At 42.0% G+C, this 123,115-nt stretch overlaps 1 protein-coding gene across 1 annotated transcript; it reads right to left on the reverse strand.

Annotated features, from left to right (window-relative positions):
* Positions 1-9,347: 9,347 nt before the first annotated feature.
* Positions 9,348-111,382, reverse strand: arih2 (ariadne homolog 2 (Drosophila)). The gene is made up of 15 exons (XM_063068217.1): positions 111,220-111,382; positions 96,511-96,858; positions 79,798-79,865; positions 75,082-75,145; positions 74,834-74,981; positions 68,192-68,313; positions 41,554-41,663; positions 29,756-29,873; positions 26,577-26,627; positions 26,461-26,482; positions 23,400-23,551; positions 22,531-22,674; positions 17,609-17,677; positions 13,789-13,872; positions 9,348-12,912 (listed from the first exon to the last, which is right to left on the reverse strand). Exons 2-15 carry the CDS (start codon positions 96,748-96,750, stop codon positions 12,835-12,837), a joined length of 1,470 nt encoding a protein of 489 aa, XP_062924287.1. The 5' UTR covers positions 96,751-96,858; positions 111,220-111,382; the 3' UTR covers positions 9,348-12,834.
* Positions 111,383-123,115: the final 11,733 nt, after the last annotated feature.

Consider the following 123,115-nt stretch of genomic DNA (forward strand, 5'->3'; position numbering starts at 1 on the left):
TTAACCTCCTCAGGGAGCAGAGGTGTGGGTAAGCTCTCTTGACCATAAGGTCTACGTGGTTGGACCAGGACAGGCGCCGAGTGATGCTCACTCTGAGGAACTTGGAGCTCTCAATCCTCTGAACCTCAACACTGTTGCTGTGGACAGAAGCTTATGCGTCGATCCCCTTTCTGAATTCAGTGACCAGCTCTTTTGTTTTACTGACATCACACTACATCACCGCAAACCCACAATCAGAAAGTACTTCTTTGCCTGAAAAGCATCCGGAATATGTATTCTGGACCTGGAACAACAAATCGTGCTTGTACTGCAGCTTCAGCACCACCAATGGGCGAGCCGATCCACAGCCGGTTCTGGATGGGCCGTAGGGGCCACTGTCACCTGGTGGCTAATCGAATCAACACACATCAAAGTTGCTGGTGAACGCAGCAGGCCAGGCAGCATCTCTAGGAAGAGGTACAGTCGACGTTTCAGGCCGAGACCCTTCGTCAGGACTAACTGAAGGAAGAGTGAGTAAGGGATTTGAAAGTGGGAAGGGGAGGGGGAGATCCAAAATGATAGGAGAAGACAGGAGGGGGAGGGATGGAGCCAAGAGCTGGACAGTTGATTGGCAAAAGGGATATGAGAGGGTCATGGGACAGGAGGCCCAGGGAGAAGGAAAAGGGGGAGGGGGGGGAAAACCCAGAGGATGGGCAAGGGGTATAGTCAGCGGGAGAAAAAGGAGAGAGAGAGAAAGAATGTGTGCATATAAATAAATAACGGATGGGGTACAAGGGGGAGGTGGGGCATTAGTGGAAGTTAGAGAAGTCAATGTTCATGCCATCAGGTTGGAGGCTACCCAGACGGAATATAAGGTGTTATTCCTCCAACCTGAGTGTGGCTTCATCTTTACAGTAGAGGAGGCCGTGGATAGACATATCAGAATGGGACTGGGATCTGGAATTAAAATTAATCGAATAAACGTCACAGCAAAATTTTTAACTCTCACTGAACGATACTTGACAACAGCTGATGGAATCCAGCCCAGAGTGTTAACTGGGAACCCAAACACCCAAATTTAATTTGAGCATTTTACAGAGAACTGAGGATGTAGCTCATCTATACAGTACCAGCATCTGTAGTCCCGTGTCTCCAAGCAGATAAGGATGTTCTGGGAACTGACATCCAGTGAAAGGAACAAATTTAAGGATTTAGCAGATTAAAGATACACATACCCATATGGGTAAGGACTAGAATTACAGCATTATAACGAGCAATAAAGAACTCAGTGATATCTGAAAGGGTTGTGAAGAAATTTATAAAGTTCAGGTTTAATTTTCATTCAACCATGCACATGAATATTGTCAAATAAAACAGCATTCCTCTGGGACCAAGGTGTAAAACATAGTACATACAGTCACACGCAGTGCAAATACAGTATGGTGGAAAAATCTTAGGGACATATATATATAACTAGGGTGCCCAAGACTTTTGCATAGTACAGTATTTGTCAATGTGGAGTGCAGAGCAAGTTTGTAAATCTGACAGGAGCAAAAGATGTTGGGAATGACGAGGGTGGAGTGCCGCGGGAGGGGTATGAGATAGGCGGCAGAGGAGTTCCAGGGGCAGGAGTGGTGTGCATTCAGACACACTCATCTCCAAGACACCAGGCAAGGTCACTTGATTCCAAACTATTGGTTTACTGATCATTACAGAATGCCTCTCTGGTGCCTCCCAATCCCTCCCCTCTCCCTTCCTCTTGTCCCAGCCATGATTCCCCTCTCCCTGCCTCCTTCCAATTCTCAATCCACAACAGAGACTCGTCTCAGAATCAGGTTTATCATCACTTACACATGTCATGAAATTGGTTTTGTGCAGCAGTACAGTTACTACAGTACCATAGGCACCCTAGCTATATATATTTGTGCATAAGACTTTTGCACAGTACTGTAGTTATGATCTGGCACATACAGTCACAAAATAATATTAGCACATGTCTCTGAGTGGCAGGGCCTGAAGATTGATGGACATGGAATATTGTCCTTGAGTCACATTTCTACAAGAACAAGTATATAGCAGTTTCTCATCTCATGCTGGGTCAGCCACAGGTGAAGACAATCCAGCTTGCCTTCCAGGGAACGAGGCTGGAAAGCAGCACTGACAGTGGAGCCATCCCCCAATCCAGCATGGATTCCAGTGTGCCCACCATGCCTCGGTTTTCTCCTGCACCGCCTCCGACACCTCCTCTCCTGGCTGGTTGTAACAGGCGATGCCACAACATGAGGCTCTGGTTCATGCAACGATGAGACCACACAGCTCTTCCGCTGTTGGTCCTGCCAATAAACTAATGAACTGGAATTGCAGTATTTGGTGTTACCAATGTCCATGTCTTGCAATCACAAGAAAAAGATTTCCCATAGATGCTACCTCACCCGCCGAGTTCCTCCAGCATTGTGTGTGTGTGTGTGTGTGTGTGTGTGTGTTACTCTGGATTTCTGCATCTGCAGCCTTAGCAGCTCCATCAGGGGTACAACCCTCCACACCAACAAGTACATTTGCCAGAAGCAGCGCCTCAAGAAGGACCTTAACCATCTGGGATATGACCCCGTCTCATTACTACCATCAGGGAGGAGGTACAGGAGCCCAAAGACCCACACTCAATAAGTCAGGAATTGGTTCTTCCCCTCAGCCATAAGATTTCTGAACGGTCCATGAACACTATCTCACTCTTGATTTGTTGAATATAATTTTTATGTCTTCCACAAAACGACAAACCTCGAATCATAACATCACTGTATAATAAACCCAGTCTATGTACAGAAGGATCTTGGGGTAGATGTCCATACCTTCCTGAAAATGACAAGGCAAATGAATAGGGTGCTAAAGAAGAGTGGCATGCTTGCCTTCATTGGCCAGGCTTCCAGGGTAAAGGTCAAATGATCATGTTGCAGATGCAGACCATATTTGGAGTTCCGGTTGCCCCCATTACAGGAAGGCTGCAGAGTCTTTGGAGAAGGTGCAGAGGATGCTCACCAAGACATTGCCTGGATTGCAGAGTATTAGCTACCAGGAGCCGGGCAATTTATTTTTATTATTATTTAGATATAACGGCACAAAACACACCCTTCTGGCCCACTGTGTCGCGTTACCCAGCAACCTACTGATTTAATCCTAGCCTAATCACAGGACAATTTACAATGACCAATTAACCCACTAACCGGTCCGTCTTTTGACTGTGGGAGGAAACCGGAGAACCTGGGGAGAAAACCCACGTGCACATGAAGAGTGTACAAACTTGCTTACTGAGGACGTCACAATTGAATTCTGAACTCCGACGCCCCAAGCTGTAATAATGTCATGCTACCTTGGTGTTCCATAAATTGGCAATCTTGGATTGTTTCCTCTGGACCTGCAGAGGCTGCGGGAAGGCCTGACAGAAGTACATCAAATTATTAGAGTCATAATCTGTGCTGCTCTAAATTCTAAATAAAAACTGAACAGCAACCACACAAAAGTAACAAAGAATAGATGGTATGAGCAGCAGAAACAGGCCATTCAAAACAGCACGTGGGCAGTATTATAACCATATAACAGTTACAGCACGGAAACAGGCCATCTCGGCCCTTCTAGTCTACGCCGAACTCCTACTCTCACCTAGTCCCACCGACCTGCACTCAGTCCATAACCCTCCATTCCTTTCCTGTCCATATATCTATCCAATTTAACTTTAAATGACAACATCGAACCTACTGCAACCACTTCTGCCGGAAGCTCGTTCCACACAGCCACCACTCTGAGTAAAGAAGTTCCCCCTCATGTTACCCCTAAACTTTTGCCCTTTAACTCTCAAATCATGTCCTCTTGTTTGAATCTCCCCTATTCTCAATGGAAAAAGCCTATCCACGTCAACTCTATCTATCCCTCTCATAATTTTAAATACCTCTATCAAGTCTCCCCTCAACCTTCTACATTCCAAAGAATAAAGACCCAACTTGTTCAACCTTTCTCTGTAACTTGGGTGATGAAACCCAGGTAATATTCTAGTACTCCTTCTCAGTACTCTGTCTATTTTGTTGACATTTTTCCTATAATTTGGTGACTAAAACCAAATTATGCACAATTTTGTGTATTGTGCTCCATTTAAACCCATTTCCCATCCTCCCTTTGTAAGCATCAGGTTTGCCTGACCTCTCTGATACTATTGACCTCAACCATCCTGTGACATGGTCAGATCCATAAAATATTGGCCCTTCCAACCCTTTACCTTTCCCACCCACTTGGCTTCACCAATCACCTTCTAGCTATCCTCCTTTCTTCCCACCCCACCTCTTGCAACCTTTTTTTATTCTAGCGTTCTCCCCCCCCCGTCCTTTCCAGTCCAGAGGGTCTTGCCCAAAACGTCAACTGTTTAATCATTTCCGTAGACGCTGCCTGACCTGCTGAGTTACTCCAGCATTTTGTGTTTTGTTTGAATTTCCAGCAACTGCAGAATTTATTGTGTTTGAGGTCAGATCCATTTTCTATCTGTGACCTGGATCAAAAAAGCTTTCCTTCTGAATTCTCAGTATGTTTTCAACCTTTGTCAGTGGACACAGTCTTACTCTTCACTACCACTTGGGTATTCAACTCAAATTTGCACCGGACCATTCAAAATCTGGTATCAAATTAAATTCGATGAAGATAAAATCATGACTGAAGGGTATCCAGTCAGATTTCACATCAGGTTGGAGTAACTAAAAGTCTTCCCACCAAATTTAACTCTGAACACAAGGGAACAATGCATACAAAATGCCGATGGAACTCAGCAAGTCAGGCAGCATTTAGTTAACGTTTTGTGTCAAGACCCTTCATCAGGATTTATGATAAAGGGTCCCATCAGACTGATTTGCCAACCGTTTATTGTCCACCATAGATGGTGCCTGACCTTCTGAGTTCTTCCAGCATTTTGTGTGTCTTGCTCTAGCTTTACAGCATCTGCAGAATCTCTTGAGCTTAGAGTACAAGGGGGCACTTTTTAAAATAATTTTAATGAGAAATGGGTCATTCTGGTTAACCCTACTTCTTGGTGCTGTTAGGGCGTCGCCTTGATTTATAAATGAAATCAAGATTTCGCTTACAGGGTCAATTGACGCTTAGGGGATTTAAGGTTAAGTGGGGAAGAGCACAACAGCACCACCTGTTGTTCGGTGAAGGAACTTAAAATGTACAGAACCAGCTTCAGACGTTGGGCACTGCAATAGCTGCAGATCAGAAAGGAAAGGGAAGGTCGTGAGTAAACAGTCATCTTACCGACCAGCAGAAAAGGATTAAAGGAATGTGTGGCCTGATCACACTTCTGCAACTTGATATCAGAACAACGTGCAGACAGAGCATCTCGCAACGCCTGGCAATGACCATCTCTAACAAAAAAATAATCTAACCACCTCCCCTTGATTACCAATTGTATTATCTTTGTCAAACAATGGCTGGAAGCACAAAAGGATAAGCCTCTGATTACACGAGTAAATCAGAGAAGCTGGATATTTAACGGCAAGTGTTCCAACCAGCACTTAGTGTCTCTGTGTAATAACTGTAAAGCACAAATTAAGCAGATGATTGAATAATTTCCTACTCTGAAAATGCTAATCCTAATTCCTGGAAAGAGAGGGCTGTCCTTCACAAGTGGCAAAATAAATTACTTTTTCGAACACGAGAGATTCTGCAGATGCTGGAAATCCAGAGTAACACATACAAAATGACTCGGCAGGTCAGGCAGCATCTATGGAAGTAAATAAACAGTTGACGTATCGATCAAGACCCCTCATCAGGACTCTTACCTTTTGGAATCTAGGAGAATATGAAATGATCTTCCTGCTGCTGTTTTGTGGCTTCTTGTGCTTTGTGTTGTTCTATCAACTATTGTGGCGACAGACGCCGGCTGCCCCCAGCACATCTGTGTGTGTTGGTTGTTAATGCAAACAATGTATTCCACTGTATGTTTCGATGTACACGTAATAAATAAATCTGAATTTTAATTTTAATCTCAATCTTTCTCATCTCATGCCTATCTTTCACTGGATCTCTCTTCGTGACAATAATAAACTAGGTCCAACTCTAACCTTTACACTCTACTACAAAGGAAGCACATTTAATGAGAAACTGTCAGTCATAGAACACTGCAGCACTGAAACAAGCCCTTTCCAGTCCGTGCCAAACTATTATTCTGCCCAGTTCCTTCGATCTGCGCCGGACCATCGTCCTCCACACCCCTCCCATCCATGTACTTATCCAAACTTCTCTTAAATGTTGCAATCCACCACTTCCGCTGGCAGCTTGCTTCACCCTCTGGGTGAAGTTCCCGCTTAACTATTTCAACTTCAGCCCTTAACCGGCTGTAAAATCCCCATTTCTACTCTCGCCTTAGACTCTTAGATAGGCACTTGAATGCAAGAAAAAATTGGAGGATTACTAGCTATGTAGGAGGGAAGGTTTATATTGGTCGGCACATCCTGAGCTAAAGGTCCTGTACTATATTGTACTGCTTTACATTATATGAAAGTATTACACATCCTCTACCAACCTTCAAAACTATTTTCAAATCTTTAATCTCACAGGGAACCACTTTAATATCTGATCCAAAAGACAAAACCTTTACCCCACAGTTGCACAAGCCTAGAGGATGCAGGGAAGACTCACGAATATGTTACAACTGGGGGAATTGTGTAATAAGGGAAGATCAGAAGGACTGGAACTGTTTTCCCATGGGCGAAGAGGACTGAGGGGTGACTTACACAAGTTTATAAAATTTTGTGGGGCCTGGTTAAAGTGAATGACTTACTATTTTTGCCCAGGGTAGGGAAATCAAAAATTAAAGGGATTAGGTTTAAAGTGAGAAGGGAAAGATTCAAAGGGACCTGAAGGGCAAGATTTCCCATGGAAAGGCAGTGGGTGCATGGAATGAACTGCACGAGGAAGCGGTAGAGCCGGTAAAATTACAATGTTTAGAAAACATTGCCACAGGTTCATAGGCAGAAAAGGTTTAGACAGGCATGGGCCAAATGTAGGCAAATGACACGACCTCAGGTAGGCACCAGAGTCAACCTCTGGTGAAAAGGAAGAGCTGAAGGCCTTGGTTCCATGCTGGGTCAGCCTGGAGTTTGTGCTCATGTCACCGGTATGGAACACGAACCCCCAAACCACATAGAAATATACCATACACTGCACATCTGAATCGTGGACGGTTCGTCCTTAACTAAATGGTGTATGTCCCTTCAACCATCATATTGTAACGGAAATCCATCCAGAGTACTATAATGCCTCAAATTCATCATCGCTGCCCCAGCATAATTTAACGTATTTTTCCTCTGAAGTGTCTCTATCGTCTTATGTAGTTTTAAGTTTGTTAAGTTCCCCAGAAAGTATCTAAAAGTGTTTACAGCAAGTTTATGCTCACAAAAATTAAAACGACACTTCACAAAGTTGTAACATGCATCAGTGTTCAGACTATGCTATGTGCTTGTGATGTTGCTCCAAGTTCATCATTGTACCTCTGCATACATGACTTGTGCTTGTGACAATAGACTCAACTTTGAAGACACTGAAGAGCTGGTCAAAAATGTACTGCACTTAAGAGTGCCAAGTTTTTGTTAACTCGCTCTTGTCTTTCAGGATAGAACTTGTAAACCGTCTTACATCCTTCATAAATCTAATAATCTTGAACAATCTGTGCTCGTCTAATTCTGTCTCATTGCTCGTCCGTTACTTCACCACTGGTATCTTCACGCTTTGAGCTCCAGAATCCGCTGCAAAAGCATCACTAGCTATAGCTCTCTCAGATGCTCGTTAAAATCTGCTTCTTGTACTTTTACAGTAATATTCCAATTGCTTTTGTTTAAATGAAGGAGGTCCTGAGTTAATTTGAAATATTTTGGTATTTAAATACACGTGTTGAAGGTCAGATCTCTAACATATTGTATACGTAAGTACACCGGGATTTTGAAACTGGCCTGATGATGACTTTAAGACTGGCAAAACGTAATGAACGGGTGCAAGAGACTTTCGTATAATGTCCACTTGAACAATGAAGTTCAACCCTGATCTCAGATGTCTATACTGTACCCGAGAACCCGGAGAAAGCCTTACAGGCGGTAGCAGAACTGAACCCGAGTCACTCGCACTGTAACAGTGAAACTAACCATTATGGTAGTCACCCTTTATCCCTCTTTTTGGGAAAATTTATAAAACCATTTCCTCTTTTATCCTCAATGGTGTAACTGTTAATGCAGAGGAGTTCTGAGTATTTCAAGCTGTAAAGGCGTTAATAATGATATAGAAGAGGGCTACTTTAGAATAAGGAACTTGGCTTACAAGAAATTAGGAAAGTTCTTGTTGTCTTTACATTCGGTACAGTAATAGGCATTCTCCATGAGCAGGTGGATTTCCTCCTGCATCCAAAGACATGCAGGTAGGTTAATTGGCCACATTAAGTGTAAGAGAGTGGAAGACTCTTGGCGGGGGGGGGGGGGAGTGGAGAATAAAACGGGATTGATGTAGGATTAGCCAGTGCCTTTTTCCCAGGAAAGAAGTCTAATACAAGATTGCATAATTTTAAGATGATTGGATGAAAGTACAACAGGGGATGTCAGAGGAAGGTTTAGTGGTGGGTATCTGGAACACAATGCCAGAGGGGGTGGAGACCCTGCTCGTGGATTGTTTGCCCCACTTTCAGAGAGGAGGCTACAAAGCACCTACACCAGGACCACCAGACTCAAAAGTTACTTTCCCCAAGCAGTAAGGCTGATCAATACCTCCACCCACTAACCTACCCCTCCACTTCCCAACCACCACTTTATCATTTCCCATCAGTCACCTTATACTTCTGTGCTTAGCACCATTTCATGGACACTAATCAATCTACGTATACAAGTTATCTTAGATACCCATAACTACTATAGACCAGATACCCATATGTGCTGCCTAACCTGCTGAGTTCCTCCAGAAGCGTGGGTAGGGAGGGTGTGCATGAGAGTGTGCATGTTTTCATGCAATTAACTGTCCATGGATAAGCCCCTGAAAGTAGCTCCAATATTAATCAACATTATATTCCCCAACAGCAACACTGTAATCCTGAACTTACCTGATAGGTCATATGTCGTCACACAAAATATTTTGTGGATGCTAACAGTAGTTGAAAAGTGAAATGGATCAGCTCATGCTACATCACTGTGACCACTCCAATGACTTTTTGTCCAACAGACTTGGTGACAAGTCAAGCTCTTAAAGAAATGTCACCATTAAAATATGGTTTTATTAAGATTCTTGAAAACATTTCTGCAGCAAACCTTTTGCATCAATCTGTTAATTCTGAAGCCCGTCACCCTGATCAATGCCAGTGTAAACTCCCTAAATCTCATTTCACTGCTGTATTACTAGATTACTTGGAAATGACTAATCTGTATTTGTTGGAAATAACAGAGGTTGCATGTACTCTATTCACACAAGAGATTATCAGACTCAGTGGATCTTTAGGAGCAGTGAGATACTTGCTCCATCATCAAATCATCTCAACAGGTGAAGACAGCTGAGACCATTGTTCTTGAGGTTCATCCCTGAAATTTCCAGATACAGAACTTCCACTTACAGATGAGGAAGGTATATGATTCCTACAGGTTAGCTCTGCCACAAGGATGACATCACTTTATAGGGAGAGGCAACGAGGTTTCTCCAGACTGGGCAAAAAAAAGGGCAAGTTGCAGTGGGGACAAGAAGTGGTAGAAATACAGTTTCTACATCACTCCGAAGTCACAAATTGAGAATTCCCCAACACCTCCAGAAATCCAACATTATTCAGAAGGATGGAGAGTAAAAAGTAACACAACCTGACCAAAGGTACAGGGGAAAGGACAATCAGATTAAACTGCTAGCAGAGGCACCACAGGCTAATTGGACTTCATCTGTATTATATGCCCAGTGTACACTGCTGAGAGTTTGATTTTGAGTGATTGTTAACGGTGGTTCAGTAACCATGACAGTGAAAGGGTGATGACTATCTGAAAACTTCTGGAAAATTGGTTACAATTTCAACTTGAAGTAGAGTGATGGGCATTTTGATTTTACATTGGTTTTTGTTTTGGCAACACATGGAAGAACTACAATTATTAGCCAGCGGACCACTAAATCTAATGCTTCAGACACAAGGTCAGAGGTCTCAATAACTGCTCAGATTTGCAGATTAGTCAGCATTGAGACGCCCAAACACCTTCTGTTGAAATGGCAACCTCTCAAAAGCCAAGGACGGGTTACACTTCAGGAAACTGCGTCAATTCAAATGATGGAGAAAATAAAATTCAAACAGATGCAGAAAGTGCTTCAGGGATTCTACGGTGGAAATAAAAGGACAGGCTGTTACAGGCAGGATACAAGAATGTTGCCAGGACTTGAGGACCCGAGTCAACCTAGGGAACGATTAAATATGTTAGAACTTTATTCCCTTGAGCGTAGAATGAGGGAAGATTTGATAAAGGTAAACAAAATTATGAGTATAAAAAGGGTAAAAGTAAACAGTCTTTATACACTGAGGTTAGGCGAGACTAGAACCAGAGGTCATGGGTTACTGGTGAAAGGTGAAATGTTTAAGGGGGTCATGAAGGGGATCTTCTTCACTCAGAGGGTGGTGGGTCTGTGGAATGAGCTTTCAGTGGAAGAGGAGGATGCCGGTTCGATTTCAACTTTTAGAGGATTTTGGATAGGTACATGGATGAGAGGGGTATGGAGGGCTATGGTCCAGGTGCAGGTTGATGACACTAGCCAGATTATTAAGTTGGTACCAACTAAATGGGCCGAAGGGTCTGTTTCTCTGCTGTAGTGTTCTATAACTCTATGACTCTAATACTGTGAGATGAGACTTTCTGATGGCAATCAAAACTTCCAGTCCCCCAGGCAGAGGGATCCAATTGAAACATTTCCCCAATTCCAGCAAACAGCCCAAATTCAAAATGGAAACAGGAAGCAAAAGGGTTAAGAGTTAATCTACATTGCTGTGAGATTTATTCAACGTTATCCATGTGATTCAGCTCACATTGGGATAAGAGGGCAGCAGCTACAAGGTAATAATTCAATCAAGTGGTTTCAGTAACACTGCAAACCTTGAGCATGCATAGTAACAAGCTCAAAATTAAATTAGTTGTTGAAATCTTCCAACTAGTTATGCTGCAGAATAGAAAAAAAACACATTTTTATTGCTTGCAAAGAGTTCCTTGCCATTGGAGAAAACCAGAAACTGGATCTCAAGGGACAGAAATTTCAAAACTCTTGTCTTGAGAGGAAGAAAAATTAAATCAAACAGAGTGGTCAACATTGCCGCCACATCCTGCATCAGCTGATCCGCAGTTATGGTGACGCATGCCAGTGAGACAGGTGGCTAGATCACTGATACCAGGTGTCATCTAAATTCAGAGCACGGCCACTGGTCAGCAGAAGACAAACAGTCGAAAAGAATCAAATTCACCCAGAGCTCAGTTCGCGCTGCACTCAGGAAGGTGGCACTCGACTGGGAAAAGGGTCAGCAAGGTTTCAGACAATGGCAAGCCTGTAGAATTAAATAGTCTTTTATACCAGTAACAAGGATACAGTGGTTCTATTGCTGCACAAAGCACAAATAGTTGAAAACATTACAGCAGTTACACAACCTCTCAGCTGCATCGTCAGAGGGGAGGAGAAAGAAGAAAGATTCACGTCATAAATAGTTCCCCTACTCACCAATGCTAAGCGAAACAAAAATTAATTTTTCACTCTTCTAATATGGATCAGAATGCTGAACGCACTCGAGGTAGTGTGACAAATATGAAATGTATAAAAACATACTTATTATATATCCTGGTAACCCACATACACAACCAGGACCCATTTTACCAAGAGTAAGTACATCACTAAACCGTTACAAGAAGTGTGTCTAGGGAAAAAAGCTCAAAACACTTTTTTTTCCTCTTTTTAAAAAAGGGTATAAACTATTTTAAAAATTGTTGATGCTGATCTGGTAACAAGGTTGTAACAAACTGCTGTGCATGGTAAGGTGTGGGGTGGGGAGCGAGTTGGGTATTTCATGAAGTTCATGAATATTCAAGAGCATCGTTACCAGTACGAGTCATCAGCTGTTCTGCTCAAAATAGAGATAACAACAACAAACTTATTCAATTGTCCCGTTCCCTTTCCACCTTGGGGAGAATGCAGGGGGTATTTTTTACTTGCTCTCCAGCAGGTATTAGGAAGTTCACTACATGTCACAAAGACAGGCCACTTCCTTCATCTACATATAAATTAATGTTGACATTATTCCCCCTCAAATCAAACAGAAAGAAGATTGTTCCCAGCCAAAGCAGGCAACTAACATTAAAGCAAGATACCAGAAAACCAAATAATTCCCAAACAACTCCTCTTTAAGCAGTTTTCAATTCCCAGCCGTCGCTTAAGCAGCGTGCGTTGGTGCCAGTGTGCACGATATAATTAGGTTGTGCCACAGATGTCCCAAATATTCTTGTTCTAGTGAAAACTTACATTAAAAGTCTGTGGGGTGTTGAGGCTTCTGCAATCCTTCCAGTCTCTGTGAAAGTGTTTGTAAAAGCCAAGACTTCTTAAAATGTTAACACATTCTTCTTTTTTAAAAAAAAAGAAATACATCTTTTTTTCCTCTAAAAAAAAAGTCTAACACTATTATAACTCATGAATGGAAACACCCATGAGTGTTTCTGACTATTCCAACAAACAAAAGAAAACCAAAGGATGTCAGATGATAAAAGAAACAAGGAACTAAAGCCAGTATTTCTTCATCTTCCCCAGCCAAGGTCTCATTCGAAGTGTCACCATGTCCAAAGGACTCCTTTAGTCTGAGGTGTCATGAAAATCTTTAAGCAGTGTCCTACGCCTCTGTTCTGCTATATGCATTTGATTCTCTAGATCCTGAAATACAAATGAGATTAATCTTAATATATGCTCCTACACCTCCAGTAGATAAATGACATCAAAACAAATTTACACAGAATCTTTCTTTAGAAAAAAAATACAAAATATATCTGTAACTTATACTGAAGTACAGTGAGCTTTAGCACCAGCTAAAGAGCCCATTGAGAGCCATATCCATGGAGAATAGAAGGCGTGGAACAAGAGTGATTTAATTTTTAAGTATTTGTTTTGATTCTACTGTTGGATTTTCTTATCACTGCAAATTCAAACAGCAAGATTAAGTAGCTAAAACTTGGACACATGTAAAATGTGGTTTACAGGTAATTAAGTAAACAGATAAAGTTAATTAACTCAATTTACTAACAATTGACTAAGAACTTTTGATGCCTGTGGTTATACACTTATTGGCCATTTCATTACGTACACCTGCTTATTAATGCAAATATCTAATCAGCCAATCATGTGGCAGCAATTCAATGCATAAAAGCATGCAGACATGGTCAAGAGGTTCAGTTGTTGCTCAGACCAAACATCAGAATGGGGAAGAAATGTGATCTATTTGACTTTGGCCATGGAAAACTGCTGATCTCCTGGGATTTTCAAGCACAACAGTTTACAGAGAATGGTACAAAATACAAAACACATCCGGTGAGCAGCAGTTCTGTGAGTGAAAACACCTTGTTAATGACAGAAGTCAGAGGAGAATGGTTAGACTGGTTCAAGCTGACAGGAAGGCAACGGTAACTCAAATAACGACACATTACAACAGCAGTGTGCAAAACTGCAGCTCTGAATGCGTTGTCAGTACGCTTGTGAGTGCATAATGATGAGGGGATGGGTATAAACAGCAATCCATCCCAATATACTGCTTACCCCTCGGTCATAACTGTCTGCTCGCTCCACCTTCCATGACAGATTCTCAATCTCTGCCTCCAGCTGTGCTTGCTGGTATTCAAACTGGAAGAGATAATTTTCAAGTCAGTAAAACTGCGAGACCAGTGTTGTTCTGACCTGCAGAGAATCAATAATTTACTGTGCAGGAGATGGCTTGGCCTTGGCAGCTATGCAAGAACCTGCCAAAGGTTCTTTTATAATTATTACATGGGCAGCAACCCGCACCTGAAACACTGATAAAGAAAACTTAGGAACTCTGCCAATACTTTTGGCTCCCTGGCTTTGGCACATCCATCAAGAATATTTTTCATTCTAGTCTACAAGAGCCTTCCACCTTAATAGCACTTATTACATCAACTCTTGGCCTTTTCTGTTCCAATAAAAAGAACTTTTCCAATCTCTCGTGTAAACCTAGTCCCGTAAGTAAACCTCTTCAGTATCTTTATTAAGGGCTTTACAGCCTCAGACATGACCAAGAATAGGAAGAAGGCATGGGCAACTGTTCCGAAACTCAACTCAGACAATTGACCCCCACAGAGAATTGCTGCCGTAACACCCAATCAGATTGCCCACCAACTAATACTAAATGATCAACCAAATAACAAGAAACAGAGGCAAAAGAAAAAGCAACATCAGGAGATGAGTCACCTCTCTCAAATGGGAATAACAACTTAAACACGAGGAAGTCTGCAGATGCTGGAATTTCAAGCAACACACACAAAAAATGCTGGTGAATGCAGCAGGCCAGGCAGCATCTATGGGAAGAGGTGCAGTCAATGTTTCAGGCTGAGACCCTTTGTCAGGACTAACTGAAAGAAGAGATAGTAACAGATTTGAAAGTGGGAGGGGGAGGGGGAGATCCAAAATGATAGAAGACAGGATCATTTCGGATCTCCCCCTCCCACTTTCAAATCTCTTACTATCTCTTCTTTCAGTTAGTCCTGACGAAGCGTCTCGGCCCGAAATGTCGACTGTACCTCTTCCTATAGATGCTGCCTGGCCTGCTGTGTTCACCAGCACTTTTTGTGGGAATAACAACTTCCCATCTCTCACGCTAGAAGAATTAAAGGATGAAGTATCACAGCTAAAATCCAACAAAGCTGCTGGCATAGATAGGATTCTTAATGAATTCCTTAAACATCTTGGACCTAAAGCACTCCACTGGCTTCTGTCCCTTTTTAACTGTTGCCTCAGATCATTAAAAATACCTAAAAAGTGGAGGGGCCAAAGTTGTTGTTCTCCTAAAACCCAATAAAGACTCCAACATTCCTAAAAACTACAGACTGGTTTCGTTACTCTGCACCCTCTATAAACTCTACGAGAGACTCATACTGAAAAGAATATCCCCCTTAGTCGAAGACCTTCTAACACCAGACCAAGCCGGGTTCAGGCCAGGCTGCCTTTGCTGCGGTCAACTCCTGAACTTAACCCAGTATATCGAGGATGGCTTTGAAATGCGACAAATTACAGGGGCAGTATTTGTTGACTTAACAGCAGCATACGACACTGTGAATCACAGAGGCCTTCTACTGAAATTATCTAAAATGATAAAGAACAAAACCACAGTCAAAGTAATAAGAAGCCTCCTAGAAAATCGCAGATTTTATGTAGAAATGAATGGAATTAAGAGTAGATGGCATCCACAAAAGAACAGACTACCACAGGGATCAGTACTGGCACCTCTACTATTTAATGTTTACACAAACGACCAACCAACCTTTCCTAACACACTCAGGTTTATTTATACAGATGACCTATGCATAGCAACACAAGCCAGCTCCTTCCGAGAAGCTGAAGTACGACTTACAGCAGTCCTTGAAGCAATGAAGCAGTATTATGAAAAATGGTCCCTGAACCCAAATCCATCAAAAACTCAGACACACATAAAAGTTGCTGGTGAATGCAGCAGGCCAGGCAGCATCTATAGGAAGAGGTACAGTTGACGTTTCGGGCCGAGACCCTTCATCAGGATGAACTGAAAGAAGAGCTAGTAAGAGATTTGAAAGTGGGGGGGAGGGGGAGATCCAAAATGACAGGAGGGGGAGGGATGGAACAAAGTCCTCCCACTTTCAAATCTCTTACTATCTCTTCTTTCAGTTAGTCCTGACGAAGGGTCTCGGCCCGAAACGTCGACTGTACCTCTTCCTACAGATGTTGCCTGGCCTGCTGCGTTCATCAGCAACTTTATGTGTGTTGCTTGAAATTCCAGCATCTGCAGATTTCCTCGTGTTTGTGTTTTTAAAAACTCAGGTGTGTGTATTCCACCTGAGGAATCGAGAAGCAGCTCGAAAACTCAAGATCTTCTGATGTGGGAAGGAGCTCAAGCACCATCCGACTCCAATTTACCTGGGCGTGACACTGGATAGAATGCTCTCATTTGCCACCCACATCCAAAAACTCGGAGGGAAAGTTGGCTCTCACAATTCTCTCTTGAAAAAATTAGCAGACACGAAATGGGGAGCTAATGCTCACGCACTTAGATCAACTGCCCTCACACTCTGCTATGCACCTGCAGAATACTGTGCACCTGTGTGGGGCAGATCAGCCCACGCGAAGAAAATAGACCAGTTGCTTAACGAAGCCTGCCAAATAATCACAGGCACACTGCACCCCACATCCGCTAGCATAATTTACAGATTTGCAGGCTCCCCCAGAGATCTGAAGACACACTACAACAAAAATTGAAGAAAGGTAAACAGAACTCGGATCCACAGCACCCACTACATCATCATATGCCAGTTTCCAACCGCCTAAAATCGAGGAAAAGCTTTGCTACAGTGGAGGAACTACCGCACAGAGCATCCCCACAAACATACAGGATTGACCTCTGGCAACAAACAGAAGCCAGAACCCCACCAAACAATACAGTGCAAGACCCCACAGAAACGTTGCCAGATGGGGCACTGCTTGACAGACGGAAGTGATGCACTCTCAACAGAGCGAGAGCAGGAGTTTGTAGGACGGGAGATAATATGGTGAAGTGGGATTTAAAGACCAGCGAATCCTGTGAGTGTGACAAAAGGGTGCAGAACACTGAACACGTTCTGCGCAACTGCCCACTCTCACCTGACTTAGCTGACACTGACCTGCTCAATGTCAACCAAATAACACTAGAGTAGCTGGCTGTCTGGTGTGACAAGCTATGAATGAATGAAAGCCTCTGATCCCCAAATTTCCTCTGCACTAACAGTTACGCCATTGAGGATAAAAGAGGATACAGTACTACAAATTTCCGAAAAGGAAACAATGGGGGGGTGCGGGCATGTGGAGGTAGTGAGAAAAAGGCCAGCACAGTATCATAATGGTTAGCAAGTCTGGCTCAATTCCACTGCCACCTGTAAGAAGCTTGTGTGCTCTCCCCATTTCTGTGTGTTTTTTTTCCCGGGTGCTCCAGTTTCCTCACACATTCCAAAGACATACACGAGTAGGTTAACTAGTCACATGGGTGTAGTTGGGCAATGCAGCTCATTAGGCTGGAAGAACCTGTTACAGTGTTGTATCTCTAAATAAATAAAATAAAGTCTGATGAGCACAAGGCCTATTAGAGAGGAGGGAAAGACAAGGGCATTTCTGTCTTCTGCATCTCGCATACTGGTCAACAGTAAAGACAGACTTCAATTGGATACAAAAGACGGCATTAAGCCTTTCATTTAATAGAACAATCTCTCACTTTAGAATGGATGTAGTAGGAAGTGGATCGAAAGACAAAATGACTATGCTCCACATCAAGTTACTACATCTTGGCAACAGGGAGTAAAAAACTGCTCCATCAAAATTCCTATATGACCAAAGCTCTTACCAGTTTTTTCCTGGGCCCTGACTCCATATAGTATGCGTATGGATAGGTGTACTGCAAGGTGTACCGACACTTTGGAAAGAGAAAAAAAATGATTAGAAACTTTTGGACGGAATTTCCAGTAACATTTTGCCAAAAACAAGCCATTCTGCCAAACCAATTTGTTTATAGTCCCTTTACAGCCGACTGAAATAATTCATGAGTTGCATGGTACAGTGCACCTGTACTTGTGTTAGTGGCTGACTGAATAAATTTGCTTGAAGCCATGCCTTGAAAGAATCTAACTGGTCAAATTCAATTCCCACCACAACAGAGATGTTGTGCCGATGACGGTTGACTGCAGACAACCCAAATCTTGTGAACGTGCTTGCAAAGACAAAACTGCCATGCAATCTTGAGAGGTCCCAACAATTACATCTCTCTTCCTTAACACACTCCTGCCAAATTCCAAGCCTGATAGCAGGGATGCATACTTTTAGCTGCTTTTCTATGGCATATAGCAAGTTCATCACCCTTGGAAAGGGATTTCCTTTGAGCAACACTTTTAGCCCAGTTAGATAACCTATGTTTCTTCAATCAGATACTGAAGTCATTTGTAATGTTAATATTATCAGCTATTATATTAATTGTTACAATCTTTCCAGTCCTCTCAGAGATAATCAACAGATTTTCCCTTCCTCTCAGAGCTAATCCACAGAATTATTTTTCAGCACTGACAGTGCCGAGGTATTTAAATGAGGCACAAAATAGAACTGGACCCTGATCATAAAGGAGGACCCAAATGCTTTCAATCATGGGCAAACAGAAGTAATTACTGTTGTGTAACATCAGAAAGCACAACTTGACCCACTGTTGCATTAAGTAATAACAGACTATGCTCGAACCTTTATCTTTAAACACAATTCTTAGAAACCAAACCATTCTTTACTTGGATCCTCGCTTCCTTTATCTTTAAATAAACTAACTGACAATGTGGTCATCAAACATACTTTGAAGATTTGGTTACAGTTTAGAAAACATTTTGGTTTATTGAGATTCTCCCTCGAGTCCCATCTTTTCTAATTGTTTTTTTTAAACCATCTTTAATTGACTTACCTTTTAAAGAATGGGATAGATTGGGTATTAAACGATTTCAGGATTTGTTTGATGGAGGGAATCTCTCTTCGTTTGTGCAACTTTCAATGAAATTTAACCTTTCCAATACCCACTTTTTCAATACTTACAGATTAGAGATTTTTTAAGATGTCAATTACATACATTTCCTACAAGTCCAGATAAGAATAGGTACAATTTTTAATCTGAAACCCTATGACAATTTGTTCAATATCTTACATTTACGGTCTGCTGTTGGGACTGAAAAAGGCCTCTTGAGATAAAATTAAAGGAGACTGGGAAAAGGATTTACAGATTTTCATATCTGAAGAGAGCTGGAAGATTATTTTTAAATTGATTAATTCTTCATCATTATGTGCTCGTCATTCTTTATTACAATTCGAAGTGGTACAGAGTTCATATGTCTAAAGACAAGCTCTCTCGTTTCTACGCAGATATTTCCCCTTTCTGTGATAGATGTACTAATGGAGTGGCCACACTAATTCACATGTCCAAGCCTTGAAAAATTTTGGAAAAATGTATTCCAAACTTTTTCTGTACTTTTCAATGTTAGTTTTAAGCCCAATCCTTTGACTGCCTTGTTTGGTATTGTTGAGGATAGTACTACAAAACTGAAGCCATCTAATTTGCGGGTTTTGGCCTTTATGTCTCTTATGGCCAGGAGGGTGACCTTGCTCAAGTGGAAGGAGGACGCCCTGCCCACTCGTGTTCAATGGCTATCTGATGTTATGTTATGCCTTGATCTAGAGAAGATTCGTTATTCGATTTCTGATTCTAAACATGATTTTCTAATGTTATGGGGACCCTTTGAGTTATTTTCATAATCTATGAAGTTATTAAAGTATGGATCTGAGCCATTATTATTATAATATTATATGGTAAGGTATTTCTTTTTTTTTTCTTCTCTTTTTTTTTACCAACCAGCTCATTTTGGTAATGGGGGTAGATTTTTTTTGAAAAAAAAACAATTATTTTATTTTATTTCATTTCATAATTCAATCTTCTTTTCTACATGATTGATTTGGAATATGGGATACTGTGATCATATTACTGTGATTTAAATACAATGTAACTCATATTACTTGTATCCTTATGAATTTTGTATTTATGCAATTTATATATTAATAAAAATATTGAAAGAGGAAACCAAACCAGAGATAACCATTGATTGGAGTTATCCCTTTGAATTTCACTGTTAAGAATACTCCGGAATTCAGAATGATTAATCATTGCCTTTTCTCGAAACAAAAACCTTGAATCCATTTAAATGGCAGTCATGATTTTGTAATAGAATTAATTCTCACATTAGATGGTGTAAAGCTCTTGCCCATTAAAAATTGTACAATCTCCAACCCGCTGATACTGGGGCAACAAGGAATGCCTATGGGGACTGCAAGAAAGACTCTGAACTACACAAAGATCAATTTGATAGTTCAAGTGACCTCACTGTATACTTTCTTTTTCCTGAATTGTGATGAATTCCCAGGCATAATGCATCTTCTTTTTGAACTGCCTTATTTCATACCTTAACTTGGCAACAATCTAACCAAGACATGGCACTCTATGGCATCCATACTCATCAACAAAGTTTGAGGTCATGATTCCACTGCGCATTGTTGTTGGGTCACCAGCATCTTGAAAGCACCAACTTTCTCACTGAGTAGCATATAAGAAACTTAACTATGCATCCACCTGAGATCACAACTTAAGACAATAGTGGTGTGTGCAGCTGGTCAGTCTTGGCAGTGTACTTATCTGTCAGATTACTACTTAAATTTAATAAAATATCCACAAGGAAAATCGCAGCAGCATAACCAAACAGAATTTCAAAATAAGCAACAGAGGTATTAGGACAAGTGACAAAAGCTTGACAGGAGGTAAGATTTTGAGAATCTTAGAAGAGGAGGTAGCTGGAATGGATTGTGGCCACTTTTAACTCTGTGATGATGAAAATCAGGAACTGTAAGAACAAAAGGAGGTTAGACTCTGTAGGGAGGGCAAAAGGCAGGAAATTTAAATTCAATAAATTAAATCTGGATTACAATAATGTAACTGCTACTGTAAATTTCAATTCACTAATATCTGACAGAAAAAAAGCCACTCCTACCCAGTCTGGTGTACAGTGAACTCCCATTACACAGGCTCTTAATTAACCAGCAAGCCACACAGGTAAGGATCAAGGATCAACTTTATTCACCATATACATTTACATGTGTTAGGAAATTTACAGTGGTGTGTTGGTCAGGGTGTGACATGCAAAGAAAAACAATATTCAACATTTATAAATGAAAAAGAATTACCGTCAGAAAAAGAAATAAAGTCAGAGGTTAGAGTATGGATATGGAAGAAAATGTGCATAAATATATAAATAACAGCATATAATTACAATGTAAACAGCATTATAAAAAGTGCTTTAAAGTGTTTAGAGTGTAAAATCAAACTGCTATCACAAAGTATATGAAAAATAACTTTGCACTGATTCTGACTCTGGCACACAAAATTGTACTCTCAAATATTATGACACACCAGAATTGGTGTGTTGCCCTACAGTCTCGTTAAGCTAGAACTGAAGATGTTAAAGCTCTTATCCATCATAGGACAAGCGGACTAATGGTGGTAGAGTGACAGCCAGTCGGTGGGGGAGAAGCTCCAGGAAATAACACTAACTGGAGACCACATCAGGAGAAACGTAGAATAGCAAACTTGTTGGTGATAACCACCTGCTGTCCTTCATTACTGATAAATCTGCATTTCTCCATACTGATCAGCATTTAGAATACAGATTAAGGCACAACAGTGTTACAGAATAGACTGTGGATGGACAACTTCAATGCTGATTTCAAAGTGACTGTGTAACATCATGACATAACACCATGCTCTGCGACTAACACTCACCATCACCACAGTTTCAATACCAAATGTACTGCAACAATTAGCTATAGCTTCTTTGAGAGCACCTCCAAACTAAAAGGACAAGACCACAAGATATAGGAGCAGAATTAGCAGCCCATTGAGTCTATTCCACCATTCCATCACTGCTGATTTATTATCCTTCTTAACCCATTCTCCTGCCTTCTCCCCGTAATCTACGACATCGTTAATAATCAAGAACCTGTCAACCTTCACTTTAAATATACCCAAAGGCTTGGCCTCCACAGCCATCTGTGGTGAAGAATTTCATAGGTTCACCACCCTCTGGCTAAAGAAATTTCTTCTCATCTTCGTTCAAAATGGATGTCCTTCTGTTCTGAAGATGTGCCCTACTGTCCTAGTCTCCACCACTATAAGAAACATCCTCTCCATGTCCACTATATCTAGGTCTTTTAATCTTTGACAGATTTCAATGAGATTCCCCTCGTTTTTTCTAAACTCCAGGAAGTACAGGCCCAGAGTCATCAACCACTCCTCATAAGCTAACCCTTTCATTCCCAGGACCATTCTTGTGACCTCCTCTGGATCTTCTCCATGGCCAGCACATATTTTTTTAAGATAAGGGGCCCAAAGGGGTAGCAAAATTACAGTTATGCTAAGTAGCCCTCTGGATCACAACCACAAGCTAGAAATAAGTCACCTTTCATTCACTGATGTACAGTCAAAGATCAAAACTTGCTAACAGGACAGAGCAAATACATCCATCACACAGATGACAGCAGTTCACCAGTATATTACCAAATCATAGTTCAGTAAGGCAATAGATGCAGCTCTATCAGCAGTGCCCACATCCCGTGGATAAAAGAAACAAAGTATTATCTAGCTTTTTCACGTTCAGTTTATACTCTTTCAATTTCATAATTATTGAACAAGTAACTTACCTTGGCAAGCAACTTTGCAGCATTCTGTAAATACTGCCAATCAATCCACGTTCCCAAATTATTCATAACACGTTCCTGGATTTTTTCTTGAATCCGCTGGTATGTCTGTGCTTCCAGCTGCAGGCTTTTATTGTGGTTTTCCCACTGAAGAAATAGGAAAACAAAGGTAAACCTCTTCATCACTTTTGAAAGCCACATTTGAAAGAGTTGGGTGTACTTTTGGGCCAGGACGCTTATTGGAGCAAGTGGAATCCCACCACAACGATCAAACAATGAAAGAATACCCTTAATCACCAGAAGACAGTAGCACATCCTTTCTTATATAAGGGGCCCAAAACTGCTCCCAATACTCAAGTGAAGTCTGATCAATGCTTTGTAAGGCCTCAGCAATACATTTTTGCTTTTACAAAATATATTCCACTCCACGTGAATCCTGTAAGAGGACTCCCAAGTCCCTTTGCACCTCTGATTTCTAAATTTTCTCCCTGTTCAGAAAATAGTCCACACTTTTATTGCTTCTACCAATGTACATGACCATACATTTCCCAACACTGTAGTCCATCTGCCACTTCTTTGCCCATTCTCCTAATCTGTCTGATTCCTTCAGCAGATTCCATGCTTCCTCAACACTACCTGTCTCTCCACCTATATTGAAGAAGTGAAGAAATTGCATACTACCCCCAGAATTACAATCACAAGTTATGCCTCTTAAAACCTGAAGTGGAATGTGTCTGAATGGAAAAACATGCAAAACAGCCAACACCAAACAGAAAACATGTTGGATCAATGCATCCACTGGGGAGTGCCAGTTTTGGAAAGCTGCTGAAAAGAAAAGGCAATTTTAGACATCTATTCTGAACAGCCCTTACCCTTTCGAAATAGAACAAGTATTTCTTCAAGGCTTCCCTAGCCTGTGCCTGCTGGCTCTGATTCACAATGTCAGGGTTCTCTTTGTACCGACTGCATTCATAATACTCGCTGCCGTGGGTCTTCCAGTCTCCCAGGCACATCCAACAGAAATCTAAGAAAATAAACACAACAATGATGCTTGAGAGAGAAACGTACTGCAGGACTATCGAGGGAAAATCGAGTGAATGGGACTGGCAGGATTGATTGATTTACTTACTTATTTGTTTTTATTGTGAGAAGCAGCAGGGAACAGGCCTTTCCAGTCCAACAAGCCATGCTGCCCAGCAACTCACATATTTAACACCAGCCTAATCATAGGACAGTTTTACAATGACCAATTAACCTACTAACCCACATGTCTTTGGATTTCTATTAGAGATTTTAGAATTCCATAAAGCAAAAGTCTTGACTTGTTAAGTTTCAATAGTACCATGTCAAGATATTGTTCCCAAACTATGTCTCCACAAAGATGTTATTCTGAAGGACACATCTAAAACCAAGCTCTTCCTGGTCCAAATCACTAAGTACACCACCTGTTAACGGATCAGGTGGAACAAAGGAGTCCAGTATTTTAACTAACTTTAGCCAGGAATGTGGATACTATACCAGTGCTCATCCCCTCTGTATTATACATGAAAGGTGAAAAAAAAAAATCAGGTCTACAACACACTACAAATCTTCAACCAGTGAAAATATATGCGCTGTCAAATGTACCCATGTAAAGTTTGTAACTGCACATTTGGAAAGAAAACTCTAGGTGCAAGAGACGGCAGATGCTCGAATCTGAATGATTCGAAATGTCAATGTACATTCTCCTCCCACAGGAAACTCGGCACTGAGTTCCTCCAGCAGTTAGTTTTTTTTTTAAATGTAAGTTACCTAGGTGTGGAACAAGATTCTGAAGCCACATAGCCAATTCCTCCCTCTACATATTACATTTCATCAACAGCAACAGGATCCACCATCCAAGCTATGCTCTCTTCTCACTACTATCATCAGGCAGGAGATATAGGAACCTTACATCCCACACCACCAGATTCAGGAACAGTTATTACCCTACGACCATCAGGCTCTGAACAGGCATGAAAACTTCACACACAACTCTGAACTGAGTCCACAAGCTACAGACTCATTTCAAGAAAATCTACAACTCATGTTCTTCATATTATTTCTTTTATTTCCACAATTTGTCTTCTTTTGCACACAGGTTGTCAGTCTTTGTTATGTATAATTTTTCATAAATTCTATTGTATTTCTATATTTCCTGTAAATGTTTGCAAGAAAATGAACCTTAAGGTAGTATATGGTGACATACTACATATGTACTTTGATAATAAATTTACTTTAACTTTATTACAACATGAGGTACATTACAGATGCTGGAAATCTAGAGTACTGACGAAGGGTCTCAGCCCAAAACAGTGACTGACCATTCATTTCCCTCCACAGATGCTGCCTGATCTGCTGGGTTCCCCCAGCACTTTGGAAGAGGGAACATTGCTTAAGAATCTTAAATGCTTAAATCTTAAGAATGCAATTTGAGAGGGAGAAGCTAAAGTCAAATATATCAGTATTACAGTGGAGTAAAGAGAATTATTGTGTGTAGAGTTTAAAAAACTGCAACAGTAAAAAGGCACTGAAGGGAGTTATATACTGGCCTCCAAACAGTAGCCAGGTGTGGGCTACAAATTACAATGAGAAGACAGAACATGCATGTCAAAGGGGTGATGTTATGATAGCAATGGAGGATTTCAATATGCAATTAAATTGGGAAAATCAGGTTGGTGCTGATTTTGGATCCCAAGAGAAAGAATTTGCAGAATGCCTCCAAGATGCCTTTTTAGAGTGGCTTGTGGTTGAGCCCACTAGAGAATCAACTATTCTGGATTGCGTATTGTGCAATGAACCGGATTTGAAGAGAGAGTTCAAGATAAAGGAATCCTTAGACTATTGTGATCATAATATGATAGAATTCACCCTGTGATTTGAGAGAGAGAAGCTAAGTGAAATGTACCCATATTACAGTGGAGAAAGGGGAATTATAGAGGCAAGAGAGCGGAGCTGGACAAAGTTGATTGGAAAGGGACACTAGTAGGGATGATGGCAAAGTATCAATGGCTGGAGTTTCTAGAAGCAGTTCGGAAGGTGCAGGATACGATACATCCCAAAGGAGAGATATTCTAAAAGCAGGATGACAGGTCTTGGCCCAAAACATCGACTGTTTACTGTTTTCCAAAGATGCTGCCTGGCCTGCTGTGTGTTGCTTTGTATTTCCAGCATCTGCAGATTTTCTCATACTATTGAACTTAGATTGCATCATGAACACTAACGTATAATCCTTTAAAATATCATGCTCAAATACAAGATATTAAGTCACTGCACTAGCATGACAGGGTCTGGGAGTCAACTCAAAGTGCAATATGCCAGCTTGGAATATTAATTCAAAATTTTGAAATTGGAATTTGAAAGCTTGCTTCACTGATATGACCACCATTTTGTAGCAACAAAATCCCAACTGATTCACTCATTTCCATCAGGGAAGGAAACCTGATCTTCTTCCTAGGTCTGGCCCAGATGCAAATCTGAATCCAAACCCAACAATAAGGTTGACCCTCAGCTGGTCTGTCAGTTCAAGGGCCACTAAGGATGCCCAATGTACGTAGGCACTGGGCACTAGATGCAAATTCCAGAAACAAATAAAAAAAAATATGCTGGATGAGATTCCAGAATAAGATTATTTTTTGAATACAGCCATACACCATTTTGCATCCACCAAATCAAGGATTTTTTCCAAAAACAGTAACAATACTCCATTGGCACTAGTCCAGAGAATTCACAATTTCCAAGTCACAATTTCATGTATAGATATCTTAATATTCTGTTTATTTCTCTGTGGCATACAGAGTTAATTTCACACACACGACTACTGCACTTTTCCTTGCAAACTGCCAACAGTAAGTGTGCACTTTTCAAATATATATAATGTAAAATATAATATTATTTGCTTTTATAATGACTCACCATGCTTGCACTTGGAACATTGCTGAAACAAAAAGAAAGAAAAAGTAATAAAACAGTTCATTTTACACACTAGAAAATCAATCAAGCACATTGCATGATGCATCCATCAATCTTACCATGTGATTGCACCCTCCATTTTTCTCAATGCAAATATTGCACTTAGGACACTGTAAAATATTTTAAAAGAAACAGTTAGAAGCAAAGAAAATAGGTTGGTGCATTATAGTTTTATCAAAGCAGGGTTTGGAATTATTGCAAAGTTGCAGTACTTTAATGGCTTAGCATTCCATCTTTTAATAGTGACGATTGAAACTTGACCCTAGAATACCAATGTTCAGATCTACTCTGAAGAAATGATATATTTCAACATTGATTGAGCTAATCAACAACACAGTGTCACTCTAATAATCCAACATGCTGAACTTTGAAATATGTGGACTACTTGATATTACTTCTATTAATGTCCTAACTTACTTTGATTTTATGTTACACAGTATTACAGCTTTCCAGAGAACCCAATTAAGTGTTAGATGGACATGGGAACTAAGACTCTGGTGAATTTCAGAGAGGGTGGAAGAGTCAGATTTCTGAATAGATATCAGAGTTTAACTGTTCTTACATATTTCAACTTACTTCAGATGCACCAATCATTAAAGGAATTCTTGCATTTAAAAATTATTGATCACATCTCTTTTAAATAGTCCCAAAACATTTCACTGTCATTGAACCACCGTTGAAGCTTAGTCACTGTGATAACAGCAGCCAATTGAGTCTCCTGTGGCTGTCTTCTCAAACAAACATATTGTTTTGGATGCTAATGAGGGGTGGTGGGGAGTGGGCATGTGTAGTCTCTCAAGAAAAAAAATGACAGCCACAGATAGATCTATGGCACCATGTGGTACTGCAGGGTACAGCAAAAAGAAAGCTGGCAAAAGTGACAGAGGTCTCAAGTGTTTGTAGCTATAAGCAGAACTCCAGAATGGTGCATGGCCTCTCTGATGTTAGGATCAATGATGTCTCTCAGCAGGCACAGATCATTCTGAAAGGGAAGGATTCGCAGCCAGAGGTCATAGTCCACATTGGCACTAACAACATAGAAAGGAAAGAGATGAGGTCCTGCAAAGAGAATTTAAGGGGCTGGAGAGGAAATAGCACCTCTAAAGTTGTAATTTCAGGATTATTCTCTGTGCCATGTGTGAATGAGGCAGGAAGTAGGAAGAACATATAGTTGAATGCATGGTTAAAGGCGATGGTGCAGAGTTTCAGGTACACGTATCTCCAGGCCCTCTTTGAGGGCAGGTGGGATACTTACAAGGAGGACAAGTTGCACCCAAACTTGAGGGGCATTAGTATCCTTGCAGATTTGCAAGTGCTACTCGGGGCGGGGGGGGGGGGGGCAACCAGAGCAGCAGGTGGAGGGACTGAGGGGAAGACAGGGTTAGGTCAACTAAGACTGCGAGGGAAAAAAGGAGTAGGTGATCCTTGCCACTTTTTTTTTGCTTCTTCTGACTCTTGGACTGACTACAGAGAGCATCTCAAAGGAATGGAGTAATGCCATTAGTGCCTTCTCCACAAAATCTTCCAAATTGACTATAAGAATAAATAAACCAACATCAGTGGTTTCTTCTAGACTAAATTTTGAAACAAGTCCTTCTTTCATTAAGTTCTGCCAGTAATAATGAATGCACAACAACTCTCAGGGGTTGGCATATGACCATCGCATACGTGACTGAAGAAAACAATTACAACAGCTTCAAACTTGATTATGATAACCCCACTGCATTTTACAGCATAAAAGCTTCTACTATTTAGGGGGGAAATAGGAAACCTTATAATATAGTGAGGCACCCTATCAACTGATAATCTGTTAAAATATCCAAAATATTTTTTGGTTGAAGTCCTACTCTTGATTGCCACAGATTGATAAGTATTGTTAAGTATTGCAAATTACTCAGAACCATTCATTCCAGTCCTTGCATAACAGAAAATATGCTGCAAACAATGACAGAACTACAGCCAATCAGGTTCTGAGCAATAACAAAAACAAATAAAAGATTATCCTATGTATGTACTTAAGTTCTGATTTTGAAGTATGAAGATGAAGACAGAAAAAAAGATGCTATGATACTCTATAAATGCAAATACTGGCATTGTCTTTTCTCCCCCCCTGTACATAGGTGATGATAATGAGGTTGCATTTACTGCCTCTCTGAGAGTTCCAAGAAAATAGTGCTTGGTAGTAACCACCTCACAACCAGACCACCTAATGCATTAACATCGAAGTACAAAGTGTAGGATTAGTGTCAGGAATGACTGGATCAGCCTGAAAGGTTCCTTTTCAATGTAAGCCATCAGTTACCAAGACAATATCATTGTTCCTATTTCGAGAAATTATCAGGTTTACTGAATTTGCCACAGCTCTGAAGACAATAACATTGATGTTATGTAATTTTATAACTAATTCAATGGGCTCAATTAATGATCAAGTAAAGGTAAATTAAAATCTTACCAGAGCTGTTTATAAATTTTAAATTGAGCTTTAAAAATATGGAACTAAAAGCAGCTTCATCAGCAAACTAATTACATTGTTTCAAGCATTCTCCAGGGATATTGACATCTTCCTGCTCTCCCCATTTTAATCAATTTTTACAGAAGCAGCATTGGGAGTGTCCTGATCAGCTGCATCACCTTCTGGGATAGGAATTACAGGGAATCTGACTGCAAGACAAGACAAAGGATTGAAAGGACTGCTCAGAGGATCATCTCTTCCACCAAACTGGGCCTTTAGCATTGTGAAGAATCCCTCCCATCCATCCCACAATCTCTTTAACCACCAACCATCAGGCAGGAGGCACCACAGCATTAGGACAAGGTAGGAAACAGCTTCCACTCTGGGCCATGAGACTATTGAACTCATGCAAAAAGCACCAGTAACATTATAATGTTTACTTTTTAACTTGTATTGTAAATGCACCTTATGCTAAAAGTCAATCTTCTGGAATATATTTTATTATTTATTAACTACTTGTAATATCACTTATGTGCTTTGTGTGAGTTATATCTACTGTGTTGTGCACCTTAGTCTGATGGAATGTTGTTCATTTGGCAGTATACATGTTTATTGTCATTCAATTGTATACGTAAACTTTAACCTGAAATGGTTCCAGAAGCCATTCAATGTTCAAGGACACATATCAGGAAAAGCTTTGCCAGCTAAAAGTAAATGAACAAAATAATCTCTGGGACATTAGGCCGGTACATGATCATTATACACAAAAAGTTGCTATCTTCTTACATCTTTTGTATGTGCACTGATGTAATTTGCGGTTTCTGAGTCATCAGCACATTTAGTGAGCCACTTTTTAATAGTGGTGCAGTCGGTGGGAGCATGGTACATCTGGCGACACTTGAAGCTGCAAGATAAGATATGCTGGTTAGAATTCAAATAATGTCACTACTTCCAGACAACAACTCAGATTAAAGTGAATACATTTTATCCTTCAAAGATTCTATTTCAAGTACTAATCAAGCCCATACACTGGACTGAATAGAGATGGAGTGCTTCACTGTTGATGTGGCATGCTGCAGATGCAAGGTGAAGAAGTTAAACAAAGATTCCATTTGCTTACCCCGACGGTTCAAAATCTGAATCAGGTTTATTATCACTGACAGATGTTGCAAAATGTGTTGTTTTGCAGCAGTACAATACATAAGAATTACTATAAATTACAATAGTTTATTTTTAAAAATTAAGTAGTGCAAAAAGAGGGCAATATAGCGAGGCAGCATTCAATGGTTCATGACCTTTCAGAAATTTGATGACAGAGGGGAAGAGGCTGGTCCTAAAATGTTGAATGTGTGTCTTCAGGCTCCTGTACCTCCTCACTGATGGTAGTAATGAGAAGACGCATGTCCTGGATGGTGAGGATCCTTCATGAGGGATGCCACTCTCTTGAGACACTGTCTTCTGAAGATGTCCTTGATGGAGATGGCGGAGTTTACAACCCTCTGCATTTTTTTCTGATCCCATACATTGGAGGCTCCATATCAGGCAGTGATGCAACAAGTCAGATGACGCCAGAGAGTGGCGTCTCACTGTGTGCAGCTCCAATTCAGGTACATGTGTAAGAACATGTTGCACTATTCAAACAAGGGCACAGAATCATGATGTGATTTGTATAATAGTTTTTGGTCAATTCATAACACTGAAATACATCAACATGTTTTTCTCATTCTTGTACGTGGGAAATTGCACTGCCTCAAATAGCTGCCAAGTACACCCACAGTAACTACATTTTAAAAAAAAGCAATTTACTGTACATAGAAAGATTAGATAGATATGATAAACAACTGCGTCAATGCAATGGATTTTTTTGCCCTGAAACATTAACTCTTTCTCTCTACAACTGCTAGCTGATTAAGTGAGCTATTTTTGTCCAAGGAAAATTATGTGGCTATCCATTCTTTTATCATCTTATGCACCTCTGTCAAGTCACTTCTCATCCTCCCTCTCTACAAAGAGAAAAGCCCTAGCTTGCTCAACCTTTCATGATAAGACATGCTCTCTAATGTATGCAGCTTCCTGGTAAATCTCCTCTCTGCATGCTCTCTGAAGCAATGGTCCCCAAACACCGGGCCACAAAGCATGTGCTACCGGGACGTGTGGAAACGATATAATTTGGTGATATGAAACGATACGAGTCAGCTGCACCTTTCCTCATTGCCCGTCACACCCACTGTTGAACTTGAACCCACGCGAGGTCATCAGTCGGTATAACCGACAACTACTCGATGAGTGGAAAACAAACGTCGCTTAAGAGTTTCTTTGGAAGAGGTGGTAGGGGACACTAAAGACCTAACGATGATGATAACGCAGAGACAGCTGAGGCCGAGACTGCAAAACAAAAAGAAAGCTTCCTTCAACAGAAAATACGACGAGTCGTACATAAAATATGGCTTTATTGGGTGACTCATACACTCCAAGCCCCCTGTGTGTGATATGTGGAGACAAGCTGTCTAATGAGGCAATGAAGCCCTCAAAACTGCTTCGGCACCTTGAGTCCAAGCACCCTGCACTTAAAGACAAACCCGCTGAGTTTTTTGAGCAGAAAAAACGTGAGCAAGCAGGACAGAACCAAGTGCTGAGAGCTACCACCTCCACAAATGCTGTGGCTAGCCGCATTGCTAAGGCTAAGAAGCCTTTCCCTGTTGGTGAAGAATTGATTCTGCCTGCTGCCAGGGGATTGTGCCGTGAACTGTTGGGAGAAGCTGCAGCTAACAAGATGGCAAAGGTTTCTTTTTCAGCTACCACAGTTTCAAGGAGAATCAATGCGGCATTCTGGATCACAGTCAAGGCTGAATATCTTGAGATAGCCACGACAGCACTGAAAACGTTGCTTCCATTTCCAACATCATATCTCTGCGAAGTGGGGTTTTCTGCAACGAATTCGACAAAAACTAAATTGCAGGATAGACTGGACATAAGGAACCCCCTTCGAGTATCACTGTCTCCCATCACCCCTTGATGGGACCGTCTTGTTGCAGGGAAACAAGCCCAGGGCTCCCACTGATTCAGCGATATTGGTGTGTTGCAATGATATTATATATTCATACGAGGAAAATATGCGCTGTGTGTTTAATATCCAAACATTACTTAAAATGTTATGATGCTATTGACTTATAAGTGACTTATAATTGACTTATCACCATATTCATGGGAAGAAAATATGCGCTGTGTGTTTAATTTTAAATTTGTTAGATAAACCCTTTTAGAAACGAAATTGAGTGTATTAGCTACTTATATAAGTGACTTATAGTTGACATCACCTATATTCCGGTCGTGATTAACACCACCCCACCCTCCCCCACCACCTCCCCCCACCCCCCCCAAAGCTGGTCCGCAAGAATGTCAATATTAAATCAGTCCATGGTGCAAGAAAGGTTGGGGACCCCTGCTCTAAAGCTTCAACATCCTTCCTATAATGAGACAACCAGAACTGAACACAATAGTCCAAGTGCAGTCTAACCAGAGTTTTACAGAGCTGCAACATTATCTTTAATACTTTTAACTAACATGCACGTAGGCAGCAATTCAACATGTTAGCTGAGCTGCTGAAGAATCACATTGCCAAGGCAGCTAAGTACTTTCTTAACTTCAGGATTATGCCAATCTATAACACATCCTCACCAGTGATTTGCTCCCTACGTCGGTACATGATTAACTCCTGGAGCAAAGTGAATGAGTCATTCTTATCAAATCCACTAATGGAAGTACTATAAAAACACAAGCTTATGGGGGCCTCAAACTGTTTTGTATCCAGAAATCCTAATTGCTAAATGTGTGTGTATGAACATTCAGAGACAGAAGTCCCTCAAGGGAATTAAGCATGCAGAACTCTATAGAAAGGAGACTGAAAAATACCATCTGATGCAATGCAAACTCCTTAACGAACCAGGTTAATATTATGGGTAGCCTAGTGTTCTTGCACATCATAAAACATAGTAATCTACAGCAAATTACAAGCCTTTCGGCTCACAATGTTGTGCCGACCATGTAACCTGCTCTAGAAACTGCCTTGAATTTCCCTACCGCATAGCCCTCTATTTTCCTAAGTTCCATGTACTCTTAAACGATCCTATTGTATTCTGCCTCTACCACCATCGCAAGCAGTACATTCCACATACCCACCACTCTCTAAGTGAACTTACCTCTAACATCCCCCCCGTACCCATTTCCAAGCACCTTAAAACTATGCCTCGTCGTGTTAGCCATTTCAGTCCTGGGAAAAAGCCTCCTGCTAACAAGATTAATGCCTCTCATCATCTTATACACCTCTATCAGGTCACCTCTCATCCTCCGTTGCTCCAAGAAAAGGCCAAATTCATTCAACCTATTCTTATAAGGCATGCTCTCCAATCCAGACAACATCTTTCTAAATCTCCTCTGCACCATCTCTGTGGTATCAGCATCCTTCCCGTAATGAGGTGACCAGAACTGAGCACAGTACTCCAAGTGGATCTAACCAAGGTCTTATACAGCTGTAACATTACCTCACAGTTCTTGAACTCAATCCCACGGTTGATGAATGCCAACACACCATATGCCTTCTTAACAACACTGTCAACCTGCGCAGCAGCTCTGAGAGTCCTATTGACATGGACCCCAAAACCTCACTGATCCTCCACACTGCCAAGAATCTTACCATTAATATTATATTCTGTCTTCAAATTTGACCTACTTCACACTTACCTGGATTGAACTCCATTTGCCACTTCTCAGCCCAGTTCTGCAGCCTATCGAAGTCCCACTGTAACCTCTGACAACCCTCCAGACTATCATCAACACCCCCAGTTTTCATGTCATCAGCAAACTTACTAACTCATCCTTCTACTTCCTCACCCAGGTCATTTATAAAAATCTCAAAATCACCAGTCAGGCAATATGCTGGGAGGAGCACAATGTAACCTTTCCACTCTGGTGTTCCATTCAATAAATTTCTACATGATATTATAAAGTCACAGACACTATTACAGTCCAGGGCAGAGTTCAGAGTTCAATTCTGGCACCGTTCTGTAAGAAGTTTGTACATCCTTCCTGTGAGAACATTGGTTTCCTCCCACAGTCCTTGGCCATACCAGTTAGTAAGTGAAACAGTCATTGTAAATAGTCCTGTGATTAAGTGAAAGTCATTGTAAATAGTCCTGTGATTAAGGTAGGGTTAAATAGGTGGGTTGCAGGGAGGTGTGGACTGTTGGGCGGAAGAGCTTGTTCCGCTCCGCATCTCTAAATAAAACAAAACATAAACTTGAACCCGCATCCACCACTTCTGCTGGTAGTTCATTCCACCCTCCAAGTGCGCCCTCAGGTTCCTCTTAAGTATTTTGCCTTTCATCCTGGACATTTATATTGCATTAAGACTATTAGTTGGGTTTATACTGAAGCTTTGTCCTCCAAAAGGAGTTGGAGCCTCCAGAAAGAGTCAGAAGAAAATAAAGCTGGTGTGATACATCATGGAAACAAGTTCTTCGGTCCATTCAGATTCACACTGACCTTCAACTACCAATGACTAATCCTACAGTAATCCTGTTTTATATTCTCTCCATCTCCTACCCCCACCCTCAAATTCTACCTCTCAACTATTACTCTACCCACCCACGAACCGTTGTGATATGGGAAGAAATTGGAGCGTCAAAGGAAACCTATGGTCGCCAAGAAGAATGTGCACAGACAACCCAAGTCGGGATTCAACCCAGGTCTCTGACCCTATGAGGCCGCAACTCCAGAAGTTCTGTCATTGTGCTTCCCACACTAGCGAAGTCAGCAATTCTTCCACACCTGTCAATTTACACTGACACAGCTTTTAAAGTGCTTTATTATTTATTTATTTATATACAGCACGGAAGAGGCCTTTCCAGCCCTTCAAGCAATCCCTCAATTAAATCCTAGCCAAATCACGGGACAATTTACAATGACCAATTAACCTACAAACCGGTACGTATTTGGACTGTGGAAGGAAACCAGAGCACTTGGAAGAAACCCATGTGGTCACGGGAAGAACTCAGAGGCAGCAACAAGAATTGAACTCAGGTCACCTGTACTGTGAAGCACTGTGCAAACCACTAGGCTACCGTGCTGCTTCACGGTATAGAAACATAGAAAATAGGTGCAGGAGTAGGCCATTCGGCCCTTCGAGCCTGCACCGCCATTTATTATGATCATGGCTGATCATCCAACTCAGAACCCCGCCCCAGCCTTCCCTCCATACCCCGACCCCTGTAGCCACAAGGGCCATATCTAACTCCCTCTTGAACATAGCCAATGAACTGGCCTCAACAGTTTGCTGTGGCAGAGAATTCCACAGATTCACCACTCTCTGTGTGAAGAAGTTTTTCCTAATCTCGGTCCTAAAAGGCTTCCCCTCTATCCTCAAACTGTGACCCCTCGTTCTGGACTTCCCCAACATCGGGAACAATCTTCCTGCATCTAGCCTGTCCAATCCCTTTAGGATCTTATACGTTTCAATCAGATCCCCCCTCAATCTTCTAAATTCCAACGAGTACAAGCCCAGTTCATCCAGTCTTTCTTCATATGAAAGTCCTGCCATCCCAGGAATCAATCTGGTGAACCTTCTTTGTACTCCCTCTATGGCAAAGATGTCTTTCCTCAGATTAGGGGACCAAAACTGCACACAATACTCCAGGTGTGGTCTCACCAAGGCCTTGTACAACTGCAGTAGTACCTCCCTGCTCCTGTACTCAAATCCTCTCGCTATAAATGCCAGCATACCATTCGCCTTTTTCACCGCCTGCTGTACCTGCATGCCCACTTTCAATGACTGGTGTATAATGACACCCAGGTCTCGTTGCACCTCCCCTTTTCCTAATCGGCCACCATTCAGATAATAATCTGTTTTCCTATTTTTGCCACCAAAGTGGATAACTTCACATTTATCCACATTAAATTGCATCTGCCATGAGTTTGCCCACTCACCCAACCTATCCAAGTCACCCTGCATCCTCTTAGCATCCTCCTCACTGCTAACACTGCCGCCCAGCTTCGTGTCATCCGCAAACTTGGAGATGCTGCATTTAATTCCCTCATCCAAGTCATTAATATATATTGTAAACAACTGGGGTCCCAGCACTGAGCCTTGCGGTACCCCACTAGTCACCGCCTGCCATTCTGAAAAGGTCCCGTTTATTCCCACTCTTTGCTTCCTGTCTGCTAACCAATTCTCCACCCACACCAATACCTTACCCCCAATACCATGTGCTTTAAGTTTGCACACTAATCTCCTGTGTGGGACCTTATCAAAAGCCTTTTGAAAATCCAAATATACCACATCCACTGGTTCGCCCCATCCACTCTACTAGTTACATCCTCAAAAAATTCTATGAGATTCGTCAGACATGATTTTCCTTTCACAAATCCATGCTGACTTTGTCCGATCATTTCTCCACTTTCCAAATGTGCTGTTATCACATCCTTGATAACTGACTCCAGCAGTTTCCCCACCACCGACGTTAGGCTAACTGGTCTATAATTCCCCGGTTTCTCTCTCCCTCCTTTTTTAAAAAGTGGGGTTACATTAGCCACCCTCCAATCCTCAGGAACTAGTCCAGAATCTAACGAGTTTTGAAAAATTATCACTAATGCATCCACTATTTCTTGGGCTACTTCCTTAAGCACTCTAGGATGCAGACCATCTGGCCCTGGGGATTTATCTGCCTTCAATCCCTTCAATTTACCTAACACCACTTCCCTACTAACATGTATTTCACTCAGTTCCTCCATCTCACTGGACCCTCTGTCCCTTACTATTTCTGGAAGATTATTTATGTCCTCCTTAGTGAAGACAGAACCAAAGTAATTATTCAATTGGTCTGCCATGTCCTTGCTCCCCATAATCAATTCACCTGTTTCTGTCTGCAGGGGACCTACATTTGTCTTTACCAGTCTTTTCCTTTTTACATATCTATAAAAGCTTTTACAGTCCGTTTTTATGTTCTCTGCCAGTTTTCTCTCATAATCTTTTTTCCCCTTCCTAATTAAGCCCTTTGTCCTCCTCTGCTGAACTCTGAATTTCTCCCAGTCCTCAGGTGAGCCACTTTCTCTGGCTAATTTGTATGTTACTTCTTTGGAATTGATACTATCCCTAATTTCTCTTGTCAGCCACGGGTGCACTACCTTCCTTGATTTATTCTTTTGCCAAACTGGGATGAACAATTGTTGTAGTTCATCCATGCAACCTATAAATGCTTGCCATTGCATATCCACCGTCAATCCTTTAAGTGTCATTTGCCAGTCTATCTTAGCTAATTCACGTCTCATACCTTCAAAGTTCCCCTTCTTTAAGTTCAGAACCTTTGTTTCTGAATTAACTATGTCACTCTCCATATTAATGAAGAATTCCACCATATTATGGTCACTCTTACCCAAGGGGCCTCTCACGACAAGATCGCCAATTAACCCTTCCTCATTGCTCAAAACCCAGTCCAGAATAGCCTGCTCTCCAGTTTGTTCCACAACATGTTGGTTCAAAAAACCATCCCGCATACATTCCAAGAAATCCTCTTCCCTTCCTCAGCACCTTTACCAATTTGGTTCACCCAGTCTACATGTAGATTGAAGTCACCCATTATAACTGCTGTTCCTTTATTGCACACATTTCTAATTTCCTGTTTAATACCATCTCTGACCTCACTACTACTGTTAGGTGGCCTGTACACAACTCCCACCAGCGTCTTCTGCCCCTTGGTGTTACGCAGCTCTACCCATATCGATTCCACATCTTCCCGGCTTATGTCCTTCCTTTCTATTGCATTAATCTCTTCTTTAACCAGCAACGCCACCCCACCTCCCCTTCCTTCATGTCTATCCCTCCTGAATATTGAATATCCCTGAACATTGAGCTCCCATCCCTGGTCACCCTGGAGCCATGTCTCTGTGATCCCAACTATATCATAATCATTAATAACAATCTGCACTTTCAATTCATCCACCTTATTACGAATGCTCCTTGCATTGACACATAAAGCCTTCAGGCGCTCTTTTACAACTCTCTTAGCCCTTGTACAATTATGTTGAAAAGTGGCCCTTTTTAATGCATGCCCTGGATTTGTCGGCCTGCCACTTTTACTTTTCTCCTTTGTACTTTTTGCTTCTATGCTCACTTTATACCCCTCTGTCTCTCTGCACTGGTTCCCATCCCTCTGTTGTGAACTAACCTCCTCACGCCTAGCCTCTTTAATTTGATTCCCACCCCGCAACCATTCTAGTTTAAAGTCACCTCAGTAGCCCCCGCTAATCTCCCCGCCAGGATATTGGTCCCCCTAGGATTCAAGTGTAACCCGTCCTTTTTGTACAGGTCACACCTGCGCCAAAAGAGGTCCCAATGATCCAAAAACTTGAATCCCTGCCCCCTGCTCCAATCCCTCAGCCACGCATTTATCCTCCACCTCATCGCATTCCTACTCTCACTGTCGCGTGGCACAGGCAGTAATCCCAAGATTACTACCTTTGCGGTCCTTTTTCTCAACTCCCTTCCTAGCTCCCTATATTCTCCTTTCAGGACCTCATCCCTTTTCCTACCTATGTCATTGGTACCTATATGTACCACGACCTCTGGCTTCTCACCCTCCCACTTCAGGATATCTTGGACCTCTCATGTTCATACCACTGTCGTTGGGGAATTAAGCTTCCAGACCTCAGCAGAAAGGATACGGAATAGATCAACTGTTGCAATGCAAACTCCTCAAAGAAGCAGGTTAATATCATGGATCCTCTACTGTTCGCACACACCACTCAAGATAAAATAGCTACACAGCAGAAATTTTGCATCATTTTCTGTTCCAACAACCGAGTAGTTAATCATTTAACAACTCCACGGGAGAGAATAATCAGCAGAAATAAACACAATCAGTGCCGACTGCACTAACATGGAAATGCAAGGTAAAATGATACGCTCTTCAAATTCATTTGGATTGCACTGAAATTTTTGCAAGGAAGGAAACCCAAAAGAGAACCCAGAGAGAAGGGGAAACCCAAGAGGTCTATAAACTGACGAAAGTTTTGATAACATTGATACATCGCTTCACTTGTGAGGAGGAGCACAACAAGAAGCCATCAATAAGAGATCCAAAGAGGAATTTGGAATAAACTTCTTAATCTAAAGATCAGAGAAAATGGGGTCTTGTCATCACAGGCAAATAAGGACGGGAGCAAATTGAGGATTATGTTGATGGATATTGATTAGTAAAGACAGCTGGCAGCTCAAGTGAAGCCTGATTGGCCCAAATGATCTGCGTCTTAATCCTGTCTAAACCCCAGTCAACTCTTGTCACACTGACTCAAACCACTGACCTTTGAATAGCTGGCAACAGACAACTGCTCCTTTAACAAAAGGCTCACTCACACGTTACATGTCCGGGATAGGGGGCAGAAATAAAAACTCAAGGAGAAAAGTATTGGCAGCTCAGATCCTCTGAGATTATTTCTCAGAGCGCCGAGACATTTAAGTCGTCAGCTTTTGAAGTCTATTAAGTATTATTACATGTAAACCATACCAGAAAGTTTACTGCATTTTCTCCTTCCCCCTAATTGTGTCAGCAGCCTGACATCTAAATTCTGGCTGATTCTTGGTCCACAAAAGGAACAGAATTTTAAAAAAGGGAGGGGGTACAAACAAACAGAGGCAAAATCCTCTCCATGACTGTCTGGTAGACCGGTGGTGTAGGGGCATCTGCACTGGACTTCAGGGCGAGTGCTCCTAGGTTCAAAACCGGCCGGCTCCTTGCACGCCTTCCAACTATGCTGGGTTGAGTGTCGAGCTCGCAATTGTGTCCTGTGTCTGGCAGACAGACACTTAAAAAAAAACAGAAAGGTTGCCAAACAAGGCACAGGGAGAAACTTCAGTATTTTACCTCTCAAAAACAACAAAATTATTAAGCATGCGATTTGTCAGTCAGCGGCAATCTCATATTTTTGCAGGAGGTCAAATGCAGCCACTTGAGTGGTTACTTTCCTGATGTTGTTGGTGGCATCGAGGTGAGGTGGAAAACAATAACAGGATCTATAGAGGTTTGCAACTGACCTCAGCCAAAGTCTTCCAAGGAGTAAAAGTCTGTGAGGTTCACAAACACAAGGCAGAGCACCCAGTGGAGATTTTGCATTAATAAAGGCATCCATGTGTGAAACTGCCTTGACTTTACAATAAATTATAAAGCATCTCCATTCAAAATTTACTTCACTAATGCATTCAAAGGACTGAGTAATTGAATTATTCAAGCATCAAAATATGAATACAGAGCCATACATATTTTGGACTGTGGGAGGATGATCAAAATTTACAAAGGAATATAGACCAACCTGGGAGGCTAGAGATTAGCAAATGGTATTTAACTCAGACAGGTTTGAGGTGTTGCACTTTAGTAAGTTAAACCAGGGCAGGACTTGCACAGTAGATAGCACGGCCAGGGGAAGGGTTGAAGAACAATAGCATTTCGAGGTACAGGAACATAGCTCCCTGAAGGTGGAGACACAGGTAGACAGGGTGGTGAGGAAAGCATCCAAAAGACTTGCCTTTGTTAGTCAGGGCACCGAGTACAAGAACTGGCATATCATGTTGCAGGTGTACAAAATTTTGGCAAGACTGTACTTTGTAAACTGTGTGCAGCTTTGGTCGCATGGGGATAGGAAGGATGTTAGTAAGCTGAAAATGATGCAGGAAAAATTCACAAAGGCCAAAGGGCATAAACTATAAGACTGAACAGGCTAGGACTTTTTTCTCTGAAGCGAAGGAAACTAAGGACAACCTTATAGAACTATATAAAATAATCATGAGGGGCATAGACAAGGTGAATGCTTACAGTCTTTTTCCCAGGTTCATTCCTTCGTTACGTGCCGTGTCATATGATATGGGCGATCATGTCTTTCCATGACAATGATTTTTCTTGGCAAATTTTCTACAGAAGTGGTTTGCCATTGCCTTCTTCTGGGCAGTGTGTTTACAAGACAGGTGACCCCAGCCATTATCAAAATTCTTCAGAGATTGTCTGCCTGATGTCGTCAGTAGTCACATAACCAAGACTTGAGATATGCACCAGCTGCTCATAAAACCATTCACCACCTGCTCCTGTGGTTTCACATGACCCTGATCAGGGAGGCTATGCAGGTGCTGCACGGTGCCCAAGAGTGACCTGCAGGCTAGCGGAGGGAAGGAAAGTCTTAGACCTCCTTTAGTAAAGACGTATCTCCACCCTGCCACCCATAATCCTTTCCCAGGATAGGAGAACAAAAACTAGGAAAGCATGGGTTTATTGAAAGAGGAGAAAGATTTAACAGGACTCTTAGGAGCAACATTTTTCCCCCACACAGACAGTAGATATATCGAATGAGCAGCCAGCGAGTACAATTACAACATTTAGACAGGTGTACATATACAAGTATCTCAGAGGGATAAAAGCCAAATGCAGGGAGATGGGACTCAAGTAGACAACAGGGTCAGCATGAATGAGTTAGACCGAAAGGCCTGTTTTTCTGCTGTATAACTGACTTCAATAATACTTTTTGACACTTCTACTTCAGTCACTCACCAGAAGACCTCATTACAGCGGCTGCACTGCACACGCCGAGCCTTAGGCTCCTGTACCTGGATCACCATTGGACAGTCAGCACCAGGACAAAGCTGCAGTTGATAATGGCTCTAGTAGAAAAGCAAACAGAATGACAATTAGCAGAGTGAAAGTAGCAGGTCCTTTCAGATTCCAAAAGACTATAAGACATAGGATCAGAATTAAGCCATTTGGCCCATCGAGTCTGCTCTACCATTCCATCATGGGTGATTTCTTATCCCTTTCAACACCATACTAATTGCCTTCTCCCTTTGACACCTTTACTGATCAAGAACCCATCCTTCTTAAATACCTACTTTAGATTTTAAATACCTACTAATAACTTGCATCTTTATTATAAGAAAGAGCCCAAGAGGATTCTTAGGCAATGACTCAATATATCCAGTGACTCTGCTCAGACAAGGATTGGCATAGGTTTATAATTTTTTTTTGATAAACTCAGTCCAAACAAAATCTAACAAAAATTACTGAAAGGGAAAAGGGGAATTTTGCAGAAATGCAGCTTCTCCGTGTATTTTAAAACAGTACAAAAATTCACTTATGGGAATGACTGCACGCACGTTACATAAAAGGAGCCACAAATACTCAAATGGATTTATTGGGGGGTAGAGTTCCTGAAAATATAACTTCTGAAAGTTCAAGTTAAATTAACCATAAGAACAAGTACCTCAAGAAATAGGCACGCTGCAGCCTTCTCAACTCGTCAATAGAGCTGAGAAGCAGTAGTTAAATTTGTTAACTTGCTAAGGATAATTAGATTCAGGACCCCAAACAGTCCTTCCAGGTGCAGCGAAACTTCACCTGTGAGTCTGCTGGGGTCATCTACTGCAGTGGTACCAGGCCGCAAAGCATATGCTACCAGACCGCGAGGAAACGATATGATTTGGCGATATGAAACGATATGAGTCAGCTGCACCTTTCCTCATTCCGTCACACACTGTTGAACTTCAACATAGGGTTGCCAACCGTCCCGTATTAGCCGGGACATCCCGTATATTGGGCTAAATTGGTTTGTCCCATATGGGACCGCCCTTGTCCCGTATTTCCCCCGCTAAGGTAGAGCATTCCTATGAAACCTTTCATGCCGAAATGGCGTACAGCGAAGAAGCAATTACCATTAATTTATATGGGAAAAATTTTTGACTGTTCTCAGACCCAAAAAATAACCTACCAAATCATACCAAATAACACACAAAACCTAAAATAATAATAACATATAGTAAAAGCAGGAATGATATGATAAATACACAGCATATGTAAAGTAGAAATAATGTATGTACAGTGTAGTTTCACTTAACAGAATCGGGAAGATGAAGCCAAAATGGATTTGTAGAAAAAAAAATCAGCACATACATGCACGCGCACGTCATGTATTCGCACACAGGTGCCCGTGCAAGGCTTCATGGTCATGGTAGTCTTTCTTGGGGTAAACATAAGTGTCCTTTATTTGACTGCTACTTTTGCCCCTTATTTGGGAGTGAGAAAGTTGGCAACCCCACTTGACCACCACCCCCCTCCAACCCCGTCGGCCAGTCCACAAAAATATTGTCAATATTAAACCGGTCCATGGTGCAAAAAAAGGTTGGGGACCCCTGATCTACTGTATCCAGTGCTCCCGATGTGGCCTCCTGTATATCGGTGAGACAACATCCAATTGAATCAATAAAAAGCTACACACGACTGACAAACAACCAATGTGCAAAAGACAAAATTGTGCAATACAAAGAAAGCAATAAATAAATCAGCAAATAGATAATAGTGAGAACATGAGTTGCAGACTCCCTGAAAGCAAGTTCACAGGTTGTGGAATCACTTTAGTGTTGTGGTGAGTTATCTACAACGATTAAGAGCCTGATGACTAAAGAGTAATAACTGTTCCTGAACCTGGTGGCATGGGACCCAAGGCTCCTGGACCTCCTTCCCCATGTTAGCAGTGAGAAGAGAGCATGGCCTAGATGATGTAGGTCCTTGATGACACCTTCTGTAGCAGCACTCCTTGTTGATGTACTCAATCATGGAGAGGGCTTTTCCTGCGATGGACCAAGCTGTATCCACTACTTTTTGCAGGTTATACCTGTTCTTAGACATTAGTGTTTCCATAACAGGCTATGCTGCAATGAATAATTATATGCAATCTTTGGGCTTACAGCTACTAATCTACTTTTTCCTCACAGTTTCTGATGACCAATGAGGTGATTAGACAACAACTTTTAACTACCTCTTATACATAAGACTGATTTTTAACTATAACAGGTTAAAGTGGGGAGGAGTTAATGTTATACTAAATTTCTAGAAGAGTCTAAATTACCATATTAACCTTAATTGTTTTAAGTTGGCTTGAATTGTGTTAACTTGCATCTCCTGTGTTGCTATTATCACTTCAGCATTGCTGCTGAACCCTCAATTTTGACCCTCAGTTTTACTTTCCTCTAATGGACCTCCATCAAAAAGTTCATTAAACCTGTCACCAACATTGAACGATGACATTCAGGTCATGGATAGCAACCGTGCACCATCTTCGCTGGCTTTTATTGAATCCACAGACTCAGCTCATTGATTTCAAAATGGGTATCCTGATCTCCTTAATCTTAGTGCACCCTAACTCTGCAGCCCTTTAGAGAAAGTATATCAAGCAGTAGAAAAGAAAGAAGATTTTGCTTTGTTGAGCCATTAAGTGTTGTTAATATAGTGTTTTTGTAAATTCCCAACATAAATTCCAATGGGTTTTTGATTTCTTGTGATCGCAAGACCCTGTTGGACATTACCACTGTATTTTGCTGATATTTTATATGTACTTGTTATTTTGTATATGCAAGGACTGGGTCACAAATCACAGTGTCACCAGGGGGGGGGGGGCATCGGGGCTGGCGCACTCCACCAGGGGCAGTGTGGAGCAGCATCCATCAGGCTGAAGTCAATGCTGGGCACCCACCCACCCAGTGTTCACTTGGCAGGAGACAGGCTCTATTGTGGTAGACTGAAGATTTCAACGGGTTGGGGGGTCTGGACTATAAATGCTGACATTCTGCTTTGTCGTATTTTACTGATATTCTATATTTGGTTGTTGTCTTCTATGTGTAACGATTGGGGCTCAAGCTGCAGCGTCGCCAGGTGGGGGGGGATGTTGGTGCTGGTACACTCCACCGTATGGCACGGCATCTTAGCTGGGGTCAGTGCTGCCCCCCCCCCAAAAGGAGGAGACATCAGAGGTGGTGTACCACGGTGGGCATCCATGCTGGGTTGGGGGCTGGCTGCTCCTGTCAGTGCTGCCTTCCAGTGTTCACTTGGTAGAAGACAAATTGAATTGAGTTTGGCTGTGGCTGCACTCGTGCAAGATGAGGAACTGCTGCTCGGTCTTGCAGAAAATGTGGCTCCAGGACAATATTCCACGTACCATCAATTTACAAGTCGTGACACTCAGGGACTTGGGCTATGCTGTATTTTTTTGTGAGTGTTATGTTTTACTGCTGTTGTAATTATGTATGCTACATGCACCTTGTACTGTGACTGTTGGTATTGTTTTGTGCCTTGGAGGAACACCATTTTGTTTGGCTTATTTAAGGGTATTGATGTATGGCTGAATGACAATTAAACTTGAACTAGTTCCTTGGCTTGCCTTCATCTTGCAATGATGCACTCAAAATCAGATGATTGCTGCTGCTGAGTACTAGTGTTACCACTCGAGTTGAGTACGGTGTTCTCTCAAGGCAGGGGTTCCCAACCTTTTTTATTCCATGGACTCTAAGCATTAACCAAGGGGTCCGTGGATCCCAGGCTGGGACCCCTGCCGTGAGGGGTTATTCCCTTAAAAGAGAACACCTGTGCGTGACTTTGTTTAGTGTGGGGAGGATGATGACGACGCATGGAGAGCCACCACATGGTCCTTGACAGATTGGGGTCAGTATCCAGTGATATTGAATGCAAGGTGACTGGGGACCCATCACTGCTGCAGCCTTCCTCGGCCTTCACTGTCATTGTGATGTGTCGTCATCTTCCACCAGCTCCACTATTGAGGTCTTGGTTGGATTGCTCTTTGTCTGGAACATCCATTGACCTTACCGCTAATGGTAAGCCTACCAGGAGCTAAGTTCTAGACAGTATCACTCTCAGGTTTGAGTATTTAAAATGAAATATCCATCGGAATGTGTAGTTGGAGAGTGGCAGCATCATGCTTCTCCCAAGTCAGGGTTAACTCACAGAAAGGAACATTTTTCTGCATCTGTTTCACACTAACTGTGACTGGATGTCATTGGTACATAGTGAAATAATGATGCAGCAAAGAAATCTCTGAAGGAGACAATAACCATGGCTCTCTACACCTCCAACCACCCTCCCAACCAAAAACTCCTCCACCAAGCGCAGCAGGAACCTTACAATGCTTTGTTGTTTGAAATTTATTTTGCTTTCATTGTCGTAAGCATGTTGACATTCCAACAGGATGAACTGTTAAAACGCTGCAAGACTCAGTTGGACCATCTGTTTAAAGATTTGCACAGAATGGAACTCTCTGGGAATTTTTAAATAATCCTACCACTTCAGACATTTGCACTTCTTACACTGTTACTGCAGTCTGTCTTTCACTCTGAACTTCAGTACCAATCACAATGCCCAGCATATGGTTCACCTTGTTCCTTGGTCATATCACCTTCACTTGATCTCCTAATTTGATTCAGTGAAAATGTACAGTGAAGTCCAGGTGAGGCTCTTATGAAGTCTTCTTTCAAGTTAATTGCTGCGGTGGCTTGAAAAATACTGGGGACTGAAGCCAGTGGACAAAGTAGTAGTTCAAGATGAAAGTTCACCACATTGCAGAAGTGAGCACATGACACACTCACTTTGAACATGATTTATAAAAAATGTAATAGTGTTGGTGTCCTCAATGGATAAATGCAAATCTGCATAGGAATGATACAACAGGAAGACTCCCCAATAGATGTAATTATTACTTGAATGCAGATAGGACAGCAGCCATTTTTTAAAATGATTATTTCATATTGGAGGATTCAGAAATTGCCTTGCCAGTTAGTATTCTTCACTGTGTTGGCCTTGTCTACTCATGTGCAAAACTATACACTATACAACAAAGTGGCCACTTTATTACATACACCTGCTTGTTAATGCAACTATCTAATCAATGCATAAAAGCATGTAGGCATAGTCAAGAGGTTCAATTGTTGTTCAGACCAAACAAACATTGGAATGGGGAAGAAATATATTCTAAGTGACTCGGACTGTGAAATGATTGTTGGCGCCAGATGGGATGGTTTGAGTATCTCAGAAACTGCTGATCTCTTGGGATTCTCACACTTAAGTCTCTAGAGTTTGCCGAGGATGGTGCGACAAACAAACAACATCCAGTGAGCGGCAGTTCTGTGGGCAAAAACGTCTTGTTAATGAGAGAAGTTAGACCAGACTGGCTCAAGCTAACAGGAAGGCAGCAGTATCTCAAACAAACACATATTACATCAGTGGTGTGCAGAGGAGCATCTCGAAATGCACAACATATCGTACCTTGAAGTGGATGGGTTACAGCAGAGGAAGATCGCACCAGGTTCTACTACAGTACCTAATAGAGGTCACTGAGTGTATACTCTTTGAAGCATAAGTTGTGACTCAATGGCAACATTCTTGCCTCCCAAAAGGTTGAGGTCCAGACTCAGAATTGAGGCCTTTGAGCATATGATATTATTGTAAAAGCATGAGAATTTGGCATTTTAATATCAAGTTTATTGTCATTTCAATCACGTACATGTACACCACCAAACGAAACAATGTTCCTCCAGACTAAGGTGCCAACACGGTGCATAAAACTCACACAACACAAAGTAATATTACCACAAATAAATTAACAAATATGGTGCATTTATGACACAAGTTAAAAAGCAAACAGTACCCCATGCTTCTGCTACTTCATAAATGGTGAGACCTGGATGGTGGCTGGGAGTTCAGTAGCCTGCAGGAAGAAGCCATTTCTCATCCTAACTGTCCTAATAGCCGCGGTATGTTGGGTAAAATCAAAGTAAAGGATCAAGATCCTTCTTATGTGTATGAAAACAATTCCTTGCCATGATTTGAACAGAAAAAGGTTGATGAACTGGCCTGGTACTTGAGGGATAAATAATTTTCAGGATGCTAGGAACAATGTTTTGGCCATCTTTGAAATAGACCCTTGATATCTTTTATGTTCGTTCTGGAGGACAAAGTGATGATTTGGTTTCTCACCCAAAGGATAACGTTTCTATCTGTATAATACTCTGGACAGCGTTGACCTGGATACTGCGCTCTACAGGAAGACTTTGGCCCACAGCCACTGGATTCACAGAAACTAACCACACCATAGCTAACCAAGTACTAGTTCATTTTAAGCAGTGTATTTGTAATAGTTATTACAACATAGAAGGGTGCAATTTACCACATTGGGTTCATGCCAGTTCTCAACAAAACATTATTATTAATCCCAATTCCCTGAAATCCTGCAACGTGTTCTCACACGCTCAATAGATTTCGTACTTCTTTTGCTGCAAAGTAATTTACACTAGGCAATTGCCCTACTAGCTTATCTTTGAAATGTAAGAATATACTAGCACACCCAGAGAAAAGCCACGCAATCCTGAGGTCTGGGTTGAACCCATGTCGCAAAGTTTGAGACAGCAACATTAAATGCTATATCAACACGCCACTCTGAATTCTTTGTAGAGCATGTTTTTACATATTTGTTCAAGAGATGTGGCTTTCACAGTCAGGGCTAGGGGTTAATTGCCTACTAATAATGCTCTTGAGAAGATGGTGCTGAGCTGCTGTTGTCCTTGAAGTGTGTGTACACCCACAAGTTGTTATGGGGAGATCCAGGATTTTGACCTAGCTGCAGCTCCTAACAAACCGCGTTAGGGAACTGGAGCAGGAGCTGGATGACCTGTGGATCATTCAGGAGAATGAGGAGATTATAGGTAGTAGCTACGGGGAGGTAGTTACGCCAAAGGAGCAGAGGACAGGAAATTGGGTCACTGTCAGGCGAGAGAAGGGGAAAGGCCGGGCAGAGCAGGGTTCCCGTGGCCATTCCCCTCAACAACAAGTATACCGCATTGGATACTGTTGGGGGGAATGACTTACCTGGGACTAGCTGCAGTAGCCGGATCTCTGGCACTGGGTCTGGCTCTGCAGTGCAGAAGGGAGGGGGGAAAAGAGGAGAGCGGTAGTGATAGGGGACTCGATAGTTAGAGGTGCAGATAGGAGGTTCTGTGGTCGTGACAGAGAATCCAGTATGGTTTGTTGCCTCCCAGGTGCCAGGGTCAAGGATGTCTCTGATCGATTGCATGACATTCTGAAGTGGGAGGGTGATCAGCCAGATGTCGTGGTGCACATCGGTACCAATGACATAGCAAGGAAGAGTGAAGAGGTCCTGGAGAGTGAGTACAGAGAGCTTGGTAGGAAGTTGAAAAGCAGGACCTCGAGGGTGGTAATCTCAGGATTGCTACCTGTGCTACGTGCCAGTGAGGGTAGGAATAGGATGCTCTGGAGGATGAACAAGTGGCTGAGGAACTGGTGTAGGGAGCAGGGTTTCAGATTCCAGGATAATTGGGACCTCTTCTGGGGCAAGTGGGACCTGTACAAGAGAGACGGGTTACACTTGAACTACAGGGGGACCAATATCCTTTCAGGGAGGTTTGTTAATGCTATTGGGGGGGCTTTAAACTAGATTTGCAGGGGGATGGGAACCACAGTACCAGAGCTGACAGTGTGGCTGGGGTGAAAATAAATGATGTTAAAAGTTCAAGCAAATCCACTAATAGAAAGGTTGTGAGTGGTGGTAAAAATCTTCTGAGGTGTATATATTTCAATGCTAGGAGTATTGCGGGGAAAGCGGATGAGTTGAGGGCGTGGATTGACACGTGGAATTATGACGTTGTAGCAATTAGTGAAACTTGGCTACAGGAGGGGCAGGACTGGCAGCTTAATATTCCAGGGTTCCAATATTTCAGATGTGATCGAGGCAGAGGAATGAAAGGTCGGGGAGTGGCATTGCTTGTTAGGGAAAATATTACAGCAGTGCTCAGGCAGGACAGATTAGAGGGCTTATCTACTGAGTCCTTGTGGGTGGAGCTGAGAAACAGGAAAGGTATGGCCACATTAGTGGGATTGTATTACAGACCACCCAATAGTCAAAGAGAATTGGAAGTGCAAAGCTGCAGAGAGATAGCAGATAACTGCAGGAAACAAAGTTGTGATGGTAGGGGATTTTAATTTTCCATATATTGATTGGGTCTCCCATACTGTGGGGGGTCCAGATGGTTTAGAGTTTGTAAAATGTGTTCAAGAAAGTTTTCTAAATCAATATATAGAGGGACCAACTAGAGGGGATGCAATATTGGATCTCCTGTTAGGAAACAAGTTAGGACAAGTGACAGAAGTCTGTGTAGGGGAGCACTTTGGTTCCAGTGATCATAACACCATTAGTTTCAACTTGATCATGGACAAGGATAGATCTGGTCCTAGGGTTGAGGTTCTTAACTGGAAGAAGGCCAAATTTGAAGAAATGAGAAAGGATCTAAAAAGCGTGGATTGGGACAGGTTGTTCTCTGGCATGGATGTGATCAGTAGGTGGGAAGCCTTCAAAGCAGAAATTTTGAGAGTGCGGAACTTGTATGTTCCTGTCAGGATTAAAGGCAAGGTGAATAGGAATAAGGAACCTTGGTTCTCAAGGGATATTGCAACTCTGATAAAGAAGAAGAGGGAGTTGTATGGCATGTATAGGAAGCAGGGAGTAAATAAGGTGCTTCAGGAGTATAAGAAGTGCAAGAAAATACTTAAGAAAGAAATCAGGAGGGCGAAAAGAAGACATGAGGTTGCCTTGGCAGTCAAAGTGAAGGATAATTCAAAGAGCTTTTACAGGTATATTAAGAGCAAAAGGAGTGTAAGGGATAAAATTGGTCCTCTTGAAGATCAGAGTGGTCGGTTATGTGCGGAACCAAAGGAAATGGGGGAGATCTTAAATAGGTTTTTTGCGTCTGTGTTTACTAAGGAAACTGGCATGAAGTCTATGGAATTAAGGGAAACAAGTAGTGAGACCATGGAAACTGTACAGATCGAAAAGGAGGAGGTCCTTGCTGTCTTGAGGAAAATTAAAGTGGATAAATCCCCGGGACCTGACAGGGTGTTCCCTCGGACCTTGAAGGAGACTAGTGTTGAAATTGCAGGGGCCCTGGCTGAAATATTTAAAATGTCGCTGTCTACAGGTGAGGTGCTGGAGGATTGGAGAGTGGCTCATGTTGTTCCGTTGTTTAAAAAAGGATCGAAAAGTAATCCAGGAAATTATAGGCCAGTAAGTTTTTTCTTTTTAAATCTTTTTTATTGAGTAAGTATACAAAAAAGGTAAGCCATATAAACATTAATACAATGTTAAAGTATAATAAAATTCCAAAAGATAACAATACCAAAAAGAAAATACTACAAACAATGTAATTTAAGCATAAGAAACCAAAATAACATAATAGTATACTAGATTTTATATATATCAATGGAAAAAAAGAAAAAAAAACCCCCAAAAAAACCCACCGTGCAACTAACTAAAAGCAAAGCAAAGCAATGGGCTAACTTGAAACCAAACAGAGTTAAACTTAAAATCACGTCCTCAATCCCGACCTCCATTAAAACAGTGAAAAAAAAACAAGGGTAAATATTACATTAAATGAAAATATCGAATAAAAGGTCCCCAAATCTGTTCAAATTTAAATGAAGAATCATAAAGGTTACTTCTAATTTTCTCCAGATTCAAACATAAAATCGTCTGAGAAAACCAAAAAAAGGTAGTTGGAGCATTAAGCTCTTTCCAATGTTGTAAAATACATCTTTTCGCCATTAAAGTAAGAAATGCAATCATTCTACGGGCTGAAGGGGAAAGATTACTAGAAATTTTAGGTAGTCCAAAGATAGCAGTAATAGGGTGAGGAGAGATATCTATATTTAATACCTTAGAAATAATATTGAAAATATCTCTCCAAAAAGTTTCCAAAGTAGGGCAAGACCAAAACATATGAGTTAAAGAGGCTATCTGCCCCGAACATCTATCACAGAAAGGATTAATATGCGAGTAAAAACGCGCTAACTTATCTTTGGATATATGTGCTCTATGCACCACTTTAAATTGAATTAGGGAATGTTTAGCACAAATAGAGGAAGTATTAACTAATTGTAAAATCTGCCCCCAATCATCCACAGAAATGGTAAGCCCCAATTCCTGTTCCCAATCTACCCTAACTTCCGGTAGCGCTCATGGAGTGAAGTCGCGTTCTTGACTCGCTCCATTACCTCTGAGTTTTTTTTCTCTATGGTCAGCTATACTTTAATTAACCATTAAGGCATCAACTCTTACAATACTTTGAATTAAACTGAATTCTCCGACAACTGGATGGAACTTAGATCTGCTATGTCTAAGAACGAGAAAGACGGCAAGGATGGTAAACCTCCGGTTAAACCGAAAGCTACGGATCTCCCTCCGACTGAATCACCGGTGACTTTGAAAGCGATAGCGGAGTTAATTCAGAGGGAAATTTCAACCTCTGTTAGGGAGATGATTCGTACGGAAATTGCAGGCCCTGTTAAAGACCTGATTCATACGGAAATCTCAACTAATTTCCAGAAAATTGCCGATTTAATTGATAAGATGCAAACATGTATTGCGGAACATCAGTCGGCTATATCTGATCTTCAAAAATTCGCGCAACAAAGTGAGCTTAAGATGGGGAAAATCGAAGAAACAATTAATGTAATGAAGAAGAAACTTGACTTTTTGACTTTTAAAAACTCTGACTTGGAATCTAGAATGCGACGGCAGAATTTACGAATGATTGGCGTGAGGGAAGCCGCTGAAGGTAACAACCCCATGAAATATTTCTCCCAACTTTTAAAAGATGCATTCCCTACTGTATTTCCTGACCAACCACCGCTACTGGATCATGTTCACAGAATCCCATCATACTCGTCTAGGTCAGATAGACCTAGGCATGTTATCTTACGTTTTCATTACTTTCAAGACAAGGAGAGACTGTTTCGATTCGCTCGATCTAAAGGCTTCATTGATTTTTCGGATCTTAAGTTCCGATTCGTGGAAGATTTCAGTAAACCAATCTGGGACCAACGGGTCCGTTATAGATCCGTGATGTCGGAATTCTATAAGAGGGATTTAAGACCAGCGCTGCTGTACCCTGCACGTCTAAGGATTCGCATGTCAGATGGAGCCCTTCGTTTTTTTGATTCTCCATCGGATGCCCAGAGTTATCTGGATCAACTTTCATCTCCAACATCTTAATTGCTTTCTTTTTAATTTTCTCCGTTGATCGGAGGCTGTGAATTGGTTGGTTTTAACTTTTCTGTGCCCTATTTGGGCAGAAAAGTTTACTTTCGATTTCTTAATATGGCTACTAAACTTTCTTTTTAACTGCGTCATTTCTTTCTTTTCCCAGGGGATTCTGGGTGGTTACTTCCCTTTTGTCATCTTACGTATTTCCTGTGCGGCCTTAAATTTTGTAGTTTTTGTTTAAATTTTATTCTGTTTTGCTTTTTATAATCACTTTATGTTAATAATCCTATTTTTTTTGTTGCTGTGTCTATTCATGAGTTTGAGGTTTATTGTGGTTTTTTTTTAATATATATTTTCCGGCTTTTGTTCTGTTCTGTGTGTATTCTAATTGAGCTAACTTTTTTTTTACTTATTTTTTTACTGTTTTACAATTAGCTGATCCTTTTCATATTTATACCTTTTTTTTAGGGAGCGTATACCGGAAGTCATGGGGGTAGTTTTAGCGCTTGCTTCTTTCTGGCGGGTCTGCTTTAGATTTTGCCTTGGGGTCTTGGGCTGGGGGGTGGCGGGAGGGGCTTCACGTTTTAGTTTGTTTTTCTTTGGGCTATATACATTATTGAAGTACTGGTTGCGTCCTTTTCCCCGGTATCTTTTGTATGTTCTGTTTCCTCTCCGGGTTTGTGGGTCGCGCCTATTGTCAATCCTCCTTGTTGTGGGTTGACTTTAGGATTTATGGAGTCTATTATTAATTTTGTCTCCTGGAATACTAATGGTCTTAATCATCCTATTAAAAGAAAAAAAGTTTTTAAAGTGTTCCGGAGACTTAAAGCACAAATTTTATTTTTACAAGAGACCCATGTACGGAGGGGGGACAGACTACGTTTTTTCAAATTCTGGAAGGGGCAAAAATTTCATTCGAACTCCAATGCTAAGATTCGAGGCGTCTCTATTTTTATAGATTCCTCAGTTACTTTTATACAACAGGATATTATCTCTGATCCGAATGGTAGATTTTTATTGGTTAGTGGTTTACTATTTAATAAAAAAGTAGTTTTGGTTAATGTTTATGCTCCTAATATGGATTGTCCGGAATTTTATAAATCATTGTTTGATCAGTTTCCGAATTTGAACGAGTTTTCATTGATTTGGGGCGGAGATCTTAATACCTGTTTATCTCCAGCTTTGGACCGTTCGGCTCCTTTACGGACTTTACCTAATAAATCTGCAAATTTGATTAATTTTTTCCTTTCTGATTCTGGGTCGACGGATATTTGGCGTTTTCTGCATCCTCAGGAAAAAGATTTTTCCTTTTTTTCACATGTTCATCATTCCTATTCAAGAATTGATTATTTTTTTATTGATTCTCGTCTCATTCCTTCAGTGATTAAATGTGATTATGATTCTATAACCATTTCGGATCATGCTCCACTTAAGCTTTCTATTAAAATTATGGCCAATATACCAAACAATAGACAATGGCGTTTTAATTCGCTGTTGCTTCAGGACTCGGACTTTGTTAATTTTATGAATGAACAGATTGAGCTTTTTTTTATAATTAACCATACAGAAGATATTTCGGTTAACACTCTTTGGGACACTTTTAAAGCCTATATTCGGGGTCAGATTATTTCGTATTCCGTTGCTTTGAGGAAGAAACAGAAGCAGGAGGAGATGGCAATTGTGGACAAGATTAAAGAAATTGATAAGAAATATGTTATGGCTCCTTCTGAGGAGCTATACAAACAAAGAACTGAACTTCAAATGGAACACAGTTTACTACTCTCGTCCTCGATTGTAAACCAATTAAAGAAAACAAGAAGTGATTTTTATGTTCACAGTGATAAAATTGGCAAGCTGCTGGCTAATCAATTGAAATCTAATTATGTTAAATCTCAAATCAATCAGATTTATAACCAAAATGATCGATTGATATTGGATCATGTGGGGATTAATCAAACCTTTTGTGATTTTTATTCTTCTTTATATCAATCAGAGTCTCCTCGAGATTCTAAATATATGAATGATTTTTTAGATAAGTTAGACTTTCCTCAGATTTCACAGGATATGTCTTCTTTATTAGATACTTCCATTACAATGGATGAGATTAAGAATGTTATTTTTTCTATGAATCTGGGGAAAGCTCCTGGCCCTGATGGGTTTACCGTTGAATTTTATAAATGTTTTGCTTCTTTATTGATTCCTTGGCTCTATAAGGTTTTTGAGGCTTCTTTGAAACTTGGTAAACTTCCGGAATCTTTTAATAGAGCATCAATTTCTTTAATACTAAAGAAGGATAAAGACCCTGCTCAATGTGCATCTTATAGACCAATATCTTTATTAAATGTTGATTCTAAAGTTTTTTCTAAGTTATTAGCAAATAGACTAGAAAAAGTACTTCCTTCTATTATTTCGGAAGACCAAACGGGTTTTATTAAAGGTCGTTACTCTTTTTATAATATTCGTACATTGTTAAATATCGTTTATACTCCCTTACAAAATGTTCCTGAGTGTGTTATTTCTTTAGATGCCGAGAAAGCTTTTGATAGAGTAGAATGGCCTTATTTATTTAAGGTGCTTGAAATGTTTAATTTTAGCCTGAAATTTATATCCTGGATTAAACTGTTATATCACTCCCCTGTAGCCTCGGTTCGTACTAACTCTTTAAACTCACCTTTTTTTCCTCTCTTTCGTGGTACTCGACAAGGCTGTCCTCTTAGTCCCCTATTATTTGATATTGCATTAGAACCTCTTGCAATTGCTATTCGAGAATCTTCAAATATTATTGGGATAACTCGGGGATTAAAGTCCCATAAATTATCACTCTATGCTGATGATTTACTTTTATATATTTCTAATCCTGAGAGATCTATTCCTGCTGTTTTAGAGTTATTAGCACAATTTGGTCTTGTCTCAGGTTATAAATTAAATCTTAGTAAGAGTGAACTTTTTCCGATTAATAAACATCTTCCCTTATATTATAAATTTCCATTTAAATTGATTAATAATTACCTTTCATATCTTGGGATTAAAATTACTTGTAAACATAAAGATTTATTTAAGACTAACTTTTTACCATTAATAGACCATATTACTCAACTTTCATCTAAATGGTTTCCTTTATATTTAACTTTGATTGGTCGTATTAATGCAGTTAAGATGTTTTTTTTGCCAAAATTTTTATATGTGTTTCAGGCATTACCAATTTTCGTTCCTAAATCTTTTTTTGATAAAGTCGACTCTAAAATTTCTTCATTTATTTGGCAGAATAAGAATCCGAGACTGGGTAAAATACATTTACAGAAAGCTAAGAGAGATGGAGGTTTAGCATTACCTAACTTTAGATTTTATTATTGGGCTATTAATATTCGACATATGAAATTTTGGTTACTTGACCGGGATATACTATCTATTCCTAAATGGGTAGCATTGGAATTACAATCTGTTCAGGGTTATACACTTGGTTCTATTTTAGGTTCATCTCTTCCTTTTGATTCGAAACGCCTTAAGCAGGTCTCTAACCCGATCGTTAAATATGCTTTGCGTATTTGGTTTCAATTCAGAAAATTTTTTGATCTTAATCAATTCGGGTTAGCGATTCCTATTTTAGGTAACATATTTTTTCCTCCCTCTTTTACGGATCGCGCTTTTCAAACTTGGAAGACTAAGGGTATTTTACGGTTTTTGGATTTATTTTTAGATGGTTCCCTTATGTCTTTTGAACAATTATCTAATAAATATAACCTATCAAGAATACATTTTTTTAGATATTTACAAGTTAGAAATTTTCTAAGTACTATACTTCCTTCCTTTCCAATGCTTCCTCCTATATATATTTTAGATTCGATAATTAACCTTAATCCATGTCAGAAAGGTGCATCGGCTATGATTTATAATATTATTATGAAACTCAGGAAAGCTCCATTTGATAAGGCCAGTAAGTTTAACGTCGGTAGTAGGTAAGTTATTAGAGGGAGTACTAAGAGACAGAATCTACAAGCATTTGGATAGACTGGGTCTTATTAGGGAGAGTCAACATGGCTTTGTGCGTGGTAGGTCATGTTTGACCAATCTATTGGAGTTTTTCAAGGAGGTTACCAGGGAAGTGGATGAAGGGAAGGCAGTGGATATTGTCTACATGGACTTCAGTAAAGCCTTTGACAAGGACCCGCATGGGAGGTTAGTTAGGAAAATTCAGTCGCTAGGTATACATGGAGAGGTGGTAAATTGGATTAGACATTGGCTCGATGGAAGAAGCCAGAGAGTGGTGGTAGAGAATTGCTTCTCTGAGTGGAGGCCTGTGACTAGTGGTGTGCCACAGGGATCAGTGCTGGGCCCATTGTTATTTGTCATCTATATCAATGATCTGGATGATAATGTGGTAAATTGGATCAGCAAGTGTGCTGATGATACAAAGATTGGAGGTGTAGTAGACAGTGAGGAAGGTCTTCAGAGCCTGCAGAGGGACTTGGACCAGCTGGAAAAATGGGCTAAAAAATGGCAGATGGAGTTTAATACTGACAAGTGTGAGGTATTGCACGTTGGAAGGACAAACCAACGTAGAACATACAGGGTTAATGATAAGGCACTGAGGAGTGCAGTGGAACAGAGAGATCTGGGAATACAGATACAAAATTCCCTAAAAGTGGCGTCACAGGTAGATAGGATCGTAAAGAGAGCTTTTGGTACATTGGCCTTTATTAATCAAAGTATTGAGTATAAGAGCTGGAATGTTATGATGAGGTTGTATAAGGCATTGGTGAGGCCGAATCTGGAGTATTGTGTTCAGTTTTGGTCACCAAATTACAGGAAGGATATAAATAAGGTTGAAAGAGTGCAAAGAAGGTTTACAAGGATGTTGCCGGGACTTGAGAAACTCAGTTACAGAGAAAGGTTGAATAGGTTGGGACTTTATTCCCTGGAGTGTAGAAGAATGAGGAGAGATTTGATAGAGGTATATAAAATTATGATGGGTATAGATAGAGTGAATGCAAGCAGGTTTTTTCCACTGAGGCAAGGGGAGAAAAATACCAGAGGACATGGGTTTAGGGTGAGGGGGGAAAAGTTTAAAGGGAACATTAGGGGGGGCCTTCTTCACACAGAGTGTGGTGGGAGTATGGAATGAGCTGCCAGATGAGGTGGTAAACGCGGGTTCTTTTTTAACATTTAAGAATAAATTGGACAGATACATGGATGGGAGGTGTATGGAGGGATATGGTCCGTGTGCAGGTCAGTGGGACTAGGCAGAAAATGGTTCAGCACAGCCAAGAAGGGCCAAAAGGCCTGTTTCTGTGCTGTAGTTTCTATGGTTTCTATCAGTAAAGGAATGCTGATATATGTCTGAATCGGAACAGTGTGTCAGTTGGAGGGCAACTTCTAGGTGGTGATGTTCCCCATGCTTTTGCTGTCATTGCTCTTCCAGGTGGTAGCTATCCTTCGTTTGCAAAGTGCTGTGCAAAAAGTGCATGAAGCATTGAGGTTGTTGGTTTTGTATTCCTGCTTTGTTTTGTCAGTATGTGGACCAAAACTATATGAGTATTCCAGGCCTCACCAACACCCTGGATCATTGCAACAAACTTCATGTTTAAGCTCCAATCCCTTTGCAATAAATGCCAATATGTCATTTACCTTCTGAACTGGATTTTAGACCTACCTGCTAGTGTTGTGAGACTTAGATCCCTTAGTACTTCATTCACTTTCAGTCTCTCTCCATTTAGAAAATAATCTGTCTTTTCATTTTTCTTAGTAAAATGGGTGACTTCAAATGATCTTGCACCACATAGCTTCCTATGACTAAAACTTTAAGAACTTGAGCTTTCGTTGTAATATTCAGTATTGATCTACACTAAGTAATTGTGACTAAGATCTAAAATTAACTCTTGCTCAACAAAGGAACAAAGCATCAATTCACAAGAAAATCAAACTCAGCAGGAGCAAGAGAATGGGTTAAAAATGTTTTCATAACTCAGATTGTTTAGATCTCATGCTAGAAAGCTCTGCTATTTCTGATCAACGAGTTCATTTGCAAGGTTCGGTCTCCCAACAGCAGTAGCCAATGTTGAACTTGGAACGTTAACTTATCCTGGTAGAGGGCATCAAGTGCAGCTACAGCAACACACACAAAATGCTGGAGGAACTCAGCTGGTCAGGCAGCATCCATGGAAATGAATGAACAGTTGACATTTCAGGCCAAGATCTTTCTTCAAGCCAGTTCCTATGAGGCCATAAGACCATGTGATATTGGAGCAGAATTAGACCATTCGGCCCATCAAATCTGCTCCACCATTCCATCATGGCTGATTTACTATCACTCTCAACTCCATTCTCCTGCCTATTCTGCACTATGAGGATAGTGGATATAAAAGCCTTTATTCAGCAAAACAAGCAGCATGCATCATATTCAAGACACTCTTGGAAGAAGCCCGCCTGACTCAAAATTTCATGACATTTGATATACTAAAGATCAAAGGTAACAGCAGGATAATTCTATAGTCACAATGTATTTACAATGCTTCCTTTGAATTACTATAAACTTCATACACCTCCATCTTCACACCCACATTCCAGAAACTAAAAATGAATGTTAATTTCCACTGACTCTGGGCTGCATTCATGCATATGCGGTCAAATGGAGTGTTTCTTTGCTTGCAATCAACCCTCAAAATGCAGCTCCAGGAAGACCATTGTTCGGGGCTGTATTTCAAACTCAGTATACATCCACATTCAGGCTAAAGACTGGCTGCTGTTGATAGTAGTACTTATACTGTTGATATTACAACAGTACAATTATCCCTTACTTAAGATTAAGCAAGATTGGGAAAGAGCTTAACATGACCTTGATAACAGAGGATTGGTTGCAAATTTTTAAGTTGGTTAACCTTTGAGTTGTGCCAGTCTCTCTCTAATTCAATTTAAAATTGTACATCGTTACTATTTGACAAAGGCAAGATTGTCTAAAGTATCTCCTAATGTAAATGGTCAGTGTGATAGATGTAAAACTGAGATAGCTACACTGACACATATGTTTTGGTCATGTTCTGTATTGAAACAGTTTTGGAAATCTATGTTCTCTACAATTTCTAAAGCTTTAAAAATTAATTTACAACCTAATAAATTGACAGTTCTGTTCGGTGTAATCTCTCAATATATTCATGGTATTCCTATATCAGACCAACATGTAATTGCATTTGTCACATTATTGGCCAGAAGGGCTATTTTATTGAAATGGAAAGATGCCTCGGCTCCCACCTTGATACAATGGTTCTCTCAGGTGATGTTATGTCTTAGTTTGGAGAAAATCAGAAGTCGAACTTTTGATCCTCCATTTGACTTTGAGAAAAGGTGGGGTTCTTTTGCCCGCTACTATCATTTGATTTGAGTTAATTAAGATGGTCCCCTTCTGATTCTTGTTTAAATGGATTTGGTTGGCAGATTGATGTCTTTCTTTTATGGAAGCTTGTATGGCGTGTAGCTCCAGGGTCGTGCTCCCAATGGTTTTTTTTTCCTTTTTTTTTGTTAGTAGGGGTTCTTTTTTCCTTCTTTCTTTTTTTCCAAGTTTTAACATTTTGTTTTTTCTTATTATTATTGATATTTCCTGCGGAGCATGAAGAAAGCTCACCTCTGTCCCAGGATACTAATGGACTTTTACCGCTGTAACATTGAGAGCATACTCACCAACTGCATCTCAGTGTGGTATGGCAATTGTCCCGTATCGGACTGCAAAGCACTCCAGCGTGTGGTGAAAACTGCCCAGCGGATTATCGGCACCCAATTGCCCACCATTGAGAACATCTACCATAAACGCTGCCTGGGCAGGGTGAAAAGCATTATCAGGGATGCATCTCACCCTAACCATGGACTTTTTACTCTCCTCCCATCTGGCAGGCGCTACAGGAGCCTCCGCTTCCGCACCAGCAGGCACAGGAAGGGCTTCTTCCTTGAGGCTGTGACACTGCTGAACCTCTCATCACAGCGCTAAGCAGTATTGAATCCGTATTGTACTGTCTCAGTACTTTTATATTTGTGTGCTGTAGCACTTTTTTTATTTGCAGTTATTTTGTAAGTAACACTATTCTTTGCATTTCTGGTCAGATGTTAATGCATTTCATTGGCTTTGTATCTGTACTCGGCACAATGACAATAAAGTTAAATAAAATATATTGTTCAGCTTTGTTAATCAGTTATTTGATAATTTAATTCTTATTGTACATATTGACGTGTTGATTTGATTACTTTAATGTATTTTTTGTCGATTTTCAATAATAAAGAAGTTTTTAAAAATGATATTAGTACTTGCTATATACCACAACTCCAGATATGCCCTAATAATCAAGAACATATCAACCTCTACTTCAAATGTACTCAATGACTTGTCCTCCAGAGCCGACTGTGGCAATGAATTCCACTGATTCACCATCCTCTGGCTACAGAAATTCCTCCTCACCTCCACTCTAAATGTCTATTCTGAGACTGTGCCATCAGGTCCTAGAATCCCCCACTATCAGAAACATCCTCTCTATCAAGACCAGTGGTCCCCAAACACTGGGCCGTGAGCATGTGCTACCGGGCCGCGAGGAAACAACATGATTTGGCGATATGAACCAATACGAGTCAGCTGCACCTTTCCTCATTCCCTGTCACGCCCACTGTTGAACTTGAACGTACGCGAGGTCCGCAAGAATATTGTCAATATTAAACCAATCCGCGGTGCGCAAACTGTTGGGGACCCCGATCTAGACTATTCAATATTTGATAGGTTTCAACGAGATAACCCCTCATTCTTACGAACCCCAGCAAGAACAAGCTCAGAGTCATCAAACACTCCTCACATGTTAACCCTTTCGTTTCTAGAATCATTCGTGAACCAACTGCACAAGGACTCTGCACCTCTGATTTTTTTTTTATTTTCTCCCCGTTTAAAAATAATCTTCCATTATTCTTTCTACTAAACTGCATGACCATACACTTTCCTACACTATATTCCATCTGACATTTCTTTTCCCATTCTCCAAATCTGTCCAAGTTCCTCTTCAGACTCCCTGCTTCCTCAATGCTGTCTGCCCCTCCACCTACCTTTGTATCATCTGCAAACTAGGCCACAAACCCATGAATTTTGTCACTGGCATATAACGTGAAAAGATGCAGTCCCAGTGCCAACTCTGGAGAACACCAATAGTCACCAGCAGCCAACCAGAATAGGCCCACTTTATTCCCACTCTTTGCCTCCTGCCAGTCAGCCAATCTTCTATCCATGCTTGTATCTTTCCTGTAATACCATAGGTTTTTACCTTAAGCAGCAGCAGGTACAGCACCTTGTCAAAAGCCTTTGGAAAATCCAAAAATGACATCCACTGACTTCCCTTTGTCTATACTGCTTGTTATTTCAAAGAATTCTAACAAATTTGTCATTGTCATAGAAGAGTACAGCAGAGAAACAGGCCATTCAGACCATCTAGCCTGGGCCAATCCATTTAAACTGCCTACTCCCTTTAAACCTGCAACAGGGCCATAGCCCTCCATATCCCTACCATCCATGTAACTATCTAAACTTCTCTTAAACGTTGAAATCAAGCTTGCATGTACCACCTGTGTTGGTCCACTCTCACAACCCTCTCAGTGAAGAAGTTTCCATTTATGTTTCCATTAAACTTTTCACCTTTCACCCTTAGCCCATGAGCTCTGCTTGTATTGCCATTCAACCTCAGTTAAAAAAACCTGCTTGCATTTACCCCATCTACACCCCTCGATTTTGTATCAAATCTCCTCTCAATCTTCTATGTTCCAAGGAATGAAGTTCTAACCTATTCAATCTTTCCTTGTAACTCAGGTCCTCCAGATCTAGCAACATCCTTGTAAATTTTCTCTGTACTCTTTCAACCTTACTTACATTTTTCCTGTAGGTAGGTGACCAAAACTGCACACAATACTCCAAATTAAGCTTCACCAATGTACAAACACATTTGTATTTTCCAACTTCAACAAAACATCCCACTCCTGTACTCAATACTTTTATTTATGAAGGCCAATGTTCCAGAAACTCTCTTTACAACCCTATCTACCTGTGCCGCCACTTTCAATGGATTATGGACCTGTATTCTCAGATCCCTTCGTTCTACAACACTCCTCAGTGTCCAAGACCTACCCTGGCTGGGACTACCGAAGTGCAACACCTCACATTTACCTTCAGTAAATTCCATCTGCCATTTTTCACCCCATTTTCCAGCTGGTCCAGATCCTGCTGCAAGCTATGATAGCCTTTCTCACAGTTCACTACACCCCCAATTCTTGGTGTTATCTGCAAATTTGCTGATCCAGTGAACAACATTATCCAGATTGTTGACAAACAATGAACCCAGCACTGAACCCTATGGCACTCCACTAGTCACAGGCCTCCTAGAGAGGCAACCATCTACCACCACTCTTGCTTCTCCCACAAAGCCAATGTCTATTCCAATTTACGACCTCATCTTAAATGCCGAGTAACTACACCTTCTTGACCAACCACCCAGCAGGACCTTGGCAACTACCTTATTAAAGTCCTTGAAGACAACATCCACTGCCTTCCCTTCTACTACTTTCCCAGTAACTACCTCGAAAAACTCTAAGATTGGTCAGACACGACTTACCACGCACGATGCCATGCTGACTATCCATGATCAGTCTATCTCTATCCAAATACTTACATATCCAATCCCTTACAATACCTTGCAATATCCAATCCCTTACAATACCTTGCAATATCTTTTGCACTACTCACGTCAGGCTCTCCAGCTGGAAAAGTATCGAGTTTATTTTAGAGCCTTTTTTCAACAGCAAACATTAGCTATCCTTCAATCTTCCAGCACCTCACCTGTTGCTAAGGATGAATTAAATATCTCTGCCAGAGCCCCAGCAATATTTGTATTTATCCACCCTAACTTGCCTCAGGACAGCAAACACCTCCTTCCTCTGTAATCTGTATAGGGTCCATGAAGTTGATGCCACTTTGCCTCAGTTCTACACAAATGCAAAAAAATCAATTTAAGATCTCCCCCACACGAGGAAATCTGCAGATGCTGGAAATTCAAGCAACACACAAAAAATGCTGGTGAACGCAGCAGGTCAGGCAGCATCTATAGGAAGAGGTACAGTCGATGTTTCGGGCCGGGACCCTTTGTCAGGACTAACTGAAAGAAGAGATAGTAAGAGATTTGAAAGTGGGAGGGGGAGGGGGAGATCCGAAATGATAGAAGACAGGAGGGGAGGGGTGAATCTAAGAGCTGGAGAAGGGAAAGGACCATGGGACAGGAAGCCTGGGGAGAAAGAGAAGGGGGGAGGGGAGCCCGGAGGGTGGAGAGCAGGCAAGGAGTTATAGTGAGAGGGAGAGAGAGGAAAAAGGGGGGAGGGAATAAAAAATATATAAAATAAATAAGGGACGGGGTGTGAAGGGGAGGAGGGGCTTTAACGGAAGTTAGAGAAGTCAATATTCATGCCATCAGGTTGGAGGCTACCCAGACGGAATACAAGGTGTTGTTCCTCCAACCTGAGTGTGACTTCATATTGACAGTAGAGGCGGCCCTGGATAGACATATCAGAATGGGAATGGGATGTGAAATTAAAATGTATGGCCACTTTTTTCTCTCTTTTTTCTCCCTCTGTCCCTCTCATTATAACTCCTTCCCTGCTCTCCACCCTCCAGGCTCCCCTCCCCACTTCTCTTTCTCCCCAGGCTTGACGAAGGGTCCCAGCCCGAAACGTCACTTGTACCTCTTCCTATAGATGCTGCCTGACCTGCTGCGTTCACCAGCATTTTTTGTGTGTGTTGCTTAAGATCTCCCTCATCTCTTTTAGCTCCATGCATGGATTACCATTTTAAAATTTCAGAGGACCAATTTTGTCCCTTACACTCCTTTTGCTCTTAATATATCTGTAGAATCCTTTAGGACTCTCCTTCATATCATCTGCTAAGGAATCCTCATGCTCTCTTTTAGCCATTCCCCTCCCCCCCCCCAATGTATTTCTTGTGCTCTCTTGCATTCCTTATACTCCATAAGCACTTCATTCATTCCAACCTGTCTATACTTGTGGTGCACCGCCTTTTCCTCTTAACCACCCTTGAAAACGATGGTTCCCTACACACATTATCTTTATCCTTTATTCTGGCAAGCACATACAAGCTTTGTACTCTCAAAATTTCACTTTTGAAGACCTCCCACTTACCAAGTACACCTTTGCCAGAAAACAGTCTGTCCCAATCCACATTTACCAGATCCTTTCTGATACCATCAAAATTGGCCTTTCTTTAATTTAGAACCACAACCCATGGACTAGACCCACCTTTTTGCAAATTTACTTTGATACTATATGCAGTGTGATCACTAGATGCAAAGTGTTCCCTACACAAACTTTTGTCAACTGCCTTGTCTCACTCCCCAACAGCAGATCAAGTATCGTGTACTCTCTCATTGGGACTTCTACATACGGAAGAAGGAAGCTTACCTGAACACATTTGACAAATTCTATCCCATCTAATCCTTGGTAGTGTCCCAGGCGAGATATCCCCTTAAGGAAATCATGCTGACTTTGGCCTATTTTATCATGTGCCTTCAAGTATCCCAAAACTTCATCTTTTAATTATAGGTGCCAATATCTTCCCAACCACTGAAGTCAGACTAACTTGTCTATAATTTCCTTTCTTCTGCCTCCTTCCCTTCTTAAAGAGTGGAGGGACATTTGCAATTTTTCAGTCCTTCAGAATGATTCCAGAATCTAGTAATTCTTGAAAGATCATTATGAATGCCTCCACAATCTTTTCAGCTGCTTCTTTCAGAACCCTGGAGTGTAGTGCACCTGGTCCAGGCGACATATCTACCTTCAGACCTTTCAGCTTCTGAAGCCCTCTGATACTCTCAAACTTCCGGCATACTGCCAGTGTCTTCCAGAGTGAAGACTGATGCAAGATACTTCAATTCTTCCACCATTTCCTTGTCCCCCATTACTATCTTTTCAGCATCTTTTTGCAACAATCCGATATCCACTCTCGCCTCTCTTTCACTCCTTATATAGCTGAAAATTTTTCTGGACTTCTCTTTTATATTATTGGCTTGCCTTCATAGTTCACCTTTTCTCTCCTTGTGGCTTTTTTAGTTGCCTTCTGCTGGTTTTCAAAATTTTCTCTATTACTGTATATGCCCTCTTTTGCTTCTATGCTGTCTTTGACTTCCCTGTCAACCACAGTTGCCTCATCCTCCTTTAAAATACTTCTTTATCTTTGGAAAGTATACATCCTGCACATTCCGATTTGCCTCAAGAAACTCCAGCTATTGCTGTTTTACCGTCATCCCTGCTAGTGACTCCTTCCAATCAACCTTGGCCAACTCCTCTCTCATCCCTCTATAATTCCCTTTACTTCACTGTAAAATTGATCACAAATTGCAGGATAAATTCGATCATATTATGATCACTGCCTCCTAGGGGTTCCCTTACCTTAAGCTCCCTAATCAAATCCAGTTCATTGCCTTTCCCCTAATGGGCTCAGCCATAATCTGCTCTGAAAAAGCCATCTCATAGACATTCTACAAATTTCTTCCCTGAGATCCAGCACCAATCTGATTTTCTCAATCTACCTGCATATTGAAATTCCCCATGAATATCATAACATTGTCCTTTTTATGTCTTTTTTTAAATCTAATTTATGTCCCACACCCTGGCTACAAGGATTCTACATTTTCCAATCTTATATCATCTCTAAGGATTTGATTTCATTTTTTACCATCAGAGCCACCCTACCTGCCCGTCCTTTCGAGAAAATTTGTATCCTTGGATGTTAAGTTCTCAAGTATGATCTTCTTTCAGCCATGACTCAATGACGCCCACAACATCATTCCTGCCCATATCTAATCACCTACCTTATTGGGAACACTGCATGCATTCAAATATAACACCTTCAGTCCTGTATTTGTCGCCTTCGTGATTTTGCCCCCGTGTATTCTTCAACTCATTTCACTAATTGCAAATTTGCCCCATCATCTGCCTGTCCTTCCTCACAGTAAGCAGTGTGGGAAGTAACCAGTTCTTTATTTCATTGCAGCTCATAACATTTCCAACATTTTTTGTTGAATTATCTTAAATAATTTAAATAGCAAAGTAAATTTAATGTATATTTAATTGTCTCTTGCATTTAGATTACAAATAAGAAAAATGAGCAATCTAGGAAAAATACATGAGCAATAAATTAAGAACAAGTATTGCTGCAATTGTCCACCCAATAGTTAAGATATCTCCAAAGATCAGATCTTGCCACTTTACAGCTCTGCTGTTATCCATGGTGGAACTTAAAAATGTGAGAACAGGCTTCTGCAGTCTGTTCACAGTAGATGGCATTGTTCCATTCTCAATCTACTACTTTCCCAACAACGACACACTTTCCAAAATGATCAATGAGCAATGATCATGAGCCTACATTAATCTTATCACCCACTTTGTTCTGAACCAGGAGCTTCAGAACACAGAACAATACAGCACAGTACAGACTCTCAGCCCACAAGGTTGTATCATCCTATTAACCTACTACATGCTCAATCTGGTCCTTTCTTCCTACATAGCCCTGCATTTTTCTTACATCTGTGTGCATATCTACCAGTCTGTTAAATACCCAAATGTATTTGCCTCTATTTGCCCTTGGTAGAGGGTTCCACACACATAACAGTGTCAAAAAATACCTTCACTCTGACATCCTTCCCTGTACTTTCCTCCAAAGACCTTAAAATAATACCCCCGTCATATTAGCCATTTCCGTCCTGGGAAAAAAGTCTCTGGCTATCTACTCTACCACTATTGATTTCTCTACAATCTCTTATCTTCCATCACTCCAGAGAAAAGTCCAAGCTTGCTCAACCTTTCCTCATTAGACATGCTCTCTAATCCAGGCAGCATCCTGGTAAATCTCCTCTGCATCCTCTCTAAAGCTTCCACATCCTTCCTACAATAAAGTGACCAGTAGTGAACACAATACTCCAAGTAGACCTGAACACAATACTCCAAGTAGACCAGAACTGAACTGTTAGTTACATTTGATATCTATTAAATATAACTTAACATAAATACAAATGCCACAACCAAGAAAACAGTACCATCCTAGCTTCATTATATCCAGTTTATCTGATATTTTATCAGCTGATTAGATCAACAAATCAGAAATGCAGTTACCATCTCCTGTTAATGCTGGTAGAGATCTAACAAGTTCAGCATTTATCATTCAGTCTTTCAAAGCTCAATGACAACCCCACCTGCACACCTTACAAAAATCTCAATAATCAAATCACTCACCTCTACATAATCTCTGAAGAGATAGCGCCTATATTTTTCTCTTAGTTCTTCATTAGAGATCAAAGGAAAAGCAAAGTCTTCAGGCGTTCGAAGCAAGCAGTCTTGTGCCATGCAGGATATGCCTAATGAGAAAAAAGGACTAGCTTCCATCAACTGCTACAATAAATCTGTCAATAGATTAAAGGAGGACTCATTTTCCCCCATAAAATTTTAATAATTTTTGTAAACCAATCTTGCAAATCCCAGACAACTGCATTGCTCTCCACACACTTTGTTCTTTCAAGCAGAACATGATGAGATGAGGTGCATAGCTGCTTTTCCATTAAGAGGCAGGATGCATTGCCTCAATACAAACAGAATGACTTTTATTCACACAAACAAGAGAAAATCTGCAAGTGCTCGAAATCCAAGCAACACACACACACAAACACACACAAAGTGCTGGAGGAACTTGGCAGCTCAGGCAGCATCTACAGAAAATAGTAAATAGTCGGTATTTTGAGCCGAGACCCTTCATGAGGAATCAGATTTACTACCACAGTGTGTCATGAAATTTGATGTTTTGCAGCAGCAGTACAGTGCAAGACATAAAATAGATAATATAATAATGTTATAGTGTGTGTATTTATATACACTGTGTGTGTATATGTGTTGCATGAAAATGTTTGTGAGCCATTTGCAATTACCTGGTTTTCTGCATTAATTATTCATAAAATGTGGTCTGGTCTTCATCTAAATCACAATTATAGACAAACACAATCTTCCTAAACCAGTAACACGCAAACAGTTGTACTTCTTCTCATCAATACTGAGTACACCACTTAAACAATCACAGTCTAGGTTTAAAAAATTATGTGAACCTCTGGGTTAATGCCTTCTGCAAAAGCTATTTGGAGTCAGTGTTCCAATCAATGAGATGAGTTTAGAGGTGTGGGTTCTAGAGGTGCTCTGCACTATAAAAAAGATACACCAAGTCAGGTTACTGACAGAACCTGCTCTTCTCAATATCTGTTTGTGTGTCCCATGCCTCGATTAAAACAACTTTCAGAGGACTTTAGAAGAAGGATTGTAGACATGCACAAAGCTGGAAAAGATTACAAAGGCATTTCTAAAGACCTGAGTGTTCATCAGTCCACAGTATGAGATAATTGTCAACAAATGGAGGAAATTCAGTACTGTTGCTACTCTCTCTAGGAGTGGGCATCCTGCAAAGATCACACCAAGAGCACAACCTGCAATGCTGAAGGAGATGAAAAGGAAGCGAAGGGTAACAGCAAAAGACCTGCATAAAAATTTAGAATTTGCTAAAGTCTTATTCATGTGTCCACGATAAGGAAAACACTAAACAAGAATGGTGTTCATGGATGGACACCACAGAGGAAACCACTGCTCTCCAAAAAAAAAACATTGCTAGCTGGACGTTGCACAATGCTTTTGGGACAGATGAGACAAAAGCATGCATACTGCTATGTTTGGAAGAAAAAGGGCACTGCACATCAACACCAAAACCTCATCCCAACTGTGAAGCACGGTGGAAGGAGAATCATGGTTAGGGGCTGCTTTGCAGCCTCAGGGTCTGGACTGCTTGCAATCACTAAAAGGAACAATGAATTCAGAAGTGTATCAAGACATTTTACAGAAGAATGTCATCCAAAGCTTAATTGAAGTTGGATAATGCAACAAGATAATCATACGAAACACAACAGAATGGTTTAAAAAAAGAAAATTTGTACTTTGGAATGGCCAAATCAGAGCCATTCACCCAATGGAGATGCTGCGGCATGACCTGAAGAGGGCTGTTCATGCAAGATATCCCATAAATATTGATGAATTGAAGCAACACAGACAAAATGCTGGTGGAACGTAGCAGGCCAGGCAGCATCCATAGGAAGAAGCACAGTCAACGTTTCAGGCCAAGACCCTTCGAAGGGAGAAGATCATGGGACAGGAGGCCTAGGGAGAAAGAAAAGGGGAGGGGAGCGCCAGAGGAAGATAGAGAGCAGGCAAGGAGTTATTGCGAGAGGGACAGAGAGGGGAAAAAGGAGGGGAGGACGGACGGGAGGGACGGACGGGAGGGAGGTGGGGCAGTAACGGAAGTTAGAGAAGTCAATGTTCATGCCATCAGGTTGGAGGCTACTCAGAGGAAATATAAGGTGTTGTTCCTCCAACCTGAGTGTGGCTTCATCTCTACAGTAGAGGAGGCCGTGGATAGACATATCAGAATGGGAATGGGATGTGGAATTAAAATGTGTGGCCACTGGGAGATCCTGCTTTCTCTGGCGGACAGGGTGTAGGTGTTCAGCAAAATGATCTCCCAGTCTGCGTCGGGTCTCGCCAATATATAAAAGGCCACATCGGGAGCACCAGACGCAGTATATCACCCCAGTCGACTCACAGGTGAAGTGTCGCCTCACCTGGAAGGACTGTCTGGGGCCCTGAATGGTGGTGAGGGAGGAAGTGTAAGGGCATGTGTAGCACTTGCTCCGCTTACAAGGATAAGTGCCAGGAGGGAGATCAGTGGGAAGGGATGGGGGGGACGAATGGACAAGGGAGTCGCGTAGAGAGCGATCCCTGTGGAAAGCAGAAGGGGGGGGGGAGGGAAAGATGTGCTTGGTGGTGGGATCCCGCTGGAGGTGGCAGAAGTTACGTTGAATTATATGTTGGACCTGGAGGCTGGTGGGGTGGTAGGTGAGGACAAGGGGAACCCTATCCCTGTGGGGTGGCGAGAGGATATGAGGTGAGAGCAGATGTGCATGAAATGGGAGAGATGTGTTTCAGAGCAGAGTTGATGGTGGAGGAAGGGAAGCACCTTCGTTTAAAAAAGGAAAACATCTCCTTCGTCCTGGAATGAAAGGCCTCATCCTGAGAGCAGATGCGGCAGAGACGGAGGAATTGTGAGAAGGGGATGGTATTTTTGCAAGAGACAAGGTGGGAAGAGGAATAGTCCAGATAGCTGTGAGAGTCCATAGGCTTATAGTAGACATCAGTAGATAAGCTGTCTCCAGAAATGGAGACAGAAAGATCAAGAAAGGGGAGGGAGGTGTCGGAAATGGACCAGGTAAATTTGAGGGCAGGGTGAAAGTTGGAGGCAAAGTTAATGAAGTCAACCAGCTCAGCATGCGTGCAAGAAGCAGTGCCAATGCAGTCGTCGATGTAGCGAAGGAAAAGTGGGGGACGGATACCAGTATAGGCTTTGAACATGGACTGTCCACAAAGCCAACAAAAAGGCAGGCATAGCTGGGACCCATATGGGTACCCATGGCTACACCTTTAGTTTGGAGGAAGTGGGAGGAGCTAAAGGAGAAATTATTAAGAGTAAGGACTAATTCTGCTAGACAGAGGAGAGTGGTGGTAGAAGGGAACTGGTTAGGTCTGGAATCCAAAAAGAAACTGACAGCTTTGAGAACTTCCTGGTGGGGGACGGAGGTACATAGGGACTGGATATCCATGGTAAAAATAAGGTGATAGGGGCCAGGGAACTTAAATTCAGTGAAAAAAATCCAGAGTGTGAGAAGTGTCACGAACATAGGTGGGAAGAGATTGAACAAAAGGGGATAAAATAGTGTTGAGGTATGCAGAAATGAGTTCGGTGGGGCAGCAACAAGCTGAGACAATGGGTCTACCTGGACAGGCAGGTTTATGGATCTTGGGTAGGAGGTAGAAACGGGAAGTGCAGGGTGTAGGAACGAAGAGGTTGGTGGCAGTGGATGGGAGATCCCCAGAGCTGATAAGGTTGGTGATGGTGTGGGAGACAATGGCCTGGTGCTCCTTGGTGGGGTCATGATCGAGGGGTAAATAAGAGGAGGTATCAGCGAGTTGTCGCTGTGCCTCGGCAAGGTAGAGGTCAGTACGCCAGACAACAACAGCACCCCCCTTATTGGCGGGTTTAATAGTAAGGTTAGGATTGGTGCGGAGGGAGTGGAGAGCAGAGTGTTTGGAAGGAGTGAGGTTGGAATTGGAACAAGGTGTGGTGAAGTCGAGACGGTTGATGTCCTGTCGGAAGTTAGCAATAAAGAGATCCAGAGCAGGGTGTCCATGAAGAGGAGGAGGGTTGGAGGTGGGAGAAGGGGGCATCGGTGGGAGTGGGAGAGTCCTTGCCGAAGTAGGCTCGAAGACGGAGCCGGCGTAAGGGCTCAGCAACATGGCACACGCGAAACTCGCTGAGGTGTGGGCAAAGGGGGATGAAGGTAAGACCCTTACTGAGGACAGAGCGCTCTGCCTCAGAGAGCTGAAGGTCGGAGGGGATTGTGTGTTGCTTGAATTTCCAGCATCTGCAGATTTCCCCATGTTTGCGTATTGATGAACTGAAGCAGTTTTATATGGAGGAATGGTCTAAAATTCCTCACCATTGTGCAATTCTGATCAGCAGCTACAGGTAACGATGAGTGGAGGTTATTACTGCAAAAGGAGGTTCTATTAGTTATTAAATACAAGGGTTCCTATATGTTTTCCAGTCTCATTAAACAATGGGTTCAATAAAGACATAAAAAGTATAATTGTTTGTGTGTTATTAGTTTAGGCAGATTGTGTTTGTCTATTATTGTGACACACACATTATATATATATATACACACACACACATATACACACACACACACACATATATATACACATATACACATACATATACACATTCACATATACATACATACACACACGGGTACATACATATATAACAATATATAAATAGGCATACACACACTGTAACACTATATTTACATAGTTCTCCAGAGAAAAATATTAAAAATAGAGGTGGTGTGCATGGGTTCATTGTCCATTGAGAAATCTGATGGCAGAGGGAAGCTGTTCGTAAATCACTGAGTTTGTGCCTTCAGGCTCCTGTACCACCTCCCTGATGGTATTAATGAGAAGAGGGCATGTCCTGGGTCCTTAATGATAGATGCCATTTCTCTGAGGCATTGCTTTTTGAAGTTGTCCTCTAACACTACAGAAGACAGTAGTAGAAGCCTTAACAGCATATGCTATCATCAGACCCCATCATGAAGACTCGGGGTTATAGCAAACCCCTTCAAGCCCTCTACTCCTGTCCTTAGCTATGCACCCACTTGAAGGAACCAGGATACTTCAAATTCAGTCACAGCCACTGTTCCGACACCAGCAAAAGCATGGCGATTCCAGCACTACTGGAAGCTGGAGATGGTCTTCTTGCCCATCCACTTAGAGAATAAGTTATACTAGTTACAAACTAGTAATGTATTCTTTACATTTATACTAAACAACAGTGTTATTTTAATCCAACAGTTTATAGGTTTCAGGCACTAAAGGAAGTGCACCCCTGCAAATCATGCAATGGTACTCATCTTATTGCTCCCTTTTTAAGTCATGGGGCAGCACGGTAGCACAGCGCTTAGTGCAATCGCATTACAGAGCCAGGTAGCACTGACTAGGGTTTTATTCCTGCCGCTGTCTGCAAGGAGTGTGTATATTCCCCCTAGAACCCACGGTCCTCCGGGTGCTCCGGTTTCCTCCCACGTTCTGGAGACATACGATTGGGGTTTGTGTGAATGAGGGCATACTATATTAGCACTGGAAGCACAGCACAATCCTCGGAACATGATGGTTGTTCTCACAAAGCAAAGCATCTCATGTTACGTTTAGATGTACATGTGACAAATAAAGCTAACCTTTATCCTCATCATGGCTGACACTTAAGGTGAAGCACCAAGTGAACAACATGTACAAAATCTCCACAGGAATCAGCAGCTACGAGAGAAAAGCCAAGGAATTCACAGAGACTTTTTTTTCTTGCTCACCAATTTCACTGCCACACTCATTGCACAGAATGGGGGTTCTCGTATATCAGTAACAGCCCAAGAGTTACAAACTTCAGGAAATTTGTAGGAAGCATGGAAATAAATAATTCTACAAATAAAACTTAAAATAGATGATCTTTGAGGTCATTCATGTCACTTTGGTGTTGGTGGCAAAGCCAGCATTAACTGCCCATTATCAAGAGACCATCTGGCAGTAATGAGCTTGCTCAACTGCACCCTTAATGGTGTACTTGGATACTCAGAAGGCCTTTCACAAGGTGCCACACACAAGGCTGCTTAACAAGTTAAGAGCTCATGGTATTACAGGAAAGATATTGGCATGGATTGAGCACTGCCTGATTGGCAGGAAGCAAAGACTGGGGATAAAGAGAGCCTTTTCTAGTTGGCTGCCGGTGAACACTTCTTTTCACATTATATGTCAATGATTTGGAATGATAGAATCGATGGCTTTGTGGCCAAGTTTTCCGATGATATGAAGATAGGTTTCAAACAATACCGACAGGAGCCAGTAGTAGGATGACTAAGCCTTTCTAAAGCAAGTCATTATCTCCATTTAACATCTCACACCCAGGAAGTAAAAAACAAATTCAGATACTTAGAGAATCTGAGTTATGAACCAAGTCTTGCCATCATGCTGCCAAAAGGAATGCCTTAACCAGCAGGCTACATAGCAGCAGTCGGATGAAGTTTCCGAAGACATATGGTCCTGCTAAATTTGAAACGGCATTCTGGGCAACAACCCATTTAAACTACAGATAGAAGAATGCTTCCAAGAGATTTGCTGACCAGCATTAGGAAGAATGACCGTCATAGCTCTGTTGAGCAAGCAGATCTAGTCTTAACTTACCGACTCCAATGCCATCTTTGACTAGCACGGTACTGTACTGTTCCCAGCAACTGCGGCAGAACAAATGATGACAGGGCAAGGACAACAAGTTCTCCTTCCGAACATTCTGGAGGCACACGCCACAATGATGGGAAGAATGGCTAAACGTCTGAAAAACAAATTGAATACACAAGCTAAATTGACATAACTGCTTCAATCTGGTTGCTTTCCATATCAAAATATTGTATAGCTATGCTCCAAACACTTACACTTTTTGTTGTTTTTGGCTGAACTCTGGCTTCTACCAGAAGCTGAGTTGGGTTAGATTTATGCCTGAAAAAAATGAAAGAACAATAAAATTCAAATGATGCCTACTTCACACCTGATGTATATAATCTTTAATAGAAGATGGAACCTGGTTATTAAAGCAAACAGCACTGATATAATTGAGAACCAGGATATCAGATCATAAGATATAGGAGCAGAAATAGGCCATTTGACCCATTGCATCTGCTCCATCATTCCATCATGGCTGATCCAACTTTCCTCTCAGCCCCAATCTCTTGCCTTCTCTCTGTTTCCTTTCATGTCCTGACCAAACAATAATCTATCAACCTTTGCCATAAATATACATAAAGACTTGGCCTCCACAGCTGCCTCTGGCAAAGAATTCCAAAGATCCACTACTCTCTGGCAAAAAAAATTCCTATCTCCATTTTAATAGGAAGCCCCTCTATTCGGAGACTATCCCCTCTGGTCTTAGACTCTCCCACCATAAGAAACATCCTCTCTGCAACCACTCAATCAAGGCCTTTCGCCATTTGATAGGTTTCAATGAGGTCATCCTCAATCTTCTGAATACAGGCCCAGAGCCATCAATGCTCTTTATATGACAAGCCATTCAATCCTGAGATCATTTTGTGAACTTCTATTGAACCCCCTCCATTTTCAGCACATATTTTCCAAGATAAGGGGCCCAAAACTGCTCACAATACTCCAAATGAGGCCTCACTCGTGCTTTATAAACACTCTCAACATTGCATTATTGCTTTGATATTCTAGTCCTCTTAAAATGAATGCTAACATTGCATTTGCCTTCCTCAATATAGACTCAACCTGCAAATTAATCTTCAGGGAATCCTTCATAAGGACTCCCAAGTCCTTTTGCACCTCAGTTTTTTTATATTTTCTTTCCATTTAGAAAATAGTCAACCCTTTCATTTCTTCTACCAAAGTGCATGACCATACACTTCACGACACTGTATTCCATCTGCCATTTCTTTGCCCATTCTCTTAATCCAAGTCCCTCTGTAGCTTCTCTATTTCTTCAAAACCCCTCCACCTATCTCCATTTCGTCTGCAAACTTTGCAATGAAGCCATCAATTCCACCATTCAAATCATTGATATATAACGTAAAAAAATATCGGCCACAACACAGACCCCTATGGAACACCACGAGTCACCAGCAGCCGGCCGGAAAAGGCTATCTTTATTCCCACTCTTTGCCTCCTGCCAATCAGCCAATGGCCTATTGTTTCCTTTCTTCTACTTCCCTCCCTTCTTGAAGAGTGGAGTGATATTTACAATTTTCCAGTCTTCCAGAACCATTCCAGAATCTAGTGATTCTTGAAAGATCTTTACTAATGCCTCCACAACCTCTTCAGCCATCTCTTTCAGAACTCTGGGGTGTACACCACCTAGTGACTTATCTACCTTCAGACCTTTCAGTTTCCCAAGAACCTTCTATCTAGTTATGCTAACTTCATATAGTTCATAACCCCTGATATTGGAATTTCCACCATACTCCTAGTGTCTTCCATAGTGAAGAATGATACAAAATACTTTATTCAGTTTGTCTGCCATTTCCTTGTCCCCCATTATTACCTCTTCAGTATCGTTTTCTAGCAGTCTGATATCCACTCTCACCTCTTTTACACTTTACGTATCTGATGAAACTTTTGTTATTCTCTTTAATATTATTGGCTAGCTTACTTTCTTACTCCGTCTTTACCTTCTTAATGACTTTTTTTTATTTGCCTTCTGTTGGTTTTCAAAAGTTTAACTTCCCAGTAATTTTTGCTCTATTATATGCCCTCTATTTGGCTTTTATGTTGGCTTTGGCTTCTCTTCTTAACCAAGGTTGTGTCATCTTTCCTTTAGAGAACAACTTCTTCTTTGGGATGTATATATCCTGTGCCTTCCGAATTGCTTCCAAAAATTCTAACCATTGTTGCTCTGCCATCATCCCTGCCAGTATTCTTCTCCAATCAATTCTGGCCAACTCCTCTCTCATGCCTCCAATTCCCTTTACTCCACTGTACTGATACTGTACATCCCAGTTTAGTTATATATATTATAAACAGAAGATTGTTATTACAATGATACAGAGAACAGAAGATTATGTTATTATGCTGAATCGAGATAGTGGGGCCTGGGCCCAAGAGCATATTAAAACAGTGGGGCCCAGGTCCGAGAGCGAGGAATAAGCCAATGTTTGGACAATTTAAATGCCAGGACAGATTGAAAAGTCCAGGGTGCCGGGGCTGGTGGTTTGAGATGAGCTGGCGGTCAGCTTGCTACTCGGCTATGTTTACTCATCTCTGTGCTGAATTGAGGCTGTGAGCTGCAACTAATGGGCTCCTGGAGCAGTGGCAGTGATGACCGACCTCATGGCTGTGAACTCACTTTCATGAACACTAGTTCTAAATGTTATTCAATTACTTTTACTTTTTTGCACATTGGGTGTTTGACAGTCTTCTTTTTTAAGGGGTTCAAGAGGGTTTCTTAGTTCTGTAGCTGCCTGTGAGGAGATGAATCTCAAGGTTGTTTGTAATATACATGCAATATTTTGATAATAAATGTACTTTAAAAAGAGTGGGAGGAAGGTCACAGACATCTTCATAGACCTCTTAAACTGAATATAACATGACAATGAAGTAACATTCCCACTGCTGTTAACCTGCAGTGTACGAACAAAACAATCTGGGCCATAGCTTCACCAAAAGCAATCAACAAGCGATATCTGTGTCTTTGAGTAATAGATTCTCCTATCCTTGTCTTTGTAATCTGACCAATTCTATTTACATCAACATTTTTCTAATAGTTTGAAACACTCTAGTCCGCCAAATGTTACATCTCTTGTAGAAATCTGTACTAATTAACCATTTCCAACTAAGATTTAAAATTAAGATCTGTCCAAGTGTACAGCTAATTATCCTACCACTGCAGTTTTTGCAATCTCAGCCAATAGTGTTTCTGATGTTAGGAAACTGCAGGATATGAACAGTTCCCTTAAGAAACACATTTCTCCTGTTCAGGTGATGATGACCGGAGGCATTTTCTGTGGTCCAGCACTGTTCAAATTTCCAAGAGTGCCTGGGATAGTAAGTTTCACTCTATGTGCTAACTGGAAAAGTGCAGTGATGAATTATTCTTTCCTAGCCAGTTTTGAGAAAATGGTGTAAAGCAACCTTCTTGAACTATTGCACTCATACAGTGAAATACTAATACAGTTTTGGTCAATGGATATACTTGAAGTGTTGTTTCCCTCTCTTATTACCAATGCCTACTTGCCAAACTGTTTTTTGCTTCTTTAAAAATACAAGGTAACAGAACAACTTCAAAAGTCATCCAAATTAGAATCAGAAACCCGATGAGCAGAAGCAACAGGGAGATAGTAAAAACTAACTTGGTCTATGTGAATGCATTACCATTACCTATTACAAGTAACAAGCCTTCCTGAAATAAAGGACACCCTGTCGAGTCCTGCCCGTTCAAATGCTTAATGTCTAAGCAGAGGAGTACTGAAAATGAGTAAGATCGAGGGGAGATTATAGTCTATGTCTATAACACCAACAGGGGAATCCATCCTCTCCTCCACACTGTTTTCCCATTTATCCTAGGAATAAAGTGTCAATTCAGCCCATCAAACCGCTGCCAACATTCAGAGCAATTGGATCACTTCCACACACCCCAACCCCATTCATTTCCATGTAACCAGGTTCTCTCCAGTGATCTTTCAGCAGCTGCCTACTACCCTTGCATAACGATATTGGTCCATAGCATAAAAAAGGTAGGGAACTCCAGTACTAAAGGGATATTTATAGTAGTCCTTTGGGCATGTCTTTGGGATGTGGGAAGTAACCAAAGCACCCCAGGGAAAAACCCATGAAATCAAAGGGAGAATATACAAACTCCACAGAGACAGCAGAGGTCAGGTACAAACTGGAGCTCTAAGACAGCACCACTGTGCTACGCTTTGTTCTACAATGTAGTATTCCATTTATACTTGATTTACACAATTTGACTATCCATTGATGTACCTTCACCATTCTGGTTGCTCCTCCAAATTTACAAATAAATTCTTTAATTTTTAGAGATACCCCTTAAGTAGCTTGCAAAGAGTCCCAAAAAGAGAGGAGTCACTGACAAAACAGTCACCTGTAAATCCAAGTAAACTTCTACTGAAAAAAAAAGCATAATATATTCCACAGCATTAACAAACTATGAAGTTTTTTCAAAGGTGAGGTATGAATAGATTGAAGTCAAGGTAGTTAACTTTAAAGTATACATTTTTTTACAAACAAAATGAAGAGCAAATAAAAACAGAATAAAGCTACTTTGCAAGCATAGGCATAAAGCGTGGAACACTATGGTAGTGTAGCAGTTAGCACGATGCTATTACAGCTCAGGGCATTGGAGTTCAGAGTTCAATTCTGACATCATCTGTAAAGCGTCTGTACCTCCTCCCCGTGGAATGCGTGGGTTTTCTCCGGGCTCTCTGGTTTCCTCCCACAGTCCAAAGATGTACCGGTTAGTAGGTTAACTGGTCATTGTAAATTGTCCCGTGTTTAGCTGGAGTTAAATCGAGGGTTGCTGGGCAGTGCGGTTTGCAGGGTCAGAAGGACCTATTACACAGTGTACCTCTAAATAAATAAACATATCTCACTCTAATGACAAAATATCAGAGCAAGATGTTACTTACCTTTCTGAAATATCAAAGGTCTTCCAGTGGAAGTTAACTAAAATAAGCTTGGCTACAGACGGCTGTACCTAAAAATAAACAGAAGAAAATAACATGAATAAATTTAAATGGACTAGCAAATGATCAACAGAAAGCAATTCAAGTCTAAAACACTGAAGCTTCAAAGCAATCCTCTGCATCTTCAATGCCTATAATAGAAACCAGTTGAATGGACTGATTTGCCACCATATTTAATTGTATTTCTATATAACACCCCAATATCGCCACAGGCACAGTTACCATTATCACAAATGCAAGAAAGCACTTTCAGTTATATAGCTCTTCTCGCATCTTTGTCAAACTAAACCAAATAGTCAAGTACTTCTCGAATCAGTCACTTGGAATCTGATAAGGAGTATTGTCAATATTCCCCCACTACATTAGTATAAGTGAGAATAGTCAGACAGTTTGATTTTTGGCCACAAGTTCAAAATGAGAACTGCACAGTTCCACACCTTTATGAAGATTTCTAAATGTAGAGATATTCAATTATTTACTTTAATAAATATTGTGTGCTGTTTTGGACCTCATATCTAAAAGGACATGTTGGTATTGGAGAGGGTCTAGAAGAATGACCTGGGAATGAAAGACCATAAAACCATTAGATATAGGAGCAACATTAGGCTATTCAGCCCATCAAGTTCTCTCTGCGATTCCATCATGGCTGATTTATTATCCCTCTCAGCTCCAACCTCCTGCTTTCTCCCCATTCAGGGAGAATATACGAGCAACAATTGATGGGCTAGACCTGTACGCACTGGAGCTTAAAAGAATGGATGTGGGGGATCTTATTGAAACCTACCAAATATTGAAAGGCTTAGATAAGGATGGATGTAGAGAGAATGCTTCCAATAGTGATAGAGTCCAGGACCAGAGTGCTCAGAAAAGGATGTCCCTTTAGAACAGATGAGGAGGAATTTCTCTAGCCAGAGAGTAGAGAATTGGTGAAATTCATTGCTACACACTGCTATGGAGGCCAAGTCTTTGGAGGTTAAGATATTCTTGATTAGTAAGGATATCAGAGGTTTCAGGGGGAAGGCAGGTGAATGGGTTTGAGAGAGAGAATAAATCAGCCATGATCAAATGGTGGAGCAGACTCGATGGGCTAAATGGCCCAATTCTGCTGCTTTGCCTTATGCCAAAAGGAGCATCCACTGATACCAATTAATAAACATGTCAACAGAATCCATGCTGCTATAAAGAGAACCTCAATTAGTGTTGAAGAGTGCTGGGTGAACTACACACTTAACAAGAGATTGCCAGGCCTCTTACTAAGAATAATTTGACATGAGAATACGGAGAGAACTAGAAAAAAATGCTGTAATATTAACTATAAACAAGCAGTTGATGATTGGCATGTACTCAGTGGACTGAAGTACTCGTTTTCATGCTTTAATTCTCAATGGTCCCATGACTAAAATCAAATCCATAACTAATGTATTATGTTAATGTTCTCAATATTAATGGCAATGGTAACTGTTAACTGCTAACAATAAGATGGCTTCTCTGTAGTGCTATAATGAAATGACTTCTCTGTAATGTTAACTGATGAGGTAATGTTCTTTGTCGCTGAAATGTTTGGGTTATAGTTATAGATAACGGGGAACTAACCAATGGAAGTCATGTTATTCTATCTGTATGCGTAGGAACCTGGGTGAGTGCGTGGGAGATCGGCGAGGAGAGGCGAAGAGGAAGGACGTGTGGGACGCGCGCTGGTAGATCACAGTGGTTGGTCCCAGTCCGAGGGTCGTGGAGTTCAGAGAAAATCAAATGGTGGATCGAGGAGATTGCATGAGCTCCAACGTTGTGCAAGAACTGTATAATCCTTATTTTTGGCGCGTTTTTATTTTATATTTTTGTTTCTCTACTAACCCCATAGTCACAGTAAAATTTATAAAGTGTAATCGTTTAAACGTACATTGTGTACTGCCTGATATTTTACATTGTGGGTTGTACCGGAGTGCATCACACTGCATCTATGCAAACGTGAGACAGAGTTTGGCGGGCAGACGGCAGTTTCCCCTAGACGAACGTGGGTTGATAGAGCTGAGTGTTACACTACCAACTGCATCTTTCTCTGTTGAAACTATGCCAGTCTGAAACTTTGGTTCATGTCCACACATCAGCACCATCAACATTATTCCTTTCTACCCGCGACTCTACCGGACTTCAGCTCATCTGTAGACTTGGTGGTTCCAGCATTCACCTGGCTGCCTTCCCAGCCAAAGGTGATAAATACTGTCTATCACATAGTTGAACTTCCAACTTCCAGTAATTCCCTCCCCCTATCCCTATGTCACTCTGCCCCCTCCCCCAGCTGCCTATCACCTCCCTCGACTATCCATTATGTTTTCCCCTATTCTTTCTTCACCTTTCCTGCCTATCACCTCCCTGCCTCCCCTCCCCCACCCCTTTATCTTTCCCCTTACTGGTTTTTCACCTGGAACCTACCAGCCTTTTCCTTCCCACCCTCCCCCCACCTTCTTTATAGGGCCTCTGCCTCTTCCCCCTACAGTCCTGACGAAGGGTTCCAGCCCGAATCGTCAACCGATCTTTTCCACGGATGCTGCCCGACCAGCCGAGTTCCTCCAGAGTGTTGTGAGTGTTGCTTTGACCCCAGCATCTGCAGAGTATTTTGTGTTTGTGATAAATACTGATATTGATATATTTAAATATCCATAAATTTCAGAAAAATAGAGAGCGGACTACACTCTGCAGTTTAATCTTTTCTGCTGTTTAATGAGATCATGTTTCACCACTGACTGAACTGAAAAGTCTACATAAAGTGGTGGAAGTAATCCAGTCCATCAAAAGAGAAGCACTCCCTGCCATTGAACACAACTACAAGGAGAACTGCCACAAGAAAGTAGTATCCATCATCAAGTGCCCCATCATCCGGGTCAAGCTCTCTTCTCACTGCTGCTATTAGGGAGATGGTACAACAGCCTTTGTTCCTTGAACACCAGGTTCAAGAACAGTTATTACCCAACAACAATCAGGCTCCTGAACCAATGTGGATATCTTCACTCACCTCAACACTGAACTGATTCCACAATCTACGGACTCACTTTTATGGACTCTACAACTCATGTTCTCAGTATTATTTCTTTCTTTTTTTTTTGATTGTTTTTATTTACACAGCCTATCTGTTGCACATTGGTGCTTCTTAGTCTTTGTGTGTAGTTTTTCATTGATTCTGTTGTATTTCTTGGTTGTACTGTGAATGCCTGCAACAAAATGAATCTCAGTGTAGTATATGGTGACACATATGTACTTGGATAATAAATTTACTTCAAACTTTTTTTTAAGTCTTAGGGGCCCTGTCAGGTGGATGCAGAATTGACGTTTACCTGTCTGGGGACTATTGATCCAAAAGTCCCAATCTCAGTATATGGCCACTTTTGCAAAGAAATCTCTTCACCTAGACTCCAGTGATTCTGCTATTCTAGTGGTACGGGTACACTGAAGACAGAGCAACATACAAAGGTGCTGGAGGAACCCAGATGAAAGGTCTTGACCTGAAATGTCAACTGTCCTATTCTTCCAAATTGCTGACTTCCTCCAGTGTATTTGTTTGTTGTTCCAGATTTCCAGCATCTGAGGCCTCTTCTGCCCTCATATTGTAGGCAGAAGTTGATAGGTTTATTGATATTAAAGGAGTTGAGAACTCTACCATGGACAGTCCCAAGCCTGGCTGCGAAAGGGGAGTTGGGTATGGAGCTGGCAACCCCATCCCGTAAAAACCCCATGCTACAGTAATGCTAATAGAAGCATCAAAGACCTCATCCCTGAAAAAGGATACACCAAAACGATGGACGACGCCTGGAGACAATTTGAAAAACTGGTCCAGGACAAGGGACACCAGGGAACTACTACTGGAGGCCTATGCCCTAGTCAGGGTGATGTACTTAAGAACAAAATGAAAATTCAACTGTTCTCTTGATTAAACCACCATCCCCATTTAAACATCAAGGAAACTGAATACTGATTGGAAAACTACTTTGCACAACACCTCCATTCAATCCACAGTTCCAATTCCAGTTACCTGTCACTTTAGTTCTCCAGCGGAGCAGCGAGCAGCACAGTGAGAGAGAGCAGAGTGGGACGGTTTTGGCTCAACAGGCTTCAGTGTGAACAAGCAGAGGCAAGGGTAGGTTCCGGTAAGTTTTGTTTTATTTGTTTAGAGTAAGAAAGAATGCCAGGAAGGATGTTGGAATGCTCCTCTTGCAGGATGTGGGAAGTCAGGGAGGCCTCACCTGCAAGAAGTGCATCCAGCTACAGCTCCTAACAAACCGCATTAGGGAACTAGAGCAGAAGCTGGATGATCTCCGGATCATTCGGGAGAATGAGGAGTTTATAGATAGTAGCTTCAGGGAGGTAATTATGCCAAAGGAGCAGTGCACAGGTAATCGGATTACCGTCAAGCAACGGAAGGGGAAAGGGCAGGCAAAGCAGGGTTCCCCTGTGGCCATTCCCTTCAACAAGTATACAGATTTGGATACTGTTGGGGGGGGTGGGGGAGATGACTTACTTGGGACAAGCTGCAGCAGCGGGATCTCTGGCACTGAGTCCGGTTCTGCAGTGCAGGGGAGAGGGTGGAAGAAGAGGAGAGCAGTAGTGATAGGGGACTCGATAGTTAGAGGTACAGAAAGGAGGATCTGTGGTTGTGACAGAGACTCCCGGATGGTTTGTTGCCTCCCGGGGGCCAGGGTCCGGGAAGGATGTCTCTGATTGCGTGCACAGCATTCTGAAGTGGGAGAGTGATCAGCCAGATGTCATGGTACACATCAATACCAATAATATAGGAAGAAAGAGTGAGGAGGTCCTGAAGAGTGAGTATAGAGAGTTTGGTAGGAAGTTAAGAAGCAGGACCCCGAGGGTGGTAATCTCAGGATTGCTACCTGTGCAACGTGCCAGTGAAGGTAAAAATAGGATGCTCTGGCGGATGAACATGTGGCTGCAGAACTGGTGTAGGGGACAGGGTTTCAGATTTCAGGATCATTGGGACCTCTTCTGGGGCAGGTGGAACCTGTACAAGAGAGACAGGTTACACCTGAACTACAAGGGGACCAATATTTTTGCAGGGAGGTTTGTTAGTGCTGTTGGGGGGGGGCTTTAAACTAGATTTGCAGGGGGATGAGAACCAGAGTGCCAGAGCAGATAATGGAGCGGGGGTGAAAATAAATGATGTTAAAAGTTCATGCAAAGTCATAAATAGAAGGGTTGTGTGTAATGGTAGTAATCTTCTGAGGTGTGTCTATTTCAATGCAATAAGTATTGTGGGGAAGGCTGACGAGCTGAGGGCATGGATTGACACATGGAATTACAACATTATAGATATTAGTGAAGCTTGGCTACAGGAGGGGCAGGACTGGCAGTTTAATGTTCCAGGGTTCCGATGTTTCAGACGTGATAGATGAAGGGTGGGGGGGGGGCGGAGTGGCATTGCTAGTCAGGGAAAATGTTACAGCAGTGCTCAGGCAGGACTGATTAGAGGGCTTGTCTACCAAGGCCATATGGGTGGAGCTGAGAAACAGGAAAGGTATGACCCATTAATAGGGTTGTATTATAGATTACCCAATAGTCAGCAAAACTTGGAGGAGCAAATCTGCAGAGAGATAACAGACAACTGCAGGAAACAAAGTTGTGATAGTAAGGGATTTTAATTTTCCACATATTGATTGGGACTTCCATACTGTTAAAGGTCCAGACGGGTTAGAGTTTGTAAAATGTGTTCAAGAAAGTTTCCTAAGTCAATATATAGAGGTACCAACTAGAGAGGATGCAATATTAGATCTTCTATTAGGAAACGAGTTAGGACAGGTGACGGATGTCTGTGTAGGGGAACACTTCGGTTCCAGTGATCATAACACCATTAGTTTCAACTTGATCATGGACAAGGATAGATCTGGTCCTCGGGTTGAGGTTCTAAACTGGAAGAAGACCAAATTTGAAGAAATGAGGAAGGATCTAAAAAGTGTGGATTGGGACAGGTTGTTCTCTGGCAAGGATGTGATTGGTAAGTGGGAAGCCTTCAAAGGAGAAATTTTGAGAGTGCAGAGATTGTATGTTCCTGTCAGGGTTAAAGGCAAAGTGAATAGGAATAAGGAACCTTGGTTCTCAAGGGATATTGGAACTCTGATAAAGAAGAAGAGAGATGTATGACATGTAAAGGAAACAGGGAGCAAATAAGGTGCTTGAGGAGTATAAAAAGTGCAAAAAAAATACAAGAAATCAGGAGGGCTAAAAGAATTCATGAGGTTGCTTTGGCAATCAAGGTGAAGGATAATCCAAAGAGTTTCTACAGGTGTATTAAGAGCAAAAGGATAGTAAGGGATAAAATTGGTCCTCTTGAAGATCAGCATGGTCGGCTATGTATGGAACCAAAAAAAATGGAGGAGATCTTAAATGGGTTTTTTGCATCTGTATTTACTAAGGAAACTGGCATGGAGTCAATGAAAATAAGACAAACAAGTAGTGAGGTCATGGAACCTATACAGATTGAAGAGGAGGAGGTACTTGCTACCTTCAGGCAAATCAGAGTAGATGAATTCCCAGGACCTGACAGGGTATTCCCTCGGATCTTGAAGGAGACTAGTGTTGAAACTGCAGGGGCCCTGACAGATATATTTAAAATGTCAGTATCTACGTTTCCGTTGTTTAAAAAAGGCTCTAAAAGTAATCCGGGAAATTATAGGCTGGTAAATTTGACGTCAGTAGTAGGTAAATTATTGGAAGGAGTACTAAGAGATAGGATCTACAAGTATTTGGATAGACAGGGACTTATTAGGGAGAGTCAATATGGCTTTGTGCGTGGTAGGTCATGCTTAAAAAATCTATTAAGAGTTTTTCCAGGAGGTTACCAGGGAAGTGGATGAAGGGAAGGCAGTGGATGTTGTCTACATGGACTTCAGTAAGGCCTTTGACAAGGTCCTGCATGGAAGGTTAGTTAGGAAGATTCCATTGCTAGGTATACATGGAGAGGTAGCAAATTGGATTAGACATTGGCTCAATGGAAGAAGCCAAAGAGTGGTAGTAGAGAATTGCTTCTCTGAGTGGAGGCCTGTGACTAGTGGTGTGCCACAAGGATCAGTGCCGGGTCCATTGTTATTTGTCATCTATATCAATGATCTGGATGATAATGTGGTAAACTGGATCAGTAAATTTGCTGATGATACAAAGATTGGAGGTGTAGTGGACAGTGAGGAAGGTTTTCAAAGCTTGCCAAGGGATTTGGACCAGCTGGAAAAATGGACTGAAAAATGGCAGATGGAGTTTAATACAGACAAGTGTGAGGTATTGCCCTTTGGAAGGACAAACCAAGGTAGAACATACAAGGTAAATGGTAGGGCACTGAGGAGTGCAGTAGAACAGAGGGATCTGGGAATACAGATACAAAATTCCCTAAAAGTGGCGTCACAGGTAGATAGGGTCGTAAAGAGAGCTTTTGGTACATTGGCCTTTATAAATCAAAGTATTGAGTATAAGAGTTGGAATGTTATGGTGAGGTTGTATAAGGCATTGGTGAGGCCGAATTTGGAGTATTGTGTACAGTTCTGGTCACCAAATTACAGGAAGGATATTAATAAGGTTGAAAGAGTGCAGAGAAGGTCTACAAGGATGTTGCTGGGACTTGAGAAACTGAGTTACAGAGAAAGGTTGAATAGGGTAGGACTTTATTCCCTGAAGCACAGAAGAATGAGGGGAGATTTGATAGAGATATACAAAATTACAATGGGTATAGATAGAGTGAATGCAAGCAGGCTTTTTCCACTGAGGCTAAGGGAGAAAAAAAACCAGAGGACATGGGTTAAGGGTGATGGGGGAAAAAGTTTAAAGGGAACATTGGGGGAGGCTTCTTCACACAGAGAGTAGTGGGAGTGTGGAATGAGCTGCCAGATGAAGTGGTAAATGCGGGCTCACTTTTAACATTTAAGAAAAACTTGGACAGGTACATGGATGAGAGGTGTGTGGAGGGATATGATCCAGATGCAGGTCAGTGGGACCAGGCAGAAAAATGGTTCGGCACAGCCTAGAAGGGCCAAAAAGCCTGCTTCTGTGCTGTAATGTTCTACGGTTCTCTCCCCTTCTGATTAAAACTCATCAAGCTGAAAATGGAACTGTTTATCACTGCACTGATGCTGCCCAACTGTGCTTCCAGCAGTTTACCCTTTCAGATCTACAGCACCCATAGCATTCGATTTTGCATATTTGCAGGTAAAGCTGCTTATGTAATGTAAGCATAATAAAACAAGAGAATAAGAAAGCAAAAATGAAGGAGAACAAGTAAAACAAAGCACTACTCACAATCAACATCGTAAACCTCTTACACTGTTTTCAGTACAGAAGCCAACAATTCAAGCTAACAACTGGGAACAGTATCCACACCTCACAAAAGATCCCTCCACCTTTCTTCATCCTGCAGTATCAACACATCCTTCTCATCCCTTCACCTTCCAGTTTTAATCCAGGTTCCCCCTAAAAGACATTTGTGCTAGCCATCACAATTCCTTGGGCTGCTATTCCAATTGTATTCACTGTTATACACTGTCGCACAGAAAACAAGAGGAGCTCAGGAAACTTGTGGTGTGCATTTCAGGTTAAATGTTAGCCAGTTCAAGAGGTAGAAACATAGAAAACAGGTGCAGGAGTAGGCCATTCGGCCCTTCGAGCCTGCACCACCATTCCGTATGATCATGACTGATCATCCAACTCAGAACCCTGTACCTGCTTTCTCTCCATACCCCCTGATCTCTTTAGTCACAAGGGCAATATCTAACTCCCTCTTAAATATAGTCAATGAACTGGCCTCAACTGTTTCCTGTGGCAGAGAATTCCACAGATTCACCACTCTCTGTGTGAAGAAGTTTTTCCTCATCTCGGTCCTAAAAGGCTTCCCCTTTATCCTTAAACTGTGACCCCTCGTTCTGGACTTCCCCAACATCGGGAACAATCTTCTTGCATCTAACCTGTCCAATCCCTTTAGAATTTTATACGTTTCAATCAGATCCCCCCTCAATCTTCTAAATTCCAGTGAGTATAAGCCTAGTCGATCCAGTCTTTCTTCATATGAAAATCCTGCCATCCCAGGAATCAATCTGGTGAACCTTCTTTGTACTCCCTCTATGGCAAGAATGTCTTTCCTCAGATTAGAGGACCATCTCAGGATCATTTATGTTAATTTAACTGAGCAGCTAGACAGCCTCAGAGCTGAGATTAATTCTGTGCCTAGCTCCTGTCAATCTACGGCAGGATCGCACTGAATAGCAACTGCTGATTTTCCTGACCAATGCTCCTTCAGCTGAGCTAAGTCAGTAAATACCGACAGATTTTCTGCTCAGCATGACGCACAGTCACTGTGGGACATAATGAATGGTCCATGAGCACTAACTCATTACTCCTTTCACTTACACTATTATTTCAAAATTTATAGTAGTTTTTATGTATTCGCACTGAAATGCTGCGGCAAAACAACAAATTTCATGTCAGTGATGAGAATATCTGCAGATGCTGGAAATTGAAGCAACACACAGAAAATGCTGGAGGAACTCAGCAGGCCAAGCAGCATCCAGGGAAAAGAGTACACAGTTGATGTTTCAGGCCAAGACCCTTCATCAGGACTGGAAAAAAAGATGAGAAGTTAGAGCAAGAAGGGAGGGGAGGAAGTAGTACAAGGTGGCAGATGATTACTGAAAAAGGGAGACAGGGAGGAATGAAGTAAAGAGCTGGGAAGCTGATAGGTGAAAGAGATAAAGGGCTGGATAAGGGGGAATCTGATGAGAGGGCAGAAGATCAGGGAAGGAAAATAAGGGGGGGAGCACCAGAAGGTGGTGATGGGCAGGTAAGGAGAAGAGGAGAGAGAGGGAAATAGGAATGGAAATGGTGAAGGGTGGAGGAGGGCAATTACTGGAAGTTTGAGAAATCGGTGTTCATGCCATCAGGTTGGAGGCTAACCAGACAGAATACAAGGTGTTGCTCCTCCACCCTTAGTGTGGCCGCATCGCAGCAGTAGAGGAGGAAAGGGTGCCATAGACCAATATGTTGGAATGGGAATGGAAATTTCATGTCACACAAGTTAGTGATGATCAACTTGAATCTGACAGACTTCTTAAATATTGTAAGAGTACTTGCCTCCAGCACCAACTTAGGAAATGTGGTCCAAATATAATACCAGCAAAATGAAAACAAGTACAGTCGGCCCTCCTTATCCGTGAGGGATTGGTTCCGAGACACCCCCCACCCCGGCGGATACCAAAAAACACAGATGCTCAAGTCCCTTATTTAACCTGGCTCAGTGCGGATGGACTTTAGGACCCAGGGCACCACAGGACCCGCCGCCCTCAGTGTTTCTGTTCCGTTGACTTATAATACCTAGTACAATGTAAATGCTAAGTAAATAGTTGTTATACTGTATTGTTTAGGGAATCATGACAAGAAAAAAAGCCTGTACATGTTCAGTACAGACACAACCATCATAGCTCTTCTGGGAATGCTGATACCGGCTCAGCATCAGCCGACGCCGATTCTCCCTTGACCTTTAAGTTCTTGAGGCTGTAGCGCTTTACACTGCCAACCAGCCATCCCTAGCACTAACACTTCCACAAATTTCAGCTTCTTTCTGCTTTATTGTACGCTCAATTCATTCTTACCGACCTTACGGCTCACTTCAGAATGCGACATGCCACTTTTCAAAAGATCTAATATTTCTAATTTTTCGGCAAAAGATAGCACTTTATGCTCCCTCTTAGCCTTTGAGGAATTGCTTTGACCACATAATTGCTTTTTAGGAGGCATTTTTTTCACAGAAACAAAGTAACGAACGAACGAGATGTGAGGCAAACACTGCTCAAACAACGAGTGCTGGAGAGAGAACTTCCGGGTTTTCCCAACTCTCTGTTGGTTGAATTCGCGCATGCGGAACTCACAGATAAGGAGGGCCAAGTGTAATTTTCTAGCCCTCGTGTCCGAGGTCCCTCGCATCACACCCTGTAATCCCCCTGGGCTTCTAGCTTGTATAATTCTGTTCAAAGCTATTAGGCGAGTGAAGGCCAGAAAATAAACTTCAAATTAGATTATTGTCTTGTTACACCACAAGACCATAAGACATGGAAGCAGAATTAAGCCATTCAACCCATCAAGTCTGCTACACCATTCTAGCATGGCTGATTATCCCACTCAACCCTGCTCTGCCATTTTCCCTGTAATTTTTTATGCTTTTACTAATCAAGACCCTATCAACCTCCACTTTAAATACATGAAATAACATGGCTTTCTCAGCTGTCTGTAGCAATTAATTCCACCTATCCACCACCATCTTGCTAAAGAAATTCCACATCTTCAGGGATGTCCTTATACTTACATTGCTGTGCTGCAATGTCCAATAAATACACTTCATTCACACCAGCCTATTTTCCCTCTCCCTCTATTGCCTTCAGTTGGATTTTCTGGCTGCAAATGTCATACAAGGTCAACAATAGTTTAATTTCCAACTAGTCACCTTGCCCTGACATTTGAAATGCTGTCTCACAAACTACATCAATTTTGTAAGGAGTAACAAAATGGGTATTTTTGCCAAAGTGGCTCATAATCCCAGACTTTAGGATATGCACAAATAATCATCCAGACAATTTGCCAACCACACCAAAAAAGCATAATGCTAACTACTGAGAACATCCACAGCAACCACCTTTACTGGAGCAACTGGGAAACAGAAATCTGTCAGGATTCATACATGTCCCCCAAAAATATCTCATCATCAGGTGATGAACTAAAAAAAAGCACAAAACAAACTTTAAATATGAAGTTAAAATAGAAAATGCTACAAAATGTTCTGGGTGGAACAAAGAGAATACCTCTGAGAAATGAGTTGATATGGCATTTAGAATGAGATTATACCTCTTTGTGGTGTCTATTGTTAATTGCAAAATTGTGAAATATTCCCAAGTAGTCAGAAGAAAGACCAAAGCCAAGCCAAAAATCACAGAATGATGACAGGCAGGAATGTCCAGCCTGGAGAGACTTGCCCAAAGTTTACCCAAAGCAATCTACCTAAAGTTCCAGAATTCAAAATCAGTTCTGAAAGTCTGCAATGCATCAAAACTGTAGATAAGCTGTTATTCCAAAAGCTTGTGTTGGGCCTGACTGTAATAGTATAGCATGCACAGATAATTGGGTCGCAGTGAGAGTGGGGAGGTGAATATATGGTGCAAGTTACTTGCTACTCCACATCCACTAATGTGTTGACTCTGAACTCAGTCAAGGCTTGGACTGATATGGCCAGCTTTACTTGCATCACAAATGCCAGGCTCCAAATAGCAAAACATTCTCCCAATGTTAACCTGAAACGTGTTTGGATCAGTCACAAACATTGTTGTTACAGAAGGTGGTCAAGGGTTGGACATCCTGTGGCAAATGACTCATCATCCAGTTCAAAACTATTAAAAGGCACAAAGTCAAGGGTGTGATGAAATATCCTCAATCTGCCAAGCAGCTCTAACAATTCGCATTCAGTTGAAACCATCTAAAAAAAACTGTTTACTATGAACCACACTCCTCCCCACCCTTTAGCTTAAAAAGAATTCAATCAAGATAAAAACAACGTTCAAGAAACTGATGTAATACTAGTTTGCATTAACAAAGCTCCTGCTCCTCCTCCTTGGGTTTAAGAAAGTAAAACGTTTAACAAATCTGTTAGAGATTGTCATTTTAACTGAAGAACAGATAAGGGGAAATAAGGGGAAAACCATTTCATGTAATGCATTTGAACTTTAAAATGCTCTTCAATAAAGTACCAAGAGACCATAAGACATAGGAGCAGAATTAGAAAATTTGGCCCATCAAGACTCCTCCACCATTTACTATCCCCCTAAACCCTATTCCTTTGCCTTCTCCCCATAACCTTTGACACCATTACTAATCAAGAAACTATTAACCTCCACTTTAAATATACCCAATGGCTTGGCCTCTACAGACACCTGTAGCAATGAATTCTAAAGATTCACCAACCTCTGACTAAAGAAATGCCTCCTCATCTCTTTTCTAAAGGGTGTCCTTGTATTCTGAGGCTGTGTCCTCTGATCCTAGACTCACCAGTATAGGAAATATCCTGTCCACATCCACTTTATCTAAGCCTTTAAGTACTGGAGTAGCACCAAAAAGATTATGAAATAATCCAAGCACATGGGATTGGGCGTAATACACCAAAAAGAAACAACAATTCATCAATGGGCTTAGGTCACATTTAGCTGTACTAAGACTAATGGATCACTGCTAGGGGTCCAAGCTGTTTATGATCTACCTCAAAAGATTACACTTTGTTGTCATGCTCAGTAAGTCTAAATATGCTGATCGTGTGAGTAGGATGTTGGAAATAAAAACAGATCATGTCAATGGGTGAAGACATGGCAGATGAATATAATGCAGTAAAGCAACACACGCAAAATGCTGGAAGATCTCAGCAGGCCAGGCAGCATCAATGATAAAGAATATAGTTGACATTTCAGGCCAAGAGCCTTCGGCAGGACTGCAGAAAAAACGCTGAGGAGACAATACAGTAAAGGCCATGTATTGTGAGGAAAAGCTATGTATTTCATAAGCAACGAGAGATGAAAAATTATCCAGGATAGATTGCATGTTCTCACGCATGACCCACAAAAAGTTAACAAGCCAGTACAGCAAGCAATTTGGTAGGTAAATGGTAAAGTAGACCATTATTGCAAGTCAGCTTGAGCACAAGAGTAAAGGTGTCTTACTAGGATCATACAGGACACTGTTAAAACTGCACCCAGCACTTGGTGTAATTTCCCTACCAAACGAAAAACATTTACAATAGACAAGGGGGTAACAAAAGGCTCATCAGATTGACTCCTGGGATATTTGAGGATGGGCAAGAGAGGAAACTGTCCTCTAGAAGAGACTCTGCAGATCGAGCCTCTACTTTTCAGAGTTTTAAAGGATGATGGGTCATTTATCAACATAAACTCCTTACAGGGCTTGACAGAGCAGGTTATTCTGGATTCCATCATCCAGGAATGAGGTGAGACAAAATAACTTCACTCAGAGGCTAGATCTTTGGGATCTTCTGGATCTTTGGGATTTTCTGCATGACTGCAGAAGTTAAGGTTTTAAGTACACCAAGATGGGGATCAGTAGATTTTGGGATGCAAGGAAAGCAAGGAATATGTAGGACAGAAATAAAGCAATATAAAAGATCATGTTGAATGGTGGAGCAGGTGCAAGTGGTGAATTGCCTACTGCTGCTCCTACTGTTAGCTGTCTGAGAAAAGGCCAATGAATACCTGATGGGAAATAGGACTACAGAGCAGGAGGAAGAGCTATTTAAAACACAGGAACTGCAAATCACAGGACTGTTTGACGATCCTAAATTTGCTGATCTCATTGATTAATGAAGCAGTCACAATATTGAAATAATCCAGAAATAAATTAGCCCCAACGTTAATTGGCAACAAAAATTATTCTGACTGAAACAAGAATCACAAGTTTGCATTTTTACTGTTACCAAAACAAGGCAGATTTCAAAATACACTGAATCACTCTAAGATTAAATTAACATGCATCAGTACTTAAAAACATTGAAACAAGACAATAGAATCGATCAGGACAAAATTATAGAAAATGCTAGAAATACTCATGTCAGGCAGCAACTGAATTGTGAAGCACAGAATCAACATTTGCTGTAACAAAATTTAAAGAAAATACAAACATATTCCTAGACACTACTGAAAACCAAATTTTAATTTGATCTATTCAATCACAGAAGGCCAGCCACTGACCAAGTGACCTCATCCCAAAGTAATAAATATCCATCTAATTTAATGGAACAGAGATAAATCTGAATTCAATTCTCACCCTCAGTTTGAAAAATGGAATATCAGAGATTATCATTAACAGTGGGTTCAGGAAAATCCTTTGGGAAAGGAATTCTGCCATTCTTACATGTGTGAGTGAGTTATTTCTCCAGGTCCAATGTGGTTGACTCTTAACCACCATCTCAGTTCAGGTATAATTGCAGGTTAATAATCAAGCCGGCACTGCAGGCAGGGTTCACATCTCACAAAAGAATAAATAAACTGGGAAAAATAAACAGGTGGAAGTACAGGTTGAAACACATGTCCAGCTTTGGGACCTGATTGATGCCAGGTCACATAAGTCCAGACCACAGAAATTACCTATTAACATCATCTTCAAAGCAGGAGAATTGCTCTTTCATATGCTGTACTCCAAGTCACACACCATCCTGAATAAGTATAAACACTCCCAGGTTATGTAAAGCACTAAGAACTGCCCACAAACCAAAGTTGAAAACATTCTTGGCTGAGATCACAGAAGTTGCACAGATAGATTAATTAGCTACAAATTAGTACATATCTTAGGGCAGACACAGTGAGGTGTGGCACTATAGGAGGTCAAATGAAAGGGTAAAGTATACAGAGCATGGCAGGACCCTTAAGAGCATTCGCACACAGAGGGAGCTTGGTCCAAGTCCATACCTACCTAAAAGTATTCTCACTATAGGCATAGAGTACATGAGACAGCACGTCATATTGCAGTTATATAAAACTTTGGTCAGGGCACACTTAAGGTATTGCGTGCAGTTGTTTGCCCCATTACAAAAAAGATTTAGAGTCTTTCATGAGGGTTTAGATGAGGTTAACTAGGATACTGTCTGGATTAGAGAATATTAGCTACAAGGAGAGGCTGAACAAAGGGTGATGCGAGTGGAGAATGAGCTGCCAGCCAAAGTGGTAGATACAGGTCTGATTGCAACAGGTTCCAGTGCCAACATAGTATGCCCACAACTCGCTAACCCTAAATGCACATCTTTGGAATATGTGGCTTTTGGTGAGGACATACAAGCTCCTAACAGATAGCAGCGGAATTGAACCTGGGTCGTAGACACTGTAATAGCAGTGCACTAACTGCTACACTACGTGACGCAAGAATGAAAATACTTTATGACTCGAAATGAAAGTATAGTTCTTTTAAAGCCATTGTACAAATGGCCCTGTATTGTCATGATTCCAAGTTACTGCAAGATAACGACCACTTAAGAAATAAGAGAAAGCACAAGTGGTTCTGCTCAGTGCTCCACGACATTTACTCCGCTCTGCGCTGAACTGAGGTTGTGGCCTGCTCCAGCTGCAGTGATGCCTGGCTTCGTGTCTGTGGATTCATTTTCGTAAAATTTCATTTCTGAAAACTATTTGCTTACTTTTATTGTTTGCACAATTTGTTTTTTTTCCCCCTCTGCATATCAGATGTTTGACGGTCTTTTTTTTTAGATGGGTTCTTTTGAGTTTCTTTGTTTTGTGGCTGCCTGTAAGGAAACGAATCTGAAGATTGTAAAATGTGTGCATACTCTAATAATAAATGTACTTTGAACTTTGAAAATGCCAACTTTTAAAGTGTGTTGAAAAGCACAGCAAGTGGAGGTAGGAATCTACCTGCCCCACTGCCTGCTATCAATTCAGTGCACACACATTTCATAGTTCAGATGCTGCTACTCAAGTAACTACGCCATTATGAAACGTGACACATGCAATAACATTAAGACTGAAAACCCATCAGAACAACAGCTTTGCAGTCCCTAATAGAAGACCCCTGACATATCAAAATAATCAGACTTGCATTACTAAATCTCTTCCAAAGTCTTACCTTTAGAGCATCTGCCATTGAGTCAACTTGTTCATTTAGTACATTCTCTGACTCCTTGTACGACAGACACGTGTACTGGTATTCTTCTGGATCAAAGGAGTCTGCACCTTGCACTTCCACATCATTCGCTACCCCATCATAATAGTCACGCATATCCCCTTGATCCTCTTCCTCCTCCTCAGAGTCTCCATTATAGTCATCGTTACTATCAGAACTCTGGCTATTCATATCCACTGACATGGTCAAGGCTGCTATAATAGACCACAAATTTTATGATATCCAAGAGCAAAACGCTGTATTTACAAAGTGTCCCTGCTCACGTCCGCTCTTCATCTGTCTTTTGATTAACTAGAAAAAGAGGGGGAAACAAATCATTAATAGTATAAACAAAGGTGAGGTACTCACATTTAAATACTTCCTTTTTATTTCTTTTCCTCCTGTCCTGAGGACATGAATTGTATTGAGGCACAATTCTACTATACACCCACATATAATCCAAATATCAAATAAAGAGAACTTGCAAATTCAGTTTAATATCTTCCCCAAGCCTGGTAAATTATTCAATACAAACTCATGCAAAATATTTGCTCTGGAAGAAGACAAGCCTCCATTACACAGATTTTTACTTGATTTCAAGTCTTAGTCTGAGAGATCTGAGTTGAAGGCCAGCGCTAGAGAGGAGAAGAGCTAGAACACACAGAAAATGCTGGAGGAACTCAGCATGTCAGGCAGCATCTATGGAAATGAATAAACATTCAACGTTTCGGGCAGAGACCCTCTTCAGGATTCAGTCTGAAATGGTGACTGCTTACTCATTTCCACAGCTGCCGCATGACCTGCTGAATTCCTCCAGAATTTTCTGTGTGTTGATTGAGATAACCAGCATCTGCGGAACCTCTTGTGCTTATGAGGAAAAAACTTAGTTCAACTTGTCTGTGCAATACTGAGATGCTATGCACTGACATCATGATCTCCCTGCTCATATGGACATTAAGAATTACAGGCTGCCCACTCCCTTCCAGGCTACGGATACCTTTTTTTAAAAAAAACAGGCACTCTCTACAAACAGACAAGTTCCTGCAATATTATTAAATTCAGAAGTCCAACGAACAGCAAAACAAATTTCCTCCCTCCTCTCAACTTTTAAGCATTGTTCATTCTAATCAGTCTTATGTGTTTTTAGTATCTTCATTACAACAGGGTACAGCTAACATTTCATGTGATTTGTGTATATTTTCCAACTTACAGACAGGATTAAGTTAATGGCATCAATTAAAAAATGGAATCTGTTTGCTATCAAGAAAGAATTCTACATTTTAGTCACAGTAAGGCCTTCAACTAGCATCACCAGCAATAGGCTGTCCTTTCATGTGCAAAGGTGACAACACATTGGCTTATCCAAAGTCAAATGCATGTCAACATTTAATTATGTAGCACTGGAGAAATTCCAACGGTGCAACATTGCAGTTTATTCTTTAATGTGAAACCTTCTCCAGCAAGAAGGCAAGATCAACAAAATGAATATATTGATGCTACAACTCCAACAGCAATCCTGACATCTGACTTTAGCATAACCCTTGTGTATTTTAACTGATAACCGGATAGTGGACCACAACCTACATGAACCTGTCTATTCTGCTGTTACAAGAATGGTTCCCTAGTACATAAAATGGAATCTTCACTGCACAATTTAGCTCATTATGACTTTGCACCTTATTGTTTACCTGAACTACACGTTCCCTGTAACTCTAGCGCTTCATTTTATGTACCGTAGAGAGCATTCTAAATGGCTGCATCACTGTCTGGTATGGGGGTTGGGGGGGTGGAAACAGGGGAGGGAGAGTACCAGCACAGGATCTAAATAAGCTGCAGATTTGTAAAATTACTCAGCTCCATCATGGGCACTAGCCTCTGTAGTATAAGGACATCATCAAGGAGTGGTGCCTCAGAAAGACAGCATCCATCATTAAGGACTCCCATCACCCAGGTCATACCTTGTTCTCAATGTTACTATCAGGAAGGAGGTACAGGAGCCTGAAGGCACACACATAGTGATTCAGGAACAGCTTTTTCCCCTCTGCCATCCAATTTCTGAATGGATATTGAACTCATGAACACTACGTTTATTTCTATTTTAGCACTACTTATTTAACTATATTTTATTTACTGTAATTCAGTTTTTCCTCTATTACTACATATTGCATTGTACTGCTGCTACAAAGACAACAAATTTCACGACATATGCCGATGATATTAAACCTGATTCTGAATTCTTGTTGGTTTACCCATTTTTCTACCTCAATGCACTGTTGTAATGAATTGGTCTGTATGAGCAGGAACATAAGTTCAATGAGAAAAGGTGGTGTGGGACCCAAGGCTCCTGTACGCCCTGCCCAACGGTGAGAGTCCCTGATGACAGATAATACTTTGTCATGACAGCGCTCCATGTAGATGTGCTCAATGGAGGGGGGAAAGAGCTTTGCAGCTGACTGTAGCTGAGGAACACAGGTTGGGAAAGGGTTCAATTGAATCCCTAACGCAAATCAATCTGTAGATAGAGTTTACAACACACATAAAAGTTGCTGGTGAATGCAGCAGGCCAGGCAGCATCTCTAGGAAGAGGTGCAGTCGACGTTTCAGGCCGAGACCCTTCGTCAGGACTAACTGAAGGAAGAGTGAGTAAGGGATTTGAAAGTTGGAGGGGGAGGGGGAGATCCAAAATGATAGGAGAAGACAGGAGGGGGAGGGATGGAGCCAAGAGCTGGACAGGTGATAGGCAGAAGGCACACGAGAGGATCATGGGACAGGAGATCCGGGAAGAAAGACAAGGAGGGGAGGGGGACCCAGAGGATGGGCAAGGGGTATATTCAGAGGGACAGAGGGAGAAAAAGGAGAGTGAGAGAAAGAATGTGTGCATAAAAATAAGTAACAGATGGGGTACGAGGGGGAGGTGGGGCATTAGCAGAAGTTAGAGAAGTCGATGTTCATGCCATCAGGTTGGAGGCTACCCAGACGGAATATAAGGTGTTGTTCCTCCAACCTGAGTGTGGCTTCATCTTTACAGTAGAGGAGGCCGTGGATAGACATGTCAGAATGGGAATGGGATGTGGAATTAAAATGTGTGGCCACTGGGAGATCCTGCTTTCTCTGACGGGCAGAGCGTAGGAGTTCAGCAAAGCGGTCTCCCACTCTGCGTCGGGTCTCGACAATATATAAAAGGCCACATCGGGAGCACTGGACGCAGTATATCACCCCAGCCGACTCACAGGTGAAGTGTTGCCTCACCTGGAAGGACTGTTTGGGGTCCTGAATGGTGGTAAGGGAGGAAGTGTAAGGGCATGTGTAGCACTTGTTCCGCTTACACGGATAAGTGCCAGGAGGGAGATCAGTGGGGAGGGATGGGGGGGGGGGCGAATGGACAAGGGAGTTGCGTAGGGAGCGATTCCTGCGAAATGCGGGGGCGGGGAGGGAAAGATGTGCTTAGTGGTGGGATCCCGTTGGAGGTGGCAGAAGTTACGGAGAATAATATGTTGGACCCGGAGGCTGGTGGGGTGGTAGGTGAGGACCAGGGGAACCCTATTCCTAGTGGGGTGGCGGGAGGATGGAGTGAGAGCAGATGTACGTGAAATGGGGGAGATGGATAGAAGGTTGCTGATTTGAAAAACGGCTGGAAAATTGCTAGATTTTCCTGCTGGTAGACAGCCAGTAATCTCAGTTAGAATAGTTGCGTAGATTTATCCTAGTAGCAAGTCAACTAACGACTGTTCTTAAACTCAATGCCCAGAAACTGTCAAGCCGTCATCTTGGCAGACTACCATGCTGGGGGAGGGGGGGTGGTCTGCTGAAACAGGAAAAGGAAACTGGCCACAAAAGTAAACCTTCCAGTCACTTGAACAACATGAGGTAAATTAACTCCAACGCTGCACTCCATATCCTCAAAGAGTACTTGTCCACCAAACCCATCACTGGAATGGAAGCCAAGAGCCCAATCATAAACAGAGTCAAATGCAAGCCACTTGCTTTTGAGCTGACTCACACCTAGCAGCAGTACAAACCAGCAATCAAACAATATAACTGTTGGAACTTAAATAGGAATTCAAGTTGACAAATACAAGAACTTGGTTACAAAGCATTATTCCACTGGTAATTCCAATTAAATACTTTGCGTGAAAGGGGTAAGATGCATAACTGTGCTATGTTTCCTGGTGTGCCAAATTGCCAAACCCATCAAGTAGAGGATAGCTACCAATCTTCATGTCAAAAAGGGAAGGAAAAAGAAGTCCCCTAAAATCAACATCTTCTCAAAGCAAAAGCATATAAAATTAGAATAACAGAAGTTCAATGTGCATTGTTCCTTAACACAGAAAGGAGAAGCTGCTCTGCAGATTGCAAAATATGAAAGAAACACGTCAACTCTCCACATGGGCAATTACTGGTGTTTATGCTCCATGCCAGCCACTTCCTATCCCTTTTCACTTAACGCTTCTTCCAGAAACTTCTCTCCTTCATAGAGGCCTAATATTTCCCTTGAACAACATCTCTGCTATTCATCCAACTGTTCCATGTCAAAACAAATCTCACATTGTAACCATTTACTTGGCAAAATTTCTTCAGAATTGATATTGAGATTTACTGGTAATGCCCTTGTAATTACAGACTCTTAACTGTTAAGAGTCATAGAAAAGTACAGCACAGAAACAGTCCCTTTCGTCCATCCAACCAGGGCTGAAACCATTTAAATTGCCTTTTCCCATCAACCTGTATTGAGACCATAGCCCTCACATCCATGTACCTATACAAACTTCACTTAAACGTTGAAATCAAGCTCACATGCACCACTTGCACTGGCAGCTTGCTCCACTCTCATGACCACCTGAGTGAAGAAGTTTCCCCTCTTGTTTGCCTAATACTTTTCACCTTTCATCCTTAACCCCTGACCTCTAGTTATACAGCCACCCAACCTCAGTGGAAAAAGCCTGCTTGCATTTACTCTATCTACACTTCTAATAATTTTGTATACCTCAATCAAATCTCCTCTCAATCTTCTACATTCCAAGGAATCTGGACTCTCTACAAGTGAAAACATATCTAAGTAATTTCATACATGCACAATATGATCATAAAATCTATTGCATTTCCTGTAAATGCCTACAAGAAAGTAAATCTCAAGGTAGTATATGGTGACATATATACATACTTTGATAACTAATTTCCTTTGGCAGTACCTCACCATACTTTTTCAAAGAAGTTTACATGTCCAAAAGCGGAAGTAAATGGGAAATACAAATTTAGTAACATATTGCAACCATGAAGTATTAAATAGTTTTCAAGACTATTGAATTTATATATATTATCTTTTTTTTTAATTAGAGGAGAAACTGAACCTGAGAAATGGCCATCACATATTCGCACAGGCATCGTTTCTAACTTTTGAAAGCTGAATGAGCACTGCAAAGATCAATCTATATTGCACAGGACTTCTAACAGTCCAAAGGTGCTTCACATGATTTTTACCAAATTAAATCAGAATCCAATTTAAAAGATATTAAAGCAGATGGGTTTTCAAAGTTGTCCAAAAATTAGAGGCATAGGAGTTAAGGGGTTTAGCAACAGAATTCCAAAGCTGAAGGGTCTGGCAAATGTAGACAACCACCTGTTGGTGGAAACCTTAAATGCAAATGTAAATATAAGGCCAGAATTGGAAGACAGCAGACATCCAAGGGTGATAATGCAGGAAGAAAAAAAACAGAATGTGAAGTTTTGTAAATAAGGATGAGAAATTCAAAATGAAGGTAACGCATCACTGATATTTAATACCCACCTCCAAGATGAAAAGATTGTGGTAAGCTTCTTGAAGGAATTGCCACAGACAGCTTCAGATCTATATGTCATTTTCATCGAAACATGGTAAAATGCATCTTTTGTATTAATAACCAAATCTCTTCTGCACCCTCTCTAAAGCTTCCGTATCATCCCTATAATGAGGCAACCAGAACTGAACACAATACTCCAAGTGTGCTCTAACCAGGGTTTTACAGAGCTGCAACATTATCTCATGGCTCTTGAACACAACTTCCCAACTAATGAGACCCAGCAAACCAGATACCTTCTTAACCAGCCCATTAACTTACATTGCAACTTTGAGGGAATGCAATAACTAGAGGCTTAGCCTAAGGCAGAAAAGTACCTTAGTACTGAGGCCTGGTCGAATGCATTTGGAGTGCAAAGTCATGGTATAGACTGTCAGGAAACGTCAGTCATACTCTCCTCTGTAGGTGACTGGCTCAGAACCAATAAAAGATGCAACACAACTAAAGTGGAAAATGGAGATCAAATTGCAGAAATCAATAGTCAGCTGCAATGAGTTAAAGGGGGATGAAGTATCTAGTTCTAGACTGGATGATCAACGATTCACTTGAGAGGAAGAGGAGGAATAGGAGTGGGATGGGTCTCACAAACAGGATTTACTTCTTTACTGAACCCCGAAACCACGAGATTCTCAGATCAACAATCAAAGGAGAAATCTGTAGTCTGGGATTTAGAGAAAGTAATATAAAGGCTGTGAAACTGCTCATTTTCTTTGCAATTAGGAGTTTGAATAAAGCAATATATCTTTCACCAGTTATCAGTATGATTATTATAATACAAGTACAAATGACCCCACCAGTAACCACATTCAATGGATCACACTTCACCTTATGCCAACTTCAACAAGATTTCGATCAGAAAAATTCCCTTTGCTCCACCCTTTCTGTGCCATCAACTTTTTATCCTCATCAATTCTAACAAAGAGCCAAACGATGAATATTTTATGAATTTCTTTTTTTGAGATTTCCCGCATCTGCAATTTTTTCACTTTAAAAAATATTTTCTGTCCTTATTTTCTACCATAATTTCTCCCAAATTTGTAAGAAACCTGCGTTAAATTTGTTTCCATTTTACATATATGTAAAGTTTTAACAGCCCATTTTAATCGTGCCCATGAGATTCCTGTCAATATTTTACCTTTTCCTTATCCATCTTTTGTCCTCCTTAGTTTTTTAAACTACCTCAGTCGTCAAGCTTACTGCTCCTTCCCAAAAGGGACTGGGCGGTTCCTTTTCACATAACACAGGTTGAGCACCCCTTATCCAAAATGCTTGGGCCAGAAATGTTTCAGATTTTGGAATATTTGCAGTATAGAATGAGATACCCTAGGGGATGGGACCCAAGTCTAAACACAAAATCCATATACAGCTTATGCATATACTCTGAAGGTAGTTTTATATAATATTTTTTTTAAAAGCTATCACTACCTAGGCCACCCAGGTGGACAGTCAGTGACATTGTCATCATTCCCAACTCAAATTTATGTGCTACCGATAAGCAGTCTTTGTCTCACACTTGCTTATCACACATGTGCACTGATTCAGCCATATAGCATCTTAGATTTTCATCAGCGACGATCTTGGCAAACTCCTCAATGAATTTAATGCCGTGCCTTTTCTTAATTTCTGCAACCAGCCTGCTGAATATTCACAACAACCTTCAATTTTCAGTTTATTGTGATAGACCTTTGTTTCAACATCAACATACCATTAAGCAGCACATGTTCACTCCAACGGTGATGAATCCACTCTTTCAATACATCCTCAAGATCTTCATTTTTCACTGTTACAATGATTTTTTTTATTTTTCATTAACTTCTGTTCATTACTTATGCGAGGTCAGTTCTCAGAACTATCTATAGTGTGCAGAGATCTGCACATCACCTTGTGGAATTTTCCATTTGTGATGTCATGTCAGCGCTCAAAAAATTTTCAGATTTTGGAGGCTTTTGAATTTTGGAATTTCTGATAAAGGTGCTCAACTGTACTCCTCTTAATGTATTATTAGCCATGAATGATCCACTTGTGCTGTGGGGTTGTGCATCTTAAAATGGATAAATTTGCGGTAAACTATGTGTTCATATGCTCATTCCATGCTGACAATTCCTCCTCCCCCCTCCATCCAAACCCACCCAACAAATGCCATTCAACCTGCTATGTTCCCCTAGCGGATTATTTGTTGCTCATTCAGCACAATAGTTTCCCAATTCATACCTCATACCTCTGCAGTGTTCTTTGGTTTTAACCACTTTCAATCTTGATATAAAATTCTATAATATTTGGACCATTCTTCCCAAAAGGCCAATTTACCCAAATATTAATTGACCCTTTCGCATTGCCCAATACAAAGTCTAAAATGGCCTATCCCCTCAAAGATTCATCAACATAATAATCTAAACATTAGATCTCAAACAGTGTCCCCTATACACTTTAGAAATAAATCCTCCATAATATTGTTGTATGTATATACACACATACATACATCACACACAGGCCCGGGACAGAGGACTACAATGAACGGCTGTCAGCAGCCTGTAGCTCAGTTGGGATGATGAGCTTAAGAGGGTTTGCCCTAAATTATCACAACTGTTTGGGGGCCTAAAGATAGCACCCACGCTCATATTTCTAAACTCCAAACTTATTCTACTTCCTGATTTTCCAAGTCAAAATTCTTTCAACTGCCTTTATCATATTGTTTATTAAAAGAGCTTCTTCCCTTTCCATTCAGTCTTCTCATTCTACAAGTATCCTGGTATATTTTATTCCCAATCTTGGTCACTGCATGACTACGTTTCTACAATTGCTATTAGATCCTACCCATTTATTTCCATTTCATCTTAATTAATCCACCTTGTTGTGAATACATTTAGATAATGAGTCTTCAGTTTTGTCCTTGCAGATTTTTTCCACGCTCTGATACTAATTGGGTCTACAAACACATGCTTTTATGCTCTGACCCTTCCCAAGAGATTCTGAATATCATTACCCTTTTTGCTACCCTGCACTATCATCTACTGTCTGAAATGCATGCTTCAATGCAACCAAAGAAAGAATGTCCACTAATTCTCCTCGCAATGACCTTGGCTAGGGATCTGCCAAAGCTCCAGCACAGATTTTTTTTTTTAAGTATTAACATTAATTTTAAATATGTGATATTTATATATGATATGAAAAATCAGCATGGGATGCAGAAATAACACCAATTTGTTTGGCAATATGTAACACAGATTTCACAGAAAAACTCAAAATAATCATGACACTGGAAATTTCCTTCCAAAATGGAGACCCACAAAAGGATCACCACCATTGTGAGCCCAATTTCAAGGTTAAAGCACCTGCAGCACACCAATAAAAAAATCATCGATCCAAAATATCAACTCTGTTAATCACAAAGACAGAGTTATACAGTCAGAAAACAGGCCTTTCATCCTAATTCATCCATGTTTCAACACTCCCAGCCTATCCCGTCTCTCTGTATAACTCAAGCTCTCAAGTGCCAACAACATCCTCGGGAATCTTTTCTGCATTTTCTATAGCTTAATCACATCCTTCCGTTAACATAGCAACCAAAATTGCACACAATATTCCAGGCAGTGTCTCACCAATATCATGTACAGAAGTTTCCTGGAATGGAGGCTGGGAGTATTTCAACACTTTCTTCCAGATATTTCAAACTTTCAGCACCTGCAGTATCTTGCTTTTGGATTACAATCTGTTATTTTTATGCACTCCGTTTTCTTTCATCGTGCCTTCATGAAAGCTTGTATTCGTTAATTGTTTGAAGAATCTCATGTTCTGAAATTGCAGAGACATCTCAGTTGACAACAGAGTGTTTCTTCCACACCAGGACTAACTGTGCTGCACCTTCTTTTGATCCGTAGGATTGTAAAATAAATCACACAATTCCACCAAGACTTATTTAAAAGTAACGGATCCAGAAACAGCATTGTTTGCCCACAAAAAAATGCAATGAAAGGTCTGAGTAAAAGAAACAGAGAGATGAGAGGAAAGTACTGCCCAGATTTCAGCTCATCCACCACAAAAAGCAATCTCATGGGCTAAGTGGCAATTCGGGACTAAACTTGAATATTATCAGCTCTTAAGTTAAATCAAGCGATAAAGATGACAGTGGGGCTTCACTTCCAGATAATCTCAATGCCTTCTATGCTCGCTTTGACTGTCAAAACATGGAGAAACCATCACAAACTCCCAAATCCCCGATGATCCTACGAGATCAGTCTCCAAGGCCGACATGCAAGGAGCCTTCAGGTGAGTGAAACCACAAAAAGCGTCTGGCCCAGGCAGGGTACCAGGCTCAGTACTAAAATCCTATGACAATCAACTGGCTGGAGTGTTCACTGAGATCTTTAACCTCTCACTTCCGCAGTCTGAGATACCTATCTGCTTCAATTACACCGGTGCTCTGGAAGAGCTTGGTGACCTGCCTCAATGACTATCACCTAATAGCACTTACATACACAGTGATGGAGTGTTTTCAGAGGCTGGTGATGAAACACATCAACTCCTGCCTGAGAAGCAACTTAGATCCACTCTGATTTGCCTACCGGAGCAACGGGTCCATAAGACCATAATTCACAGGAGCAGAATAGGTCATTCACCTGCCTTCTCCCAGTAACCTTTGACAACCTAATCAAGAACCTATCAACCTAATCATTAAATATGCTTAATAACCAGGCGTCCACAGCATTGTGGCAATGAAATCTGCAGATTCACTACCCTCTATCTAAAGAAATTCCTCCTCAGCCCTGTTCTAAATGGACGTCCCTCTTTTCTAAGGCTGTGCCCTTTGCTGAGACTCACCTACTATAAGAAACGTCCTCTCCACATCCACTCTATCTATGCCTTTCAACATTCAATAGGTTTCAATGATCACACTGATGCATCACAAGGTCCAGGAAGAAGCTTAGTAACATTCCTGCAAAGATGTTACAGAGAATATCTACAAAGACCCTCCTGTTACTGAATGCCAAGAAGGTAGAACTCTAAAAAAAACTGTTTGCTTAAGAAATTCCTGTAAAGGAAATTGATGCCAGGATGAAATAACATAAACGCAACAGCAGCTCCAAAACCTGCACAAACACCTCCCCTAGAACTGCAACCAGGAAGGACAGGCAGCAGGCACATGAGTACTTCAGTGCCTGCAGGTACCCTCCATACCCTCCATCTTGACTCGGAGAAATATCACCATTGCTTGATCATCACGCAGCTGCCAAGTTAACATCACACTGAAAGCACACTCTCTGGAAGGACTGCAACAGTTTAAGACAGACAACAGGTAACTACCACCTTCTCAGAACCGATTTGAGATGGTCAAGTGATGTCCAGAAAATAATAGCGTTCTGCTATAGTGACAAGATGGACCTTTGATGAACTCTTACACTGAACAGCCTGATCACACTCACCAGCTAGGCTCATACATTAATTTGAGAAAAGAGCCAATTCCAGCAGCATCCAGCATAGTAATCAAAGGCTGCACAGGGGAACTGGAGAAAAGAAATACTAAATAGTGGCAGACACAGAACAGTGCAGCACAGTACAGATGCTTCGGCCAACAATGTTGTGCCAAACTTTTAACCTAGTCTAAGATCAATCTAATAACCCTTTTCCCTCCCACATTGTCCTCCACTTTTCTTTCATCTGTGAGCCTATCTAAGAGATTAGATATCTCTAATATACTGTATTTGCCTCTACCACTACCCCTGGCAGCGCACTACATGCACCCACCACTCTGTAAAAAAAAAACACACTACCTTGACATTCCCCCCGTACTTTCTTCCAATCACTTTTAAATTTGTGCCCCTGGTTTCGCCATTTCCGCCCTGGGGAAAAGTCACTGGCTCTATCTGTGCCTCTTATCATCTTATACACCTCTATCAAATCATCTCTCACCCTCCTTCAAGCCAAAGAGAAAGGCCCTAGCTGATTCAACATTTCCTCAAAAGACATGCATAAATTTTCATGTCTTCAATACAATTATAATCCTTACTAACACCTCAACCAAAATTAAATCTTGTAAATATACATTCTAAAGCCAACACTGGAAGTCCCTTTAATACCAAAAAAAATACTTATTCATTATTTTAGCATTTGATAAAGAATCCTGAAACATAACTTCAGTTGATGTTTTTAATGGCCATTAACTTGTACTTCTGCTGCATTCCACTCACCTCTTGGAGAGTACCAATATGGGTAATGTTCTAGCAAACTTTAAAACATCAGACTGTTTGGCATAACTCAGAAGGCCACTGACAGAAAATATATCTCTGAGAACAGAGCACTTTTGCTGTTACTCTGCAGAGAATGTGCTGAGTTAGAATATTTAATGATGCTGGTCTTGCCATACACAGTAAACCCTTCTTGGCAGTATTAATGCCGTTGGTACTATTGCAGCTACAACAGTTGATGCTCAGTGGCATCACAGAACACTCAGCAGTTCCCTGGATCTTTAGAGGTGAGTGTTAATCTATCTCACTGCAGCCTTCAATGCTCAGTTAGCAATGAATCTGCATTGTTATTATTGCACTAAATAATTCTGGCATCATTACCACTGACATTCGTTAATACTGATTATTAATGGCCAACACCTATCAAAAGGAAGATTGCGAGTAGGCCATTTAGTCTCTTTCATAGAATGCTAGATGATCTGATATTGCTCAAGATCACTTTTCTGCATTTTCCTCATAATCTAATTCCTTTCCTTTTTGAAATCTCAGCCTTCAATATACACACAAACTCTGCCCCCATAGGCCTCTGTAGAAAGAAATAGCAAACACTCAACTGTCAGAGATGATCTTCCCGCCATGATCTTCCCCAAATAAGCACCGCCTTAATCTGAAACAATGTTCTCCAGCTCGCAGCTCTCTCAAATTTCTAACATCTATCTAACCTCCGAGGAATCTTACATTGTTTAATGAGACCTCCTAGCACTCAATAACTATGGCACCAACGTGCTCACCGACCCTCACCTGACAATCCCTCATACCCAGCAGCGTTCCTGAAATAAAGGAACCATAACTGATCACAGTGGTCTCACTAATCCAATATATAGCTGCATTAAGACTTTCCTACTTTTATACTTCAACCTTGTTGAAAAAAAAATTATTTAGCCCTCCTTATTGTCTACTGCACTTAATTATTAGCCTCCTGTTTTATGCACAAGGATTCCCCCAACCCATCCCTTAATGCTGCAGCTTTTCACAGTTTTGTGTCCATCACTGGCATTATCCTCCCCAGCATTCAGGACATCTTCAAGGAAGGATTCCTCAAGCTCAACTTCAGTAAAACCAAAGAGCTGATTATCAATGAAAGGACAAAGAAGCTGGAGGGTCAGCAGCTTAGCATTAACGTATCAGAGGATCTGTCCTGGGACCAGCACATGCAAATGCCATAACAAAAAAGACACAACAGCACCTCTACTTTCTGAGAAGTTTGCGCAGATTCAGCACGTCACCAATAACTTGACAAACTTCCATCGATGCAGAGTGGAGAGGATCCTAAATAGTTGTATTACAGCCTGGTACGGAAACACCAATGCCCAGAAAAGGAAACGGCTACAGAAAGTGGTGGATGCAGCCCAGTCCATCACAGGCAAAGCCCTCCGTGCCACTGAACACACTTACATGCAGCACTGCCACAAGAAAGCAGCATCCATCAGGGAGCCCCACCATGCAGGCCATGTTCTTTTCTCATCACCACCATCAACTCTACTTGTTGTGCCGAACCAGCTAAAAAGTAAATCAAAAAAACCCAAAAACTAACACCTCCTGCCTACACATTGTCCGTATCGCTCCTTCTTCCTCATTTTAATGGGTCTGCCTAAATGTCTCCTGCAGGCTTATGCATTTGCCTTCAACACCATACCAGGCAACGCATTCCAGGCATCCACCACTCTCCCAGTAAAAACTTTACTCCTCACATCCCCTTTGAACCTACCCCCTCTCACATTCAATGCACACCTTCTGGCATTAGACATTTCAACACTGGGAAACAGATACTTCCTGCCCACTCTATCTATGCCTCTCATAATCTTATAAACCTCCATCAGATCTCCCCTTAGCCTCCACTGCTCCAGAGAAAACAACCCAAGTTTATCCAGTCACTCATCCATGTTTTCCTTTAAACTACTGGTAACTATTCCTCCAACTGATAACTAGTGTTGTGGTTCATACAAGGAGCTTTTGCTAGGAATGGTTAATGATAGTGTAATCTTATTCTCATTAATCAGAGGCACAAGAGATTCCGCAGATGCAGGAAACCTTGAGCAACACATACAAACTGTTGGAAGAACACGGCAGGTGAGGCAGCTTCCATGAAGGTCAGTTCATTTCTCCCTATAGATGTTGTCCGACTTGAGTTCCAGCATTGTGTGTGTTATTCTGGTTAAAATTTAGCTTTTCTGGTGTCCACTGATTTACTCAATAGCTGATAGATGATTAGCCTAATTTGATTAATGCAAGTTAGTAGTGCTGCTGTTAATAGCTGCGAATCTCACTGCTCTGGTTAATTCTGGAAACGTTTAACTAGTCTTGGTAGGGTTAACTAATAATGTTTCTGCCTGCCTTATCTTTAATCCAGTTAATTCACTGGAGCAATCTTGCTAACGGTCTCTTTTAACCTAGTTAATGTTAGTTAATACCAGAAGTGGTGATAGGTTCTAGACGTTAATAATAAATTTTGTTTCCTCAGTTCAGGCTGGAAGCTTGGTGATCCTGTTGGTGGCCTGTCCAATGCTGGACACTGGTAACCAGCCGCGTCCCTCACCCCCTGCACGCTTTACCCTGGGATGACGGGAGAGTCTCGGGCCACGGGCGGCCGCACTTACTCAGCTCGGTGGTCCTCGGAGCCCGTTTCTTGCCCACCTCAGGCCCGGACGACGGAGCCAGACGCCGTTGCCGTTGCCGCTCCCACTCCGCCTCAGGCCCGCGATCCACTCCTGCGGCCGCCGTGGAAACGCAGCGCGAGCGGAACTCACCAGTCCCCGTCACTTCCGGGGATTGTCGGCCGGAAGTAGCGTCGACGTTGAGCTCACGCGTCCCAGATCAATACACGCAGCCGCCTTCCTCTCCTTATCTGCGCTTGCAGCCCCGGTCTCGCCCTTGACCCGTGCGTGCAGTCCCCACTCTCGCGTCTGACCCGTGCCTGCAGCTCCCCAGTCTCTCCTCTGACCCGTGCGTGTAACCCCAGTCTCGCCCTTGACCCGTCCGTGTAACTCCAGTCTCTCCCTTGACCCATGCCTGCAGCTCCCCAGTCTCGCCTCTGACCCGTGCCTGCAGCTCCCCAGTCTCTCCTCTGACCCATCTATGTAACCCCAGTCTCGCCCTTGACCCGTGCCTGCAGCTCCCCAGTCTCTCCTCTGACCCGTGCGTGTAACCCCAGTCTCGCCCTTGACCCGTCCGTGTACCTCCAGTCTCGCCCTTGACCTGTCCGTGTACCTCCAGTCTCGCCCTTGACCCGTGCCTGCAGCTCCCCAGTCTCTCCTCTGACCCGTGCCTGCAGCTCCCCAGTCTCTCCTCTGACCCGTGCGTGTAACCCCAGTCTCGCCCTTGACCCGTCCGTGTAACTCCAGTCTCTCCCTTGACCCATGCCTGCAGCTCCCCAGTCTCGCCTCTGACCCGTGCCTGCAGCTCCCCAGTCTCTCCTCTGACCCGTGCCTGCAGCTCCCCAGTCTCTCCTCTGACCCATCTGTGTAACGCTAGTCTCGCCCTTGACCCCTGCGTGCAGCTCCCCAGTCTCTCCTCTGAGCCGTGCGTGCAGCTCCCCAGTCTCGCCCTTGACCCGAGCGTGCAGCTCCCCAGTCTCACCCTTGACCCGTGCATGCAGCTCCCCAGTCTCGCCTCTGACCTGTGCCTGCAGCTCCCCAGTCTTGCCTCTGACCCGTGCGTGTAACTCCAGTCTCGCCCTTGACCCGTGCATGCAGTTCCCCAGTCTCGCCTCTGACCCGTGCATGCAGCTCCCCAGTCTCGCCTCTGACCCGTGCATGCAGTTCCCCAGTATCGCCTCTGACCCGTGCATGCAGCTCCCCAGTCTCGCCTCTGACCCGTGCCTGCAGCTCCCCAGTCTTGCCTCTGACCCATGCGTGTTACTCCAGTCTCACCCTTGACCCGTGCATGCAGTTCCCCAGTCCCGCCTCTGACCCGTGCATGCAGCTCCCCAGTCTCGCCTCTGACCCGTGCCTGCAGCTCCCCAGTCCCGCCTCTGACCCATGCGTTTACTCCAGTCTCGCCCTTGACCCGTGCATGCAGTTCCCCAGTCCCACCTCTGACCCGTGCGTGCTGCTCCCCAGTCTCGCCTCTGACCCGTGCGTGCTGCTCCCCAGTCTCGCCTCTGACCCGTGCGTGCTGCTCCCCAGTCTTGCTCGTGACTCGTGTATGCAACCCCAGTCTTGCCTCTGTCCATATAAACATATAACAATTACAGCACGGAAACAGGCCATCTCGGCCCTTCTAGTCTGTGCCAAACTCTTACTCTCACCTAGTCCCACCAGTCTGCACTCAGCCCATAACCCTCCATTCCTTTCCTGTTCATATATCTATCCAATTTAACTTTAAATGACAACATCGAACCTGCCTCAACCACTCCTGCTGGAAGCTCATTCCACACAGCTACCACTCTCTGAGTAAAGAAGTTCCCCCTCATGTTACCTCTAAACTTTTGCCCTTTAACTCTCAACTCACGTCCTCTTGTTTGAATCTCTCCTACTCACAATGGAAAAAGCCGATCCACGTCAACTCCATCTATCCCCCTCATAATTTTAAATACCTTTATCAAGTCCCCCCTCAACCTTCTACGTTCCAAAGAATAAAGACCCAACTTGTTCAACCTTTCTCTGTAACTTAGGTGATGAAACTCAGGTAACATTCTAGTAAATCTTCTCTGTACTCTGTCTATTTTGTTGACATCTTTCCTATAATTCGGTGACCAAAACTGTACACAATACTCCAAATTTGGCCTCACCAATGCCTTGTAAAATTTCAACATTACATCCCAACTCCTATACTCAAAGCTGTGATGTATAAAGGCCAGCATACCAAAAGCTTTCTTCACCACCCTATCCACATGGGGCAGTTTTTTTTTTGCACTCTTGTTCCCTTGACATGGAATATCTAACAATTACGTACTGATCATTCTATTTACCAAGGGAGTTCTCCTCTGTGAAGCTGACTGCAGTTTGCATTCCACCAAAATAGTCAGTCACTTGAGATAATGAACGCTGCCGCACCAAACAAGAAACAGTCCACCCCAACGCGTTTCAAATCATAGCCAGGGACTTCAACCAGGTTCGTTTGAAGAAATCCCTGCCCAATTACCATCGGCACTAGAGGTCCCAACACACTAGACCACAAGGAGTACCTACCATGTCATGCCCGGGCTGCATTTTGGGAAATCTGATCACCTACATACAGACAGAGGTTGAAGGGCAAGGCTGTGGGAATAAGGACAATAAAGAGGTGGTTGTGGGAAGCAAAGGAGCAGCCGAGGAACTGCTTCATGTGGGTGGTCTTGACCATGTTCGAGGACTCATCAGAGGATTGAAATGAAAACATCATGTTTGTGAAGAACTTTATAAATAAACAGTCATAGCCACAAAATTCCTCAGAGTCTTCCACAACTGGAGGCCCTGGATTAAACATAAAATCCCCCGCCACCTGCTGAGGGCCAGATTCCTGGCATTCGGGTTAAGACACAAGAAAGCGCAGGTACGATCTGCAAAAGGCTATCTCATGAGCAAACTGGCAATTCCAGGCTGAGCTTGAATCAGTGAAGGTGCCTGACAGCTGTGGTAGGATTTGGATGATATTACAAAGTAAAGCCAAGTGACATAGCTGACAACAGCGCTTCGCTTCCAGATGTGCTCAGAGCTGTCAAACTTCCACAGCTCTTGATGACCCTGTGATTTCAGTCTCTGAGGCCGACGTGACAGCATCCTCCAGGAGGGTGAGCCCACGAAAAGTATCCAGCCCAGACGGGGTACATGTCCGTGTACTAAAGACCTGTGATGATTAACTGGTTAGAGTGCTCACCAATATCTTTACCAACCTCTCATTTCGACAGTCTGAGGTACCCACCTGCTTCAAGCAGGCTTCACTAATACCAGTGCCTAAGAGGAACGTGGTAACCTGCCTGAATGACTATCGTCCAGTCTCACTTACGTCCACTGTGAAGATCTTTGAAAGGGTTGGTGATGAAACGTATCAACTCCTGCCTGAGAAGCAACTGGAATCCGATCCAATTTTTGTACCAGTACACCAGGTCAACAGCATGCGCCATCTCATTGGCTGCTCACTCACCCGTAGGAGATCTGGCCAGCAAAGATGCATACATCAGGATGTTCTTTATAGATTACTGCTCGGCATTCAATACTATCATCCCCTCAAAACTAATCAACACCTCGGCCTCAATACCTTATGCAAATTTCCTCACTTGCCGATCCCAGCCAGTTTGGATTGCAATGGTACCTCCACAATCTCCATCAGCACAGATTACATCACAAAGCTGCGCGCTTAGCCCCCTGCTCTTCCCTTTTCACACTAATGACCGTGTGGCTGAGCACAGCTGTAATGCCAGACTTAAGTTTGCTGACGACACCACTGTCACTGGCTGAATCAAAGGTGGTGACGAATCAGCATATAGGATGGAGATTGAAAATCTGAATGGTATTGACGAAACCAGAGGTTCACTGGGGCACCAGAGGCAGAAAGGGTCAGCAACATTAAATTCCTCAGTGCTATCATTTCAGAGGACCCAGCACAAAAGTATAATTACAAAGAAAACACAGCAGCACCTCTACTTCCTTAGGAGTTTGCAAAGTTGCAGCATGACATCTAAAACTTTGAAAAACTTCTACAGATGTGAGGTGGAGAATATATTGGCTGGTTGTATCATGGCCTGGAATGGAACCATGAATACCCTTGAATAGAAAATCCTACAAAAAGTAGTGGCTACAGCCCAGTGATCATGGGTAAAGCCCTCCCACCATTGAGCACATCTACACAGAGAGCTGTTGCATCTATCATCAAGGACTCTCTCTCTACTCGGGTCGTACTCTCTCCTTGTTGCTGCCATCTGGAAGATGGTATGGAAATCTCGGGTTCAGGAACAGTTACTACTCCTCAGCCAACAGGCCCCTGAACCAGTTGGGAACCTTTTCAGAATCCAGTGATACTTGAAAGATCAGGATAGAAATGAAATTTGGAGACAGCAGAATTTCAGAAAGATTTCCTATAATCCCCCTTGAGTAAAGGAAAGGAAAGTGTCAATTGGGGTTCAAAAGATTGCGTACATTGATTGCTGCATCTTGCATATTCCATCAATTAACAATGAGATGAAGAACCTGCCTATCACCTTCCTCTGGTGCCCCTCCACCTTCCCTTACTTCCACAGTCCACAGTCCTTTCCTATCAGATTCTTTATTCAGTCCTTTACCTCTTTCACTTATCACCTTTCGGATTCTCACTTCATCCCACTTTCCCCACACAATCGACCTTTCCCCAAACCTGGTCCCAGCCATCATCTGCCAGCTTATACTCCTTCCCTTCCCTCCACCTTTCTATTCTGGCTTCTTCTCCCTTCTAATCCAGTCCTCTTGAAAGGTCCCAGCCCGAAATGTCGACTGTTTACTCCCCTCCATAGATTCTGCCTAACTTTCTGAGTATCTGGTTCTGACCTGCTGAGTTCCTACACCATTTTGTGTGTGTATAGTGTGTTGATGCAAATTTCCAGTGTCTGTAGATCTCTTGTGTTCCCTGCCTTCTGCCCTCCTTCCTTTTTGCACAAGGGATTTCACATTTCCTGTTTTTCAGTCTTCTGGTACCCTCCTGAAGTTAAGCAGGTCATTAATTTTTTTCAACAACCTCTGGAGCCACTTCCTTTAAGATTCAAAGTACATTTATCATCAAAGTACAGAAGGTATGCAGTATACAACCCTGAGATTTGTCTTCCCCACAGGCAGCCATGAAACAAAAAACACCATGGAACCCATTCAAAGATAACATCAAACACCCAATGCCCAAAAAGAACAAATCGCACAAACGGCAAAAAACAAGTGAATAACACACAGAATATTAAACATCAAAACCACAGAGTCATTGAAACAGTCTAGAAATGTTCACATGAGGAAATCTGCAGATGCTGGAAATTCAAGCAACACACCCAAAATGCTGGTGAATGCAGCAGGCAGCATCAATTGAAAGAGGTACAATGGACGTTTCCGGCCAAGACCCTCCGTCAGGAGGTTCCACCAGCATTTTGGGTGTGTTGCTAGGAATGTTCAGTTGAGTTGAACTTAGCACTGTGTCATTCATTAACTGCAGGCCATACAGCCAGGCTGCCCCGATTAAAATAGCATGAAATAGCAATGAAAAAAGAGTTAACTAGGAAACAGAAACACATGTAACATGAACTGCAGAGTCCTCTAAAAATGACTTCAATACACAAACCACACCAATCAAACTTTGTCCAAGACCCCTGCACCTTCCTCAAGTAGCAGCAAGAGGGAGAGGGAGACGGGTCAAACACAGGCAGATGGCACCGAGCACCTGCTGGCCTTCCGCTCTCCTCCTTGCTGATTTCAATCTTGCTCGCGATTTTAAACAGTGAGAAATAGAGTCTATCGTGGGCTTGTGCTCTGCCATTAGGCCACACAGACTATTCTCAACCACGCTGAATTCCCTCGGGGACAGCAAAAGTGCCAGATTGCTAAGTTGGCTCAAAAACACGTTATCAAAATGTAAATTTGGGGCTCCAATCGCACACAGATTAATAATAGAAGTATATATCCGGTTTAAGATGGTGCTACTGAAGATGTGCAACAGCGTACTGGCAAATCATAAGCAAGAGATACGACTAAAAACATTACTTATATCATCTTTCATGAGGCAAATTGTGGTGAACTATCACCACAGGCAGTCAGGAGGCTGGTGGAGGTGAGGCTGATTTGGGGGATGGGCCGTGCTGGGGCGTTGCGAGGCGCAACGTGTTCAAGCCGTTGGGTTCGCAGTTGAAGACGCATCACAGCAGGAAATGGAGAGGTGTTGATGGAGAAGAGTTTCGATGTCTGTCCTCCTAGCCCAGGCGCGAGGTTGAATTGCTCGAAGCGCCGAGCTGATTTGGTGAGATTGAGACCGGCTTCAGGCGGGGCAGTCCAAGCGTATCAGGACGCTGGGACCCAGGCCCTAGAACATGACAATTTTAACGTCAGCCCAAGTAGACTGGAAGCCTGAGTGTTGGGTACAGAGGCAAGGGTTGAGCTGATTTCACTTGTTCTCCCATGAATGGAACTGATCCAGTTGTGTGCATTTCTGCCCCACTGGTGTGAAAACTGGGGACCGAGGCTTGGCTTGGGCCTACTCCAGCTGCTCTGGGACTCAGTCTGGTTCGGGATGCTGTTGGCTTGCTTCTATTGTTCGCATGGTGTGTGTTTTTCTCTCTCTTTCTCTGCCCAGTGGTTTCTGGGCTTCTTAAAATTGAGTTATTCGAGTTTCTTGCTTTGTTGATGTAACGGGCAGAGTGGTTACAACACCAAACTGTGATCTGGACAGGATGTTTTCAAACATTGAACAATGCAACACAGTACGGGCCTTTGCCCCCAAGATGTTGCATCAACCTATAAACCTAAACCACCCCCCCCCCTTCTATACAACCCATAACCTTCCACATCTTTCACCCATCCATGCATCTAAGAGTCTCTTAAATGTCCCTATGGTAAAAATTGGTGAGAGTCATCAGGCACATGTAGAATTTGCTTATTCTTCTGAGGAATTAGGAGTGCTGGTGAGTTTTCTTGGCCTTAGCGTGCATACAATTGGATCCAGTCAAATTGTTGGTGGTATTCAATACAACCACAACTGATCTGCCCCAGGCTTCATCTGTATTCCTGAGCCATTTCCCTGCAGCCTTCAATTCCTCAACAGGAACAACGATAAAACACACAGGCTGCTTGGAGAACTCAGCGGGTCAGGCAATAGCCATCGTGGGAAATTATCTCTCGACTTTTGGGTCAAGTTAGTCCAGGTGACCTCCAAGAGGACCACAACTTTGTTGTAGGGTTTGGAGGCTTGTGTGCCTCAATGACTCAGAGAGCTTTGTTGGCTGGAGTCAGGGCTTTATGCTTTGCTGTTGGTAGGGTCACCCATGCCAAACAGGTCAAAGGGTAGAAGCCAGACTAAGAGTGGTCCACCTGTCATCCGAGTTTGGGGGTTCTGCTCAGAGCTAACAGCCCTGACTTGTCAAGAAGCAAGTGTTAAGGAAACAGTAGTGAAGAGTCCTTCTATACACACAGAGATGGAGGACCTTCATTGCTGCCCAAAACACCAGCAACATAACGAGCAGTATGTAGACTAGGTGATGGGTCCAAACAAGGATTCTTGGTTGGTTAAGAGTTATGGGGATGGAGGCAGGAGATGTAGTTAAAAAAAGGCCATGATTGAATGATAGAACATACTCAATGGGCCCAATGGCCTAAGTCTGCTCCTGGTTTTTATGGTTTTATGAAATGACATCTACCCACGTTGCTCCGCAGATGCTGCCTGACACAACGAGCTCCTCTGGCAGCTTGTTTTGTTCTTTACTCCAGCATCTGCCTCCATTTTACTACCTCGTTACAAAGTCTCTTTGCCTTAACCCTTCCATGCCAGGTCTCAGAGCCAGCCACAGTGCCATTGGCCTGGCTACTGCTGCTGTGCCTTGATAAATCATTCCCCCCCCCCCCGGCCCAAACAGTATTCCACGGGGTATACTACTTTGCTGAGGGGAATGGCCACAGGCAAACCCCATACTGACTGCTTACTTCCCTAACTTCAAAGTGCATTAATCATCAAAGTATGTATACTTCATACAACCTTGAGACTCGTCTCCTTCCAGGCAGCCACAAAACAAAGAAACCCAAAAGAACCCATTCAAAAAAGAAGACTGTCAAACACCCAATGTGTAGAGAGAAAAAAAAACTAAATTGTGTGCAAAATAAAAGTAAGCAAGTAGCGTTCAGAATGAAAGTGAGTCCTCAGACACGAAGCCAGGCATCACTGCAGCCGGAGCAGGCCGCAGCCTCGGCTTCAGTTCAGCACAGAGCTGGGTAACCGTTGTGGATCAGTGAGCAGAACCAGGCCGACCCTCCCCTGTGGTCCCAGCATCCTGCTTTTTCAGTCTGGCCTGAAAACGTCAGTTGGTTCCTCACTCTAGGACCTGGGCCCTGTTGCTTTAATGTGCTCTTGGCCTGGACGTCCTCCCCCTGCCCCGCCACATTTCAGCCCATTCCTGGACCTTTCAAAGATCAGCTCGGCACCTAGATCAATCAAACTTTGGGTGTTTCCTCGCTCTCAGTTCATCCATCTACTCTCTGAAGCCTGATCTCTGGGTGTGAGCACCTCAGGAAAAGTTTCATCTGTGGGGGCTTCAACTTCCTGGATCATCCTGAGTACTTTCACTTCCTTGACCTTGTCGGTCAGGAGCTGAAATTGGGTGCACTTCCTGCAGATGTAGTCATCAGGGAGACTGTTGGGCTCAGTACACAACACCATATACAGTACAACTCCTCTTCTTGTAGACGGCTGGTGGCGTAGTGGCATCAGCGCCGGACTCCGGAGTGAAGGCTCCCAAGTTCGAACCCAGCCGACTCCCCTGGCATGCTTTCCATCCGTGCTGGGTTGAGCGTCGAGCTAGCAACTTGACCTCGTAAAAAAGCAATTGCCTGCTACAGAAACATCAACAGCAAAAAGTTGATGGCCTATGCTCTCTCATGAGCTTAAAAGTTTAAAAGGCAATTTCCTTCCTTCCTTTCCTCTTCTTGTTGATTGAAGAAACCCTCCTGGATGCACCTGACAAGTTCTGCCAATAAGAAGGTCCAAGTATATGCTGCCTGATCCGCTGAGTTCCTCTGGCAGCCTGTTTCAGCCGCAGCCTCTCTACCCAGTCACTGAAGTCACCTTAAACAGACACAGTTGGGTATGGTGTTGAGATATCGAACTCCAGCAGCTGTGTTCTCTAGCAGTGACTCCAGTGCCAGGGCCAGGGCCATTTCAATGCAACCTAGTTACGTGCCTGTTATACTGAAGCTTAGTGACGCACAGAGCCAGCACAACATTCCACTGGAGTCAAACCGCGGGAGCAGTGAATTCCAACCGGCCTCTGTGCAGTCCTCTGACAGCAGCAGCCTGTGAAAGTCAGGCAGAAACAGCGGGTTCAATCAGCCAGGCCAGTACTAGCCCCCAGCAGGAATCACAATCAGGTTTAATGTCACCGACAAGAAAAAACCTTGTGCGTTGCTTAACGTCACTGACATATACTGGATCGTGAAAGTTGTTGTTTTGTGGCAGCAGTACAATGCAATACATAAAATATACTATAAATTACAATATATATAGTTAAATAGTACAAAAAGAGAGAAAAAAACATTGAGATGGTGTTCATGGACTGTTCAGAAATTACTGACAGAAGGGAAGGAGCTGTTCCTGAATCATTGAGTGTGCGTCTTCAGGCTCCTGTACCTCGTCCCCGATGGTAGTAACCAGGAGTGGGCAGGTGCTCAATCGTGGAGGCTGCCTTTTGAGGTATCACCTTTTTGAAGACGTTCTCGGTGGTGGGGTGTCTAGTGCCTACGGCCTTCTGCAGCTTTTCCCGATCAAGTGAATGGCCCCTCCATACCAGACAGTGATGAAACCGGTTAGAATGCTCTCCACAGGACTTCTGCAGAAATTTGCCAGAGCTTTTGCTGACATAGCAAATCGCAAATTCCGAAGGAAATATAGCCATTGGCATGCCTTCTTCATGATTGCATCAATACTGTCTGAAGTAACACAGACAAAGTCAAAGCATTTTTATTATCAATGTACACGTCACCATACACTACCCTGAAATTCATCTTCTTGCAGGAAGAAAAGGGCACCTTTTGCCCTGCTGTAATCAGACTCTGGTATGATAAGGTAGACTCTTGACATCACAAGTTGTGATAGAACATAGAACATGGAAAACATACAGCACAATACAGGCCCTTCAGCCCACAAAGCTGTGCCGAACATGTCCCTGCCTTAGAACTACCTAGGCTTTACCCATAGCCCTCTATTTTTCTAAGCTCCATGTAGCCATCCAGGAGTCTCTTAAAAGACCCTATTGTATCTGCCTCTATCACCGCTGCCAGCAGCCCATTCCACGCACTCACCACTCTCTGAGTAAAAAACTTACCCCTGACATCTCCTCTGTACCAACTTCCAAGCACCTTAAAACTATGCCCTCTTGTGCTAGCCATTTCAGCCCTGGGGAAAAAGCCTCTGACTATCCACATGATCAATGCCTCTCATTATCTTGTACACTTCTATCAGGTCACCACTCATCCTCCATCGCTCCAAGGAGAAAAGGCTGAGTTCACTCAACCTATTCTCATAAGGCATGCTCCCCAATCCAGGCAACATCCTTGTAAATCTCCTCTTGCATCCGCTGATCTTTCAGCTTTCTCATTTACCTGCACTGCACTTTCTCTGCAGCGGGTACACTTTATTCTGCATTGTTAGTTGTTTTTTTTTAACCTCGTTCTACCTCAGTGCACTGTGTAAGGATTTGATCTATATAAACAGTATGCAAGACCTAAAAGATTCTGCAGCGGGGGGAACACATACAAAATGCTGGAGGAACTTAGCAGGACAAGCAGCATCTCTGGAGGGGAATAAGCAGTCAATGTTTTGGGTCGAGACCCTTCATCAGGAACACGAAAGTCCCAATGAAGGGTCTTGGCCTGAAACATCAACTGTTCATTCCCCTCCATAGATGCTGCCTGACCTGAGTTCTTTCACTACTTTGTTAGTGTTGTTCAGCATACGAGGCAAATTTTTCCACTGTATATTGGTACTTGTGACAACACTGAACCTAAACAGTACCAGTTCCTCAGTACCATGCCAACAAAGCTGCAATGCAGGTCCGCATCATCTGAAAAGACGGGGGAGGCAGCTGCATGGGAGCCCCGCCACCCATTCATTCTCCTCTCCTGCCTGGAAATGCTTGTTGGTGAAATGGGCAAAGTGACGGCAGACAGAATTTAATCCTGATAGTGAACTTTGGGAAGGTTAATGATGGCAGACTACAAACAATGAATTGCACTCCTGAGGAAGAACTCAGAGGGAGAAAAAAAGGTCTCAGTTTACAAGTCTGAATCAAAATCAAGTTTATCATCACTGACATATGTCATGAAATTTGAAGCAGAAATTGCAAAAATAACTAGGTCTTGAAAAGGGAATATGGGATACTATATGGGAAATTTCTATAGATGTGTTGTGGAGAGTATATTTACTGGTTGTATCACAGCCTGGTATGGAAACCCTACATAAAGTAGTGGATATGACCCAGTACATCACAGGTAAACCATTGAGCATATCTTTATGAAACCCTATCACAGGAGAACAGCACTCATCATCCCCACCACCCAGGCTATGCTCTCTTTTTGCTGCCTGATGGAAGAAGGTACGGGAGCCTCAGGACTCACACCACCGGGTTCAGAAACAATCACTACCCCTCAACTATCAGGCTCTTGTACCAAAAGGGATAACTTCATTTGCCCCAACATTGAAATGTTCCCACAACCAATGGACTCTCTTTCAAGGACTCTTCATCTCATGTTCTCGTTATTTATTATTACTCTTGCTTTTTGTACTGACATGGCTTGTTGTCTTTTGCACACTGGTTCAAACCCCAAGTTGGGTGGTCTTTCATTAATTCTGTTATGATTATTATTCTAT

Source organism: Mobula hypostoma, chromosome 15 (assembly GCF_963921235.1).
Source record: "Mobula hypostoma chromosome 15, sMobHyp1.1, whole genome shotgun sequence".
In the NCBI taxonomy this organism is placed as follows: Eukaryota; Metazoa; Chordata; class Chondrichthyes; order Myliobatiformes; family Myliobatidae; genus Mobula; species Mobula hypostoma.

Bases quoted from the DNA above. Each gene is read 5' to 3' on its own strand.
- arih2 (XM_063068217.1), bottom strand. From the start codon at position 96,750: ATGTCAGTGGATATGAATAGCCAGAGTTCTGATAGTAACGATGACTAT. The intron at 26,628-29,755 runs GTAAGAAGATAG...AATATTTTACAG, and splicing joins TCAGTGCACATACAAAAGAT to TGTCCTAAGTGCAATATTTG. The intron at 23,552-26,460 runs GTGAGTCATTAT...TTATTTTCTTAG, and splicing joins ATGTTCCAAGTGCAAGCATG to ATTTCTGTTGGATGTGCCTG.